The sequence below is a fragment of the Bufo bufo genome, chromosome 2 (genome assembly GCF_905171765.1).
Source record: "Bufo bufo chromosome 2, aBufBuf1.1, whole genome shotgun sequence".
Classification (NCBI taxonomy): domain Eukaryota; kingdom Metazoa; phylum Chordata; class Amphibia; order Anura; family Bufonidae; genus Bufo; species Bufo bufo.
The window spans coordinates 504,454,262-504,598,440 of record NC_053390.1 but is presented as its reverse complement, the minus strand read 5'-3'; the positions used below and the strand labels follow the sequence as shown (position 1 = coordinate 504,598,440).

General features: G+C 44.7%; 1 protein-coding gene across 1 annotated transcript; it reads right to left on the bottom strand.

The window, feature by feature from the left end:
* Positions 1–32,722: 32,722 nt before the first annotated feature.
* Positions 32,723–121,910, bottom strand: LMNB2 (lamin B2). Its single transcript, XM_040417826.1, has 12 exons — positions 121,522–121,910; positions 99,181–99,317; positions 67,907–68,063; positions 63,721–63,846; positions 63,452–63,622; positions 61,207–61,332; positions 60,832–61,052; positions 55,105–55,414; positions 51,223–51,330; positions 47,739–47,858; positions 46,390–46,500; positions 32,723–33,402 (listed from the first exon to the last, which is right to left on the bottom strand). Exons 1-12 carry the CDS (start codon positions 121,732–121,734, stop codon positions 33,361–33,363), a joined length of 1,842 nt encoding a protein of 613 aa, XP_040273760.1. The 5' UTR covers positions 121,735–121,910; the 3' UTR covers positions 32,723–33,360.
* Positions 121,911–144,179: the final 22,269 nt, after the last annotated feature.

Here is a 144,179-nt window from a genome sequence, read left to right as displayed (position 1 = left end):
CAGTTGACTAAAAAGGATAAGACACCAGACACATCCCAAGTCGATGAAAACCGTGGCCGAGGCGGTCGGGCCAAGCGTGAGCCTTTTAGTAAACGACAGACCAGGGGGTGCTGACCCGCAGGACGTCCCTCGAAACCGTTATGCCTGGAGGAAATTGCTGACCTAAAGACATTGATGGTACGGTAAGCCTTCCCGGCCTCAAAAAGTGAGGATAAAAAGGCTAAAATGGAATTCACAGGGGCCTCAACGGGATCCAAAGTTCGCTCGACGCACCAGCGAGCCCAAGAACCCCAGGCGGCTCGATAAGCCCGTCTTGTTCCGGGTGCCCAAGCGCAGTCCAATAAGAACCTAGTCGTTGCTGAAAGTCCAGCGCCTCCTTCTGGACTCCCGAGATCTTGCAAGCTAGAAGACGTAACGATCCGTTCTGGAGGAGTGGATGAAATTCTCCTGCAGGCCCTAGAAGCAGAGACAACTGATCGGGAAGGAGAAGCGGAAAATCCACCAGAAGTTCCAGGATTTGAGGGAACCAAGACTGAGTTCTCCAAAATGGCACAATCAGAACCAGGTTCGCCAACTGCTGACGAACTTGAAGGAGTACCCTCGGAATGAGTGCGAAGGGAGGGAAAGCATACATCAGCGCGTCCCCCCAGTGTTGAAGTAGAGCGTCCACTGCTTCCGCCAAGGGGTCCGGCCTCCAGCTGAAAAACCTGGGCAGCTGGGTATTCAAGCGGGAAGCGAACAGGTCGACTGAAAAGGGACCCCACAGAGAAGAAATAGCAGAAAAAACTGTCTCGTCTAACCTCCAGTCGCTGGAGTCTGATATGTAGCGTGAACTCCAGTCCGCCAGGGTATTGTGAAGGCCTGGAAGGTACTCTGCCACCACAGAAATGTTCCTGTCGAGACAAAACTCCCAAAAATCCTTCGCTAAATGGGTCAGAACCACAGACCGTGTTCCACCCATACAATTCACATACCTGACCGCCGATATGTTGTCCATGCGGAGTCTGATGGCTGAGCTGACCACCCCATTGGCAAAGCTGCGAATGGCAAACGACCCTGCGAGAAGCTCCAGGGCGTTGATGTGAAGGCGGGATTCTTCTAGAGACCAAGGACCGCCCGTGGAGACACCACTGCAATGCGCTCCCCATCCGTGCAGGCTCGCATCGGACTCTATGATCAGATCCGGTTGGGGACCCACAATTGCTCTGCCATTCCAGACTGACAGGTTGTGGATCCACCATCTCATCTCGTCCTTCGTCTCTGCATCCAAAGTGACGAAATCTGCGTAAGAGGCCCCCGTCCGAAGGTGGGCAATTTTGAGGCGCTGCAATGCCCGATAATGGAGGGGGGCTGGAAATATGGCTTGGATCGAGGAGGCCAAAAGTCCGATTATCCTTGCTAAATGTCGCAAAGACATCTGATCTAGTCGCAGGACATGCCGCAGTTCCTTGCGGATAGCCTTGATTTTTGAGAGGGGAAGACTGAGGGATAACTCCACCGAGTTCACCTGGAACCCCAGGAACTCCATTGACCTGGAAGGGGTCAGACAAGATTTCTCCCGATTGACGATAAACCCCAAATTGGACAGGAGCGACACCGTCAAGTGGAGGTGCTTTAGTAGGAGTGTATGTGATTGGGCCATAATCAAGATATCGTCCAGGTAGACGATTAGGCGGACACCTCTGCTGCGAAGCCAAGCCACCACTGGGCGCATGATCTTGGTAAAGCACCAGGGGGCGGAGGATAGGCCGAACGGAAGGCAGGTGAAACGCCAGGTTTGATCGTTCCATAGGAACCGCAGCAGGTCTCTTGAAGAGGGAGACACTGGATCCGTGAGATAGGCGTCTTTGAGATCTATCTTGGCCATCCAATCGCCTGGAAGGAGCAGATCTCTCAAAAGATGGATGCCCTCCATCTTGAAATGCCGATATTGTACAAAAGCGTTTAAGGCTTTCAGGATGATCACCGGGCGCATCTGGCCCCCTTTCTTTTGCACCAAAAATATACTGCTGATCACACCCCTTTGATGTTCTGGAGCGCGTTCGATCGCGCCTTTTTGTAATAGATCCGAAAGTTCCCTCTGAAACAGGAGTCGTGCTGACTCGGACAGTGGTATTGGAGGGGGAACCGGTATGGAGCTCGGATCGGCAATCAGATCTATTGTGAACCCCTGCACAGTAGAAAGGACCCATTGGTCTGAGGTTATGCCTGGCCACACATGAGAAAAGAACCGGAGTCTGCCTCCGACATAATGGTCTGAAAAAGGTAGAGGACGAAGAATATAACTTACCAAAAGGTCGGCGGGAGCCTGGATTCCCTCTGAAACCTCGTGACCGGAAAGGAGTGCCTCGTGATGGAAAAAAGGCCGGTTGGTGTCTTTGATCCTGGAGGGATGCTCTATAGTTAAAGGAGCCTCTGCCGAAACCTCGGGCATGAAAATTGGAACGGCCGGACAGTCGGCCCCTTGAACTGCCGGCCCTATTGGAAAAACGCCCTTGAAAGACTCGACGCATCGATGTCTGGGCCTTATCAAGAGCCGTAAAGGCTCCTACGTATTTACCTAATTCTTTAATGAAAGAGTCACCAAAGAGCAACCCCTGGGCATCTTTGCCCGCTTCAGTCAAAGCCAGGTTAGACAGCTTTGGTTCTATTTTAATCAGTATCGCTTTGCGCCTTTCAATGGCGAGCGAGGCGTTGACATTACCAGTCACGCATATGGCCCTCTGGGCCCAACCTCTCAATTCTTCCGGGTCCACCTGGCTACCTGCCGCTTTGGCGGATTCAGCCAAATCAAAGATTTTTGCTAAAGGACCTGTAATGTCCAATAGTTTGTCTTGGACTGCCTTCAAGGCCGCGTCCAGTCCTTTACGGGGGTTAAAACCCGTTTTTGCCAAAAACTGGACCATTTTAGGATCCACTGAGGGCGTTTCACACACTTTGTGTGGTATCAAAGGGCGGGGGCACTCTGCTCGCAACTTATTACGCGATTCCTTACTAAGCGGATTGCGTATGCGAGACTCCATATATTGTGCTACATGCGTGGCGGGCATCCATTCCGCAGAGCGGGGATGGTGAAGCTCATCGGGGTTAAACAGTGGTTCCCCAGACGGATCCAATAAAAGATCCTCTGCTGACCCCTGGTGTAGAAAAGGGGTTTCCGGGCATACATTAAGTGCCGGGTCCACAGCAATATCCGCCAATTCGTCCTCCACCTCATCCGTCAATTCATAGACATTCTCATGAGTTTCCTCCTCCGACTCCCTATCAGAGTCTGACATTGGCTCAGGTAGAGACCTGGCAGTCTTCCATGCCCGCGTTTTTTCTGCCTGGCGGGTGCAAGCTCGTTTACGCGAACAATGCGCGTTATTTTGGGATGGGGATGGCCCATCAATCTGAGGTGTTCTGGAGGCAATAGGTACCGGCCCTGGAGGCAGGATCGAGCCCTGGGTAGCAGTGCTAGGACGAGCCATAAGGGCCTGAGAGATAGATTGGGTCAATGCAGAAGACATTGAACCCATGGCAGTTATAATAGCATTAGATATTGATCTTTGCAGTGCCACATCATGGTCGTCCGGGTGAATCACCTCGGACCTTCTATCCTGAACAGGGGAAACCTGATCTGTAGGAGAGGGGTCACTAGGGGCCAGTGAAGTAACAGAATTCTTCCTGAGGGACATGATAATGGAAGGGAACGGCAGGAGTTAGTCACCCCAGCCGGAAGTAGCAGGTACAACACTGAAAGAAAAGAAAAGAAAAGGGGAGAGAGCATGTAATAACCTGCAGCAGGAATATAATAGAGGAAGAAGCGAATATATGTGAATGAAGGGACTTACAAGGCCCAGAGGAGCAGTAGTAAACCGCAGGAGGATAGGCTGAGGAGAGCGGTAATGTCCGGTGCGTGCAGAGCGGGGAACTCACAGAGACGACGAGATCTCGCGAGATCTCGCCGTCAGCAATAGCCGAACAGTGAAAATGCGGCCGAAATCTCGTTATCGCGAGACTTCGGGCGGGAAGGAGAAGAAGAAGACAGAAAAAAGCGCGCGCAATGGCGGACGCAATCTGAGGTAAATCGGAACGAAAAGGTAAGAGAAGGGGAAGCGGTTCACGCCAAGAGGGCGGAGGAGCCGCAAGGACCGTTAAAGAGGGCAAAATCCCAAGAAAAGGGGACACAGTGGAATAAAAGACCTGAAAAGGAAACGTTTATACCCCAGACAAATTAAACATAATAAAAGACCGTAAAAATGAAGTTTGTTAAAGAAGAAGAACCCCAACACCCCAAGTAAAAGGGGGGGGGGGGGGGGGTAAATCAAAGAACCAAACAAATATATATATATACCAGACCCTGAGCAACGCCACAGAGCTGGAGAGTACTTATCTGCCTGGTAGCAGCAAAGAAAGAGGAAGATCCCAGGCAGACAAGGAAGGATATACTGGGATAAGGGGAGGAGTCTGTTACTATGGTTTCCATTTTGTATACCTTTTTTCTCTTTGCTGCTATGGTAGAAGTAAAGAAAGGTAAAAGCAATATGAAGCCTCCGTGTCTTGTTATAAAATCCATAATTATATCCCAGACAGAAGGGAGGATTTTGTGTATTCGGGTGGGGATTCCTCTCCTATTGTTCCCACATGTGTATTGGTGGTCTCCCTTTGTCCTAGGAGATAATTGAATTGCACTTCGGGTGTCTCTAGGGCAGAGAGGAGGAGACCATGATGCATTGTGGGGACCTGCATAAATACGGGCGGGTAGCCCTCAATAAAGAGTTCATGTTCAGTTCAGTTCATGTTTTTCTAACCCTTCAAAACGCAGCCTCGTCTCGTTATTGGAGGGAATTGCTGTATCACGCTGGGGATTGCTATGCTCTGCATATTCCCTGGAGGAGAGATCTTTCCCACACGGTCCTGAATGCTGGAGGTTCGTTCAGGGTGGAAGGAAGACGGCGCGGCTCCAGTTAAGCTACGGCGGTTGTGGAGTCTGCGGTGGTCGTGGTGTCCAGTGCGGTGCTTGTGGTCCTCGGCGCAAGCTAGGAAGCGTCCATTAACGGAAGCGGATCCGTTACAATCTTCTTCTTTGTTCATAATCTGGAAAAGAAAAACAAGCTTTCCTGCTTTATCGGGACCCAAACGATTTCTCAATTTAGAATGAACGAGTCCAAAGGAAGAGAATATTCTTTCAACGCCCGCAGAAGAAGCTACTGCTGTTAAAAATGAAATCATTACTTGAACAGTCTCTAAATCCAAGTGCTTAAGTGACTTCCACCAGTTTACTGGTGTGACTTTCTTTAAAATATCTTCAGCAAAAATATATTTCTTGAATGGTTCCCCCTTGGCTTTGAAGTTCATTATAGTTGGCATTACAGATGGATGATTGCTGGATACCCATGTCATAGCTAACTCCTCTTCCTCAGCACTTAAGTTTTGACCCTGATACTGGATATTGAAAATATTATATATATAATATTCTCAACTCTTTTCATGTTATAAATTCAGTTTTGAGAACTCCAAAATTAAACCAAGCATCTGTGATAATATCTTGTAGGCAGAGAAACTACCCAGTAATCTTACAAAAACCTCTGGAAGAGCATGACATTGTGAATGGATTAATGGAATTTAACAAAAAATTAAACATATACAGCCTTATTCTACATAATTAAAAAAGTAATCTTTATTTGAAAATGAAATAACCTTTGGATGGTAATATATTTTTGTCAAAAAGCATTTTATATAAAAAAAAATCAGATTTAAATCAAAAAAATCAGATTTAAATCAAAAAAATCAGATTTAAATCCAAAAAATCTGATTTTTTCCATTTTTTTAAAAAAATCATTGATTTTTATCCACCCTGGGTGGCAGGAAGTTTTTTGGATCCACACCGACCAGGCCAAGGCTACCCGAGCCTCCCAAACTTAATAACATGTACTCGCTTAGAGTTGGGTGAGGGGGGGTTTGGTGGGTCGATGGTGGAACCATGATACTCATGACATATACATTAATACTTGACAGATCACAGGAAGGAGACTCGCCAAGGATTCAAATAGTCAGAAAACATATAGGGACCCTCTGAACAGGGCACGTCTCCAGCTTGTGACACTGGTGGTAAGCATGATTATGGCTGGCTCAGCCTTTTTTCGGGGGAGGGTCTGGGAACTAATTATGGTATGGCTAACATATCACTTAGTAAACCCGGTCTTTTAATGGTGGAATGTTTGGGTGGCAAAATCCTGGAACCATACGATAACTTCACCTTTACACCGGGACAGTGGTATCTGTATGGTTTCCAGAGGGAGGGTTTTGCCAAAGGTGTAATTTAACATTATACCCCAGTAGAAAATGTGTCTGCCATACAACATGACTTACATGCCCTCTGCCTCAAGGAATTTAGACATTTTCAAGACTCAGAACCTCCACCTATCAAATCTTTAAGATGTCTGTCTAGGTTCCCTCACTTGCACCCTTACAAGCAAGTGGAAGTCAACACTACCACAGTGTTGTGTACGAAGGAAGTTCTGAGTCCTGAAGATGTCACTGGGGCAGAGTATAGTGTCTGGTATATCCTCAAAGCTACCTTCACAAGGAAGGATAGCCACGATGGTTTGAGAGGGTACTTTCACACTTGCGTTTTTCTTTTCCAGCATAGAGTTCCGTCACAGGGGCTCTATACCGGAAAAGAACTGATCAGTTTTATCCCCATGCATTCTGAATGGAGAGTAATCCTTTCAGTTTGCATGAGGATGTCTTCAATTCAGTCGTTTTGACTGATCAGGCAAAAGAGAAAACCGCAGCATGCTACGGTTTTCTCTCCGGCGAAAAAAACTGAAGACTTGCCTGAATGCCGGATCCGGCATTTTTTCCCATAGGAATGTATTAGCGCCGGATCCTGCATTCAGAATACCGGATCCGTCCTTCCGGCCTGCGCACAGCGCTAAAAATGTGAAAAAATGTACAAGACGGATCCGTCTGTCCACATGACAAGCGGAGAGACGGATCCGTCCTTGCAATGCATTTGTGAGACGGATCCGTGTTCTGGTTCTGGTCAAGCTGCCAGTTCGGTTGATGTACTGCTCCAAATTAATTAATTAATGTACGTGCACGGAGAGATCAGACTGAGACAACTTACAGCTAGGAGTTAAACAGGATCTCTAGTTTATTTCGTAAAACAACACACAATACATAAGTTTTACGACAGGGAGGGGGGGTGAAAGATAAAGTATATCTTTTCTATTGGCTACAAACACTCTATGCTTCTCTGTAACCTTGACGGCCAGAAGAAGAAATTCCTCCACCCTCCCCCCTTGCTCGTGGGAGATACCGTTACTTCTTATTCTTTGTAACTGCTTGCTTGAGCTGAACGGAAACCTCTTTGTAACTGCTTGCTTGAGCTGAACGGAAACCACAAAGAAACACATGATAAAACACAAAATAAGATTCTAGTTTATAGGTGTTGGCTGAATGCCTGGCCGCCATCTTAGCTAAACATAGTCCTCAACAAGCAAGTATCCATTTTGTATTAATAGTCCATAACAGTCCCCCCTTGGAAACTTGATTGTAGACTTTCCATTCGCCTAGCGAATCCCCTGGGCATACCATTCGTATCCTCTTCACCCGCAGTGGCGACAACCTACCCCTTATAGGTAGGCTCCCGGTTGCTCGGACTTGTGGTAATACCCTGGGATTCATCTCACCCTATCTCAGCCAGGCATCATTGTGAGGAGGGGGAGCTGTGTTAAACGATGTTTCCTTCTGTCCTTCCTCATCGTAGAGGAGCATAATAGGTCGTTCATCAGTTTTCTTCATTCTTTTTGAAAAGCGGGTCACACAAATAAGAACGAGCTTAATCACTACATATATAACCAATATTATTAGGGCTACCTGCAATATTACTTGGACAATTCCCATGAACCAACCCCCAATACCTTTGAACCAGTTATTGGGGTTAAAGGAAGAGAAGGTATCAGACCACCATGTATCTTTATCAGCTTTATGTGCATCCAGCCATTTATCTCTTAAATCCGCCATCTTCTCTATATCCACCTTAACTTGCAAATTACCCTGCGGGTCTATGTAATGGCGACAAGAGGGTCCCACAACCTGGCACATACCTCCATCTTTAGCTGTAACATAATCTAGAACTAATGTGTGTTGGTTGGTGATGATGATTAACTGGTTTTGCACAATGTTTGAGGTATTCATAAGTCTCATCACCTCCCATATTTGGTCATCCAGGTAGTCTGTTGCTACTACCAGATGATCCCACATCTGCATTATCATGGGATATATGAAGATGGAACTAACAATTTTGTTGGTAATGCTCATCTCTACTACATGTGGCTTGCCATTTGGTCTGGGTGTGTTATCTTTGGCCCTACGATACAAGGTGTGTTTAGGTACTGCATTTATGTCAATTTCAGAGTGTGGTACTATAAAGGTAGCAGGAGTAAGCCTGGCGATGGTGCACAGTCCTGTGACATTCTCGGATAACCATTTGTATGCTTTGTGTCCACAAACTAAGTATATGTCGTCTGGAACTGCTACTGCTGTGCCATTTAATAATCGGGTAATTAGTTTGGCTAATTGTGTCCCTTTCGCCAACTCATATCCTTTTGACTGACTTTCGGTGTCGTTAGCTAATATACCTGTCCGGAGATCCTGTACAGTACGGTTGTTACAGGGCAGATCCTTTCCGTTCACAGCATCTACACCATTACACTGCACGTGGCTGTCTGTTTTTGAATCATTGCAACCTGAGTGTATGTGTGGACTAAATGTCATACCTTTGATTTGTACTTGGAGACAATAACAGTGTGTCCAGCTAGGAAAACATGTGACATTAGCCCAGTGTCCCTCTTGCCAAGGAGTAGAGCTATAATCTACCGAGGGTCCTGATCTGTTTATCATGAGCCATGGGGCATCTGCCCACCCTGCAACCGGTAAGGCTACTTCCCTGTCCTTGTTTGTACTGGATTTAACTTGGTGTATACTAGTGAGAAAGATGGTAGAATTAGACAGGTCAATCAGTTCAGAAAGGTCCAGGGGTATTGCAAAATAAGGCATACTGGTTGAACTCACGGGACTGTGGGTACAGATCCAACAATCTCTCAGAGTTTCAGTCTCCTTCAACCCCTGGACTAAAATTTGATGGTGCCGTATCAGTGAATTGTCCCATTCATCACCCAGTGGCGTGAATACTGCAGATATGCCCACTGTCAAAGTCATGATCAGTATGTGAATCCTCATGGCTTATGGTTCCTGGGACGGTGGGACAGCCTTCACTCTTTTACAATGTGAAGCGTGGATCCAGGTGGGTCTCCCTTCGAGTTTCACAGAGGTTGGGGTGGTCAGCAACACCTGGTAAGGTCCCTCGTATCGTGGTTCGAGGGTGCTTCTGACGTGTTTCTTGACCACCACCCACTCTCCAGGTTTGAGAGTGTGGCTTCTCTCCAGGGAGTTAGGATCTGGAATGGAAGAGAAAACTTGTGCATGTATATTAGACAATTGCTTGCTCAAGGCTATCACATATTTTGCAACAGATTCATAATGCATTTGTAACTGTTGTGGGAAATACTGTCCCATTCTTGGCCCTGTTCCAAATAAGATCTCATATGGGGTTAGTTTGTGTGGGGGCCTTGGTGTATGCCTAACTGAAAAGAGGGTTATAGACAAACACTGAACCCAATTAAGCCCTGTCTCCCTGGTCATCTTCAGCATTTTAGATTTTAACACCCCATTCAATCTTTCGACTTTGCCGCTGCTTTGGGGCCTGTATGGGGTATGATACGCCAGGTGTGACCCTACCATCTTCCAGACCTCTTGGGTTAGACTAGCAGTGAATGCTGGGCCCTGATCACTCTCAATGACCTCAGGTACTCCGAACCTACAGACAAGCTCCTGCATCAGTTTTTTTTTTGCAGTAGTGGTTGCTGTCTGGTTTCGGACCGGGTAGGCTTCTGGCCACCCAGAGAACAAGTCTATCACTACTAGCACATATTGAAACCCTTGGCACATTGGCATCTGGATATGATCGATTTGTATCCTCTGAAAGGGATATAAGGCTTTCGGGAGACATTTTCTGGGAGTGGGCTCGGTTCTGCCGGAGTTACACTCTGCACAGATGAGACATGCTTGAGTATGTCTCACCAGGACAGGGGTTATCCCTGGGGCCACCCATATTTTGTCAATTAGTTCTTTCATGATGGTTTTGGATTGGTGGGTGGGCCCATGGGCCACTGAGGCTATTAGGGGATAAAGAGCTCTGGGTAGGCAGACTCTCTTTCCTTGTGTCCAGAGTCCAGATTCTTCTTCGAGGGCTGATTCTTTCAGCCAGATTTCCTTTTCCCTGGGAGTGGCCTGTTTCTGCATTTGTTTCAGTAGGTCCCATGTGATTTCTTCTTGTTCCAGGTCCTCCTGTGTTATCATAATCTGGTCTGACTGGACTCTTTCCTCTTTCACTGCTGCTTCCTTGGCCGCTTGGTCAGCTAGGGCGTTTCCTCTGGCCTCAGGGGTGTCAGCTCGAGTATGGGCCTTTACTTTGATCACTGCCACTTGGTTGGGCAGGAGTACTGCTGCCATTAGGGCTGCTACTGCTGCAGCATTCTTAATCGGGGTTCCTGCAGCTGTGATGTAATCCCGGGCCTTCCATATTAGTCCAAAGTCATGAACCACTCCAAAGGCATATCTAGAATCTGTGTAGATATTGGCGGTAGAGTCTTTTGCCATGAGGCAGGCTTCAGTGAGGGCAATGAGTTCAGCTTCTTGTGCTGACTGGTCTGGGCGCAATTGTCTTGCACACAGCACTTCATGTTCACTTGTGACTGCCATGCCTGTATGGAACTTCCCCTTGTCATCGGCGTACCTTGAGCCGTCCACAAAGAGAATCCAATGAGGGTTTGTCAGAGGAGTGTCTTGGACTGATGGTGGTGTCCCTACTTCAGCTTCCATCATTGTGATGCAATCATGTTCTTGTTCCTTGTAAAGAGAGTCGGTTGAGGCCCATAGTTCTTCTTCCTGAAGATCCCCTTCAGCATGTAGATCAATAAAATCTTCAGAATCTCCATTACACTCCCCCCTTGGAAGAGGAAGGAGTGCAGCAGGATTGAGGATGTGGCACCTCTGAATGGTGACATTATCTGGCAGAAGCAAACTACACTGAAGCCGGAGGTGGCGCTGTGCAGTGAGGTGTTTAGGTTGAGTCTGCTGGAGGATGGCAGAAATGTCATGGGGAGCCAGAATAGTGAGGGGATGACCCAGCACAACGTCAGATGTGACGTTTAGAAGAGAGCTGGCAGCATGGATAGCTCTGACACAGGAAGGGGCAGCTCTGGCTACCGGGTCAAGACGCTTAGAATAGTAACCCAAGGGATCGATTGCGGCTACCATGAGTTTGAGTGAGGACTCCAGTGGCGTGACCTTGGCGTTCCATGACATACAGCCGGAAAGGAAGGTTGTAGTTGGGGATGCCAAGGAGCAGGGGCAGATGCAATGGCGGCCTTCAATGACTGAAAAGCTTCTCCGGCCTCCATTGTCATCTGGAAAGGAGTAGCAGCATTACGAGGTATACAGTCATATAAGGGCTGCATGAGGACAGAAGCATCAGATATCCAAGGCCTGCAGTAGGAGATGAGTCCCAGAAAGGTTTGCAGCTGATGAGGAGTGTCCGGGAGTTGAATGTCAGAGATAGCATTCTTTCTCGCCTCAGTTAGGTGCTTGTGACCTTGAGAGATGCAATGACCTAGGAAGACAACTTTGGGGAGACACAGTTGTAGTTTGGCTTGTGAGACTCGACATCCAGCAGAGGCTAAAAACTGGAGAAGTAGTGATCTTGATTGCCCCATTCTGCAGGAGGGCTTGCACCTGGATGGTAATAGCATCCTGTTGTGAGATAGAAAGCGGATATTGCGCTTTGTATGGCAGAACCTTGGGATCCTTCAGGGTCACAGTGACCGGTGGGACATTGAGGCGTCCGATATCATGGGGTCCTTTGGTCCAGAGAGTATCGGGGATGAGGTGCAAAATGGTTTGCAGCGAATCCCCTTGTTCATATGAATCAGTGCAGAATTTTATTGTCAGACATCCAGCAGCCGTGGGTGTCACATAATTTGAGTGAAAACCACAAAGACCAAGAAGCAAGACAGTTTCTTATCAGAAAGAGGATCTTAAACTAACACAGCAGAAACTAACATTTCTGTGAAAAGAAAAAAGGTGGGGGTCAAAGTTAGCACCTTTAAGTTCAGGGATGTGGATTTGATCCATTATCAGTGTGGAGTATTCACCTGTCTTGTTTTCCACTATACTTTGCAGGTCCAACCATGTGCACCCATAGGTTTGATGCACTTGGGACAGTTTCCTGAAAAAGGGCATGGGATGGGTCTCAGGGTCAGGCAGTAAATTCACTATGGTGAATAACTGTTGTGGGGATGTGGATTCTGCAGCACCGTCTGCATCCCCCTGTTCTGCTTCATCAGGTTGCCCTCCTACCATTATAGGAGTAAGGGTGGCAGGTGAGTGTGGTAGCATGAATGTACCGTCCGGGTTAACCATGGGGTACAAGGTAGTAGGAAGGGGCAAGGGTGACATAGGAGTGACGGGGGGGGGTCCGGACCGAATGATATTAAAGGTCCGTTCATGGGCGTTGCCTGGGAACAAGATGGCGCTGTAGCTAACACGGGAAGTGATGGGACGTGCCAGGGAGTAGTTACCAAGGTGTGGTTTTGTGGGTGGGGAGCCCCACAGGCAAGGCACGTATTTCGGGAGGAGGGATTCTGTTGACCACATGTTTTGCAGGTCCACCCACCTGCTTTCTTCCCGGCGCCATTATAGGGTGTTGGCAAGTCATGTATCAATGCAACACCAGGTTTACAGAAATATCTCTGTCTTTTCTCATCAAAATTTAGTTCCCCCCCCCGTCTGTTCAAATTCTTTACTACAGTCCAACCACACACGGACCACGTCTGTCAATTTATCATCCTCTAACTTCTCTCTTTTCTCGTTTAACAACACTTGCCAGGTGGCACTACAAAGGATGCCTCCTTTACAGACACTATAACTCTTCTCCAACTTAGTTAATCCTTTTATAAAAAATTTGCTTCTCCTGTCCGCCACGTACTGTTCAGGAGAACAGTAACCCTTCGGGACACTTTCCTCATTTCCCATCTTCTGGATCCTTCACCTTGTTCTGGACAACACAGAACCCGATATAACACGTTGAGCCTAATGTCCCACACACTCTGGGTAGACACTGGCCGGTCTCCTCCCTTCTGTCGCCTCTCGGTCACAACACCAGGGTGACCGATTGACACAGGCACTTTAGGAGACCTTTGGGTTTCTATCAGTCTGTGTTTCCGTTACAAAGGGTCGCACATTAAAAACAATAAACCACAATACATCAAGGAAGAACCCTTGCGTACTGTCTAATCGTCTCTCGCACCTACTGGAGCCGCCTAAAGACCTCTGTATAAAGTAATCACTGGACGTGAAGACCTTTGAGTCCCGGCAGCACACTCTGGGCTACCCCGAACCACTCTCCACCCATCTGTGATCGTCCCCTTTATGGAGATTTGAGTCAGACGCCGGGCTGAACTCCGATACAGGCACACAGGAGAACTCCGTGTCTCAGTCAGTGATACTTGTCAACAGGATCTTCACAACTTATAGGCACAACACAGTACATCAAGACTTTAAAAAACATATGGGGTTCTTACTTTCATGCCCTCGAGGACGTCCCAGACTGCTTCCGCACCCCTCCCTCAGACGAACTCCAAGAGGCTACACCAGGGGACACTTTATAGGCAAGATGACTCAATTTTCTCACCTCATATCACGGGTTGCGATCCCGGTGTCCGTTAGTGCGCCTCTCCTCGTCTGGTCTCCGGGGGTACGGGAACAGAGGGTCCAATCCTCGAGCCCCACGTTTGGGCACCAAAATTGTTCTGGTTCTGGTCAAGCTGCCAGTTCGGTTGATGTACTGCTCCAAATTAATTAATTAATGTACGTGCACGGAGAGATCAGACTGAGACAACTCACAGCTAGGAGTTAAACAGGATCTCTAGTTTATTTCGTAAAACAACACACAATACATAAGTTTTACGACAGGGAGGGGGGTGAAAGATAAAGTATATCTTTTCTATTGGCTACAAACACTCTATGCTTCTCTGTAACCTTGACGGCCAGAAGAAGAAATTCCTCCACCCTCCCCCCTTGCTCGTGGGAGATACCGTTACTTCTTATTCTTTGTAACTGCTTGCTTGAGCTGAATGGAAACCTCTTTGTAACTGCTTGCTTGAGCTGAACGGAAACCACAAAGAAACACATGATAAAACACAAAATAAGATTCTAGTTTATAGGTGTTGGCTGAATGCCTGGCCGCCATCTTAGCTAAACATAGTCCTCAACAAGCAAGTATCCATTTTGTATTAATAGTCCATAACATCCGCATCCGGATCCGTCTCACAAATGCTTTCAGTCAGCGGCAGATCGGCAGCCCGCCGGATCACACTGCCGCAAGTGTGAAAGTAGCCTAAGGACATATTTTGATAGACCCATTCCAGTAAAGGGCACCCTAAAAGCTTAATCCATGTTGAGGGATTCCCAGATGATTATCACTAGGGAATCCAGTTATGTTCAGGGACATGTGTCCACAGATTACTTACGAACCAGTGTAATGATGTTAAAGTTAAACTGCAGTAACTCTGGTCAGTCCCTATGGACTGACCAGAGTGGTCCGGTAAAACTGGAAGGATTGTATCGAGCAACAGTTTTAAAAGGTACGGACTGATGCCAAGGATCTTAGGTATATTCAGTTAGAGGGATCTCCATTCATACGGTCTTTCATGATCACTATCATGAGACAACTGTGTACCGGAGGGGACGGGGTACTATTTCGTCACATATGCCCACTGGGAGCAGGATAGCCAGATGGTGATATCGGACACTAACCCCAGGAGATGGGATTTAGTGTGCAATGGGGTGGATATCCCTACAGTGGATGTATGGATGGGCGGTACCCCTATGACCGAGTAATACCGGGATAGGTACGTGTCTTGTGATTGGAAAGACCCTAGAGGCAGGGATATTAACTTTGACATCAATATAGATGGTTCGTTTAAATGGCCTTTTTGCGAGGCAGTAGATAAAGGGTGTGGACATTTACACAGTGGGTCTATCTGACCAAATCCAAGCCCGTAAGAAAACTAGTGTTACAGGCCGGAGAGAGTGATCAATGGTATCAGTTCAGGGGTAGAGGGCAAGTGTGTGTAACGGTGGTAAGGATCCCCTATGATACAGAGGGTCTCCAACCTGTGAAATCACATTTGGACGCTTGCAACGCCCCCTATCCATCACTTGGCAGATCCTATAGTTCCTCAACTGTAATCCCCATGGATGGTCCTCACGAGAACAAAATTCGTCCTGTACACCTGGAGAATTCCGTGGATGACTTCAGAGTTGACCATTGGGATCACAGATGTGAGTTTTTGAGAAACCAAATTGATTTAGCTAGATTTAAACCACGTCCTAGAGGGTTTGCAGCATTCACACATAGATGCCACTACCTCTCTAGCTTCTGCTCTATGAGAGAAGTTTAGAAGGTTAGTTGTGGGTCTCTAGGAGGAGCGGGACAGAGCTCGGCTTGCCCTGGCGTGTACTCAAGTTTAAAGTGAACTCTCGGACAACCTTAAACACATTGTATCATCCTTGTACAGCGGCCACTACACATTCAACCTCCGTCAACGGGTAGGTCCCCTGATCTCTCCTTTTGCAGCCAATCACACCAACTGGTAGGTGGTCCAGTGGCACGGATGTCGGAATCTCACTTGTACTGCGTCGTCATTGGCACCTGTATCTGGCCATTTTAGACAGGGATACAGTGCCATTAACCTGGGAATCGTTATGAATAACCGGACGGTACTTCATCCACAGCTCCCCTCTAACCTAAGAGAGGCCATCCTTATCTGTTTGACACAGAAGGATGTTGGAGGAAAGAGGATGCAATCCTCTGTCAAGGTAGTCAGTATCGGGTGCTTAGACACCAATGTTGGAACACCAAGGGATCCTGTGAGATGAAGGCCAGCCCAAAACCCTTCTCCCATCTGAAATACTTGGGACAGGGTTATTGGTGTTGGTACCAAGGGCAAAATATGTCATATACAATTTTTGGAACTAACTGCACTGAGAGGGGGAAAACTCCTACAAGGAGCATATTGCACCCTTAGTCCCATCCTAGGTTTAGACGTCGCGGAACACCACGAAGAAGAGACTCGACATCCGCCCTGACACTCTCGCGAGACTTCAGAAGATTCCTCTTGATTTTGGAAAAGAACTCAAGCATCTCCTGCTAGACTTTAGCAAAGATGACAAAATACTTCAGAATCTTCAAGAGAATGAGAATCAGGCCGCCATTCAACTGACCCATGACAAGACCAAGAAAACTGCGATTGCTGCCGCCTTGGAAAAGGACTCCAAGGTTTCATGGTGGGAGAGTCTATTTGGCTACAGTCCAAAGGTTACATCATTTTTCAATATCTTGATACACCCGGTGACAGTTATTCTGGTTTTGGTTATCATCATGTACATGGGACTGTGCCTAATTTAACGGAGGGTCAAGGCACTTGCTGACCAATTACACCAGAACCAGACAGAAATTCACAAAGCTAATCGGAGTAGGAGGCTCAGGACGTAACTCCAGTAAAATCATGAAGCCAGGGACCACATGGACATACTTTGTTTCATATGAGGGTTCAGTATGTATAACCAATGCAATCCTGAAACCCCTTAGTATCGTTTTATATATTGTTTATTTTTTTTATGGAGTTAAGAGTATTGGGTGGGTGGGTGAAAACATGGGTTTTGTGCAAATGAGGACAAGACTACGATATTAGCCACTTTAATCCTAAGAACGGTGAAGTTCGTAAGGGATAGACTGAATGTCAGTTAGTGCGGTGTTCTTTCCCCAGTTCGAATTTAGGTACTAGGACTTCACCTCTTACTCAAGAAATTCTGACCTGCCTTGTAAAGACCTACGTATCTGTCCATGGGAGAACCTCCTCACCGATAGATTCTTCAATCAAGATGAAAGGAGAAGTGAAGTGTCGGATGAAAGTTGTGCCTATGCTGAAAAGAGGCCATTCCAAGGTTGACTGTTCCGGAGAAAGGAGGTGCTACGTGGATTGACCTAGACTGTGAGGGTGAAGCCATCCCAGAGTCTAACCAATAAAAGACGACAGTGGGAGCGGCTGATACCTGAAGATCGACACTGAGGGCAGAAATGAATAAGCTTCTTTCTGGAGCCAAGAAAGTTACAGAGCAAGATCCAGAGAGAAGACTACCTGTATTCTGTGGATGGAGACGTTTGGTTTCGGTGAAGGGCAGGGAAGAGGTCACAGCCACGAGAAGTGATGTCTACGTACCTATGGGCCAGATTATACTTCCTTCCTTCCTGAACTGTTCCAACAGTGAGTGGGGTTGAGGAGGCAAATACATCCCAACCCTTCCCTCAAACTTTATTGTTGTGTACTCAACAACAGGGTGATTGTAGAGGGAAGGGGGAGATTTAAATATATATATGTATATGTCTCCATTAAAATATATGGCCAGTAGGGGTATGTAGATATATATACACATACATGCCCCTGTATTATATGTATATATATATATATATATATATATATATATATATATATATCAAATATTCCCCCCAATCGCGGGTGCCACCCCCCCAGCTATTTAATCCTCCTGCAAGCGCATGTCCAGTTGCGGGTACATCAAAACACAAGAGGATCAAAGAGATCCATTGCCTTTTGATAAACACCTCTGGCAGGGCCAGAGATGTTTTGCATAACCAGGACAGGGGAACACAAAGAGCTTCCCTGCCCCTGTATGCCACGTACCTCCGGCGCTGTAATTACAGCGCCTTAGGTATGTGAGCACTTCAAAAGGCCAGAGGATCAAAGTGATCCTCCACCTGGAAGCACCAGGATGCGCAGGCTGGTGAGGTGATGTCATATCACCGCGCCAGCCCATGTGTACTTGCCTGCAGGTAGCGGCGGCGGAGCACTCATCAGTTAAGCAATGCAGCCTATGCAAGGACAATCCCCTGGAAAATGAGCATCTACAAGCGAAAATTAACCCCTGGAAAATTAGCCCAAGTAAGGATCATCCTAGGAACGAGCATTAACCCCTTAAAGGCTGGCTAAGTATCTTTAACCCCTGTATCCCTGCATTTATTAATATTAATATGAACTCCCAATAATAATTAATATTCCCTTCAACATCCTGCGTGATGTAATAAATGAATATGCGGATGTGCATGGCAACAATTTATAAAAGAAAAATCGCTGAAAATAACGCACCTTCAAGTCATGTTCAAGTGAATGGGTCTGATTCCAATACCAAGCACAGCCGCTATACAATGTACAGCGCTAGGCTGGGTAAGATACGAGAAGGCTTCAGTGCTCACGGGAGCCTTCTCAAAACAGCTGATCAGTGGGGGTCCCAGGTGTCAGAACCCAACCAATCAGATACTGATGACTTATTGAGGATAGGTAATCAGTAAAAAAAAAAAAAAAATCTCAGAAAACCCTTTTAAGTACTGAACTTATCCAACTGCCATGGTTCTTAGAGGCTGGTAATTAGAAACAAGAGGGGTTTGTGATAGTATTTCAAGCCAGAATGTTTCTAATGTACAGGCAAAAGTTTATTTGAGCGCATTTTGTCTAACAGAAAGGGTTACATGGGTACATTGTAGTAGATAAGGGAGCTGCTTCCAGTTTATTCATATAATGAATATATTCACAGGTAACATCACATGTAACTAAAATATGTACGTTTAATAAACCATTTCACAAAGATTGTCAGGTTTTGCCACAGAATATGTATAATGACTGGCTATGAGGTAAACAGGTTATGAGCGGTTTGTTAGAGAAGTTTTTTGAGCTCTGACCCAACCATCTCTCTGTTGTGTCCGCTTCTCTCAATTATACTCTGCTGATTACTGTATATCTCTATGGATTCAGAACACCAGACGAAACCCAGGCTGTAGTATTGTTCTAAAGATTTAAAGGGGATCTACTCTAACAGTTGCAACTAGGGATGAACGAATAGACTTCGGATGAAACATCTTAAGTCGATTCGCATAAAACCTCGTTCCAATACTGTACGGAGCAGGAGCTCCGTAAAGTATTAGAATGTATTGGCTCCGATGAGCCAAAGTTATTGCTTCGCGAAGTCTCGGGAGACTTCGAGTAATAACTTCATAAATTAATTTGTACGGTCAAAAAAACCATTTCCCGAACTCTGGTTCGATTCCAAGTGGTACCTTCGGGAAAATGTTTTTTTTTACAGTACAAATAAATTTATGAAGTTATTACACGAAGTCTCACATGACTTGCAAGGAAATAACTTCGGCTCATCGGAGCCAATACATTCTAATACTGTACAGAGCTCCTGCTCCGTAGAGTATTGGAACGAGGTTTTATGCAAATCGACTTGAGGTTTCATCCGAAGTCGATTCGCTAATCCCTAGTTGCAACCACACATTCTATATTCATTACTTACTAATGTGTTCTCTAATAAAAGTAAAATTCCCAAAATCATACAACAACATTGTGTATATGCAAAAGATTTTTATTGATAGTACAAAAAAGTATTTCAGTCTTACAAGGAGTAATACAAACTTGTAAAGTAAAAAAATTAAAATGATGCACACATAAAACATGCCATGCATATATAATTATCACAGTCTACACTCTAGGAAATATTTCCAATTTATTTTTGGCATAAATTCAAATAAGAAAAATAATGTAACGTCATGAAAATATAAGTAATTTAGAATATATTTAGCAAGCATATAACAGTCAATCAATTGTACTAAGAACACAGATCATACACCAGAAAAAAAAAAAAATCTACCTGTATTATACACAGCTAATTGTAGATAAGTGAACCTTTTTATTTGCAAAGCTTCACAAGACTGCTGTATGTAACTCCCCGTGTAATCAGCCTTAAGCTCCATTCACACAAATGTATTTTTGATCTGTATCTGATCAGGATCCATTTTTCAATGGGTCCGCAAAAAATGCGGACAGCACACTGTTTGCTGTCCGCATGTCCATTCCATAACACTGCAAAAAAGATAGAACATGCCCTATTCTTGTCCGTTATGCAGACAAGAATAGGCATTGTTACAATGAATCTGCAAAGAAAAACGGATGCAACACGGATGTCATCTGTATTTTTTGTGGATCCCAGTTTTGCAGACCGTAAAATACATATGGTCGTGTGAATGTACCCTTTGGGTGCTGCCACATGTCACGGCTGTGCTACAAAAAAAAAAAAATTGCATTTTTGCAACAACATACCTGTGTTAATAGTTCATTTTCTTCCAGCAAATGGAAAACACATAGCAAACATATTACCTTAATGTAACTCAATTTTGTAATTGATGTAATTCAGTTTTGCCTTTGTTGGAAGAAAATACATTATAAAACGTAGGTATGTTGTTGCAAAAACCGCATAAGTTTTCTTTTTTTGCCACACCATAAATTTATCACAGCCACATGTGGTAACACCCTTACACTCTACTACACAGCACCAATGTAGTCGTTCTTGGCCCCTCTGCAACAAAAGAATTGAGCACCAGTATTGTAGTGTATAACTTCAGATTACAGAACACTGTACAATCAAGTGTGTTGGATAAAAGGTACTGTACACGGAATGGGAAGTCAATAGTAACTATCCTTCTCTGCTTGTATTCTGGAGGATTTCAAACACCTGACGTTTGTAAGCAGAGAAACATTAGGGTTAGTCCTGTTCATTGGATCACACCTTGATGTGACGTGATTTGGTCAAGTGTTTTATTTTCATGGTGCTGAATATATTAAAATATTTTGCCCATGCCAGCGTTTCTTTAAAGCCACAACAGCAAATTGCAGTTTTCCAAAAAGTACTAGGAAATGTTAATAAGGCTCTGATCATATATGACATCTATGATAGGTTTAGAATTTAAGCCAGGAAAGCATATGGTTATATTAGCCCATCATTCGCGTGTCCCGTTTAGCCTCCACCCAGCTAAAAAATAAATAAAATGGAATATTGGATGGAATATACAAAAAAATAAAAATAGACATCACCTCATCCCAAAATACCCATACTATTAAAGTATAAAACGTATATATCCTGTATTGAGAATGCAATAACAAATGGCCGATTTGCAGTTTTTTCATCAGTTCACCTCCCCAAAAATTTGAATAAAATATGATCAAAAAGTCACACATCCCAAAAGGGTATCACTGAAAACTATAGATCCCCCTGCAAAAAATGAGCCCTCACACAGCTCTGTAAATATAAGTTACAGCATATAGCCATGAAAAAGAAAAACATTTTCCAAAGTTTTGTTTTTTTTAAGTATTAAAAACACAAGAAAATCAATACAAATATGGTATCAGTGTTATCATAATCATCTAGAAAATGAAGGGCCCAGGTCAGCTTGACCATATAAGCAACGCCATAAAAACAAAACCAATAAAACTATGGCAGAATTGTGTTTTTTCCCCAATTCTGCCCCGTTTGTATTTTGTCTCCAGCCACTACATCGTATGCAACATTAAATGGTGCATTAGAAAGTAACTCATACAACTATGTGAATGGAAAAAACATATGTTAAAGGGAGGCCATAAAAGTGATATGAACAGAACTTAAAACTACTTTGTAGGTGGCCCTTCCAGTAAGCAAGGCAAAAAAAAACGAAAAAAAACCCCCCAAAAAACAGGAACTTGCATTCTGTTTTTGCTACCTTACATTTACCAGAACAGGTACGAAGAGAAAGCATAATCTAAGGCTGGGTTTTGTCATGTGTATATGTTACCGTATACTTTTTTTTTGTAACTAAGGAACTCTGGGGTGACGGATGCCACTGTATGGCATCTGTTAGTGTATGTTTTTTGTATACATTAAACATACGAGGAAAAACGTGATGTGAACCCAGCTTTAATTTCTTCTGAAGATGGTCAGGCTACACTAAAATACAAGTAGACTTCTCTAGCAAACAAAAGCAGAAAGAACCAATATACATAATGTGAATCCTATAAAGATAACGTCAGTAGGTTAATTGCAGGTATGTAAAATAATGACCAAAAAAGGGAAATTATTATGTACATGGCAAGTGTAAAATGCACATATGGATAGCCATGCCTGAGCAAATATATGTAGACACTATACACTATTAAATTGCTTAGTATTGCTGTATAGCATTCAGGTGAGGTGTCCAGAGAAACTCCTTATTGGTTTATAAGTGGCTCAGATCCCTACCCACAGACTCAAAAGGACATGACAAATACAGGCCAGACACGAGGACTTACATCGTTACATACTTGGCAATGAAAGTTTTGCGTTAAAAGCTGGCTATATAAATGAAATCAATAAGAAGATATTCCTTACATCCATGCCAGTCTTTGTAATAGCTCTCCACTGCAATACTGGACTCCTTCATAGGGGATACCAACTTTAAGGTCTCTGTACTTTCACAGAACTTAATTTAATAGAGAATGGTGTAATTAGAAAATTTCTAAATCACTATTTAAAACTCTGTCTGCATCCACCTGAAAAAAGCTATAAGTCATGGCCACTAGGGATCTCACTTCCACCTAGTTTGCAGTCCACTTCCTGTGCTCAGGCAAGATCTGTCCCTGGTAACAGAGACTCAAGACGGCTGAGAGGAAGTGAGGGTGTGTCAGAGCTAGGCGAGATCCTGAGCCTGATAAAACAAATGGTTCTAAACATCACAGGAGCCTCCTGCTTTTCTTTCAGTGCGATTTATCCCTCATTAGCTTTCTGAGCTCCCTTGAAGTAGAAAAAAAAAAAAAAAAAAAAGAAGAAGAACAGTGGGAAGTAAGAGAGGTGAGGTCACTGCATACAGTACTGGCAGAAGGGAGATATCCACTGCTTCTGAGTGAAATGCATCTAGCTGTGCTGCTGAAACAGGGAATATGGCTGAAGACGACTTTAGGGAAGTAAGCCCAAATATAAGTGCTCCTTCACCTCACAGTTCTGACTGTAAAATAAAGCACAGCCATTATGGAAGCTTTTAGAAAACTCACTTACGCTTTAACACATCCCTATATTTACATGGATTCAGGTAGTCTAAACCAGACACCCTGGGTTTTGCAAAAAAGGATTGTATAAATCTGCTTCATTATTTTGTGGAATGATTGTAATTTTTACTAAAGCATTGTTGGTTTCACATACAGTTTTTGTGAAAAAACACAATGATTTTCGTGGCATTTTTCGCAGTGTTAGCTTTTTTTGTAGCCAGATGTTGCTTTAAAATTTGTTGCAATCTAAAATTCACTACATACAAAGAGCTCTGGTGGCTTTGTTGGGTAGTGACTTTTTAAAAATGCATCATTTTCTGGGTATGACATTTTAACCACATGCATTTTACATTTTAAAAAAACATACAAAAATGCATATTGAATATAAAAACAATGTCTCAAAAAGCATGTTTTACATGCAGTTTAAAATGGCAGAAAATAAAGACACTTAAGGCCTCTTTCACACTTGCGTTGTCCGGATCCGGCATGTACTCCACTTGCCGGAATTACACTCCGGATCCGGAAAAACGCAAGTGTACTGAAAGCATTTGAAGACGGAACCGTCTTTCAGTGTTACTATGGCACCCAGGACGCTATTAAAGTCCTGGTTGCCATAGTAGGAGCGGGGAGCGGTATACTTACAGTCCGTGCGGCTCCCGGGGCGCTCCAGAATGACGTCAGAGCGCCCCATGCGCATGGATGACGTGTCCAATGCGATCACATGATCCATGCGCTTGGGGCGCCCAGACGTCACTCTGGAGCGCCTGGGGAGCCGCACGGACGGTAAGTATGCTGCTCTCCCGCTCCCCGCTCCACTTTACCATGGCTGCCAGGACTTTAGCGTCCCGGCAGCCATGGTAACCATTCAGAAAAAGCTAAATGACCGAATTCCTTTACCTCTTCTTTTATCACACTTGGTAATGACGTACAGGATTTTGCATCCACCATTTCATTTTCTGAAGTTCTGCCTGTGCATAATGTTCAGAATGATAGGCAGAGGCGCATAAAGGAGTTCAACATATGGCTTGGTAAATGGTGTCAAGAGCAAGGATTTGGCTTTGTTTCTCATGATAGCTCTACTTGGAATAGAAAGGAACTGTACAAAAAAGATGGCTTGCATCTTTCTCTCAAAGGAACAAATGTACTTAGTGAACAACTCCAAGAATTTGCGAAAGAGTATTTAAACTAGGAAGGGGGGGGGCAAAAGAGTGAAAATAAAAGAGTCCAATTGCCCCCCGAAACAATGCCAGAACAGGTCAGAAGCACAGAGGTTAAGAAATGATAAGCTCAGAGTCCTGTCTACAAATGCTCGCAGTTTAGGTAAAAAAATCAATGAACTTGGGTCAATAATGGCATCTGAGAATGTAGATTTAGTGGCTGTTACGGAGACATGGTTTAATGAAAGAAATGACTGGGACATAACCATACCAGGGTACTCTTTATACAGAAGAGACAGAGAAGGCAAGAAAGGAGGAGGAGTGGCCCTGTATGTGAAAGATAGCATTAAATCTAACCTAATACAAGTTGGTGAGGCCAACATAGAGTCAGTTTGGGTTACGTTGCAGTTTGCTAACCATGCAGTAACTCGTGTAGGTGTGATATATAGACCACCTGGTCAAGTTAAAGAACTAGATGATCTACTAGTTGAAGAAATAGCTAAAATGACAATGAAAGGAGAAGTTATCATTATGGGAGATTTCAATCTTCCAGATATAAACTGGAAAACCAAAATAGCAAGTTCTACCAGGAGTACAGATATTCTAAATTCCCTACTGGGGTTATCTCTACAACAAGTGGTTGAGGAGCCAACCCGGAGGGAGGCCATTTTGGATTTGGTATTCACAAACGGGGATTCGGTATATGATGTCATTGTAGGCGAAACCTTGGGATCTAGTGATCACCAGTCAGTGTGGTTTAATATAAGAACTGTGAAAGAGTCCCACCACACAAAAACAAAAGTTTTAGATTTTAGAAAAACAGACTTTTCAAAAATGAAATTAGTCATAAATGAGTCCTTATCAGACTGGAACGGATTACATGGAGTCCAGGAGAAATGGGACTACTTAAAAGGTGCATTATTGAAGGCAACAGAAAATTGCATTAGACTTGTCAGTAAAAGCAAAAAAAGGAGGAGACCACTGTGGTACTCAGCAGAAGTGGCCCAAATCATTAAAAATAAAAAGCTAGCATTTTGTAATTATAAAAAAACCCAGAGCAATGAAGATAAGGAAATCTACAAGATTAGGCAGAGAGAGGCCAAGCAAGTTATAAGAACTTCTAAAGCGCAGGCAGAAGAAAAACTAGCTCAGTCTATGAAAAAAGGGGATAAGACATTCTTCAGATATATAAATGAAAAAAGGAAATTAAAACAAGGAATAACTAAATTAAAAACAAAGGACAGAAGGTATGTAGAAGAGAATAAAGGGCTAGCCGACTGCCTTAATGAATACTTCTGTTCAGTTTTTACAAAAGAAAAAGGAGAAGGACCTCCACTAGAAAGAATGACTAATAAATCGTTTGATGCATGTATCTTTACAGAGGAAGATGTTCTAAGTTTGCTGTCTAAGGTGAAGACAAATAAGTCACAGGGGCCTGATGAGATACACCCAAAATTATTAAAAGAGCTTAGTGGTGAGCTGGCAAAACCGTTAACAGATTTATTTAACCAATCATTAGTAACAGGAGTCGTCCCGGAAGATTGGAAATTGGCAAATGTCGTGCCCATTCACAAGAAAGGTAGTAGGGAGGAATCGAGCAACTATAGACCAGTGAGTCTGACATCAATAGTAGGCAAATTAATGGAAACCCTATTAAAGGATAGGATTGTGGAACATCTAAAATCCCATGGATTGCAAGATGAAAAACAACATGGGTTTACTTCAGGGAGATCATGTCAAACAAATCTTATAGATTTTTTTGACTGGGTGAATAAAATAATAGACGGTGGAGGTGCAGTAGACATCGCATATCTAGATTTTAGTAAGGCTTTTGACACTGTCCCACATAGAAGACTTATCAATAAACTGCAGTCATTGAGCATGGACTCCCATATTGTTGAGTGGATTAGGCAGTGGCTGAGTGACAGACAACAGAGGGTTGTAGTCAATGGAGAACATTCAAAACAAGGTCATGTTACCAGTGGGGTTCCACAGGGATCTGTACTGGGACCGATTTTGTTTAATATCTTCATAAGTGATATTGCAAAAGGCCTCGCTGGTAAGGTTTGTCTTTTTGCTGATGACACAAAGATATGTAACAGGGTTGATGTTCCTGGAGGGAAACGCCAAATGGAAAAGGATTTAGGAAAACTAGAAGAATGGTCAGAACTCTGGAAACTGAAATTTAATGTGGATAAGTGCAAGATAATGCACCTGGGGCGTAAAAACCCAAGGGCAGAATATAGAATATTTGACACAGTCCTGACCTCAGTATCTGAGGAAAGGGATTTAGGAGTAATTATTTCAGAAGACTTAAAGGTGGGAAGACAATGTAATAGAGCAGCACGAAATGCCAGCAGAATGCTTGGATGTATAGGGAGAGGTATAAGCAGTAGAAAGAGTGAAGTGCTTATGCCGCTGTACAGAACACTGGTGAGACCTCACTTGGAGTATTGTGCGCAGTACTGGAGGCCATATCTCCAGAAGGATATAGATACTCTAGAGAGAGTTCAGAGAAGAGCTACTAAACTAGTACATGGATTGCAGGATAAAACTTACCAGGAAAGGTTAAAGGACCTTAATATGTATAGCTTGGAAGAAAGAAGAGACAGAGGGGATATGATAGAAACTTTTAAATACATAAAGGGAATCAACTCGGTAAAGGAGGAGAGCATATTTAAAAGAAGAAAAACTACCACAAGAGGACACAGTTTTAAATTAGAGGGGCAAAGGTTTAAAAGTAATTTAAGGAAGTATTACCTTACTGAGAGAGTAGTGGATGCATGAAATAGCCTTCCTGCAGAAGTGGTAGCTGCAAATACAGTGAAGGGGTTTAAGCATGCATGGGATAGGCATAAGGCCATCCTTCATATAAGATAGGGCCGGGGGCTATCCATAGTATTCAGTATATTGGGCAGACTAGATGGGCCAAATGGTTCTTATCTGCCGACACATTCTATGTTTCTATGTTAAATGTCGGCTCCGGCAATGCGCCGAAACGACGTTTAGCTTAAGGCCGGATCCGGATCAATGCCTTTCAATGGGCATTAATTCCGGATCCGGCATTGCGGCAAGTGTTCCGGATTTTTGGCCGGAGCAAAAAGCGCAGCATGCTGCGGTATTTTCTCCAGCCAAAAAACGTTCCGTTCCGGAACTGAAGACATCCTGATGCATCCTGAACGGATTTCACTCCATTCAGAATGCATTAGGATAATCCTGATCAGGATTCTTCCGGCATAGAGCCCCGACGACGGAACTCTATGCCGGAAGACAAGAACGCAGGTGTGAAAGAGCCCTAAGCCACATTCACAGTGGGTATTTGTAAGCCAAAACCAGGAGTGGAAGCTACAGAGAAATGATTTGTACTTCCTGTGTTCTATACACAGTCCTGGTGAAAAATAGTGTGAAAGTGGCCTTAGGATGTACATATTCTTGTGTGCCTGAGGTCAATGGATTTGTGTGCTGCAAAGTACAATCGATTTTCCAAACTTTGTAATGTACAGGAACATCCACTGTGATCCTAGCAGCAATGCTCATGCGAAAACCGGCCCAAGTCTGCTGTGAAAAATCCACAGCGGACTTGAAGTTTCAACCACAATTTAGCAACTTGGTCTTAAGTGATTCTCCGCATAGATTTACTGAAGCCTACTGAGCCATCTGACAGTGATCTAAAATAACAGAATAATCCGTACATATACTTATTTCATGCACATTTCACCACTGAATGGCATCTCCTAGAATTGTATGCATTACCACATTAATAGGATGTAGCTACCTACCAATGACAAATGGGTCACAGAAAAGACTTCATTCACAGTGAGAAAAATCAGTATAAATGCACTTCTAAGGCCTTGTTCAAACTGGCATTAATATAGCACATGCCATCTCTGCTCTCAAAACAAAAAAAGTACAGTAAAAAAATAAATGGAATTCTGATATTCTGAAATGGCATACACTCACACAGCAAAGTGTGAACAGGTCTTAATATTTTCAAAAAGAGAAAAGTTTTACTTAAAGGCTTTATTGGACAAGCACATTACTTAGATCATGCAATATGTGCAGTGATAAATTGGTAAACAGAAAGCAAAATGCAGATTTATGCACGTATGAGACAAAGCACCAGAGTACCAAAATTTTGATTTTATGCGACGGGTACTCATCCTACCTATCAAGAAACAATCTCCTTTAAATCCAGTGAATTAGAATGTGGTCCAGAGATCCACTAAGCTTTTTTCCCCAAAAATTTAACTGTTAAAATATACATGTCGCTCACCTTAGAAATCACAGTATCACAAGGATTCACACAGGACAGCTATGCAGCACGGAGCTGTGGTATTTCTTTGTTAATGTCACCAATGTCAATTCATTAAATGTTTTATAAATAAGGGAGCCCAGTGTCATGACCAGTTCCACAGCTCTTCCTTGAGAGGACCATGTAAGTGCTATCAAGCCTCTGACATACTACGTATTTATTGGATGTAGACAACTACGGGCCATACTTAAGTTCCAATTACTAGGTGCTAAATAAATGTTCACAGTTTTGAAGAAAACAAGGTAGAACGGATGTGTATATGTACATGGTTAGGAAAGATCTTCACATTCTAAACACTATTCTAATATCGCCCGCTTGCAGCGTTAATTCTAAGTGTATTGTTGTAAATCAAAATCTAAAGCACATTAAGGATTATTCATTGAATGGCAGACAAGTAATTGTGAATCTCATGAGTAGCTCATTAAAAGATCTAGGAAAAGATATTGAGAACCTATCCTCAGGATAGGTCATCAATATCAGATCTGCATGGGTCTGACACCCACATCGAACAGCTGTTAGTCCAGGAGTATAGTGAGCATTGTGACCTCTTCCTAGGCAATGTGATGTCCCCATACCTCGGTCACGTGGTCTAGTTGCAGCTCAGCCCCATTCAAGTCAAGTAGGCAGAGTTGCAATACCAAGCACAGCCACTGTACAGCCGCCAGTGGAGCAGCTCCTTGAAACAGTTGATCGGTGGGGTTGGCAGGACTTTTCCAGGACAACCCCTTTAATAAGTTCAACCCTGGGCCATTTATCTACCCCCACTCTTTTTTTATCTTGATAAAAATACAAAAACAGTGCTTAGAGATAAAAACTTGTTGATCATGTTCATAATTGATTATGCAGAATATATATATATATATATATATATATATATATATATATATATATATATATATATACATACATACACACACACACATACATACACACGTTTAATATCACATTTTGATATGTTTAGCGGAATTATTTGATCCACCACGGACATTATTAAAGGGGTTTATCTCATGACAAGAACTTATCCCTTGGGATGTGAAATAAGTGTATGATTGACGTCTTCTGGGGCCCCTGCCAATCACTAGAACGGGCAGTTTTCCTCCATTTGAATAAAGTTGCAGCCACACAAGTATTTTCCGCTCCATTCAACTCAATGGAACGGCTGTGCGCTTGTACTTTCTCCATCTTACCCACAGAATGGAACGAAGTGAACATTAATGTGCGCCTGCCAGTCCTTTCAAACAGGCAAACACAGCCCTTTTCTAGTAATTAGTAGGGGCCCAGCAGTCGGACCCCTACTTATCCTCTATAATGTGGGTAGGGGATAAATTGTTTTCATAGGACAACTGCCTTAAACAATAATGTTGCATTTAAATGCTTGTTTCAGTGACTGAATCTGCGATCACTGCTATAATTGTATTCTCAAGTAAATGTAAAGCATAAATGTCCAACCTGTGGACCTCCAGTTGACGCAAAACTACAGCTTCCATCATGCATGGAACCAGCACCTATCAGGACATGCCAGGAGTTGTAGTTTTGCAACAGCTGGAGGGCTACAGTTTGCACATCCCAGATGTAAAGTCATAGATCATGCCTCAAGGCGTTGGTCTCTGGTTTTGGAAAAATTACAAGACCCTGAAAACATTGGATGCTTTCAATGTAAGTGTCAATCCTATAAAGTCAGAGCTTTTTTTAGTGACCTCTCCAGGCATGCAAAGCAAGTTAATTTTAAAGACGTTGTTTTTAAAAATTTGTTAAAATGGAATAAAACAAAAACAACCCAAAACAAGCGATACCTCCGTTGTGATGCTTTCTGAGTCCCCATTGGTCTATAATTCCAAACCCCTCTTGACACACAGGAAATAACTGCCCACAGTAATGACCAGCCTCATCCAGTGACTGGCTGAATGGTCACTTTGTGTGTCGAGAGGGACCATAGAGGACCTGCAAGGTGTCAGAATGGGAGTAGCAGCAATCATTTTTTTTTATGCTGCTGGGCAACCTTTTTAAGGGGCTTATTACATTACAAGGATGTATTGGTTAAACTCATGGGAACAGTCTGATAACCACAAGTTTTTGTTAAAGGGGTTTTCCTGCCACAAACCTCCACTGGATCTGAATTTTGGAACACAACCCAATGGCAGTGAAGGATTTAAAGGGAACCTGTCACCGGGATCTTGTGTATAGAGCTAAGGACATGGGTTGCTAGATGGCCGCTAGCACATCCGCAATACCCAGTCCCCATAGCTCTGTGTGCTTTTGTCTAAAAAAACGATTTGATCCATATGCAAATTAACCTGAGATGAGTCCTGTACGTGAGATGAGTCAGGGACAGGACTCATCTCAGGTAAATTTGCATATGTATCAAAACGGTTTTTTTACACAATAAAAGCACACAGAGCTATGGGGACTGGGTATTGCAGATGTGCTAGCAACCATCTAGCAACCCATGTCCTCAGCTCTATACCCAAAATCCCGGTGACAGGTTCCCTTTAAATGAATAAGCTGCACTTGGTTTTTATTCTCAACTTCTATAGTTTGCAGAAAATTGCAGAATGTATGATTGGCTGATGCACCATTCAGCCTCTTCCTCTGTGCGGTCTAACATTTACCACCCGTCAAATACATCTCTCCAAATGAAAAAATTATTGCTAAAAAGGCACAATACTGCAATATGAATTAAGCCGAGGGATGCTTGAATAGAAAAATTTATTGCAGTTTTTAAAGTGATTGACACTTGTTTCACAACATAGTAACAAAACATCATTGTTGATCCATCTAGGAAATTCTATTTTCCACTGCAGTGTGAGTTACAAGACGCACATCATTAAACAAGACCTGATCCTTACAGCCACTGCAGATGCAGAACTGTAAATGTCTTCCTTGAAAGTGAAACTAGAAGGGCTCATGCACACGACCGTATATGTATTTTGCTGTACGCAAAAAATGGATCTGCAAAATATACGGATGACATCCGTGTGCATTCCGTATTTTGCGGAACGAAACAGCTGGCCCCTAATAGAACAGTCCTATCCTTCTCCGTAATGCGGACAATAATAGGACATGTTCTATTTCTTTGCGGAACGGAAAAAAGGACACGGAAACAGAATGCACACTGCGTACCTTCCGTTTTTTTTTTTTTGCGGACCCATTAAAATGAATGGTTCCGCATACAGTCCGCAAAAAAACAAAACGGAACGAACACGGAAAGAAAATACGTTCGTGTGCATGAGCCCTAATACTTATATCACTTGCAACTAAGATATTTTTTACCATTGTAAAGGGAATACTCGACTTAAGAACAAAGAATGCGTAATTTTTGTAATACTAGTCTTAAAAGGGGTTTCCAGCTGAAAAAATAAGTGTGGTTGCAGCAGAATTAAAACAAAACACAGGTACTCTCCTCACTTCTGCTTCTCCCAGTCCAAGGCTGCCTGGGTCTCCACTGGTCTTTACTTCCTAGTCGCGTCCTCGGGGGCTGCTGCAGCTTCCGACAGAAAACATTAACCGGATGCTGCAGGGGGACACAGTGTTGACCTTACATCCGCACTCATAAATGCAGTAGCAGAAGGGAAGTGTCTCAGGCCATTGACAGATAGTCTACGAAGCCAGCAGCAACAGAGGGAACCCTATTATAGCAGAGGGGTGAAAAAGGAGGGCACTAGGTTATGTATACCCTATTCCCCATAACATATAAAACACTGCCCGACAACCAGGGGCTTACTTTAATATAGTCCTAGGTTTACGACCACAGTCATTTATGTGTGCTCATGCATACAGTGAGTCTATGGATGTACTGCAATGCAAACAAGCACAAGTCCATAAACTCTTTCCACAAGATCTCAGAGATACTACAAAACTTATGCATTCTCTGTTCTGAAGCAAAATGGCCTTGTTAGTGCAACATGTAATGGGTTCCCTGGACTGCAAATTGTTAAATATAGATTTACAGCCTCTTGTGTATAAACTAGTAAGAGAACAGAACAAAAACCATACATCTGGTAACAAACAAAAAACTTATTTTTAAATGAAGGTTGGTAATCTTAAGTACAATATTCATTCTTTTTGTAATTCACAAGTTTAGAAAAGCCTTTAATATCTCCAATAACAACCCCACCAATAGCAAATAATCTCTGCCAATTAAACTATTTCAGTTCAGTTTGTAAGTAGTAAGCAGGTTTTATTAAGTTTAACCTACTTGTAACACATGGGCACTGATTAACGGCACCACAACAGAACACGCTATTACAAATAACTAGGGGGTAGACTTACAGATTATGATTTCCGAAATCAAGTTGTTGTATCTATACATATACCACAAGGCAAAGTAGAATAATACTTCACACCCAAGATGCTTGTATTTGGTCATTCCTACTTGGCAAAATATCTACAACAGAAGTAGACATGGCCAAGATAAGATGCCATTGATTGGTTTATAATGTCAACAGTTCTCTCATTTGTAGAACAATCCCCAGTGGAAATTTGTAGTACTAGAAAATGTATCAAACTATAAAAGTAGGCCATTTGTCAGTCAACTGAAAAGTTAACCAGTAAAACATTCTGTGCATGCTAAGCACGCAATAAAACTTTACCTCTACAAGATTTCTGCCATATAAAAGGTAAAACGTAAAACTTGTGCCCTTACCAAGATATAGTGTTAATAAAACCACAAAAAAACAAACAAATAATATATATTAAAAAACACTTTGCAAACATGTCTGGCAGTAGTTTGCTTCTCATAGGTGAAGCTAAACAATGCCTAAAGAAAAAACATATAAAAAATAGCAACTCTGGCAGTAAATCAGCAAACACCGAAGACTGGTTACATCAGGTAACAGCCTGTGGAGGTTGTACGAGGATCACCCTGTATAATGACAAAGAATATGACAATGTTATAACAACTTAGACAGTAACATCCATGCAAATGATGCATATGCCTATGCTAAAAGTTTCCTAGTTTCCTTACTGAAGGCTTACAGTACATCAATAGGCTAATCACCGGTGAGGTGAGTTGGCAGACTTTTCTATGAAAACTAAGTAGCCAAACAAAAAGGTGTATCCAGCCTTTAAATGGGTTATCCAATACCATAAACTGCACCCCCATATGCCGGGTCCCTCACAGGGAATATACTTACCCCGCTTCTCCCTGTGCGCCGATGAAAAAATTCGGTGTTGGGGGGGGGGGGGGGGGAGACCGTCAATGGCATGCAGGGATGAGCCTCCATAGCATCACGGGGACGCTAGGGAGGCTCGTCCCCGCCTGACATTAGCTGTGCATGCGCCAGCTGTCCGCACATTCTGCATCGTCCATGGGGATGGAGTCGGAGTCGGGGGAAATTTTGGGTACCTGGAGTCGGAGTCGGCAAACAATGCACCGACTCCGACTAAATTTAGATTGGAATAAACAAAAAAAAAAGCAAGTTTAAATGTCCCAATTCACAAAGTTATAATTAATGACTTCTCTACTGTAAGAATAAAGACCAATGCATGCAGTGCCTCACGTAACCGCAAAACGAACACGTTAAGTGACCGTGAAGAAGCATGCTTTTCATGTGCTTCACTATATGGCACGCAACGCACAATTAGGAGCTGCAATACATCTACTTTCCATAGTGTTGTGTTCTGCTTTTACAGGGAACGCAGCGTCCATGCGTAACCTAGCCTCTCACTGATAAGGGATTAAATAAATATGTTTTTTGCAGGACTAGAGAGTGAGACACTTGTATAAGTGAAGGGAATGGAGGGCCAATAGTTCAAGACTGAAGCTGTAAACCATTGGAAAAACTGCTGTCATTTAGCTAAGGCTATAAAAACTTGTAAACTCCGATTGTTAGCTTAAACTTTAAACATGACTATGGGATTCTCCTAGGAAAATCATGTTTTAGAATAAATGCCCCTTCCTGGATCCTCCTTTGTTTTCATTGTGTTTGTCTTTTGCTTAAACTGTGCAATACAGTAGACTGTTGGCTTCCCAGCCAGTAGTCCTGTGGTAGGTTGCGTTTCTTTCCCTCAAGGAATGTATAAAATACATTCGCATATTAATACAGAGGAGTTGGAGTCGGGGAGTCGGAAGTACATAAAACTGAGGAGTCTGAGTCGGAACATTTATCTACCAACTCCACAGCCCAGTGTACATGCGTGGGATTACGGAGCTTGTAAGCAGGGACTTAATAGTGTGATTTATACAACAGGTCATTTTCTGCTAACATTTCCTTTAACCCCTTTGCGACCTTCGCCATATGTGTCTGTTGGAAGTTGCGTCTTTAAACATGGTGCCTGCTCGAGTGTGCAGATGGTGCCATAGCTACCAGGTTTCTGCTATTTCAAACCGATGCCGTTATCAAATGTGACCACGGCATCTGGGCAGTTCGGAAGTGGGAGCCGCATGCTTCTGCTCCATCATTTCCTGGCTGAGATGAAATAGTTACATAGTTAATACGGTTGAAAAAAGACATAAGTTCATCAAGTTTGGGGAACCTCTTACACTGCACTAACAGCACGAAGAGTCAAGCAGGCTTTGGTAGCTGTTACTAGAATATACCAATACAGGCCAGAAGGTGGCAGCACTATATTGTTATATTGTAAATGAAGTAATCAATCAAGTGTTCCAATGAAGCCATCAATGAAGACAATGGGCAATCTAATGATTGCCAGTTCTAAATCACAAAGTAAAAAAAAAACAAAAAAAAAAACAAAAAAAAAAAAAAAAAAAAAAGCAAACAAAAAACATCATGGGCATTGCCACATGCGAAAACGTTCATACTATTAATATAACAATATTTATCCCATATGGCAAATAACGTAAAGGGGAAAAAATAAAATAAATGGCCAAAAATCATATATACTCACACAGCTCCGTACACAACAAAAAAAAGTTACAGGGGTCAGAAGATTGTGATTAGAGATGAGCGAATAGACTTCGGATGAAACGTCCGAAGTCGATTCGCATAATACTTTGTTTGAATACTGTATGGAATAAGCGCTCAGTACAGTATTCGAATGTATTGGCCCCTATGAGCCGAAGTTACGACTTTGCGAAGTCTATTTCTACTTTAAAAAACCATTTCCCGAACTCTGGTACGGTTCCAATTGGTACCTTGGAACAGAACCAGAGTTCGGGAAAATGATATTTTTTTTGTGCTTACCTGTAAAAAAAATCCTTTTCTTGCAGAGTTCATTGGGGGACACATGATACCATGGGTATAGCTGCTGCTGCCATTAGAAGGCGACACTAGGCAAAAAAGTGTTAGCCTCTCCTCTCAGCTATACCCCTCCTGCACACACTGAGCTAATCAGTTTTGTACAAAAGCAGGAGCAGCAGCCAGGAGAGGCAAACCGAAAGCAAGAACCAGAACAGAAGTGAAGATAGGACAGAACCGAGGACAGGTGGGACCCATCTGGAAGATCCAGCAATGTACTTACTGGGTGGGGGGGGGTGCAGTGTCCCCCAATGAACTCAGCGAGAAAAGGATTTTACAGAGGAGCACAAAAAAACGAGATTTTTGTATAACTTACCAGTAAAATCTCTTTCTCGCTCTTTCCTTGGGGGACACAGAAGACCTTGGGTATAGCTCATCTCCATAGGAGGCGTGACACTAAGTGAAAGCTGTTAAGCCCCTCCTCCACAGCTATACCCTCAGCCTGGAGAGAGAGGCAGCCAGTTGCGTGTCCAAGCAGTGAGAAAAGGCAAAGTCCAACAAGGAACCAACAAGCCAACTACCCAACGGGTAACACAAACTCGGAAACCGTGTAGAGAAAAACAACGAATGGGTGGGTGCTGTGTCCCCCAAGGAAAGAGCGAGAAAGAGATTTTACTGGTAAGTTATACAAAAATCTCGTTTTCTCGCCCAGTTTCCTTGGGGGACACAGAAGACCTTGGGATGTTCAAAAGCAGTCCAAAAGGGGAGGGACCACAGCTCCAAGGCGAAGCACCCGAAGGCATCAAGGAACCGCCGCCTGCAGACCCAGGCGGACCAAGGCAGCATACGCCGAAGCCAGAGTATGCACCCTGTAGAACTCTGTAAAGCGTGCAAGGAAGACCTGTGGCCGCCTTGCTCAAATGCATGGCCGAAGCCCAATGCCTCCGGCCCAGGAGGCACCGACCGCTCTGGTGAAATGAACGGTGACAGCAAAGGCAGAATCCTGCCCTCGGTGCGGTAACCTCAGCAATAGCCAATCTGATAAAGCGGAGGAAAACCACCCTGGAGTCCTCAACTCTAAGCGCGGACCTCCAGGAAACCCAAGAGACCGAACGTCGACAAGAGTCGGAGATCTCCAAGTAAAAACTGCAAGGCCCAAACAACGTCCAAATCGGTGAAGTGTTGAAGCGAAAGGCAAACACCACCTTCAGAAGGAAGGAACGGGATGTAGAACAGCCCTGTCCTGGGAACAGACAGAAGGCTCAGAACAAAAAGGGGCCATTCAGGCACCCGTCAGAGACACGACTGATACGGAAACACAACCGTACAGGACAGGCGGGGTAGAGAGAACTTCTGTAACGGCTCCAAGGACAAGATTGGAGCGCCGAGAACTCAGTATGTAGTTCCCAGGGCGGTACCGAAGGACAGTACAGAGGAACCAAAGAGCCATTTCGAGTAAGAAGGTCTTGACAGGCCCAGAGGGCCGGGGAACGCTGGAAGAGGAAGAACAGCGCTGACACTTGATACCTCAAGTAAAGGAATCCCAGTCCCAGGTCTAGGCCGGACTGGAAAAAAGACAACCATGGGGAGAGAAAAAGTCAGAGTGGGGAATGCACAGCTTCCCACAGAACCCAGATAAAAAAAACCATAAGTCTTACGACAGATCCTGGACGAAATACAGCCAGGAGCGGACAGTAGCGAACCCGCTGGAGTCGCCTGGCAAGAGGGCGAAAAACCAAATGTGATCAGGCGCAGACCAGTAACACGGGCAGAAGTCGACAAAACTGGTCCCGTCGGCCCCCGAGCAACGTTGTCCCGTATCCACCCGAGTGGGGGAGCAGAAGGACAGACGGAAAGGAACCAAAAGGGTCCGCCCAGCATCCGCCAGATGCCAGGACAAGACAGGCTAAAGTCCATGCTGATGTAGCCATGTTCTACATTCCCGGTGTAGGAGATCAAAGGACAATCTGGACCGAAAGGTAGTCCCCCCAAGTTACCGAGAAGGTAAGTCTACAGCAGGACCATTGTCTTAGAATGGACCACGCAATCTGCACTCAGCGGGAGGACAGAACGCGGTAGACTCGGTAAATAGGCACAGCTAATACAGCCAGTGTGAACAAGGGAGACAGTACGAGGCCAAAAGGAACACCGGAACCATCCACATGAACAACCATGCTCTCCCCAGAGGGGAGGACAGTGAAGGAACAACCTCTGAAGTCTGGCGGGACAGAAGCCACATCAGAGTGATCTGTACCGAGCGGGAGCCAAACAGAGCCGGCGAGATAAGGTAGTCGAGACAGAGGCCGGCATAACACCCTCCAACCGAACGGAGGAGTGGGCAACAGGGAAGCCATAGGACAGCTCAAAAGCAGAACCCTGCTACACTGTGAGATGCCCGGTTCACCGCCTCGCAGAAGGAGAAATACCCTGAAGAACCCAAGGCGGAGGTCCTCCGGACCTGGGTAATCGAGCACCCAAGAGAATTTGGGTGACCTTCCCGAGAAAAGCGGCCCGCACCTGGTAGCAGATCAGACTGTAGCGTAGAGGCGCCAAGAGGAAGGACTCATACCACACTACATCCGAAGAGGAGGAAATTGCAGCAGGCAAGGGAACCGCAGTCCTGCCAGAGCCAACGAAGAATTCGAGGGGCGCTCCACACAACCGCACTCTCGACCATGTGACCACTAGCGCAGGGAAGCAATACCGCGGAAGGACGAATGGGCACGCATCTAGGAACCACGAACACTCCCTGGGATGAAGGGCCAACTAAATGAATGAGTACCACCCAGCTCCGTGCAGCAGAGAGCAAGTAGAGCCCGTCCGGGTCAGGTGGACAGAATGAACTCCTTAGAGACGAGTGCAAGGTTTGCGGCAAGCATCGTATCCCAAGAAAACAAAAGTATGCCGCAGGAAGTAGATGAGGCATACGTACGAGCAGCCCGTAAGCAGTGAGAAGGCCAACCCACCTACAGGAGGAGAAGGCATACACGGCCCAAACAACGCACAAGAACGTCCGCTCACTGCAAAAAGGTTAATTTAGCGAAAAAGGGGGCTCGCCACAGAGTGCCACAGCATGTACGGAATTGCAAAGTGCAACCTGAAAGGGAGTTATGCACAAGCCTAGTATAGCATGCGATGGAACGCAAGCAGTCCGCCCCGAAAGGGGGGAAATTGTACCTGGCAAACTGCAGTCGGCAAGAGTGCAAAGGCCGGTCCCAAAAGGGAGTGATGCCTAAGGCCGTACCTACCTCAGAGAAGCAGGACATACCCTATAATCCAGCATGAACGCAGGAGGTCCACCTAGTGAAAGGGGAACATGCACAGGGTTATCCTAGCATTAAGTGAGTGTGCAATAATACACCCAACACTGACTTAGCGAGAGTGCAACTACTCTGCCAATGAAGGGGGACATGTACAAGTCCAGCACAGCCATACAAGGACAGCCGTGAATCTCATGAGCGTGCCAAATTCTGCCCATGGAATGAGGGGTGGCCACGCACAAGGCCAGCACCGTATCCAATGGGAGTGCAAGCGTTCCACCCATGTTAGAGGGCAATGCTCATGGCCAGCAAGGTATCCGGTGAGAGTGTAGCATGCCGCCCAGAAAAAAAGGGGGGGGTAATGCACATGGTCAGCATCTCATCCAGGGAGAGTGCGTGCACCCGCCATGTATGAGAGTCATACACATGGCCAGCATCGTACTGGTGAGAGACAAACACAGTCAGTGAGAATGTGTGTATGTCACCTGAGGAAGGAAGGCATGCCCATGGCAGGCAGCGAATCCAGCGAGAGTGCGTACACCGCCCACGGAAGAGGGGTCATGCATATGGCCGACAGCGGATCCAGCGAGAGTGCAAGCACCCCGCCATGTATGGGGTACATGCACATGGCCAGCAACGTACCTGCGAGAAAACAACCACAGACGGAGGGATGTATGTATGCTGCCTGAGTCATGCCTATGGCCGGCAGCGAAACCAGTGAGAGTGCAGCATAGTAACATAGTACATAAGTACATCATAGCACATCAGAGAGAGTGCAGCGTTCCGCCTATGGAAGGGGGTCGTGCACATAGCCAGTACCGTATCCGGTGAGAGTGCAGTATTCCTCCTAAAAAGGGGGGGTCATGCACATGATCGGCAACAGATCCAGTGAGAGTGTAGCGTTCCGCCTAAGAAGGGGGTCACGCACATGGCCGACAGCGAATCCAGTGAGAGCGCTGCGTTCCGCCCATGGAAGGGGGTCACGCACATGGCCGGCAGTGAAACCAGTGAGAGTGCAGCGTTCCGCCTAGAGAAGGAGGTCACGCACATGGCCGACAGCGAATCCAGTGAGAACGCTGCGTTCCGCCCATGGAAGGGGGTCACGCACATGGCCGGCAGTGAATCCAGTGAGAGTGCAGCGTTCCGCCTAGAGAAGGGGGTCACGCACATGGCCGGCAGCAAATCCATAGAGAGTGCAGCATTCCGCCTATGGAAGGGGGTCATGCACATGGCCAGCACCGTATCCGGTGAAGGTGCAGTATTCCGCCTAAAAAGGGGGTCATGCACATGGCCAGCCGGCAGCCAGGGAGAGTGCAGTATCCCGCCAAGGAGGGGGGGGATGTACATGGCAGGCACCGTAACTGGAGAGATGATGAATGCTGCCTACGGAAGGGCCGCATGCACTTGGCCAGCGCCGTATCCTGGAAGAGGGAAGGAAAAACCGCCTAAAAAGGGAAATGCCCTAGCACCGACGCAGGTTGGGAGCGCAACACTATGCCACTTGTGGAAAGAGGGCATGCAGACATGCAGCACTACTGATGAGGCTGCAGCGTCCAGCGCAGTCCAATAGAAATCTGTTATTTCTTTTTTTTTTTTTTTATATTTTTCATTAAAAACACAGCCTCTCTGAGGCTAAAGGGGGGCCACCTATAGGGGCACAGATAGTCAGGAAAAGGGGGGCCAGCCATACAGGCCCATTGGGAGCCGGCCTGTACCCAAAGGGTTAACATGGATCCGGCCTGGAGGGCGGCGCTGCGATCCCCTGGGGGCGGAGGAACCTCCCGGCGGGAAGAATTCGCGCCTGGAGAAGTTCCCGCCCCCTCCACCAGAGGCCGGAATTTTGCGGCCTAGTAGGCCGTAAAGCCGGGGTCTAAATTTGCAGCGCCCGGTATGTACCGCCGGGACCTGAGGCGGAGTGGCGCATCAAAACCGGCCGCGGGTGCCCACCCCGCGGGCCGGTCGGAATTGCACATGGCAGGCACCATTGCGGAGCCCCACTGACCGGCACCAACGGTCAGCCGGGGCCTGCTGGGCATAGACATCAAGCCCAAAGCCGGCCGCGGGAGCCCACCCCGCCGGCCGGAAGAGTCAGGGGCTCGGAATGGCGGCTTGCCGGCCGCGGGAGCCCACCCCGCCGGCCGGAAGAGTCAGGGGCTCGGAATGGCGGCTTGCCGGCCGCGGGAGCCCACCCGCCGGCCGGAAGAGTCAGGGACCCGGAATGGCGGCCTAGCAGGCCGTGGAGCCTGGGCTAAGATTTTTGCGGCGCCCGGCCGCACCGGAATACCGATGTCGGCCGGAGGCGAGGCCTTACTCCACAGCAGTCAGGAGCAACACTCCGGTAGGAGATGGGGGGGGACCCAGAGACCGGGTGCCTGTGCTGATAGAGAATAAACTATATTGCCGCTTCTGTAGCTGGCTGTGGAGACAGCCACTGGCTGCATGTCTATGGGAGCCAGGCAGGGGGGGGAGGCAGAAGGAGATTGCCGCTCTGCGGCACCCCAGGGGCCAGCATAGATCCAGCAGGGGACTAGAGGCCCAGAATGGGGGTCAGGCACGCAGGAGACCAGGGTGGGGGGGTGGGGGACGTAGGGCTGGAGAAGCCTCTCTCTTACCACAGCCGTTTTCACCCTCGGTCCATTCCAGCAGGGTCGCCCCTTCAGCTACTGGCACCGCAGTGGCAGGACGCTGGAGAGGGACTTGGCGTGCGGGCGACCCTTGCGCTGGCGGGATGCAGGGGAGCTGGGCTGCCCTGGTCCACCTTGCCTTCTGTGGGGGAGGCAGCAGTGCGGGTGACCGGCACTGGCGCAACTCAACCCCGGGAGAACAGAGAGGTCTAGTGCGTCTCTGTTATCCCTGATGATCTGGAACAAAAAGAAAAGGAAAAAGTAAAAATCTAAAATTGAAACAAGGAGAAAGCAGCCCTGCAGAGCAGGGAGTGTCTTGCCTCCTTGGACACTAAGCAAAAAACTGGCTGCCTCTCTCTCCAGGCTGAGGGTATAGCTGTGGAGGAGGGGCTTAACAGCTTTCACTTAGTGTCACGCCTCCTATGGAGATGAGCTATACCCAAGGTCTTCTGTGTCCCCCAAGGAAACTGGGCGAGAAATTATATTTTCTCGCTCGTATCACTGGGGGACACAGGATACCATGGGACGTTCCATAGCAGTACCATAGGGAGGGAACAAAAGACCTAAGCAAAGCTAAGGCTGGCCATGAGGTCCCGCGCAGAACTGCGGGGAAAGGATGCGCAGGAGCCCAGAAAAGGATAGGAAGAGCATGATCCAGGACGGCCAGCCAGAGAGTGTAAAGGATGCCGGCAGGGCAGAAGAGAAACGCCCAGTTAAACGAAGCCAACGGGCTGGAGATACTTCAGAAGATGTGGATAGCAGAACAGAATATCCACAAGAAAGATATGCCTCTCTGACGAATGAACATGATGTCTGGGAACTGGTGTTGAAGTCTGGAATGGAAGGCCAGGGCGGTTTGCATGACAATAGGCCCCACGGAAAGCAAGGGAGGTTCACCCAATAGAGGGGTCTTCTGAATCCGGGTACATATGAGATCCGGACACAAAGCGACAGCAGGACCAGGAAGGGCGATTTCAACACAGAGGAAAAAACATGGTAGCTAGGAAGGAACCAGCTGGGCAGAGTACCAATCCTGGAGAGGTCTCCCAAGTAGTCGAGGAGACCTCTCTGAGCAAACAAAAGAGAAAGTAGGGATGGCCACGGGAGATTTAAGCCACAATGGGAACCCTTGGAGGAACAGACCATAAAAAAATAAAATGACATGCTCGACCAGTGAGAGAAAAAAAAAAAAAAAAATAAATAAAAAAGTCTTCAGGCACCTTTAAGATCCCAGCCATGCTACAGAGAGAAATGTTGCATAAGAGTACAGCCACGTGAATGTCCATCAGTAGACAAAAGGAAGACTGCCAGATGCTGGGTCCAGGACAATATCATGACTAAAAAGCTAGACAGGCTAAGGAAGCAAAGCAGAGAGAGCAGCTGCAATGGGAAAAGAGAGCAGGCTACAATAAGTGAGAGTGTAGACGTTTCCCAGGAACATCTAGGGATGTAGCCATGAGTACACTCCTGGAAGCAGATTAGGAACCGCTGTGTACAGCTCGGCAAAAAGAAAAAACTCCAGAAGTAGCAATATGGTAGGAGGATGCCCCCAGGGCTGCAGAGGTTCATCGTAAGTTCTCTCACAAGAGAAGCCGTCTGACACATCACAGACCAACCTGCCTGGACTGGCCAACAGTAACAGTAGGCTGAAGCAATGGCAAAGGCAGAAACGTTGGGAGTGTGTAGACTCGTCAGAGAGCAACCCCCGCCCAGAGGAATGTCCAAAGTGGACAAAGATGGGAGAATACTCCACCCTAAGGGGAGTGTAGTGGTGATGTCCAACTCCACAGAAGTATCAGAGAAAAAACAAACCGTCATATAGAAAAAAGGAGCGGCAGCGCAGGTGCTCCAGAGCAATAAGACACCAACCCAAGGAATATGGATACTGGTCAGGGAGACTGAAAACAGTAGCTTGGGTGAGAGTAACTAATCACTTTGTAAAAAAGGCACACAGTAGAAAGGGTGTTGCGTTCCAGCCACGAATCTTCCATTAGCGGTGACAAGTGACAGCACAACCGCTGATCTGGAGGGGAAAAATGTAGTCAATTCACAGTATGTGCGCTGAATAGGTATGTCTGCTACAACTGGACATGTCAGAGACAGTACTTGATCTCCTAAGAGAGGCAGTGCTGAAGCTGTCATGGTGTCAACTGTTAACGCCAATGATCACCTTGTGAAGGAAACAATACCATAGGCGAGCGTCGCAAGAACAAGGGAGTTACGCCTGCTGAAGAACCGCAGTCTAATGCCCACCAGAAGTGAGGTATGTATTAAGTATAGCATCCCATGCTATTGCACAAACCCAGATTGCTGATGAATGTAATGCAGAAGAACATGCCATCAGGAACGAAAAAAACGTGTAAGATGAGGCACCGAGTGGCCGCAAAGACCATGTCTGCCAGTGCCACGGCATCAATAGGTAGCATAAAACAACCAGGCAAGCAGCCTGCTTGTAAATATATATACCATCACCTCATCTAATACCAACAGGCAAGTTCACCTATTGAAGGGGGAGAGATGCGGCAAAAACTACCGCATACAAAGATGGGGCAGAAACAAGGTGAGGAGTAGAAACTACAGATCCAACATCCTGGGCAAATGCACAATGTGAGGTAGGAAGCAACAAGGGTGCCATGACAGCTTTCAGAGTGAACCTAGGCTAGGCACTGCCCCAGAGAAAGGGACCAGTCACAGACAGTATAAGGCTACGGCAAATACTCCACCTGAGTAGGGAAACCATACAGTAGAGAACACTGCCACTCCACCAGAGGGGGAAGCCATGCAGTAGTAGCCACAGCGGCTAAGGCAAAACGCCACCTGTGGGGGAGGCCATATCACATGGTATGTAGTGCTAGTATAGATACTCCACGTGAGAAGGAGAGCTGGCCATGGATACAGTATACCAAGTCAGTGAGATTCACAAAACCCCTAACCAAGTGGATGTGGGAGCAATCGCAGTATTCTGTGCAGATGCTCCACCATTGTAGAGTGGATTCCAATTGGGACTTAAAGGGAATCTGTCACCTGCTTTTAGCATTTTAAACTTTCAACATTGCCATGTTCAATAAAGTACCTTATTTCCTGCAGTGGTCTTCTTACTTTATTTCGTTTTGTCATTTTGACAAAAAAAAGGTCTTTTTCCGATATGCTAATGAAGCTCCAAGGTGCCCAGAGGGGCGTTTTTTTTTCCTCTCTGGAGCCCAGTGACGTCCCCCTGCAGTGCCCAGTCCGCCTTAATTTGAAGCCCAAGAACGCCTCCTGATCCTGAAATAACCTCCCACAGCCCCGGCAAACTGTTCCGCCCCTTCTCCACGTCATCTTTCTACCTTCAAGAAATGCCCTGTTGTTCTTCCTGTCGGCCACCAGAAATCTCGCGCAGGCGCAGTACCGCCTGCATGATCATCAAGGCTCCTGAGGAAACAGTGCTCAGATTACGTCATTGGGCTCGGTGCATGCCCAGTGCGACTTTTGAGGCTGTTGCCCTCAGGAGCTTGATTATCGTGGAGGCCGCAGGCAGTACTGCGCCTGCGCGAGATTTCTGGCGGCCGACAGGAAGAAGAACGGGGCACTTCTTGAAGGTAGAAGATGACGTGGAGAGGGGGCGGAACCGTTTGCCGGGGCTGTGGGAGGTTATTTCAGGATCAGGAGGCGTTCTTGGGCTTCAAATTAAGGCGGGCTGGACACTGCAGGGGGGAGTCACCGAGCTCCAGGGGGGGGGGGGCGCCCCTCTGGGCACCTTGGAGCTTCATTAGCATATCAGAAAAAGATCTTTTTTATCAAAATGACAAAACGAAATAAAGTAAGACCACTGCAGGAAATAAGGTACTTTATTGAACATGGCAATGTTGTAAGCTTAAAATGCTAAAAGCAGGTGACCAATTCCCTTTAAAGCACAAGAAGGTCGTGCTGTAGGGAAAACCCCCTGAGCAAGCAGAGGTCGCCATGTAAGTGCTCGATGCAAACACACAAAATATCTAGCTAATGAAAGGGATAATGTGGACATAGCGCAGTAACCAGTGGTTGCCCCATATTCCACCTACTGAGTATAAGACAATAGTAGGTGTTGTCTCTGCTAATACTCCACCTGTGAAAGGGGAGGAATAGGACGGGAAGTACAGAGCCGGCGCTAGGACAAATAGCTCGTTTTGGCATAGCAGGCACAGTGTTCAACGTTTGTGTAATCACTGCACCCATTAGCATGAAAACTCTACTTGCAGAAGGAGGAAACAGGATAAGATATACAGTGTCCAGTGGTAGCGACTGAACTCCACCTGTGGAAGGGGAGGAATATGACCAAAAGTACGGGAGCCGGTGCTAGGACCAATGCTGCCCCGCGACCTAGCGGACACAGTAACCAACATTGGAGTAATCCTTCCACCCAACAGCGTGATTACCCAAACTGTGAAAGGAGTTAGTGGGATAGGATATGCTGCGCCCAGTAGTAGTGCGATTAGTCCGCCTGTGGAGGGGGAGGAACGTGATAGGAAGCTCCAGATTTGGGGCTAGTAGCACTATTTTAGTGTGGCGTTGTAGTCACAATATGCAAATGTGGGCGGCTGCATACACTTGTGGAAGGAAGCGCAACTATTCTGCAACAGTATATACCGTGCCCAGTGATAATGATATTACTCCAGGGGTTAGTGAGACAGGATGCACAACATCCACTTGTAATGCAATTACTCTGCCTAAGGAGGTAAGGTAATGCGACAGCATCCAGTAGTAGAGGAATTACCCCCCCCCCAAGGAAGTAAGGCGATGCAACATGCTGGCCCTGTGACTGACAGATCACACCCTATACAAGATGTAAGTGGTATGTAGACTAGTTTACCTGCTGGTGAAATAGATCTTCCTCCCCAAACTCAGCTTCTTCATCCTCACCATCTTCTTCTACGTCTACAGTGGACTCGACAGTCTTTGTTACAGTTCTAACTGCTACTTCCTGATGAAGTAATGCGAAGACAGGGTTATAAGAAACACGAATACTAATTACACCAATTACTGCAGACTGAACTGATTCAACACACAAAGCCATTTTGTGGAAAAAAGTTACCACTTTCAGAATGAACTCTCAAAACCTAACCAGTTACACGTACACAGCCCTAGTGCAGAAAGTAAAGTAAAATGGCAGTAGAGTTGAACCGGGTATTGAAGTATCGATACTTTTAGACCCGGATCGATACGATACCGGGTCTTACTATTTACTGATACTAGGCTGCGCAGCCTAGTATCAGTTAGAGAACATGGCATGCGCTGCTCTCCACTGACGCGGCTGCCGCTGCCACCAATGGGGCGATAGTAGGGAGGGGAGGGACTGCGCCACCAATGAATATAAACACATTAATTCAAGAATAGGCAGCGGGTGATCCACGGCAATTAACCCCTCAGGTGGGGATCCCATGCCCTGTTATCCCACTGCCTATACTTTATTTAATGCGTTTTACATTCATTGGTGGTCGCCCCCACCCCTTCATTGGTGGTGCAGTGGCAGTTGTGATCGGAGCCTTGGCAGTGTAATCGAGTGGCACCAATTGGTTACCATTAGAGATGAGCGAATTTCATATTTTGAAATTCGTTCACACTTCATTTGTTGGTAAAAGGTGAATTACGTTATGGATTCCGTTACCACAGACCATAACGCAATTCTATGACGGAAGGCATTCAGTTATTGATTTCGTCATAATAGAAGTCTATGGCATGCATAACAGATCTGTCCCGTTTCCGTTATGAACGGGACGGGTATGTTTTGCAGCCCATAGAGTTCCATTATGACGGAATGAATAATGGAATGCCTCTAAAGGGATTTCGTCATAGAATTGCGTTATGGTCCGTAGTAACGGAATTCATAACGCAATTCTACTTTTACCACCAAACGAAGCGTGAATGAATTTCAAAATATGAAATTCACTCATCTCTAGTCATTATGTCAGTATTAGAGTATAGTGAACACCAGCTTCCAGCTAGTCTCCCTAATATAGCACTGCGCTGTTAGGAAGATCACTGCTAAGGGACATTTCAGCCCTATTTTTCTACTATAAAGTACATTAGAAAAATGTTCCCTATACCTGTCCCTACACATTAGCAAAATAATATAAAATATGACAGAAAACTGGAAAGTGCAGTCTTATACAGCAATACGCTAAAAACACACAGAAATATGGAGCAATTCTTTGGACTGACCTCCTCATCACTGTTCACCAGGGAGATTTTGATATTGCTGTCTGTACCCCAAGAACTCTGGTTTTTCCAGATTAGAACAGATGGAGGGCTATGGGCGACCCCGGCATCAGCGCTGTATATCTGAGACAGAAGTAGTTACACTTTAGTTTTTAGATGCACCCACTTTCAATCTGTCTACACATTGAAGGCAACATTGACAAGGAAAACATCTACATATGCTTGTGGTTACCTTGAATTAAAAAGCACAATCATTTCAATAATGTTTTAAGCAACCTGCCATTCAGAACTTGGTTCCAGTGGACCATTCCCTCCAAGTAAACAACTGACTGGACATGTGTTAATCCAGAAATCTGCTGCCTTCGGCAGCTAGCAGATCTTCATCCCTTTTCTACTTTCCCATTCTGATACGGCTCCCGTGACCTCCTCTCACCCCGGCCAATGCATGGGTTACATTACACTGACTGTTCACCATGGAGACACAAAGCCTTGCATGGAGCTGTAGTAACAATTATAGGAAATATTTAATCAGCATTGTGTTTTCTGAATTTCTGTTGCGTCAGAGGAGCAGTAATATAAAATAAATATATAAAATCCATTTTTATCCCCATTTGTTTGAATAGGTTATTTTGAGCATCAGTTGTGTTCAGTTTGTTAGTCTCTTCAGGGAGAAATAACTGAACCCTTTCAGAACTGACAAATGAGCACAACTGGGCAAAATACCCACTGAAACCAAAGGATAGTTTAATTTCTGTTCCTCTGACAACATTCATGTGAACTCAGCCATAGGTACACTGGGGCAATAAAATATATATATATATATATATATATATATATATATATATATATATATATATATATATATATATATATATGGGGGGGAAAAATGTGCGTGTTATGCCTGTATATCATAGCTTGTTACATTTTTAATTATCAGATATAGGTCTGTGTAGACAACTATTGATAAAAAGAAGGTATATATCCAGGGGGGGGGGGGACGACAGTTTCCTAGCATTTAGATCATTTTCTACGTAGAAAACCAGGCGTAGAAAATGATGAATGAGACGCCCGCCCACTTTTTTTTTAGACCTGGCAAGAGCATGGAATCGCAGATTGCGGCACACGCAATCTGCGCCTGAAATAATGTCAGTGGGGACAAAACTGAACTGAACAGAACGGAATGCTCCAAAATGCATTCCGTTCCCATACCAGAGAATGTTGTATTTTGCTTTCCGTCCTGTGAAACTGATCTAGACGGATCCGTCATGACCCCCAATGCAAGTCAATGGGGACGGATCAGTTTTCTCTGCCACAATAGAAAACGGATCCGTCCCCCATTGACTTCCAATGGAGTTAATGACGGATCCATCTTGGGTATGTTAAAGATAATACAACTGGATCAGTTCATACCGGATGCAGATGGTTGTATCATCAGTAACTGAAGCGTTTTTTGCTGAGCCCTGCCGGATCCAGTAAAAACGCCAGTGTAAAAGTAGCTAAGTTTTTAGGTCACATTTGCTCCAGGAGGATGTTTTTAATTTGCAACTAATAAAGGTGGATTTTTATACTCCCTGGATATATACCATCATTTTATCAAGTGTTGCATCTACATTTCACAGCACTTAATTTTCTGGTGACCTGGCCTTCTATCTCTATGATAGGCATAAGTGGTATGTACGAACCCTGCACGAGTCAAACTTTTACTTTAGGCGGTATGGTGCTTATAACTTTATAACTTTATGCTTAGCTCCCACTTTTAGTCACCAACACCAAAATTGATGACAAAATAGTTTGCCTGTGTGTATAAAGTGCTCAGGATCATTTGGACAATGTGCTAGGTGCTTACTTTCTGAAAATAGATGATATTAGGGGTTCATATGATTTCTTTTATTGTAAATTTGTCCATGTCACAAGTGTGAAATGTCTGAGAACCTCTCAGCAAAAAAAGGTTGTCACAGCTAGGACACAAGTGCCAGGGTTTTGTTTTTTACTAAAAGGAGAAGATGATGAGCATCTACTGCACCTAATCAGGACACTTGCCGCCCATTTGTTGAGATGCATATATGTGTACTGCCATTTGGATCTCACTTTTCTTAAGTTCTGGTGACCATGTAATGTGAGCTTTTTTATTTTTAAAAAAGGTTTTATGTAAAATTGCACTGAATAAAGGTGCTCATGAGTGCTGGGTACAATAACGCTCACTTAGCGATCCTTTGCTTCATTTGAGTAAAAAAAATACTTTTAATTTATATGCAAATGAACACTGAAGGTGGGCCCGAGCCACTCTGTGCACCTTTGCTCCTTCTGCCAGCCCCTCTATCTCCTTGAGCAGCAAGGAGAGGTTTTTGCATATACATCTTGCCTTGCCCTATCGGTCGAGGAGATGGAGGAACTGGCAGATGAAGCAGTAGGTGCAAGAGTGCACAGAGGCTTGGGACCGTCTTCAGTGCACCGAACTTCTATTTTGCAAATATATTTTTGTATGCAAGTACTTTTTGTCCAGAATGGATCGCTATGTGAAAGGTATCATTACATTCAACTGAGCTACCACTACAATGCATTCTGCCTGATGTAACCGTGAATTTCATGGTGACAGGTTTCCATTTAATTCAGGTTGTATTTGTGAAGTGTGAAAACTGCTCTTACTGTGAAATGATTAAATATGCATTTACCTAGAAAAGAAAGCATATTTTTGATGTTGGACTGTGGCAAAGACAAGTAAATATGCAGCTTCAATGTTCACACAATGGAAATACAGGTTAAAGAAAAAAATATAAAAAATAAATGACGCATGCATTTTTGCTTTGGAACCTGGCCACAGAATTTACCCCATTCAATACACATATGGCTAATCCACCATGGTTTCCACGCACGAATCAGGCAAGAAATAGCGAGTAAATTCTCTTTTTACTGCAGCACAGAATTGAATTCCGGTTGTGGAAAAAAGTACCAATGCCATGAAAAACCGGCAAATATTGAAGGCAGTTGACAAGTTTGAAAACACACGACACTCTTTTACACGAACATGACAGATTGGCTCCGGATGCGTTCAGTGAAACTAACACAATTTTGTAAGCAAGTTCAGTCAGTTTTGTCTGCGATTGCGTTACATTTTTTCGGCGCATGTGCAATGGGTTTTTCACGGGCGTGATAAAAAAAATAAAAAAAACTGAAGGTTTACAAACAACATCTCTTAGTAACCATCAGTGAAAAACGCATTGCATCCTCACTTGCGTTTTTCACTGAAGCCCCATTCACTTTTATGGGGCCAGAACTGGTGCGTGGAAAGAAAATAAAAACGCTCATGTACACAGACCCATTGAAATGAAGGGGTCAGGATTCAATGGGGGTGCTATGCGTTCACGTCAAGCATTGCAACCGCGCGGAAAACTCGCTCGTGTGAAAGGGGCCTTAGAGTTTCAGCGAGATATTTTTGAATTTTGAAATTTTACCTATTCCACTCCAGAGCCATACAAAGATTACTCACCTTAACAGACTGCCCTGCTTTCAGCACATATTTGGCTGTGAATTTATATACAATTTCTTCTTGGTTTCCAATGCTCAACTTAAGTCTCCAGCTGCCTAGAGCTTGATCCTGAAAGGAAAGTGTAAAACATTTATTCATACATGCAAATCCAGTCTGTGCAAGGCAAGCTCCGTGCATACTGTCCTCACATCCAGTCCATCGGGATCTGCTGCTTGAAGAGCATAGACTGCAGTATTAGAAAACAGACCTGACTGACATTGAAGAAAATGACCTACTGTTTAAATCTCATTTTATGTTAAACACTTTTTGTGGAATTATGGTATTTTCCAAGTCATAATCTATATTTAATTAGACCATAGAACCATGCAGCTTTTGCACTGACCAATAGGCCTAATATGTCAAGACTTCCTGTTCTGTACAGATAATGTGATGGCTACTGAAAAATAATCTTACAATGACAGATAATCACCCTCTGTATAGATAAAAACATGATCCATCATACACAATAGGTGACATCTCCCGACCTACAGGTCACACATTTCTAGAAAACTCTCCTATAGAAAGCAATGTGTCCTCCTGTCCATTGAGTCTATGGCCCATGAGGCTGCTCTCAAAAAACAGGGAGCCTTAACGTATTTCAGGCCTAGTGGTCAGGGCAAAAACTGCATCATTTGAGTTGTTTTTTTTATCGATACGGACACTGAAAATTAAAACAAAATCTGTATAATAAAAAAAAAAAATAAAATAAAATAAAAAACTATTTATAGGGAACCTGTCACCTCCCAAATCCATTCCAAGCCGCCAGCAGTACCTGCATGTAGCCCACAGCGTGTTTCTGATGATGCTCTGAAGATACTGAAAACGTTGTTTTATCCCCTGCCCGACACGCTTCTCCACACATGCTTGAAGTCAAGGGGGCAGCGGCCTCCTTGCTTCAAGTCACCGTAACCATGCCCCCTTCCCTGTGACTGACAGCCAGCTGTTTGGCTGGCTTTGCCAAACTCGCTGCATAAGCGCTGTCAGTGAGCTGCACCGAATACTCTGCCCCGGAATACTAGGTCAATTTACAACTTCTCCACATTCAAACGTTCCTTAAAGGGAACCTGTCACCGGGATTTTATGTATAGAGCTGAGGACATGGGTTGCTAGATGGCCACTAGCACATCCGCAATACCCAGTCCCCATAGCTCTGTATGCTGTTATTGTGTAAAAAAACAAAAAAAAAACATTTGATACATATGCAAATTAACATAAAAAAGAGTCATATCTTACTTGTGTGACCGGAGAAGAGTCATATTTTCAAGCTCTGACTCATCTCAGGTTAATTTGCATATGTATCAAATCATTTTCTTTACACAATAAAAGCACACAGAGCTATGGGGACTGGATATTGCGGATGTTCTAGTGGCCATCTAGCAACCCATGTCGTCAGCGCTATACCTAAAATCCTGGTGACAGGTTCCCTTTAAAAACACATCTTTTCAGGCAGGCTTATCAAGCTACCTAAACTGACTATTCCCTAACTAAACCTTTCCTCCACCATCTCCTCTGGCCTGAACTCGATCCCCTAGTAGTCCCAAACCTGAAGCAGATCGGCCGGCACCACTCCTGTCAGTTCAATAATGACTAAAATCCTACTTATCACAATCAACTACCTTATGTGTCACCCCCAATTCCTCATAGATTGTAAGCTCTTGCGAGCAGGGTCCCGACTCCTAGTGTTTCAGTTGCATATTATCCAGTTATTTTTGTTTTGTATATGAACCCTATGAACTTGTAAAGCGCTGCGGAATATTGTGGCGCTATATAAATAAATTTTATTATTATTATAATAAGCGCTGTCAATCACGGAAGGGGACGTGGTTTCTGTGACTTGAAGCAAGGAGGCCGCTGCCCCCTTGACTTCAAGCATGTGTGGAGAAGAGCGTGGTGCAGGGGATAAAACAACATTTTCAGTACCTTTGTTGCATCTGCCTTCAGGAAGAAAGGCATCATCAGAAACACACAGCGGGCTACACGCAGGTACTGCTGGCGGCTTGGGATGGTTTTGGGAGGTGACAGGTTCCCTTTAAACAATAGGTCATTTTCTGATGATGCACTCCCCAAGCCAATGGTGATGCAACAAAATGTATTACAATAAGCAGAGATCTAGGGCAGACAATAAATCCAGACATAACAGACAACCTTTTGGCTGTATAGACCTTTTTCAAGTTGCATCTAAAATTAAAAATGTAAAACCGGTACTGGGAAAGCATCCCACAGTGGTGCCGTCTGTTTACTTCCAGATGTAACTTGAAAAAGATCTGTACGACCAAAACATTGTCATTTATATCAGGATTTATTAGACAAAAAAGCTGGCTACACCAGGAGAACATACGTTGTTTTGTTAACTGCATACATGAAAACGGCTGTATACTGAACAAAGGACCATTGTATAATCACTAATAAAAAGGGTGTGCCCCAGATCTCTGCTTGTTGTATACGGTGCATCAAAAGGATCCTTCCAGAGGCACCCCATGTATAACAGAGCGCGGTTCCACCTACTTTGCTACCGTAGGATTTATTGTTATAAGCCAAAGCTGTCAACACAACAAAGCCATGAAACCTATTTGAATCCAGCCTCATAACGTGGGGATCCACAAAACTCATACAACCCATGGAATCTGAGGGTACATGAAGGGCTTATTAAGTCTCTTTAAATGAACATTACATACACGAAAATCTGCTTTATAGCTACTAAGGTAATCTCATGACCCCTTTCCGATTTCTCTCACTTTCAGGGAGTTGTTGGAGACCCGGGGCCTCACTCACAAATACAGATCAAACATGTTACAGCTTTCATTTTCCCAGAGCAAAATGTGATCAAGTAGTCATCTGATCAGTTGCTGTAAGCACAGATAACTGCAAACATTGAAGCCAGTCAGTATAAGCTCAATACAGGAGGCAGAGCATGCCGTACGTAATTGCTCCCTCATTTCAATAAGTATCATTTAATATGACATATCCACCTGCAGTGGATGGGCGTTTTGAAGCTGAACACTCAGTTGTCAAAGAGGGAACCAGTTACATTGAACGTGGTGTCGGAGCCGCAGGCAGCATGTTATATAGAGCAGATGTAGCTGAGCAGATTGATATATACGGAAGACGATTCAGTAAGTTATAATTTATTACCTTTAAATTCCTGCTCATTCTTGGCTCTGAAGTCAAGAAGTCAGTCCCATCAGTGATTGACAGCCTTCTCTCTGACTGTGTACACAGATAGCTGTCAATCACTGATCGCACCGCCACCCTGACTTCAAAGACCAGAATAAGGCTACTTTCACACCAGCGCTTTTTGCAGAGCAGTCATGGATCTGCAAAAACGCTTCCGTTACAATACAACCACATGCATCAGTCATGAACGGATCCGGTTGTATTATGTCTTCTATAGCCATGATGAATCTGTCTTGAACACCATTGAAAGTCAATAGGAGTCGGATCTGTTTTCTATTGTGCCAGAGAAAACTGATCCGTTTGGCTCCGCTTCATCAGGCAGACAGCAAAACACTGCAAGCGAGGCAAACTGATGCATTCTGGGCGGATCCTTATCCATTCAGAATGCATTAGGGCAAAACTGATCCGTTGTGGACCGCTTGTGAGAGCCCTGAATGGATCTCACTAACGGAAAGCCAAAACGCCAGTGTGAAAGTAGCTTGAGCAGGAATTTAAATGTATAAATGCCAAGTTGTACTGAATCTTTTCCCATAAAACTATATATCAATCTGCTCAGCTGCTCCCGCTTTATAACCCGCTGCCTGTAGCTTACATTGCATTTCCATGGTGACAGATTATCTAACCCCGATGATATTTACAGAAGGAAGAATGACATGAGACAATAATTACCTCATCAGAACTATTTTTTAGATGAACAAACTTTCCGTCCTGGTCAATCTCCTCTATAGTGACGCTACCAGTTGCAGTAGCCTGTTGTGACATATGGAACTTGCTACTACTGCTTCGTTCCCCAGCGCTGCTTGAACCACGAGGCAGTCTAGCCCAGCTAGCAGAAGACTGAACATTGCCGATTTCCTCACTTTGTCCGGTTTCCATGCGTTTTCTTTTATTGCGAGACTGGCGAGTGGTAGCAGAGCTGCTGCTTGAAGTAGCTCGAGATACTGTGACATGAGACTGTGGGCTTGGTGACAATTTCAACCTTTAAAGCGTTTAAGACAGTTATTCAATGAATAAGAAACTTATTTTCACATCTATAGAGGCTAAACAACAATACTCCTGCAAAATGGGGGTTGTCACCTTCCTGTCTCTACCATCTTAAGCAAGCAATAGTTTAAAGAGGTATTCCTCAACTTCTAAAGTGATGGCATATCATTAGGATATGTCATCACTTCATGAATGGTGGAGGTCTGACCTCTGAGATTCTGGAGCATGAATGGGATTGCAGTGCTCATTTAGATCTATGCCCCTTCATTGGTTTTCTTTGCACAGCCAGGAGACTGCACCCAGCCCAATCGCTTCACTCCATATGCTAATGATATACCATCACTTTACAAGATGGGAAAATCCATTTTACAACTGGCTGAGAAATGGATGATTGTACTTTTGTCCAATACCACCACAATCATGTATAGTTTAATATAAGATGCAGCAGAGAGAAGGATTAAAAAAAAAAAAAAAAAAACACACAACAGATCAAAATTTCAATTGTCTGTTTGCAACTTTGTGTCAGTTATGTGCGGAATCCAGAACTTATAAGTGATCAGAACAATGGAAATTACTAGTGGTGACATGAACTCACCCATAAAGGGTCATTTTGGTGACCTAACCTATTTTAAAAAAAAATATCTAAACTACAAGCTTACTGTACCGTATCATCCCTAACCTGATGTATTTCCCCTTCCAATGGATCCCCTGTGCCTTTTTCTGCAACCTGTTAGCTCTCGATGCAATCCTATATCATTTTAAACTGTCATGGCCGCGGTGCCAGAAACAGGGTCCTGAAACTACAATTCCTATAATCCTTTGCTGCACTGCTGTGGTTGGATGAGTTCATGAGCACCTCTGCTCAGTCATTGGCTGCTAGGAGTGCTGTGTGACATGCACATCACAGTAATTCCCCTGCATCCCAATGACTGTAGAGTTGGCGAGCACATTCATTTCCCACTGTCCAGATAAGATGAACATGAATGTGTGTGTCAGTGCGTGTTCACATCGCTGTGCTGAGACTCGGTCCAGCAAGAGAGGAAGAAACTGCGCATGTTCGACCATAGCTTGACAAGAGACTACAGGTCGTAACTGGAATACCCCCTTTAAATGTGTTGCTCCTTATCTGTAATAAACCAGTTAGTACTTATCTAGGAGATCCCCTCTCTGATTATCCTAGCCTGGCTCTATTTACTGGCTGCAGCAGTCACGTCACGTCGATCACTGGCCTCAGCAGTGCACCAAAGAGTTGTGACTTCACCACTGCAGCCAGGTAAATAGGGCCCAGCCGGCAGAGCTGAAGAGGCGGTGTGGGATTTGCCAGGTAAGTACTTACCAGTTCTTTAATGCAGGCAATCCCAAAGGTTATCCAATTTTTTCATGAAACCGACAACCCCTTTAAGTATCATTTATTGAAAACCTGTTATTTACTCCAATTTAAAAGGGAATCTATCAACAGTTCTGAGCATGAAAAAATGGCAAAAGCACTGTTTAGTGTTTGGGGTCAAACATAACTTTATAGACTGCTTTATTATCTGCAGCAGTGTCAAATGAACTTTTATTCTGCTGGGTACCGCTCTGGAAAAATGAGATTACACTTACAAGTAATCTGTTTTCTTTGAGCCTACGACAGCACCCATGGAAAGACCACCTCTTACTCCTCAGGACAGGAAACCGCTTTAAAAGAGGGACCATCCTCTCCATCTCCAGTCCTTTTCCAAGAACTAAGACACATAAGATAATATTTATTAATTTTTTTGGGAAGGGAATTAGCCGGGTGCAGTCATAGGCTCAAAGAAAACCGATTACTGGTAAGTGTAATCTCATTTCCCCCCTCACCTATGACAGAACCCCCCGACCACCCCCCTTTTTGTTTGACTTGGTGTTAAATAGGTCTACTTCCGGGATGCCCCATAAGGCTGAAATCCTGTTGAAAACCACCTGATCTAGGGACTATTTGCCTTAGCATAGATGATGACTGCTGAGGAAATATGCTTCTACGTTGTCTACCCCTTTTAGATGCACAGCAGAAAGATCAATGAGAATCCACCGCTAGTTTGACAATCTGGTGGCTTAGGGCCATCAGACTCGGAGCTCTGGTACCACCCTCTGTCTGTTGATATGGGCAACTGCTGTCATGTTGTCCAAGTAGATCCTGACATTTCTGCCCTTGATCATCGGAAGACTCTAAGTCAACACTAGCCTGATTACATTCAGGGACACGAGTCCCAGTACTGACATGGCCTCCCTCAGGGAAACTATCTGCCGAGAAAGAAGGTTCTGAATTTTTGAAGAGATTAGCAGAGCCTTGTGTAAGGGAAACAGACCTCTGAGATCTTGAATCTAGGATCATCACCCAAAAACTGCATCTTTGACTTTGGTGCAAACTGGACCTTTCTATGTTTATCTCCCAATCTAGCTTGTCCAGAACCGCTCTCAACCAGGTAATCTGTTCTTCCAAGATGTGATCTAAATAGGCGAGGAGAAGAAAATAGTCTAGATAGGGAATGATCACTAAGCCATTTTCCCTCACATGAGCCATCATCTCCGCAATGATCTTAGTAAAAACCCTTGGGGCCCGAGACAGTCCGAAGGGAAGGGCCTAAAACTGAGCATGCTGAATCCCGTTCTCTAGGAGAACTGCTACTCTCAAAAACTTTTGGTGGTGGGAATGGATAGGAACATGATAATATGCATCCCTGAGATCTGCTGACTCAATGGATTCCATCTGAAATTTTTCGTACACCAAATAACGGTTCAGATACTTTAAGTTTATTATTGTACGAAAAGAACCAGTTTTTTGTTTTAACAAGAAAAAGACTTGAGTAAGATACTCTTGCCTCTTCCTGCTTTGGAACCTCCACCAATACTTTTTTTGCTAATAGGGACTAAACCTCTGAACTGATGGCTGCCTGTTTTGGGGGGTCTGAATGATAGTCGTCAACACAAATCTCTCTGCTGGCAGCTTCTGAAAATGTAATTCTAAGCCCTCTCTTATAACCGTGGGCTGTCAGAGATTTTTTGCCACTGACCTGAGAAGTGAGACAGATGACCGCCCACTGGAGGCCTGGTGTCCCAGAAAAAAGAAACCCTCTTGACTTTTTTGCTGCTCCTGTAAATTGTCTAGACCTTTCTCTTCCCATGAAAACTTCTTTTAAACCTGGGGCAGAAAGATTTTTTTTTAGGGAGCTGCTGACTGGGTAAAGGAAAACCCTTTTTCTTATCAGAGGCCTTATCAAGAAGATAGTCTAAAACCAGGCCAAATAAGAATTTCCCAACACTGAACGGCACAAAGGTTAGCATTTGAGCTAGCGTCACCGTTCCAGCTCTTCAACCAGATAGCTCTACAGGCAGAATTGGATAAAGCCGAACCACTGGACGATAATCTTAGGGAGTCCGCTGAATCAGCCAAATTATTTTTCTTAATTTCCCTGGTTCTCTTCTGGCCCTTTGTTTACCTGCAATAACAATCTCTGCCCTCCCCCTGCTCTGCAAAGGGAGTGAATAAGTCTTCCCTGAGTAACAGGTCTGCCTGCTGGGAGACTCAGTATGTTCTATGTGTAGGACTACAGGACCCAGCTGTACAATGACACTGATGATACACACAGGATCTTCCCCCTAACCTGTTGTGCAATGCTCTGCAGAACTCCTGTCAGCTCCTTTGCCCAGAATTTGTCTCCTCATTGCCTGCAACTACTCAGTAAACCCCTGAGTCTGTGCTGCTGAAGGGGTTAAGAATCCAGGAAGAGAGCAGACAGCAGCAGTGGAGGGGGCGTGGCCAGCACAGTGAGGTCTTGTGTACAGACTCATCTGATCTCTCAGGCTAGTACAAGAATCATCAGAGCAGGGAAAGAAACTGACATCACAGTTCATGTGACCCCCAGTGAAGTCTGAGAAAGAAGCAACAACAGATGCAGAAAGTGCATGTTAAAGCTGTTACATTTGATTAGTTAGAAACATCTAAAGAACAAAAAAAATAACTGGGACAACCCCTTTAAATAAATGTCTGCCCTTCTATCCATTGGGTCATTTAGAGAACCCATATCCTCAAAAGGGGAGCGCAGCTTTTTTTAAAGCTATTTTGGCTACCGGGGCGTCTAGCTTTGGGGCTCTATCTCAAGAGGTACTCGCTTCCTCATCAAAGGGGTATTTATGCTTAACAGAGGAGGGTATGAAAAACTTCCTATCATGCTTTTTCCATTCTTTATCAAGACTTTTCTTCTCTTCTTAGGGGCCCAGACCTTCAAACAGAGTCCTGAATAGACTGTAGCGGCTTTTGATCATCTAAACCCATAGTACCTCTTACTACTTTTACTAAGGAATTAATGTTCTCTGTATAAAAAAGCGGCTTCATCATCAGAGGAGTCATTTGATAAGACATTTTCCTTCTTCCTCCAATCCAGAAAGCACATCACTGTCGCTAGAGAAGGGATATAATGCAGCTGCAGAGGTACTAGGGCGGCTTTTTAGCAGACCACTAGCCGACTCCTTAACCTCCTCCTGGATCATCTGCTTGATGCTGCCCATCAGAGACTGATATTCCTCCTCCATTAACTTGCTCACACAAGCTTGGCAAAGGGGCTTTGCCCAAGCAGAGGGTAGCTTCTTTTTACATATAGCACAACCCTTGTCTTTGGATCTGGAGACCTTCCTAGACTCCTTAGACACCTAGATACAGAAGATGACCTCCATGAGTAATCAGCAATATTGCACATAGGTGGATCACCCCTCTTACCCCACCGCGGTACAGGCGTATCATTGGTGGTTTCAGTGGCTTCTGCGCGCTGAGACTGATCTATGTTCAGACACTGAATCTTCTCAATGGAGGAACTGCCTGCTTCTTCACCAGCGAGGCAGTTGAGCCCTGGGGCACGCACACTGGCTCCCCCCTACTTCCGGCTTACAGCTGTGCTTCCCTCCACTGTCACACCGGAAGTACATCACTGCCCAGGCCGCGGCGTCCCTGTGCACGCCCCACCCCCCTTAGAACAGGAAACAGAACTGGATGTGAAAAGGGTGGTCCCTCTTTTAAAGCGGTTTCTGGTTCCTGTTTCATGTCCTGAGGAGTAGGAGGTGGTCTCTCCATGGGTGCAGTTATAGGCGAGGGGGAAAGTGCATTAGTCTTCTTCACAGACCCTCCACCTCTGAGTGACAGCTGTAGGTGTCACTCAGAGGAAGGGGTTGTGAAGCAGCTTAATGCAGAGAGCACCTCATAGTGAAGCACCGCTTTCAAGGGGGGAGCAGCACCCACAGAATAAAAATTAATTTCACACTTATGTAGATAATATAGGTCTGATATGAAAGGTACATTTTGTTCTGCTCTCCCAGACCCCTAATGACTGCTGTCATTACTGCTCAGACTCCCTTTAAGATACAAAACCGTGTACTCACAAACAAAGTATTCATAGTTACCTCTCCTCTTCTCCTTCCAACAACTTGCGGTATGCATTTATCTCCATATCAAGGGCATACTTCACATCTAGCAATTCTTGATATTCTGTCAGCTGCCTCTGTATATGGTCTCTCATGGCTGCAAGTTCTTTATCCTTATGGTCCAAAAGTTTGCGGTATTTGTCGCGTTCATTGGACAGCAATTCCTCCAGCTCACGGACACGAGCCTCTGATGCATTTAACTGAAATGCAGAACAAAACAAAAATGTAATTTTGTTACGTTTTTCTTCACTTATTCTGAAGTTTCCACCTGCACAAATACAACAGAAGTTCCTTGTTACTAATCAAACAGTAAGTAATAATTTCATAATCAGCCCACTCAAGTCAATATTGTACCTGCTTCTGCAGACCTGTAAGTTGGTAAGCGAGCGCCTCCACCCTCATTCGTGCCTCACTCAGCTCTTCTCGGACTGCTCCTGCAGCCTGGTCATTGTAATCAGTAGAACGCCTGATGTTGTCCAGCTGCAAATAACAGATATACCTTCATTAAATAGAAAAGATTTGCAAAAGACAGGATAATGTTGAGATCACATCTAAATTTTGTGGATTCAGTTTTACTTTTCTGTCATAGGAGCAGAAAAACAGAATTCAAGGTGTAACTGACATCAATGGCATGGCATGCAGGGCTCCAGATGGCGACCAAAACGGTCGCCAATGCGCCTTAAAATTTGCAGATGGCGACAAGACTTTTTAGTCTTGTCGCCATTTGCGACTGTACCGCCGCGATCCTGCGCAGCCTAAGTTCCCTTCAGTAGCACTGCAGTGAAGAAGGAAGGAGTCCCTCCCTCTCCACTGTGACGCGGCCGCCACTACCACTGCGCCACCAATGAATGTAAAACAAGTATAGGCAGCGGTATCACAGACCCGTCACCCGGCCTCAATAACAGGGCATGCGATCCGCGGCCATTAACCCCTCAGGTGCCACAGATCGCATGCCCTGTTATACCGCTGCAGACAATTGTATGAAAGAGGACCTTTCGTGGGTCTAAAGAATATGAACTTAATAGCAGGCTGCATAGAGCGGCGCCCAGGGATCTAAGTGCACTTACTATTATTCCTGGGCGCCGCTCCGTTCGTCCTCTGTGGCCCCCGGTATTTTCAGCATTCAGAGGAAGGAGGAGGAGACGCCAGTGTGTCTCCTTCTCCCTGACAGCAGCGCTGTCCAATCAGAGCGCAGAGCTCAGAGCCAGGGAGGTTTTTTCTCCCTGGCTCTGAGCTCTGCGCTGTGATTGGACAGCGCTGCTGTCAGGGAGAAGGAGAGACACTGGCGTCTCCTCCTCCTTCCTCTGAATGCTGAAAATACCGTGGGCCACAGAGGACGAACGGAGCGGCGCCCAGGAATAATAGTAAGTGCACTTAGATCCCTGGGCGCCGCTCTATGCAGCCTGCTGATAAGTTCTTATTCTTTGGACCCACGAAAGGTCCTCTTTTTAATTACATTCAATGGTGGCGCAGTGCTCCCCCCCCCCCCATTATCACTGGCCACAAGTCGTCGTGTCCCCCTCCCCTTCATTGTTATATGGTGGCCACAGGGTCCCATCCCCTTCATTGGTGGCAGATTACACTGCTGGGGCTCCGATTGTTACCATGGCAGCCAGGACGCTACTGAAGCCCTGGCTGCCATGTTCAGCTCTCTGCTGCTGTGTGCACAGAGCCCAGGGCAGCAGGGAGACATGTGAGATCCTATTTACCCTGATAGAGCTCTATCAGGGTGAATAGGACAAGGGATGACACGATCCAGGTTCTAGTCCCTAAGGGAAGAAATGGTTATTAAATAAAAAGTAAAAAAACACCAAAATACTAAGTTTAAATGGCCCCCTTCCCAGTTTTACATATAAAATTTACAAACAATAAAGAATAAACATATTACATATCGCCACGTCCCAAAAAATGTGAGCTATTAAAATATTAAAAAATATTCCCGCTCGGTGAAGGCCGTAACAGAAAAAAAAACCTCTAAACCACGCAATTCGTCATTTTTAGTCACCTTGTGCCCCAGAAGATGTCCCTGGATGTGAGAGGTATGTGGTGCTGTTTTTTCCTATATGTAGTGCTGGCTCATTACTGTGACCTGCGTCTCATCTTCTCAAAGTCCTTTTTTTAAAATTATATGCATTTTAAATTTGGCGACTAAAAAATTTAATTTGGCTCCTAAATTTTTTAGTTTAGGAGCCAATGGCTCCTGGTAATTTTTTTTTGTCTGGAGCACTGGCATGCGACGCTCCCTTTAGACTTATAATGGGGTCTGTCTTGTTCAGCATGCTGCAATAATTTTAGTCATATATAATGGAATCTGCGACACAGACATGTGAACAAAGCCTAACAGTAAGAGAGTTGATAAACAGAAAATCAAGGGGAAACTTGGCCGTCCCATAACATTGCACATAAATCCTTAAATTAAATTTCATATACGCTAAAACACAATTTTGTAAAGATCTGCTAGCACACTTGTTTCAATGGAGTGGCAAATCAAACTCTTAACCCTTATGCTCTGCATCAATGGGTTTACTTTCAAGGATATTAGAAATAAAGCATGAAAAAGGGTCAAAAACAGATCACCAAAGGAATAACTTTACATTACCTTTGCCTGGTAAGTCTGCTCCATCTCCTCCTTGTACAGTCTAACTTGTTCATCATGCTGTTTTCTGAGTTCATCAAGGGCTTGTGCCAACTTAGATTCATATTCATATTTTTGGCCTTTATCTAATTCTACAAAACTGCGTTCCTGACGTTTCCTGGTCTCTCTGAACTCCTGAAATTTTTATAAAAGTAAAATTGGAACACAGCTGTCAATTTTTACTGGGTATGTAGGAATAAACCAAGCTGTTAGTTTAGAAACAAATGCTGCACCTCTTCATATATATTCTTTCTGAAATCCAGGTCCTCTTGCAGACTCTGGCAACGATTCTCGAAGTCCACACGCATCAAAGTTTCATTTTCTAGCTGCCTCTTGGCAACAGCGTGAGCATCTTCGGCCTGGTGAAGGAACAAAAAACTCTTACCAGAATATACATAACTGAGTAAAGTGGCTGTACAAGAGGTAAAAATCTCTGACAACCCCAACAATGTGTTAAAGTAAACTAACACTTAACCCCTTACTCCAGGGGTGCTCCCACAGCTGTTTTTTACAACACGACATGGGAACAATGTAGCCAATGCCTTCATTGGTAAAACACTGAGGAAAGTGATTGGCTGCAGCAGTGAGGTGCCAATTCCAGGCACATCACTGTCCACAACATTTTCTCTGCGACATGCCTGCATTTAGCACTTCACTACTGCAGCCAATCACTGTCCTCATGCGTAGACCACTGAGGATAGTGATTAGCTGTAGTGGTCATGTGATGCATTCAAGGGTGACTATATGGGTGACTAACTGGCAATTAGGCTTGAGTGAATCGACCTTCAAATCATAGATCCGAAGTCGATTTGTTCAAAAACGTCAATGTTAATACTGTTTCCTAAACCTAGTCTCGCCCAAAGTCGCAAAAGACTTTGGTCAATTACTACTGTATTCATGTAGTAATAGAATAATGAGCGAGCACTCATACACTTGGCAACCAGATTGACATATGCGGAAAATATTTATTAAATCCCCATAAAATACAAGTAATAAAATTTATAAGAACAATGTAGCAATAATATACAACATTACAGTCACATATATTGTGGTAGATATGATCGACACTATATTCATATGACTCAATAGTGTCGATAAATTCAATAATATATATCACACCAAAAAACTTTCAAGTATATGCTGTTATTTGGGAAAGAGGGGGCGCTATCATCTAGCGCTCTATCCCAATTTGGGAAACTGAATGTCACTGAAAATGTTGTAGGTGTATTCACTGGGAGCGCAATATGTTCATAAAGTGTCCACAGGAATCCTGATAATATGAAAAGTCTCTTATAGCATATCCTTTTAAGCTCGATATGAGCTTTGGATTGAAGAAAACTTTAAAATCGATGTTTGGCTTACCGTCTAGCGTCTGCTGTCTCCCTATTGTTTCAATGGAGCTTTAAATATTTGCCGGCTTATTCAGTCGCTCCATACAGCAAGCTGGTTTAAATTTCGCGGGAGTTCCAAAGATAGCAGGAGTTGCCACTCTGTTCCGCAATTTCCTTTGGTGCAGCTTTCGACGATAAGAATAGTTAATCCTTTACTGTAGAGATTTTCTTCTGTATGGCCATACAGTAATATCGGAGGCTTTTCAATGCAGGTACATCACTTGTTTCACCATACGCGTTACGGGTAGATTCACAATCCCTTCCTCAGTGGTCAAGTGTCTGCCTGCTCTGCCTCCATTTTTATCCATTCCTTTAATTGCTTCCCAAATCTTGGACACCTGTTGTTCATGCTACTCCCAGTTTGCCAGGGAATCCTCCCACATAATCAGGGGATAATTCTATACAGCCTTGATTTTTTATTTATTTTTTTTCCTCTTGCAGTTTCCATGCGTTTTTTATGCGTTTTTTGGGGACACATGCGTTTTTTGGCCCAGATGTCCCAATTGGTATGATATATCATTGTGTCAAACTCTAGGATTCCTATGAAACTTTCAAGATTCCTCACATCTATTATTTATTGTTTTATATTCTTATATTGATATTTTAATCTTGAAAATGTGTTTAATAATATTTTATTATAAAAAGTCATTTTATAAGTGTTAGCAATCAGATATCAAGTTTATATTTCACACAATGATATATCATACCAATTGGGACATCTGGGCCAAAAAACGCATGTGTCCCCAAAAAAAAAGCATAAAAAACGCATGGAAACTGCAAGAGGAAAAAAAAAAAAAAAAAAAAAAAAAATTTAAAAAAATCAAGGCTGTATAGAATTATCCCCGGATTATGTGGGAGGATTCCCTGGCAAACTGGGAGTAGCATGAACAACAGGTGTCCAAGATTTGGGAAGCAATTAAAGGAATGGATAAAAATGGAGGCAGAGCAGGCAGACACTTGACCACTGAGGAAGGGAGAGTGAATCTACCCGTAACGCGTATGGTGAAACAAGTGATGTACCTGCATTGAAAAGCCTCCGATAATACTGTATGGCCATACAGAAGAAAATCTCTACAGTAAAGGATTAACTATTTTTATCGTCGAAAGCTGCACCAAAGGAAATTGCGGAACAGAGTGGCAACTCCTGCGATCTTTGGAACTCCCGCGAAATTTAAACCAGCTTGCTGTATGGAGCGACTGAATAAGCCGGTAAATATTTAAAGCTCCATTGAAACAATAGGGAGACAGCAGACGCTAGACGGTAAGCCAAACATAGATTTAAAGTTTTCTTCAATCCAAAGCTCATATCGAGCTTAAAAGGATATGCTATAAGAGACTTTTCATATTATCAGGATTCCTGTGGACACTTTATGAACATATTGCGCTCCCAGTGAATACACCTACAACATTTTCAGTGACATAGTTTCCCAAATTGGGATAGAGCGCTAGATGATAGCGCCCCCTCTTTCCCAAATAACAGCATATACTTGAAAGTTTTTTGGTGTGATATATATTATTGAATTTATCGACACTATTGAGTCATATGAATATAGTGTCGATCATATCTACCACAATATATGTGACTGTGATGTTGTATATTATTGCTACATTGTTCTTATAAATTTTATTACTTGTATTTTATGGGGATTTAATAAATATTTTCCGCATATGTCAATCTGGTTGCCAAGTGTATGAGTGCTCGCTCATTATTCTATTACTACATTTGCCTTTAAAAGAGGGTGGGGTGATTCCCTCTATATGAGCTTGCAGCACCATACCTTAACTACTTGCTAGTGAGCCACCACAACCTACCACTATTTTTACTACTGTATTCATATCTGCGTATTTAAAAACAATTTAAAATAGGAATCCGAAGTGGGCCTTGGTACCGAGGTACCAGCCTGTACCAAAGCCCAGTTCAGATTCCTATTTTAAATACGCAGGTATGGACACGAACGTATGAAAAGACGAACTTTTGGCTCCATGGAGCCTATACATCTTAATGCTGTACGGAAACAGAATTAACATTGAAGTTTTTGAATGTATGAGCCGAAGATTGCCAGTAGGCTTGAGCGAATCATTCAGATAGCCCATTGTTTTTAGTGATGGCTATATAGCTATCATAGAAGACACAATTTACTATATAACAATAGAGTGCTGCCACCTACTGGCCTGTATTGGTATATTTCAGTAATAGCTATTGGAGCCTGTTTGAGGCTTCAGGCCATTACTGTAACGCAATCTTAGCCAGGGAACACTGTTATGGGTGCACGCAGCTCCTGCGTCTACACAGCTCAGATGCTGTGGTCACATTTGACCACAGCATCTGAGGGGTTAAATGCATGCGATTAGCCTTAGGACTAATCGTGTACACCTACCCTGGGTCTCTGCCGTTTGAAACAGCAGAAACCTGGCGGCTATAGCGCCCACAGCGGGCGCCATCTTTAAAGTGGCAACTTTAAAGGTCGCCAAAGGGGTAAATGTATTCCAGGATGCTCTCTTTCCTTCACGGTAAAATCTGTCAGAGCTGCTCTGAACTCTGTCTGCCGTCCATACTTTATAGCTTGAACAGGCCCTGAACCAAAATAAGAATATTTTAGATTAAAAGACAGATGAGCACAAAATGATAACAGATGAAGTAAGTCCTGACTGCCTGTGGTATCGACTTACAATTGCATGTAATATGAAGGACCACTAATCATTGTAACCTGAGTGACCAATAGAGCCCGAGGTGCAGGACTCAAAACCTGATTTTGTGGGCACAGTTAGCCATTTATCAAGTCCTTTGAATATGACTAATGGACACGCACTTCTGGAGAAGAGCCTTGAGCATCAATGGCACCACAGAGACTTCCCTACAGCGTTCTCCTCCAGAAGTGCTGCCTACTTGTCTTTTCTAGAGGAGCAGAGCACAGCCCTCTCAAAGTACAGTAACTGCTATTCTTACCCTTAGGCATCAGAAGATTTCTGACAGCAACACATACATGCCCATTATTCAGTGCAAGAATTAGGAAGACTGTCAGTGTACCTTAGCGAGCTTAGCCTTTAGATCAGCAAAAGCCGCTTCCAGATTCCGTTTCTCTTCAAAGGCTGCATTAAGTTCAGACTCACTCCGGAAATGCAAGGCCTCCAGGTCTTTATTACGCTGCTGCGCCTGAAGCAGATCGGCATCTTTCTTCTTCAGTCTAGGTAAGAAGGAAGAAGTTATAGCAGGAGGAAAAAAACCAAATGGCACAAATAGTAATCTATTGGAGGTGAAACACAAGAGCCCTTTGGCACCAAGCATAGAACTGTCCACCGATTGTCTTACAATATGAAAGGTCCTCAGGGCAGCAAAAAAAATAAAAAATACAAACCTGCCAAGGAAATGCAGGCTGCACTTTACCGCTTCGGAGATCAGGAATAGGGTGAAGGGGGTAGAGACACTCACTGGCTGCAGCTGTGATTGAACTGATGGGACCCCCCGAAATGGAGTGGCCATGTGTGCAGCAGCTCCAATCATTTCTATGGGAGCCCCGGAGATAGCTGAGCACTGTAATCTGCTACCTCTCGAAATTCCATAGAAATAAATGGAGTGGCTGTGCACATGCCCAACCAACTGCTCCATTCATTTTGGGAGGGGATGCTCCACAGGGTATGGTGTCCTGTTCTCATGATCAGTGGGGATCCTAGCAAGACCTCCACTGATCTAATAGAGGTATAATCGCTAATGTCAGCCAGGTTAAAGGTCTGTCATAGTGGCTGGCTGAGACTGGCAGGGAAGCTGCTGCCTGTTAGCTGTCCAGCTACAATGTCTACATTAATAAAAAGGTACAACAGTCGTTGGTATAAGAGAACATGATCCAGAAAGTTTGAAAGGGAGCTTTGGGCCCCTTGCAGACGAGCGTGTGTCACGCTGCGAGTCTGCAGCACAGCTCCCGGCCTGACCTCCCAGCACCGATTGATTTATGATGCTATGTAACCCTTAGGAGGTCTGGATTGTATTCGATGACACTGAGAAAATGCTGTCAGTGTTATCCAATACATCCCAGCCCTCTATGGGTTACATAGCATCACAAATGAATATAATGCTATGCGACCCCCAGCAGTGCTGGAAGTTAAGGTCGGGTGCTGTGCTGCAAACCCGCAGCGTGACACCCGCTTGTCTGAAAGGGGCCTTAGGCAAATCCACAGGCATGAGGCAAGCACCACCAAAATAGGACAGAATGAGTGCTATCCGCAGGTATACACAACTACCTGCAAATACAGATACACACCAAGAATGAATGCACCAGGCAAATTTATTGGATCGAGTGCTTAGATATCATATAACCTGCTGTGAATGAGAACGGAAGTAAGCTTTAGATGTACATTGAGGACGTTAACCACTTGCCATCTGGGCCATTTGCCCCCTTCCTGACCAGGCCTAATTTTGCAAAACTGACATATCTCACTTTGTGGTAATAACTTTGGAACGCCTTTACTTATCCAAGTCATTCAGAGATTGTTTTCTCGTGACACATTGTACTTCATGATAGTCATAAATTTGAGTCAATATATTTCACCTTTATTTATGAAAAAATCCCAAATTTACCAAAAATTTTGAAAAATTTGCAATTTTCTAAATTTCAATTTCTCTGCTTTTAAAACAGAAAGTGATACCTCGTAAAATATTTATTACTTAACATTCCACATATGTCTACTTTATGTTGGCATAATTTTGGAAAGGTCATTTTAATTTTTTAGAACGTTAGAAGGCTTAGAAGCAATTCTTCAAATTTTTAAGAAAATTGCCAAAACCCACTTTTTAAGGACCAGTTCAGGTCTGAAGTCACTTTGTGGGGCCTACATAGTGGATACCCCCATAAATGACCCCATTGTAGAAACTACACCCCTCAAGTTACTTAAAACCGATTTTACAAACTTTGTTAACCCTTTAGGCGTTCCACAAGAATTAAAGGAAAATGGAGATCAAATTTTTAAATTTCACTTTTTTGGCAGATTTTCCATTTTAATCAAATTTTTTCTTTAACACATCGATGGTTAACAGCCAAACAAAACAATATTTATTACCCAGATTCTGCGGTTTACAGAAACACCCCACATGTGGTCATAAACTGCTGTATGAGCACACAGCAGGGCGCAGAAGAAAAGGAACTCCACATGGTTTTTAGATGCCATGTCCCATTTGAAGCCCCCTGATGCACCCTTACAGTAGAAACTCCCAAGAAGTGACCCCATTTTGGAAACTAGGGGATAAGGTGCCAGTTTAATTGCTACTATTTTTGGGTACATATGATTTTTTGATCATTCATTATAGCACTTTATGGGGCAAGGTGACCAAAAAATTGGTTGTTTTAGAACAGTTTCTATTTATTTATTTTTACAGTGTTCACCTGAGGGGTTCAGTCAAGTGACATTTTTATAGAGCAGATTGTTACAGACGTGGCGATACCTAATATGTATACTTTATCTTATTTATTAAAGTTTTACACAATAATAGCATTTTTGAAACAAAAAAATTATGTTTTAATGTGTCCATGTTCTGAGCGCTATAGTTTTTTTATTTTTTGAGATTTTCTTATGTAGGGGCTCATTTTTTGCGGGATGAGGTAACGGTTTTATTGGTACATTTTTGTGGGACATACGCGTTTTTGATCAATTGGTGTTGCACTTTTTGTGATGTAAGGTGACAAAAATTGCTCGTTTTGACATTTTTTTTTTTTTTTTACGGTGTTCACCCGAGGGGTTAGGTCATATGATACTTTTATAGAGCTGTTTTTTACGGACGCGGCAATACCAAATATGTCTATTTTATTTTTTCTATTTTTAACTTTTTTTTATTCCTTACTTGGGGATTTTTTCTTTTTACATGTGAAACTTTTTTTATTTATTTTTTCAACCCTTTATTTTTTTATTTTACACTTTTTGTCCCCCATAAGGTCATACAAGACTTCTGTGGGACATTTACTTCACTTTTTCTTTTTCACTGTTGATTTCTCCTGTAACTGGGGCTGACATAGTAGCCCCAGTTACAGGAGAAATACACCCCCCAGAGAGGCTGTACAGCATAATACTGCGCTGTACAGCCTCAGTGCAGGGCTGATCGAGGTCTGTGAAAGACCTCACACAGCTCCTGCACTCTCCGGTCCCGGCGGTCACATGACCGCCGGGCCGGAACAGGAAGCGCATAGCGCTTTCTGCTCTGCATACACAGTGCTTGGTGAGCGCTGTGTATACAGCGATCCAGAAGGCAGGGACACCTGGGCACTGTCCCTGCCTTCTCTCTGGGTTGCCCTGCTGTCACTGACAGCGGGCAACCCAATCAGCAGCTGCACGATTAGCGTGCAGCTGCAGTTTCTGAACGGACGTTCTGGAACGTCCATTCAGAAATAGAGATCCACCTCCCAGACGTTTATATCCTATGGGCGTACGGGAGGTGGTTAATGATCAGCTTCGGAGCACTGCTGGGCAATGAGAGACATCTTGACACTATATACAGTGATTTTGGACTGGCTGCAGTAGCCAGATGGAACAGAGAAAAACTTTCTAAACCATTCTAACAGAAACAAAATCAACTACAAAACTGCCAGCTAGTGTGACCACAATTTCCAGTGGCTGCTGAGGAGCCCCTGTTGTAGAATGGCAGAAGTTAACATTTGCTGGATAATACAGGTGTATACACTACAAGAGTCCATCAAGCGCCAGGGGGCAATAGTGTCCACCTGTCACTGCAGATCAACTTGTATTTAGGTACCACATAGTATAAAATAGAATTTGTCACCAGATACACTTAACTTTTTAAATGGGGATTGTAACAGCAGCAGCACTATCATTTTTATATACATTAATAAAGCTAACTATGGAGAGAGAGAGAATCCATCTCCAACCCATTAATCCTCTGTCATTCCCTTCACTAGCTCCCCACTGCCCAGATAATCCAGTACAAAACACTAACTATGACACACAAGGCCGTCTAGCCCCCCCCCTCTATCTTCCCACTCAGAACCTCAGATGCTCACAAGACCTTCTACTCTACTCTCTTATCTCCTATCCCTACAATAGTCTCCATGCTTTCTCCCGTGCAGCCCCAGTACTCTGGAACTCTCTACCCCAACAAATCAAAGTTTTAGGCTAGGGCTACACTAGTCGAGGCCAGGTTCGCCGAGTAGCGGTGATCCCAGAGAAATGAATGGGATAGCCGCAGCAGTCACAAGAAATCCACCCATTCATTTCTATGGAATCGCCACAACTCAACAATCCTGGAGGAGACCAGTGTAGCCATGTAGCCCAAGCCATAGGCCTCTTTCACACAAGCGCTCCGGATGCGTTCAGGGAAACTCACACCATTTTGCAAGCAAGTTCAGTCAGTTTTGTCTGCGATTGCGTTCAGTTTTTTCCGTGCGGGTGCAATGCGTTTTTCACGCGCGTGATAAAAAAACTGAAGGTTTACAAACAACATCTCTTAGCAACTATCAATGAAAAATGCATTGCATCCGCACTTGCTTCCAGATGCAATGCGTTTTTCACTGAAGCCCCATTCACTTCTATGGGGCCAGGGCTGCGTGAAAAACGCAGAATATAGAACAAGCTGCATTTTTCACGCAACGCAGAACTGATGCGTAAAAGGGAAAAAAAAGCTCATACAGACCCATTGAAATGAATGGGTCAGGATTCAGTGCGGGTGCTATGCGTTCACGTCATGCATTGCACCTGCACGGAAAACTCGCTTGTGTGAAGTGGAAGGCTTCAGGAGAAACCTGAAAACCCACAATCTACAGTAACCCTGCTGCCACTATACTGCCATATGAGCAGGTACTACCTTCCCCATCCCTTGTAGATCAGGTCCTCTATCCTTCTGTTTTTGCATTATGTATTTATACCCTTCATTTACATGGAATAAATTACACTTTAATAATAAATTCTCTCAGGTCTGTTACAGTACTAAATAGGTTGTAGGGATCGACCGATTATCGGAAGTGCTGATATTAAGGATTTTGCACATTATCGGTATCGGCATCTAACCTTGCCGATAATGCATATAAAGCAAATACTAGCGAGCGCTTATGGAAGCGCTCACTAGTATGCATCGGGTGCCGGGAGCAGGGAAGAAGCGCAGCAAGCGCTTCCGATACTCCCTCTCCCTAGTCTTCTTTGATGGGGCCCGCTCTGCACTGTCCTGACCCCGTACAGCGTCAGGATGTAGTGCGCGCACTGTGACCTGACGCTGCACACTGGTCTGATAGGGGTTAATAAAGTCAGTGAGAAGGGGGTGGTGGTGTGGAAATTGGCACTAGTATATTATAAATGTAAATTGTAAATTATAAAATTAATAAAGCCCTTAGTTGGTCAATTTATAAGCCCTTAGTTGGTCAATTTATAATATACTAGTGCCAAATGCCAATGTCCACCACCTCAGTGACTACCAACTAATATGAGATATAAAATATCGGTATAAATTATCGGCTCTAAAAAAAATTGTAATTAGAATTACCGGTAATTTTGTTTCCTTGAATCCACCATGACGGCTACCATGGAGATGACCCTTGACCTCTATAGGGACAGGAACACAGTTTAAAAGGCCACCACCCACTCTCACCCTCAGTGTTTACAGATTACCAAGTGGGTGCAGCCTAATGAATATTATAACATATTCAACCACCAGTGACACCATATTTTTATTTTTTTTTAAAAAGAGTATTACTTCATACTCTCTGATAAAGTTTACCTAGGGTGGGAATATCTGAGCCGTCATGGTGGATTCAAGGAAACAAAATTACCGGCAAGTCCAATTACGGTTTTCCTTATCCACCATGAGGGCTACCATGGAGAACTACCAGATTACTAGATGGGTGGGGGGGGGGGGGGGGGGAGAAATCTGCCTGCAGAATCTTGCGACCGAAGGTCAGGTCTGCACTGGCTGAAACATCCAGACGATAGTGTTTTATGAAGGTATTTATATTTGACCAAGTGGCCGCTTTGCATATAGTATCCAGTGAAACACCGGCCAAGAAGATGCTGACCGGCGAACTGGACTAAGAGGTTATTGTCTTTCCTAAATTCTTTAGTAGTGGCCAAGTAGAACACGATTGTGTCTCGTACATCAAGGAGATGGAATTGAGATTCTTCCGGCTGAAGGATATCTACAGGAAAGGATGGTAAAATAATTTCTTGATCCCTGTGGAAATTTGATACGACCTTGGGGAGAAAACCGGGATCTAATTTTAGAACTATCCTATCTGGAAAGACTGAGAGGTAAGGTTCTTTACATGAGAGCGCCGGGATCTCCCCTAAGCGTCTGGCTGATGTTATGGCGATCAGAAAAGCTGTTTTGTATGATAGATGTTTTAATGAGATGTCTGTCAAAGGAGTGAACGTGGGTTTTGTTAGTCCTCTTAATACCAGATTTAGGTTCCATTGTGGTACTTTATTCGTAAAGGATGGTCTTATTCTGGAAGCCACTCATGAATCGTTTAATCCACCTGTGGTTTGATAGGTCGGAATCATAGAATGCTGCTAGGGCCGATACTTGCACCTTTAATGTGTTAGGTTTAAGCCCCATGTCTAGGCCCTTTTGGAGAAAATCTCGAATTTTCTGGATGCAGGGTGGTGATTTGTTAGGGCAGTTATCCCCCTAGCCAGGAACAGAAGCCTTTTCCATATTTTCATATAAATGGTTACTTTTTTACGGCTCAATTTTAGGGTATCGATGACCTTCCCTGAGAGACCTTTACTTTTCAACATTTCGCCCTCAGGATCCAAGCTGACAGACGGAACAGGCTGGGGGTTCTGATGATTGATTGGGCCCTGTGACAGCAGGTTCGGATGGTATGGGATTTCCCAAGGTTCCTCTAAGGCTAGGTCTTTCAGGATGAAGAACCAGCTTCTTTTTGTCCAGAAAGGGACCACCATTATTACTGTTGTTGGATCCCTGGGGATTATGGACCAGGGAGGAAAAGAGTATGCCAGGTTCCATGTCCACCTGGTTGAGAACGCATCGATTGCCCACGGTCGGTCTCTGGGATTCAGGGAGCAGAAGGGTTTGAGCTTTGCGTTTTCTTTTGACTCGAACAAATTTATCTGCGGGGTTCCCCACTTTTTGCTAATTTTTAGGAAGGCATCCTGGCACAGGGACCACTCTCCCTGATCTATAGTTTTTCTGCTCAGGTAGTCCGTTTCTAGGTTTTCTGAGCCCTTTAGGTGGACCGCCGTTATTGATAGGACATGTTCTTCTGCCCACTGGAAAATTAGTTCTGCCAATCAGATTAAACCTTGGGATTTTGTGCTGCCCTGGTGTTTTAAGTAGGCTACTGTTGTCGTATTGTCCAAAAATACTTTTAGGTGTTTCTTTAGAAGTTGGCTCTGGGCTACTTTTAAAAAGGTTTCCCACACTGCACGCAGTTCTCTGTAATTTGAAGATTTCATACTTACTGCGTCTGACTATTTGCCTTGCCAGCTTGAGGAGTCTACTTTGGCACCCCACCCCTGATTGCTTGCGTCCGTTATGATTTGGACCTCTGGGGTTGTTTCCCAGGCTACATGTTTTTCCTTTCCTTCCACCAGTTTAGATCTAATTTTACGTGGTGTGGAATTAATATTCTCCTGTCCAGTGAGGACTGTTTTCTGTCATAAATTTCTTAAGATCCAAGCCTGCATTGTTCTGGAGTGGGATTGGGCCCAAGCCACCGTAGTGATACAGGATGTCATGGACCCTAGAATGCTCATGGCTTCTCTTATCGAGCACTTTTTCTGAGCCTGAAATTTCTGTACTCTCTCCCTGAAATCCACCAGCTTTTCTATGGGGAAGGATGATGACTGAGTCACAGAGTCCAAAAGTACTCCTAGAAATTTTATTTGGGTATTTGGAGTTTAACATGATTTTTTTATGTTGATTATCCAGCCCAGTTTGGACATTTCTTGTAAGATGTAGTCGGTTATATTGTGTGTTTTTGTTGATGAGTCTCCTATTATGAGAAAGTCGTCTAGGTAGGGAATTTTTTTTAACTTCTTTTAGCCTGAGAAAAGCGGTCATTTCTACTACAATTATCGTAAATACCCTGGGGGGCGGAGGAGATGCCGAAGGGTAAGGCTGTAAACTGAAAGTGATTTATTACGCCTTTTTCGTCTTGCAGGGCGAATCTTAAGTTTTTTCTGTGATTTTTTTGTCTATGTAGTATTTACTTGAGGGAGTGGCACCTTCAAGTGTGAATGCGCACCTATTTTATCTTGGAAGTAGCATTCCTCTGCACTTTTGCCCTTCCTATCCAATAGAGCGCCTTGATTAGGTGGTACATATGGGTGTGCTTGCTCCTCCTCCCATTGGTTGCTTGATGCACATGGAGGTGACTAGGAGCAGCACACCATATGTGCGGCGTCTGCGCTCCTGAACATAGAAGCCCAATTGCTTAGGTAGGTTTAGCGTAGGACCCGCCTGACCTGAGACCACCTTGGCGCTTGGTAGGCGGGCTCAGATGTGTTTTAATCAAAATATATTGGCTAAGTGTCTCAGATATTATCATATCAGAGTGAGGACTTTGTCCATATATAATGCTTGCATCTACTTTACTAAGTGCATTATTATCCTATTTCTGTGATTTTTTTCGCGAATCTTTACCGCCTCCGGACCGCCTAACGCAGGATCGCGTTCCGGAGGCGGCAGCCCTGCGCAGAGTCACGCATATATGCGTCATCTCGCGAGACGCGAGATTTCCTGTTAACGCGCGCGCACACACAGGCGCGCGCGCTCACAGGAACGGAAGGTAAGAGAGTGGATCTCCAGCCTGCCAGCGGCGATCGTTCGCTGGCAGGCTGGAGATGTGATTTTTTTAACCCCTAACAGGTATATTAGACGCTGTTTTGATAACAGCGTCTCATATACCTGCTACCTGGTCCTCTGGTGGTCCCCTTTGTTTGGATCGACCACCAGAGGACACAGGTAGCTGAGTAAAGTAGCACCAACCACCACTACACTACACCCCCCCCCCCCCCTGTCACTTATTAACCCCTTATCACCCCCCTGTCATTGATCACCCCCCTGTCATTGATCACCCCCCTGTCATTGATCACCCCCCTGTAAGGCTGCATTCAGACATTTTTTTGGCCCAAGTTAGCGGAAATTATTTTTTTTTTTCTTACAAAGTCTCATATTCCACTAACTTGTGTCAAAAAATAAAATCTCACATGAACTCACCATACCCCTCACGGAATCCAAATGCGTAAATTTTTTTAGACATTTATATTCCAGACTTCTTCTCACGCTTTAGGGCCCTTAGAATGCCAGGGCAGTATAAATACCCCACATGTGACCCCATTTCGGAAAGAAGACACCCCAAGGTATTCCGTGAGGGGCATATTGAGTCCATGAAAGATTGAATCTTTTGTCCCAAGTTAGCGGAAAGGGAGACTTTGTGAGAAAAAAAAAATATATATCAATTTCCGCTAACTTGTGCCAAAAAAAATAAATTTCTATGAACTCGCCATGCCCCTCATTGAATACCTTGGGGTGTCTTCTTTCCAAAATGGGGTCACATGTGGGGTATTTATACTGCCCTGGCATTCTAGGGGCCCTAAAGAGTGAGAAGAAGTCTGGGATCCAAATGTCTAAAAATGTCCTCATAAAATGAATGTGGGCCCCTTTGCGCATCTAGGCTGCAAAAAAGTGTCACACATCTGGTATCTCCGTACTCAGGAGAAGTTGGGCAATGTGTTTTGGGGTTTCATTTTACATATACCCATGCTGGGTGAGAGAAATATCTTGGCAAAAGACAACTTTTCCCATTTTTTTTATACAAAGTTGGCATTTGACCAAGATATTTATCTCACCCAGCATGGGTATATGTAAAATGACACCCCAAAACACATTGCCCAACTTCTCCTGAGTACGGAGATACCACATGTGTGACACTTTTGCAGCCTAGGTGGGCAAAGGGGCTCACATTCCAAAGAGCACCTTTCGGATTTCACAGGTCATTCACCTACTTACCACACATTAGGGCCCCTGGAAAATGCCAGGGCAGTATAACTACTCCACAAGTGACCCCATTTTGGAAAGAAGACACCCCAAGGTATTCCGTGAGGGGCATGGCGAGTTCCTAGCATTTTATATTTTTTGTCACAAGTTAGCGGAAAATGATGATTTATTTTTTATTTTATTTTTTTCCCTTACAAAGTCTCATATTCCACTAACTTGTGACAAAAAATAAAAACTTCCATGAACTCACTATGCCCATCACGAAATACCTTGGGGTGTCTTCTTTCCAAAATGGGGTCACTTGTGGGGTAGTTATACTGCCCTGGCATTCTAGGGGCCCAAATGTGTGGTAAGAAGTTTGAAATCAAAATGTGTAAAAAATGACCGGTGAAATCCGAAAGGTGCTCTTTGGAATATGGGCCCCTTTGCCCACCTAGGCTGCAAAAAAGTGTCACACATGTGGCATCTCCGTACTCAGGAGAAGTTGGGGAATGTGTTTTGGGGTGTCATTTTACATATACCCATGCTGGGTGAGAGAAATATCTTGTCAAAAGACAACTTTTCCCATTTTTTTATACAAAGTTGGCATTTGACCAAGATATTTATCTCACCCAGCATGGGTATATGTAAAATGACACCCCAAAACACATTCCCCAACTTCTCCTGAGTACGGCGATACCACATGTGTGGCACTTTTTTGCAGCCTAGGTGGGCAAAGGGGCCCACATTCCAAAGAGCACCTTTCGGATTTCACCGGTCATTTTTTACACATTTTGATTTCAAACTACTTACCACACATTTGGGCCCCTAGAATGCCAGGGCAGTATAACTACCCCACAAGTGACCCCATTTTGGAAAGAAGACACCCCAAGGTATTCGCTGATGGGCATAGTGAGTTCATGGAAGTTTTTATTTTTTGTCACAAGTTAGTGGAATATGAGACTTTGTAAGAAAAAAAAAACAAAAACAAAACACATCATTTTCCACTAACTTGTGACAAAAAATAAAAAGTTCTATGAACTCACTATGCCCATCAGCGAATACCTTAGGGTGTCTACTTTCCGAAATGGGGTCATTTGTGGGGTGTTTGTACTGTCTGGGCATTGTAGAACCTCAGGAAACATGACAGGTGCTCAGAAAGTCAGAGCTGCTTCAAAAAGCAGAAATTCACATTTTTGTACCATAGTTTGTAAACGCTATAACTTTTACCCAAACCATTTTTTTTTTTATCAAAGACATGTAGAACAATAAATTTAGAGAAAAATTTATATATGGATGTCGTTTTTTTTTGCAAAATTTTACAACTGAAAGTGAAAAATGTCATTATTTTGCAAAAAAATCGTTAAATTTCGATTAATAACAAAAAAAGTAAAAATGTCAGCAGCAATGAAATACCACCAAATGAAAGCTCTATTAGTGAGAAGAAAAGGAGGTAAAATTCATTTGGGTGGTAAGTTGCATGACCGAGCAATAAACGGTGAAAGTAGGGTAGGTCAGAAGTGTAAAAAGTGGCCTGGTCTTTAAGGGTGTTTAAGCTATAGGGGCTGAGGTGGTTAAGTAGGCCTGAGACGGTTGATGTACGGGGACGTGATAATACGCGTCTTTTAGGTCTATGGACATCATGTATGAACCTTTTTTGATTAGTGGAATTATGGAGGAAATGGACTCCATTTTGAATTTCCGGTATAATATGTGTTGATTTAATCCTTTTAGAATTATTATAGTACGGGAGGATCAGTCTGGTTTTTGGACCAGAAATAAACTTGAGTAAAAAAGCCTCCCTCTTTCGGGGGTGGGGACCTCCATTATTACGCCTGCTGATTTTAAATCTAGGACTCCTTGCCAGATTTTTTGCAATGTTTTGGGGTTGTGTGAAGTTAGTTGAAACCTTCTTGGGGGGATTGAGGAAAGTTCTACACGATATCCGTTCTGGATTAAGTTTATGACCCAAGGATTCTGGGTTACTTCCTGCCAGGGTAACAGAAAATTCCTCAATCTGCCCCCTACTTTGGAGTCATTGTTTGTCGGTTTGTTTATTCTGTGGATTGAGGAGAAACCCTTTGGGATAACTCCACTGAGCCGTTTTACCTTTGCCTCTATACGAATTCGACTGAGAGGAAAAAGGGACGAAAGGGTTTTTTCTTTTTCTCTTCAGGAAAACCCTTTTTTGTGTCTGCTGCCTTTTACAGTATTGTGTCCAATACAGGACCAAACACATACTTGCCGGAGAAGGCAATAGAGCAAAGTTTTGCTTTAGATGTTCTGTCTCCTCCCCAGGATTTAACCCATAAGGCGTGACATGCAGCGTTGGATAGAGCTGCATCCTTGGCAGCAAAACGTATGGATTCTGCATAGGCGTCCGCTAAAAAGGCAGTGGCAGACCTCAGTAAGGGAATTGAACCTAAGATTTCCTCCCTAGGGGTTTTATTTTTTATGTGGTTTTTTCGAGCTCATTTAGCAAGATATACATGGTTCTGGAAACAGATGTGGCGGCGATGTTGGTCTTGATACCATACATAGAAGCCTCCCAACATTTGCGTAGCAGGGCATCGGCTTTCCTTACCATAGGATCGGACAATTGAGGAGTCCTGGAATTGCAAGGAAGTCTTTTTTACCACCTTAGCGACTTATATGTCGATCTTAAGTGGGTCATTAAATATTTTTGTTTCTGTTGGGTCAAACAGTAATCTTTGCTTAAATTCCCTGGAGACTCCTAGTCCAGTGCTCCAGACTAAAAAAAATACCTAGTAGCCATTGGCTCCTGAACTGAAAAATTTAGGAGCCAAATCAAATTTTTAGTCGCCAAATCGAAACTGAATCAAAACTTTGGTATCGTGACAACGCTACGCCGATCAGATCGGCGTAGGGTTGTTTTGAAACCAAAATTTTGATTCGCTTTCGTCACCATAAAAAAGTATTGCGATACTCAATACCGCGCAAAAAAAAAACCCAAAAAAAAAAAAAATGCTGCGTGCATTTCGCATTTTATGAAACATTCGGCCCATAATAGAACAGTCCTATCCTATTTTTTGGGGTGACAAGGTGACTAAAAAATGGCGAATGCTCACCGCATAGGAGATATTTTTTAATAATTTAATAGTTTGGACAGCGCTATGTAATTATGTTTATTTATTTATTGTTTATATATTTTATATGTAAAATTGGGAAAGGGGGGATTTAAACTTAATATTTTAAAGTACTTTCACACTAGCGTTTTTCATTTCCGGCATTGAGTTCTGTCACGGGGGCTCTATACCAGAAAAGAACGGATCAGGTATATCCCCATGCATTCTGAATTGAGAGTAATCCGTTCAGTTTGCATCAGGACGTCTTCAGTTCAGTCATTTTGACTGATCAGGCAAAAGATAAAACCACAGCATGCTACGGTTTTATCTCCGGCGAAAAAAAATGAAGACTTGCCTGAATGCCGGATCCAGCATTTTTCCCCATAGGAATGTATTAGTGCCGGATCCAGCATTCAAAATACCGGAATGCACCCGCACTAAATCCGGACCCATTCACTTCTATGGGGCTGTGCACATGAGCGGTGATTTTCACACATCACTTGTGCGTTGCGTGAAAATCGCAGCATGCTCTGTTGTGCGTTTTTCACGCAACGCAGGCCCCATAGAAGTTAATGGGGCTGTGTGAAAATCGCAAGCATCTGCAAGCAAGTCCGGATGCGGTGCGATTTTCACGCATGGTTCCTAGGTGACAGTCTATTCACTGTGTTATTTTCCCTTATAACATGGTTATAAGGGAAAATAATAGAATTCTGAATACAGAATGTATAGTAGAAGGTCAATATAATAAACATTGGTGGCGCAGTGCGCCCCATCACCCCAGTATAAACATTGGTGGCGCAGTGCGCCCCCCATCACCCCAGTATAAACATTGGTGGCGCAGTGCGCCCCCCCATCACCCCAGTATAAACATTGGTGGCGCAGTGCACCCCCCCATCACCCCAGTATAAACATTGGTGGCGCAGTGCGCCCCCCCATCACCCCAGTATAAACATTGGTGGCGCAGTGCGCCCCCCCCCCCCCCCAATATAATAAACATTGGTGGTGCAGTGGGCAGTGCCAATGAGGGTTAAAAAATAAAAAAAATAATTAACTCACCTCCTCCAGTTGATAGCGTAGCAGCCGGTCTCCTGTTCTTACTTCTTTCTTCAGGACCTGTGGTGACGTCACTGAGCTCCTCACATGATCCATCACCATGGTAATGGGCCATGTGAGGAGCTCAGTGACGTCACCACAGGTCCTGAAGAAAGAAGTAATAACAGGAGACCGGCTGCTACGCTATCAACTGGAGGAGGGGAGTTAATTTTCTTTTATTATTTTTAACCCTCATTGGCACTTCCCACTGTGGGGGGGGGGGGGGGGGCGGGGGCGCACTGTGCCACCAACGTTTCTTATACAAATACAGGAGGCGGGTGCCGGAATCAAATAGCCGGCACCCGACCTCTGTGACAGGGAGCTGCGATCAGCTACAATTAACCCCTCAGGTACCGCACCTGAAGGGTTAACTCAACTGCAGCGGATCGCAGCTCCCTGTCACAGAGGCCGGGTGCCGGCTATTTGATTCCAGCACCCGCCTCCTGTATTTGTATTACAGCTCAGTTTTCTTCATTGGTGGCGCAGTGGACACAGCCCCTCCCCTCCTCCTGTCTCTCTTCTTATTGGCAGCGGCGGGGGCGGCAGCACAGGGGGGAGGGAGAGACTCCTCCTGCGCTGCTGAGAACTATCATCATCTCCTGTGCCCCGCCGCTGTATTGAGCAGAGCTGCGGCGGCGGGTCTAGTCGCAAATGGCGACAAGACTAAAAAGTCTTGTCGCCATTTGTAAATTCTAAGTCGCATTGGCGACCATTTTGGTCGCCATCTGGAGCCCTGTAGTCTCTTCTCAGGATCGCTCCATTCGTCTAAGATCATGTCTCTATTGTTCTCATTCACAGGGAAAATTTGATCTTTTTGTTCTGAGCCCACCGAACATTTCATCCTGAACCGATTTAGGTTTCTGGACGTCCTCTATGCCCATAGTAGACCGTACAGCTGTCAATAGGTCTTCAATTTCCGCAGATGAGAAGAAATATTTTCTATCATCCTCAATAATTTCACCCTCTGACAGACTTTCATCACCCTCAATTGGTCTAGGTTCAGAAGGGCCCAAATCTATATCCTCTGGATCAGAGGAGGATGGAATTGAAATTTTGGGCTTTTTTGGCGGAGGTGCGGAAACAGGTTTAAGAGAGGCTAGCGAGGATTTGATTTCATTTTGTATCATCGATTTAACCTCCGTTAGGATGGACGGTTGTTCCTCTTTCATTAGGGCATAAATACATGGCTGGCAGAGTTTTTTAGTATAACCTTCTTGCAGCCTTTTAGCACAAGTGGCACATCTTGTGTTTCTGGCTTTAATCTTTGCTCCCTATAAAAGAGGAGCAGCTATACATTAGCCCACATATAAAGGAACGATACATATTGATTCATGTCCCCCACAGGGTAACTCACAGTTGGAGTGGCCGAGGGGGGGTTCCGCCTGATCCATGGTACTTGCTGGGGTGTCCGGAGTAGACATGTTTGTCCAACAGGGAGGACTCACAGTGGAGGCTGTGTGATTTGAAAGTGACGCTCTAAGCCGAGCGGCGTCTGACGTCATCACAGCGCGCCCGGCGTCATGCGTTCCACTGGATTTGTGGTCAGCTTCCTCGTCTGGAAGGGAAGGAAGACCCCGGGTTCTTTGTGGAGGGAAAGCAGGCCCCCAAGCTGAGGACGAGTTCCCTCCCGTTGCTCCACCTCTGCCCAGCATTGGAATAAACCGCAGGAGGGCAGAGGGAGTTCAGGATAAAATCTTCATCCAGGTACCCCTAACAATACCTCCTACCGGAGGTGCTCTGTGTAGGTGCCTCCATAGGGGCAGAAAAACAGAGGGTGAGAGTGGGTGGTGGCCTTTTAAACTCTGTTCCTGCCCCTATAGAGGTCAAGTGTCATCTCTCCATGGTAGCAGTCATGGTGGATGATAAGGAAATCAATATCGGTCGATCCCTAATAGGTTGCCCAGTTTCACACTAGCGTTCGGGGCTCTGCTTGTGAGCTCCATTTGAAGGCTCTCACAAGCGGCCCCGAACGGATCCGTCCAGTCCTAATGCATTCTGAGTGGACGCGGATCCGCTCAGAATGCATCAGTCTGGCACAGTTTGTCCTCCGCTCCGCTCAGCAGGCGGACACCTGAACGCTGCTTGCAGCGTTCGGGTGTCCGCCTGGCCGTGCGGAGGCAAACGGATCCGTCCAGACTTACAATGTAAGTCAATGGGGACGGATCCGTTTGAAGTTGACACAATATGGCTCAATTTTCAAACGGATTCGTCCCCCATTGACTTTCAATGTAAAGTCAAAACGGATCCGTTTGCATTATCATGAACAAAAAAAAAAAAAAAAAAAAAAATTTTTTTGTTCATGGTAATGCAAACGGATCCGTTCTGAACGGATCTAAGCGTTTGCATTATAGGAGCGGATCCGTCTGTGCAGATACCAGACGGTCCCGCTCTGAACGCAAGTGTGAAAGTAGCCTAAGAAATCAGAAAATGCTGGGACATAACCTACCATAAAGAACTGAGCAGTTCTTACCTACCAAATCCAGAGCTGTCCTTCCAGTTTTCTCAGCTGCAGCAAGGATTATATAGCCATTCTGCTATGGATTCTCACAGTAATCCTGCCTGATGTGAGCCAGGGAGAGCGCAGACTGTGCGAGTCCAGAAGCAGGGGAGGAGGTACACTGAAAGGAGGGTGCCATCAAGGCTAAGTGGGTGGAGACTGGAGACCCAGTTTGGTTTATGAATAAATCAATCTCTAGCTGGATCAACAAAATGCTACTTTAACCACTTAAGCCCCCCTAGCTTAAACACCCTTAATGACCAGGCCACTTTTTACACTTCTGCACTACACTACTTTCACCGTTTATTGCTCGGTCATGCAACTTACCACCCAAATGAATTTTACCTCCTTTTCTTCTCACTAATAGAGCTTTCATTTGGTGGTATTTCATTGCTGCTGACATTTTTACTTTTTTTGTTATTAATCGAAATTTAACTAAATTTTTGCAAAAAAAACATGACATTTTTCACTTTCAGTTGTAAAATTTAGCAAAAAAAACTACATCCATATATAAATTTTTCTCTAAATTTAATTTATTGTTCTACATGTCTTTGATAAAAAAAAAAAAATATTTGGGTAAAAAAAAAAATGGTTTGGGTAAAAGTTATAGCGTTTACAAACTATGGTACAAAAATGTGAATTTCCGCTTTTTGAAGCAGCTCTGACTTTCTGAGCATTTGTCATGTTTCCTGAGGTTCTACAATGCCCAGACAGTAGAAAAACCCTACAAATGACCCCATTTCGGAAAGTAGACACCCTAAGGTATTCGCTGATGGGCATAGTGAGTTCATAGAACTTTTTATTTTTTGTCACAAGTTAGCGGAAAATGATGATTTTTTTTTCCTTACAAAGTCTCATATTCCACTAACTTGTGACAAAAAATAAAAACTTCCATGAACTCACTATGCCCATCACGAAATACCTTGGGGTGTCTTCTTTCCAAAATGGGGCCACTTGTGGGGTAGTTATACTGCCCTGGCAAATTAGGGGCCCTAATGTGTGGTAAGTAGTTTGAAATCAAAATGTGTAAAAAATGACCTGTGAAAACCTAAAGGTGCTCTTTGGAATGTGGGCCCCTTTGCCCACCTAGGCTGCAAAAACAGTGTCACATCTGGTATCGCCGTACTCAGGAGAAGTTGGGCAATGTGTTTTGGGGTGTCATAGAGAAATATCTTGGCAAAAGACAACTTTTCCCATTTTTTTATACAAAGTTGGCATTTGACCGAGATATTTATCTCACCCAGCATGGGTATATGTAAAATGACACCCCAAAACACATTCCCCCAACTTCTCCTGAGTACGGCGATACCAGATGTGTGACACTTTTTTGCAGCCTAGATGCGCAAAGGGGCCCAAATTCCTTTTAGAAGGGCATTTTTAGACATTTGGATCCCAGACTTCTTCTCACGCTTTAGGGCTTTAGGGCCCTTAAAATGCCAGGGCAGTATAAATACCCCACATGTGACCCAATTTTGGAAAGAAGACACCCCAAGGTATTCAATGAGGGGCATGGCGAGTTCATAGAAATTTTTTTTTTTTTGCCACAAGTTAGCGGAAATTGATTTTTTTTGTTTTTTCTCACAAAGTCTCCCTTTCCGCTAACTTGGGAAAATTTCAATCTTTCATGGACGCAATATGCCCCTCAGCGAATACCTTGGGGTGTCTTCTTTCCAAAATGGGGTCATTTGTGGGGCGTTTGTACTGCCCTGGCATTTGAGGGTCTCCGCAATCATTACATGTATGGCCAGCATTAGGAGTTTCTGCTATTCTCCTTATATTGAGCATACGGGTAATGAGATTATTTTTTTCGTTCAGCCTCTGGGCTGAAAGAAAAAATGAACGGCACAGATTTCTTCATTCGCATCGATCAATGTGGATGAAAAAATCTCTGCCCAGAGGAAAGGCGTCTGCCAGGACATGGGAGCTCCGCCCAACATCCATATCCACTTAGCCCGTATGCCCTGGCAAACCAGATTTCTCCATTCACATCAATCAATGTGAATGAATAAATCATTGCCGGGATTTTTTATTTTTTTTTTATATACAAAGTGTTTGCCAAAGTAGATGAACACCGCCGCCTCCTCAGCTCATATGCCTCGGCAAACGTATCTTACTGCAGAGAAGAAATCTCGTCTTGCAGCGCCGCATACACCGACTTTTGTGTAATCTGATAGCAGCGCAATGCTTCTGTCAGAATGCACATCAGTGCTGCAGCTAGTCGGTCGATCGGTTGGTCCACCTGGAAGGTAAAAAAAAAAAAAAAAAAAAAAAGAAAAAAAAAAAAACAGGCCGCAACGCAATAAATGTATTAACTTAATAAAATTTGAACGGAACATATAAACTTTATTGAACGTTAACTTTTTTGCTTACCGGTGTTTTTTTTTACCTTTATAGGACAAACCTCTCCTTCCCCATGGGACAATGTGCAAAGCGCAAATCACCCAAAGACGTGGCGAAGTACATTATGCACTTTATCCCAGGAGAAAGGAGAGGTTTGCAGCAGCTGTGAGCGTAAGGGCCCTAATAGCCCTGTGTGCCTGTCCTGTGAGATGCAATCCCTATGCTAAGTGTACCTGTGTGTGGTACTTCCGGAAACACTCCCCTAAGCATAGGGCAGGGTGGTCAGGGCAGTCAGGACAGAAATAGCGGGTGTCACGCCTTATTCCACTCCTGCTACAGACACAACATCTTTTTTGGGGTAACGGTTGGGTTGAGGTACCAGCAACGACATTGGGGAAATGTTGCTCGTGTAGACGGCTCACTACACTGGTGGATGGGGCCACGGAACCTCCTGGATACAGGAGGTTCTCGATGATCTCTTCCTGAAATTTGAGGAAGGATCCTGTTCTCCCAGCCTTACTGTAGAGAACAAAACTATTATATGCAGCCAATTGAATCAAATATACAGACACCTTCTTATACCAGCGTCTGGCGCGTCGGGAAACTAAATAGGGAGCCAACATCTGGTCATTGAAGTCCACCCCTCCCATGTGAAGGTTATAGTCGTGGACTGAGAGGGGCTTTTCAATGACACTGGTTGCCCGTTCAATTTGTATTGTCGTGTCTGCGTGAATGGAGGAGAGCATGTAAACGTCACGTTTGTCTCTCCATTTCACCGCGAGCAGTTCTTCGTTACACAAGGCAGCCCTCTCCCCCCTTGCAAGACGGGTGGTAACGAGCCGTTGGGGGAAGCCCCGGCTATAGGTGGCGCGGTGCCACAGCAGCCAATCTGTTCTAGGAACAAATGCCTGAAGAGGGGCACACTTGTGTAAAAATTGTCCACATAAAGATGGTACCCCTTGCCAAATAAGGGCGACACCAAGTCCCAGACTTTCTTCCCACTGCTCCCCAGGTAGTCAGGGCACCCGACCGGCTCCAGGGTCTGATCTTTTCCCTCATAGATCCGAAATTTGTGGGTATAGCCTGTGGCCCTTTCACAGAGTTAATACAATTTGACCCCATACCAGGCGCGCTTGCTTGGGATGTATTGTTTGAAGCCAAGGCGCCCGGTAAAATGTATATGGGACTCGTCTACGTAGATGTTTTGCTCAGGGGTATACAAATCTGCAAATTTGTTGTTGAAGTGGTCTATGAGGGGCCGAATTTTGTGGAGCTGGTCAAAAGCTGGGTGGCCTCTGGGACGGGAGGTGCTGTTGTCGCTAAAGTGCAGGTGTAACGGATCCGCTTCCGTTAATGGACGCTTCCTAGCTTGCGCCGAGGACCACAAGCACCACACTGGACACCACGACCACCGCAGACTCCACAACCGCCGTAGCTTAACTGGAGCCGCGCAGTCTTCCTTCCACCCTGAATGAATCTCCAGCATTCAGGACCGTGTGGGAAAGATCTCTCCTCCAGGGAATATGCAGAGCATAGCAATCCCCAGCGTGACACAGCAATTCCCTCCAATAACGAGACGAGGCTCCGTTTTGAAGGGTTAGAAAAACATGAACTGAACTCAACTCTTTATTGAGGGCTATCCGCCCGTATTAATGCAGGTCCCCACAATGCATCATGGTTTCCTCCTCTCTGCCCTAGAGACACCCGAAGTGCAATTCAATTATCTCCTAGGACAAAGGGAGACCACCAATACACATGTGGGAACAATAGGAGAGGAATCCCCACCCGAATACACAAAATCCTCCCTTCTGTCTGGGATATAATTATGGATTAACATAACTATCACAGACAGTAAAAATACAGTTTTTAAACATACACTGTAACTTTAAAACCATACATTCCATCTCCATAACAATTACATATTTAAACTCTGCATACATCAAACATAAACACTTCCAAAAATCACACAAATCCCTTCAGCGGATCAAAAGTTTAGTGGAAGTCCTTTATGACCGACCGCAAGCACAACTTCCTGCCCAAAACAGTTCCATAGATTTGGGCTGTGCGGTCGGTCAATTCCATGCAGAAAAATGACTAAGTCCCATCTTCGAACGGGACTTCGTCTCTGGAGCTGAAAGTTCAGTATGGCAGAAGGTAAGGGTCAGCGGCGTTCGTGTATCCGCGCATTCGATTCCAGCTCCACAGAATCCCCAGCATACACCGCTGACCGCGTTCGGTCCCACCAACAGTCCAGACATGCGGCACAGTTCTGTCACTGTTCCTGAAGGGCAACATGTCCCGGGGCCATAGCTGTAGGGCAGGAGGCTAGCCATAAGTCCTCTACAATGCCCAGTGGCAAATGGCAGTTTGTCACAGCAGGAAACGCAGGATGGTCTCAAATCGTGTCCTGGACATAGCAGCAGAGAACATGGGCATGTGATGAATCATCGGGTTCGTGGACCAATATGACCGCAATTCATGCTTTTTGGTTAGACCCATGTTGAGGAGAAGGCCCAGAAAAATTTTAATTTCGGAAACTTGGACTGGTTTCCACCGGAAAGGCTGGGCATAAATTGAGTGGCATAGCGATTTGTTTCTGCCACGACTAAGTCCAAGAGCTCCGCAGTCAAGAACAGCTCAAAAAATCCCAGTGCCGAACCGATCTGAGCTGTCTCAACCCGAACTCCAGACTGGGCGGTGAAAGGGGGAACTAATGGTGCGGCTGAAGTTGGGGACTGCCAATCAGGGTTTGCCAGCACCTCAGGGACTCTACAGGCCTGTCTGTGCGGTGGCTGCGACGGGGTAACTACTGCACGTGCCACCTTCAACTGCCCTTCTGGTGCTCGCCACTTCACCACGTTGTACGGCAGTGCTGGTACTAGGTCTAGGATGGGCTGCGCTGCTGGTGTATGCCTCACCACGTAATCCGACAGCGCCAGCCCCACTCTGCTGCCCTTGAAACTGATCCTGCGCAACCTGTGGTCTAGCGACACGGGGCCGGGTACGCCTGGTGCTATCAGGGACCTCAACCTCCTCGTCCGAACTTTGGGTCAGACTGCCACTGCTTTCTACAGGTTCATATTCTGACCCGCTAGATTCATCAGATGAGGGTTCCCATTCCTCATCCGACGGGTCAGAATCCTGTAGGCCCCTTCAGAAGAATACCCCCTGTTTGACATTTGGACTACTAAATTTAGGGGTATTCCCTGAGACTACCCAAGAAAAAAAGCAAGCCTGTCTTACATATGGGAGGCTAGCGAAGTACCGGAGGCCGCTGCGATTGATAAAAAATATCAAAACTGATTTTTTTTTTTTATCGCCGCAGCGCTTGTAAAATGATTGTGCAGTGATCAAAAAAAATATTTTTGTGTCACTGCGGCGGGGCGGGCGTGGGTGAACGCACGTGTGGGCGACCGATCAGGCCTGATCGGGCAAACACTGCATTTTGGGTGGAGGGCGAGCTAAGGTGACACTAATACTATTATAGATCTGACTGATCAGTTTTGATCACTTACAGATACTATAAAAGTACAAAAGCTGATTAGCGATACGCTAATCAGCGAATCAGTGACTGCGGTGCGGTGGGCTGGGCGCTAACTACCTAACCAAGGGGCCTAAACTATCCTAAAACCTATCAGTCAATACCAGTGGAAAAAAAAAAAAAAAAAGTGACAGTTTACACTGATCACTTTTTCCCTTTTACTAGGCGATTGACAGGGGCGATCAAGGGGTTAATTGGGGTGATGGGGGGTGATCTGGGGCTAAGTGTGGTGTTGGTGGGTACTCACTGATGTCTGCTCCTCTGCTGGAACCAACCGACCAAAAAGGACCAGCAGAGAAGCCATTTAACACCTTATATTTATAAATATAAAGGTGTTAGATGGCTTGTGATTAGATTTTGTAAAAATCAGCAACCTGCCAGCGACGATCATTGGCTGGCAGGTTGATGACGAAATACTCCTAACTTTTGCCGGCCCGCGATGCGCATGCGCGGGCCGGCTCTGACCGAAATCTCGCGAGATGACGCACGGATGCGTCCAGGAGGAATGAATCGACCGCCTCCAGGACGCATCCGTGCGTTAAGCGGTCCGGAGGCGGTTAAAGGGAACCTGTCATCAACCTTATGCTGCCCATACTAACGGCATCATATAGTAGACACAGGTGAGTTGATTTCAGCAGTCTGTCATTTATAAAGTTAAAAGTAAGTGGTCGCCGAGAACCAACATCACAATCATTGCAGACTGGGCCTGCAAAAGAGTCACGGCCACCTGAGAAAAGTCATGGTTATTCATAAATTCCTGCCCACCTGCTGATGACTGACAGTCTTCTATCTAGTTTTCTCCCTTTCTGTCTAGGGGAGAACTGCCAATCATCAGCAGATGGGTGAGAGAGTAGGAGATTATGGATAACCATGATTCTTCTCCGGTAGACTGGACTCTTCTCAAGGCCTGGGCTGCAATGATTATGATGCTGGTTCTTGGCAACCACTGACTGACTTTTAGCTCATAAGTGACACATCGCTGAAATCAGCATTTCTGTCACTGTTTTATGCTGCCCTTAGTGAGGTCAGCATACAGTTGATGACAGGTTCCCTTTAAAAAGGAAACCTGAAAACCCCTTTACGCTGCCCTCCGTAAAGTAGTTGGCCTGCCACTTCTCTGCTGCTGAGAATTTACAGTTTAAGGGTCCATTCACACGTCCGTTGTGTATTGCGGATCCACAATACACCGGGCCGGCACCCCTGTAGAAATGCCTATTCTTGTCCGCGCACCGGAAATGCGGACAGCACACACTGCTGTCCGCATCTCTTGCGGCCACATTCAAAAATGAATGGGTCCGGATCCGTTCCACAACATTGCAGAACGGATCCGGACCCATTCTACAGACATGTGAATGGACCCTAACACTAGCAGTGCCTGGCAGAAGAAGAGACTGGATGGTTCACAAGCTCATGCTCTCCTCACCCACTGATTATTAACCATCCTTTTTTAGGGAGAAAATGAAGGATATAAGAGTCAGTGAGTGGGCAGGGAGTGCAGGAGCTCATGAATAGTTGGGATTCTGCTACGGCAAATGCCGCCAGCATTATACAGTAAAATCTCAGCGGCAGAGTTACTTCATTAGATAAGTGACAGACTGTTGATTTCGGGCCCCTGTCACTACATTTTGCTCCCCTCGGTGAACGCAGCATAACTGGCTCCCTTCATTGCCAGGCAAAAAATAAATAAATAAAAATATTACAGGTTTAGGCCTCTTGCACACGAACGTGCCGTGTTTTGCGATCTACAAATTGCAGATCCGCAAAACACGGATGCCAGCACGTGCCTTCCGCAACTTGCAGAACAGAACAGGTGGCCCATTATAAAAATGCTTATTCTTGTCCGCAAAACTGATGAGAATAGGACATGATCTATAATTTTTGCAGGGCCACAGAATGGAGCAACAGATGCGAACAGCACACAACGAGTGCTGTCTGCATCTTTTGCAGCCCCACTGAAGTGAACGGGTCTGCACCAGAGCCGCAAAAGATACAGCTCGGATGCGGAACCAAACCACAGTCGTGTGCAAGAGGCCGTATACAGATATTCTGACATGGCTTTTCCATGTTACAGATTTAGTGTAAACCGCAGGTCGGTCCAGCCATTTGTGGATTCACTGCAGTTTTCTACTGCATGAGCGAGAAAGTCTTATCCACTTTACTAGTACTGTAATATGCTGCAGATTTTTCACACAAAAATCCACAGCGGATATGTACATATGAATCTGCTGCATATGTGCCACGTGTAAATATTTCACAGGAACATCATAATGAAGATCAAAGTAGTGTAAGAATGAGGATTAACACCAGTTATCACAAAGTTTATTAAAGTTTTGGGGACAAACCCTACTCCTGTATACTAAACATATTATATTAATCATTTTTCTGCTAGGGTACAAAGGCATTCATAGCGAGGACTGTAGGCCAAAAAGAGGGTTTTGCTAAGAAAAATTCTTTCATGGTGGGAGCATACCTCTTAGGATTAGGGGGCATTCACGTGGCGTGTGCATTACGCATTTTGCGGATCAGCGCGTCCCGACATTTGTTAGAAATGTCCTATTCTTGTCTGCAAAACAGACAATAGGACCAATTTACAGTCGTGTAAATGCTCCATTAAAGTGACACTTCCATCTGAACGGGGTATTTATTAAAAACAATATTCATAGTAAGATATTGTCCAGCACATAACCCTGGAGGAACTGGAAATGGCATTGAATTCTTTACCCAATGAAAAGGCGCCTGGTGGGGATGGTCTTCCTGGGGAATTTTATAAAAAACATGGGGAGTTATTACTTCCACATCTTCTAACAGTATTTAAAGATGCTTATAGTAATGGTAGACTACCCTGTTCCATGAGGGAGGCGATAGTTGTAGTGATACCCAAGCCAGGTAAAGACCCCTCACTGGTGGATTCATATAGGCCCATCTCTCTCCTGACAGTGGATGTAAAACTTTTAGCTAAAGTTCTGGCCAATCGATTAAACAGTGTCATTCAAACCATTATTCATGATGATCAATCTGGCTTCATGCCTGGTAAATCCACGGCTTTCAATCTTAGACGGCTGCTCTTAAATCTCCAGATAGAAGGAAGGGATGTTCAGGATAATAGAGCTGCGGTAGTTTCTCTTGATGCTGCCAAAGCTTTTGACAGCGTTGAGTGGAAATATTTATGGGCGGTCATGACTAAGATGGGCTTTGGCGCTGGTTTTTTTAAATGGGTCAAGCTTTTATACTGTGAGCCTAGGGCTAAGATCAGGGTGAATGGTCATCTTTCACCAGCAATTGCTCTGGAGAGGGGGACGAGACAAGGCTGTCCGTTGTCTCCTTTATTATTTGCAATAGCAATTGAACCTTTGGCATGTCTTTTGCGTTCTACGCCTTTGATGGGAGGACTATTGAGGGGTGCTATTGAGGAACGAGTGTCGTTATACGCGGATGATATGTTGATATATGTAAGTGACTTCGAGAGATCCATGGATTCAATAATATCTATGGTTTCTATGGTTTCTAAATTTGGTGACCAGTCTGGACTTCTCATAAATTGGTGATTCTCCCGGTATCTTCTCAAATACCGTCTCGTTCTGCTGCTTTCTCTGAGCTTAAGGTGGTACACTCCTTTAAGTACCTCGGAGTGATAGTGTCAATGAACCCTGTAGAATATATTACCAATAACCTCCAACCCTTGACAGAGGAATTTAAAAGTAAGATTGCTGTATGGCATAAATTGCCTCTGTCGTTAATAGGTAGAAGTAATCTGCTAAAAATGATATTCATGCCTCAGTTGCTCTATATTCTGCACAATTCCCCCATATGGATCCCTGACCCTGTGCATTACTTCCATAAAATACAACAATTATTTTGTTTCTTTATATGGAAAAACAATAGGGGCAGAATAAAGTATGAAATATTGCAGAGGAATAAGGATGCAGGAGGTCTTGCCCTACCTAATCCTATGCTAGATTTCTTGTCGGCCCAATTGCAACACTTCAAGGGATGGGGGGGTGGTAGGTGACCCAGGTGGAAAGAGTGGTCATCTGATGAGATGGGTGTCAAACAAATCTCCCCCACTGGCAGCTATTGAAGGAGAAGTGAAAGGGGAAGTAGGACGTATCCCAATATTGATGCTCATGAGGAAGGTATGGAATAAGGCTAGAAATATTTTAGGGATAGTGGGATTAACCAACCTATTTGGAACAATCCGGCGCTTCATGAATTGGAGGGCCTGAATGGATTCTCTAGGTGGAATGATAAAGGAATATGGAACTTAGGTCATATCTATTCGGGTGGGATTCTAAAACAATTTCAGCAACTATGTTCTGAATTTGGGTTACCCTCTTCACAATTCTATAGGTACTTGCAACTCAGGCATGCATTGGATGCTCAATCCAAAGTAGCTCCGATAGTGTTTGCATCTAATCATACACTGAACACAGTGGTAGCTGATGGATCAGTAAAAGAAGCGATCTCTGTAGTGTATCAAAATTTATTGGAAGATTTTCTTAAAGGGCACCCATTGAAAAGCAGACATCACTGGGAAAGGGATCTAGGTGAGCTCACGGATGAACAATGGTCAGAGGCAATAGAACTTACCCCTACATTATCTCTTAGTGAAGCTGCACGTCTATCCCATTTGTACTTAATACACAGAGTATATAAGACCCCGGTGTTTCTACATAAAATGGGTTACAGAGATAGTCCAAATTGCCCGAAATGTGGAAGTGCTGAAGCTGGTCTATTACATATGATGTGGTCGTGCCCCTCTTTGACATCTTATTGGAAGGCAGTATTACATCTTATAAATAAGGTATATAACACCAAGTTTAAGCTAGACCCCAAAACTTTCATTTTAGGATTACTGCCAGAAGATAACATACAATCTGTAATAGCTACTGAGATAGAGAGAATGCTATATCAGGCGAGGAAAACGTTAGCGGCAAAATGGATTCAGGCAGTGCCCCCACTTATCTCAGAGTATATAGCTAGATTGAATGTGGTGATTCGCCTCGAGAGGGGTGTTCATCAAAAAAGGAAATGTCTGTCTAGCTGGATTGATAACTCTGGATGTTGTAGCCCCTGGTTAGCGCTTACAAGAAGCCTACTTAGTGCTCGTTGAGTATGTTAATGGAGGAGGTTGTATGTAAACCTGAGGTGTGATTCTGAGTGTGGAAAAAGGGAGAGGCAACCGACAGCCGGTGATGTATATGATAGATATATGCTGATAATTGATGAAGACTGTTCTACATAGAAACAGGGTATGGTGCAGGAGTTGAATAATAGTACCTTATGGATGTATAGGTGACTGGGAATTGATGCTGATTGTTAATATAAGAGTTATTAGTACGGTGCCGGTGCTCCAGGAAGGTGGAGCTGAAGAGAAACCACCATGATTGTGTCCTGCTCTTGTGGGGTCTGGGTGGGATTGTAGGGTTACTTGTTGGTGGGTGGTTACGGGTTTACGTTAAAATTGCATATTCCATTTGATTCTATGCATAGATATATGCCATGTCTTTTGTAGTCATGTGGTGTGTATTGTATATACTATATATGATTGATATTGTACATGCCCATTGTTTGTAAACAATGTCTTATTGATGCTGGAGAAAGACTAAAAATTTATAATAAAAATGTATCCGATTAAAAAAAAAAAAAAGATATTGTCCAGCACAGAGATAAAACTCCTATATAGATGGTGATCCCACCGTTATTTTACTTCTGCTGTGAGGGAAAGTAGATAGCAGCTCTATTGTTCCCTTGATAGGTAAAGAGCACTATACTTATGTGTCACTCCTCCCCGACCCCTCCCTGGCCGCAGTGAATAGTATGACAGAGACAAGTGAGGGTACTTTCACACTAGTGTTGTGAAGATCCGGCAGGCAGTTCCGGCGACAGGAGTCAGTGTCCAAACGGATAGCATTTGTAGACGGATCTGAATGCAGATCCGTCTCTCTGTTGTCATCCAAAAAAGCGGATCCGGTATTAATTCTCTTCCGGGTGTAGGGCTGACGTCATCGGCGCAGGCGCACTGAGGAAGGAGCGGCCGTCCTTCTCTCAGATCGCCTGCGCCGAATGACGACCGGTACGGCGCAGGCGCGCGATTTGAGGCTGCAGGCAGGGCCAGCGAGAGTAGGAGAGCGCTCGCTGGCCCTGTCAATCAAGTGGAGAAGGGGGCGTTTTTTCAAACAGAGGATGCAGCGGCTACCAGCAAGTCCGCCCAACTTGCTGGTAGTGAAGAAATTTACATATAATAAAAGTACGTTTTTTACTGTAATTACTGCACAGCCCGAGGTAAGAGGGGCATATATGGAATCTGCTTACATTAACAAATATAATAAGTCAAAAACTGAAAATTGGGGGTTGGGGGGTGACAGAAGCCCTTTTTAGCGGTTAAAGGACGGACTGTGCGGTGCTCCCAACCAAAAGCCTCTCTGTTCCATATCCTGTCCAATTATAAAGTCATACTGGGCACAGATTACACCATTCATACAGCTCATTTTAGATATTCCTATCCCGAGAGACCCTCTAATGCTACTCTTGAATGTAGTCCTGGCATCCATTAGAGGTCGGGGTGCCAGGCTGCTCCTCCACGTTAACTGCAGCTAAAGGTATGACTGCACTCCACTGGAAAAGCTCTACGGGAGGGCCAGAAATTGATAGTGGTGGGGATCTAAAGCAAAGCAGAGAAAATTTGGGTGACATGCATAGATGGGCATGTGGAGCTATGGGTCTGATGTCAGAAAGTCCCCGTGTTCACTGAATGCAAGAGTTCCAGCCTGAACCACCAGACCTTGACAAAAAGATTCAGGCACTTCAACTCCAAGACTGGCCGAACTGATACCCTTTCATCTGAACTGCAGAGATTTGAATAAAAGCCTCTCAAAACTCCTAAAGCCAAACTGTTACAATAATCTGCTGCAAGAGGAATTAGTGAAAGACCTGGAAGAAATCAAAAGCTTTTGAAAGGCAGCCTGGAGGAGTTGAGAGGAAAGTAGGAATTAGTTCCACTGGAAATTGATCTTCCTGAAATCAAAAAATGACAGTACAATAGTAGGTTGCCCTTCTAAGCCTCTTTATCAGGGGTGCACAACCTGCGTCCCAGGGGCCACATGCGGCCCTTGATACCATTCTTTGCGGCCCCCAACCATCTGGAAACAGATATGTATGTCTAGAGGCTGCTCACATGTATCTTTAATGTATTTTCCCATTAGATGGGAGTACTAGAAGTGTAACCAGACATTAATGATATATACTGTATGTTTAATATGCCATAAATACAGTATTTCAGTTGGTAATACCTCCTTTAAGTTTTATTTTCGGCCCTTGGAATTGGTTCAGGCTGACAATGTGGCCCCCAACCAGAAAAAGTTGGGCACCCCTGCTCTATAGGGACAGGAACAGGTTAAAAGGCCTTCCTACCACCACTCAGTGTCTTTTTAATTACTACACCAGGATGGATGCAAGATCTATTTATGTACTAACAATATTAAAAAGAGTACCCAAATATTCTTGCAATTTTTTTCAAAGTGCTCCTGCCTGTCCTCGCTGAAGTCCACGTCGGTATTAAAGGGAGTCTGTCACCACATTTGAGCATATTAGACTGATCAAATAGCATTATATGTGCCACCCAGAACTTAAAAACGGTACCTTTGTTGTATCTAATGGAGTTTTCTTTCAGCCAAAAATGAACTTTTAAGATTCTGTAAATGTGCCCTCTCAAGTGCCTCTGCCCGCCCATTTACTCTCCTCCTCTCTCCTTTTCCACTGCGGCTGCGCGGTCAAATTCAGAGCCCAGTGGAAAAGGAGAGAGGAGGAGAGTAAACGGGCGGGCAGAGGCACACGGAGGGCGGGGTTATGAGCCGTTGAGGAGGTGCTGCCTGGGGCTCGAACGATTGAGACGCCGCCCTGGGCACTTGAGAGGACGCATTTACAGAATCTTAAAAGTTCATTTTTGGCTGAAAGAAAACTCCATTAGATACAACAAAAGGTACCGTTTTTAAGTTCTGGGTGGCACATATAACGCTATTTGATCAGTCTAATATGCTCAAATGTGGTGACAGACTCCCTTTTAAAGGTTGACCAAGTAGCTGCTCTGTAGATCTGGTCAATCAGTGCTTCTGCTCTCTCTGCCTAGGATGATGCAATGGCCCTGGTGGAATTGGCTCTTTTCCTAAACGATAGGGAAGTCACCGGGAATTGAATAACTCTCAAATCATCATCTTTAGCCATCTCTTCTGAGTACTATATAAAAAGATTACAGCCCTGTCTCTGAAATAGAGATCTCCAGATATTTTAGTAATGCTCTTCTAACATCCAAGGTGTGGAATAGTTGCCCTTCTGGTTCCTGGGAGTAGCACACGGGTTGTTGGGGCCTTTTAAACTCTGTTTCTGTCCGTACAGAGTCCTGTGGGGCTGTCAAGAGGACGTACTGGATGAAGTGATTTGTTGGTGTGGAAGAAAATTCCAGTTTGCAGCCTGTGGAAACCATGTGGCATGGAATGGGTACTGCCCTTCATGCATAGGTGGACTTTTTGCTCTATCTGGACCTTAGACAGGTGACGAATGCTTTCTTCCTCCATCCATGCTGCCCCTTAAATGTATGTCCCTGTGAGAGGGCGTGGGTGATAATGCAGGCAGAGGTGAAGAAATAAACAGACGACCTGACTGTTAGCAGGTCACTGTGCCACCTTTTCTTATAGGGAAGAGGAAAACACAACCGGGTTAGGGTCCTACTACACTCCCTCCCTGGGTGAACACTGGAGCTGGAATAGAGGGGATAAGGATGGCAAGTGTAGGTTATACATTATAATACCTTCTGCATACTTACGTTTTTGTTACTTCATCAAGATCCGATCGATACTTTCCCAACTCAATCTGTAGCCTTGCTTTGTCCCTTGCAGTTTCATCTAATACTTTTCGAGCATCAGCAAGTTCAGTTTCATATAGGAGCTTGATCCCACTAACCTGCAACACAGCAAAAACGGGCAGAATTAGTACAGAGCCACACATTCTATTCACCCAGCATCTGTATGGGAGCAGAACAGACAAATCTGGATTTACTCAAAGAAACGGCACTGTCCTGGAACTCCTATATTTTGGATTAAAACTGCATTCAGTGATCCTTTTTAAATATCACAAGATGTGTCATGTTTGAAGACTAACTCGTGTAGAATTAGAGGGGTTGTCTCATGAAGCATAATCGGTGAGTTGGCATAGGGAATACGCCAACTGCTACTACCAATGACCATGGGTAGAAAGGCAGATTTATCAATACTGTCTGAAAGAGAAACTGTTACCAATGGCAACCAAGCACAGCAAAGTTTTCAAGAGGAGAATACGAATGAAAGCTGGGCTTGGTTGCTATGAGTAACAGTATTTTAGACAGCTCCATAAATCTGCCCTAAAGTGTGTAGAATTTGCATAGACATTGGGAGAAATTCTGAAAAACTGCAACTGTTGCCCATAGAAACCAATCACAGGAGAGCTTTCATTTTTCAAGAGCACTATAAAATGAAAAAAGATGTGATGTAATAAGTTGCTATAGCAAACGGTTTTTTGTTCGTTTTCAGGAATATAGCTATATACTCACTGACAAAAAATAATGCACCAAGGATGAATGAATGAACCTTTCTAAGTGTGACTGTAATGATGATATACGTAAGCGATTACAAAATTAGAGCGAAAGGATACGTTTATTGGGGAAAACTGTACAATTGGACGGAGGCTCTAGTACCCTGCTGGGCCACCTGGATACAAGATGAGATATGGTTGGGCACAGGGGCATACAGGTTCCATATGGTATTTTGTGGCACATTTGCCCACAGATGTTCAAGTCGGGCCTGTAGATCTTATACACTCATAAGTTGCCAAAGCTAGTATCCCAGCCCCTCCCATAAATGCTCGATTGACAAATCTGCCAACCACGAAAAGCCAAGGAAGCGTTGGAGTCTGGTGGAGACATTCCTGGAAAACCTTTGCTGTGTGTGGGCAAGCATTATCCTTCTGAAAAATGCCAGTGGGATGCCCTGCCATGAGAGGCAAAACAGGATGTCTTGCACATATCGCTGAGCAGTTAGTGTCCTTCATACAGTCCTGATCAAAATTTTAAGACCACTTGAAAAATGACAAAAAAAAAAACCTATTTTACATTGTTGGATCTTAACAAGGTTCCAAGAAGAGCTTCAACATGCAACAAGAAGAAATGAGAGTGAGAAAACATTTTTTGAGCATTCAATTATTTGAAAATAACAATTAAACTGAAACAGGCTGTTTTTCAGCTGATCAAAATTTTAGGACCACATGCCTTTAAAAAGGCAAAATCTGTGCAAAGATGTGGATTCATTGTCATTTTCTGTCAGGTAGTCACACGTTGTGATGGCAAAGGCAAAAAAAACTCGCCATTTTTGAACGTGGTCGGGTTGTTGAACTGCATAAGCAGGGTCTCTCACAGGGCACCATAGCTGCTGAGGTGGGACGCAGTAAGACAGTCATTTGGAATTAATGATCCTGGAGGGTTATGGAACAAAAAAGTCAAGTGGAAAACCCAAAACTATTTCATCAGCACTGAGCCGGAGGATCCAATTGGCTGTCCGTCAAGACACTGGACGATCCTCGACCCAAATTAAGGCCCTTACTGGTGCTGACTGCAGGCCCATAACCATCAGACAGCATCTGAGACTGAAGGGCTTCAAAAACAAAAAACTTCTTCAAAGACCTCGTCTCTGAAGACCTCAAAGACCTCGTCTCCTTGAACGCCACAGAACTGCTCGTTTGGACTTTGCAGGAGAGCACCAAACATGGGACATTCAAAAGGTGGAAGAAATTTTTATTCTCCGATGAGATTTTTTTTTTTAACCTTGATGGTCCTGATGGTTTCCAACGTTACTGGCATGACAAGCAGATCCCACCTGAGATGTTTTCTACGCGCCACAGTGGAGGGGGCGCCATAATGGTCTGGGGTGCTTTTTCCTTCAGTGGAACAATGGAGCTTCAGGAAGTGCAGGGATGTCAAACGGCCGCTGGCTATGTCCAGATGTTGCAGAGAGCATTCCTCATGACTGAGGGCCCTCGTCTGTGTGGTAACGACTAGGTTTTTCAACAGGACAATGCTACAGTACACAATGCCGGCAGGAGAAGGGACTTCTTCCAGGAGAATAACATCACTCTTTTGGCCCATCCTGCGTGTTCCCCTGATCTAAATCCAATTGAGAACCTTTGGGGATGGATGGCAAGGGAAGTTTACAAAAATGGACAACAGTTCCAGACAGTAGATGGCCTTCGTGCGGCCGTCTTCACAACTTGGAGAAATGTTCCCACTCGCTTCATGGAAACGCTTGCATCAAGCATGCCGAAACAAATTTTGGAGGTGATAAACAATAAGGGCGGAGCTACTCATTACTGAGTTCATGTTTGGAAGTTGGATTTCTGTTTTGGGGGGGGTTTATTATATATAACAAAAGGTACCATTAGAATCATGTATAGGTGTGCTACAGCGCCATGTAAGTGCTGTATATGGTCATATAGTGGTGACAGACTGCCTTTAAAGGGTTTTGTCACCACACTTTTCACTATTAAACAGGCTGACATTATACATGTGCAAATGTCACCTGAATTTAACTATTTCAGCTATTTTTTTTCTCCAGTGTGCCCCCGTTTTTGTGCAATTATAACGTAGTATATGCCAATTAGCCTCTAGGAGCTGGGGGGTGGGGGGGGCATTGTACCTGCTCCTAGAGGCTCCGTTCACCCACCTCTTTCCACTCTTGATTGACAGGGCCAGGCCAACATTGGTCTCCTCCTGCTAGCCTTGTCTGCCGGGGAAATCTCGCACCTACGCCGTCCCGTATTAGGCGATTTATTCAGCGCAGTGAGGAAGCTGGCAGCGAGATGAGAGGCAGACAAATGCAGGGGAGATATAAGATCCAACAGACTATGCATAGAGGCACTCCCCAAACAGGTGCAATGATGTTTCCTTCATGAATGGGTGGTAGCAGGTTTTGCAAAATTTGGAGGCATGAACAAAGTGCTAGGGCAGCAATACACATTCAATAGCTGTAGGCCGAACATCTGTCTGTCCCCACACCCTCCCAGCCCCCCATACACAGACAGACATTCACGTTAGCCAAATATGTATTTCATGGGGAGAAAGCTGTTGCTAGTAGTTCTCTCCCCCTACACATTAAAAGGGTTCTCAGACAAAGGGGCCATATTGCTAGGATATGCCCCCACGGTCTGAAAGGTGCGGGTCCCACACCTATCACATAAACAAAGCCTGAGGCTCTAGTGATATGCCCCCATTGCCCAAGATGGGAATACCCCTTTAAACTGTTGGCCAAACGTGCCAAGAACAGCAGGTTCAGCCAACAATGCAATAATGTGTATGGGGGATATCAATGATTAAAAAAAAAAGATAGATTTTTTCTTTACCTCTCTTATCAGGGTAAAGACAACAATAAGTATGTCTAGGTAAGGCTACATTCACACTAGCGTTTTTTGCGGATCAGTCATGGAGAGTCAGGTTCTTTTGATGATAAACAACTTTTGCTTGCCCTGATATTGGAGATGATCAGAGTTTCTGAATTTCTTGGAGACCTCCAGGTAAGTAGGCATCTTCTGACGTCCAAATTATGATATTTCCTCTCAAACTCAGATGATGGATTTTCGCAAAAGGATGGAAGAGATACTTCCTGCTAGCTATGGAACCTAGGAGTGTGTTTAAGGATAATGCTATCCTCTAACACCGAGAGGTAAGGAGCTCTACAGGAGAAGGCTTGGATTTCTCCTATTCTTCTAGCTGATGTTATTGCTAGTAAAAAGGTGTTTTTGTTTTTTTAGTTAAGAGTTTAAGTGAGATCTCATCCAGAGGTTCAAAAGGTGTGTCCATTAAAACTTCCAACACGAGGCTTAGGTCCCAAGGCAGAACAATGGAATGTACAAACGGGCATCGTCTCGATGCGCCTCTTATAAACCGCTTTATCAACGGCAAGTCTGCCAGTCTTACTTCTAAAAACTTGCTTAATGCCGATACCTGTGCCTTAAGGGTACTGGGCTTGAGCCCCTTATCGAAAATGAAGATTACACTTACCGGTAATCGGATTTTCCAGACCCCACGACAGCACCATAGAGAGAGAGGGATCCACCCCCAGGGACAGGAAACCTACAGAAATAAAAGGGTGGAGCCTCTCCTCCTATTCAGTGGATTACAGAGCAAGAGAGGGACTCCTACGCCATTAATTAGTCTGAGCTTAAACAGCAGATATTCGCATAAACAATACAAATCTTGGAACATAATATATACATATATATATTTTTTTTTTTTTTTTTTAGAAACCACCACCAGGGAGGGAATTAGGAAGGGTGCTGTCGTGGGGTCTGGAAAATCCGATTACCGGTAAGTGTAATCTTCATTTTTCCCCTCCCCCACGACAGCACCATAGAGAGAATTACAGAGGAAGAACCCTTCCTAGGGAGGGACCACCGCTTGCAAAACCTTTCTACCAAAGGAAAGATCAGAAGAAGAGTGCAGATCCAAACGGTAGTGATGGAAAAAAGTAGAGGGAGAAGACCACGTGGCTGCCCTACAAATTTGCTCGATAGAGGCCCCTGACCTTTCAGCCCAAGAAGTGGAAACAGAGCGAGTAGAGTGAGCTTTCACCGAGACTGGAGGAGAAAGACCCTCCTCCAGGTAAGATTGTATAATGCCCAGTCTAAGCCACCTAGACAGGGTACTTTTGGTAGCCTTCTTCCCTTTATTTGGTCCTGAAAAGAGGATGAATAAAGCAGAAGACTTTCTCCATTCTTTTGTAATTTCGAGATACTGAATTAGGCATCTCCGCACATCTAGAGTATGAAATGTCAACTCTCCAGAGTTCTTGGGATGGTCACAAAAGGAGGGAAGAATAATCTCCTGAGACCTATGAAATCTGGACGACACCTTGGGTAAAAAGGCTGGATCGGGCAAAATAATAACTCTATCCTCCATAATTGTAGTGAAAGGGGGGTTAATGGAAATGGCATGTAACTCGCTTATCCTTCTAGCAGTAGTGAGGGCTACTAGCAAGACAAGCTTGAAAGTAAGAAGCTTTATGCTTACAGAATTGATAGGTTCAAAGGGTGCTTTTGTTAAGGAGTTAAGCACAACATTAAGATCCCACGGGGGAACTCTAGGGGATGAAACTGGCGTCATCCTATCTACCGCTTTAAAGAATCTGGTGATCCATGGATTGGAGGCAAAGTTCTGCTCGAATAGAACTGACAGGGCAGAGACTTGTACCTTAAGGGTACTCTTAGCAAGACCTAAGGAAAGGCCTTTTTGTAGAAATTCAAGAACCTGGGAAATAGGGACAGACAAGGGTAAATGTCCTGGGTTCAGATTACTGAATTCAATAAATTTCTTCCAAGTTCTGGCATAGATGGAAATGGTAACAGGCTTTCTGCTTTTAAGCAAGGTCGTAATGAGCTCCTGGGAGAAACCTTTTTTGATCAACAGGCTCCGTTCAAATTCCATGCAGTCAGATGTAGACCACTGACCGCCTGATGAAAAACTGGACCTTGGGACAACAGATCTGGCAGGTCCGGCAGAATCCAGGGTTCTGAGATCGACATCGTCCTGAGCAGGGTGAACCATGCCCTCCTGGGCCAAAAGGGGGCAATAAGGATGACCCTTGCCCTGTCCTTTTTGATCTTTTTCAGGACTGCTGGAATCAACTGGAAGGGGGGAAAAGCATATGCTAGGGGAAAGTCCCATTTCAGTAGAAAGGCATCCACCCCATATGGGGATTCTCTTGGATTCAGGGAACAAAAGACTTCCACCTTCTTGTTCTGGCTCGTGCTGAAGAGATCTATGACTGGCTTGCCCCATGACGCACTGATTCTGGAAAATACTGAGGAGTTCAGGGACCATTCCCCTTGTTTTAGAGGATGTCTGCTGAGAAAATCTGCTTGAATATTCTCCTTTCCCTTTATGTGGAGGGCTGATACGTGACTGACTTCTTTCTCTAGCAGTGCTAACAATTTTCCTGCCTCCCACCTTAGGGACGCTGACCTTGTCCCCCCTTGATGGTTCACATATGCCACCGTCGTTTGATTGTCTGAAAGAATTCTCACGTGGCCTGTGCCTAGTAGTGGCAGAGCTGCTTTTACGGCTAGCCTTACAGCTACCAACTCTTTCCGGTTGGAAGAGAATGATTTTTGGACTGGGGACCAAAGACCCTGAAAATTGTATTGTTGAATGTGGGCTCCCCACCCCCAAGGGCTCGCATCCGTGGTCAGGACCATAGGATCTGGGTAGGACCATGGAACCCCCTGAACTAGATTGTCCCTGTCCAGCCACCAAGATAGACTCCTTCTGGTTGTGTCTGAAATTTTTATCCTGACATTTAACATACCCTTGTGTTTTTTGAAAGCCGTCAAGATCTCCGACTGTAACTGACGGGAATGAAGTTGGGCCCACTCTACTGCCGGGATGCAGGAGGTTAGGGATCCTAGAACCGACATGGCCTTTCGAAGAGTCAGGGATGTGGAAGAGAGGGATCTGACTTGATTCCAGATTTTTGTAATTTTTTCTTCTGGGAGATACACTTTCTGAGTCTCTGAATTTAAAATCAGGCCAAGGAACCGCTGAATTCTGACTGGTTCTAACTTGGATTTTTTGTAATTCACTATCCAACCTAGTTTTTGAAAGGTCTGAATGACAGTCTGAACATTCCTTTCGCAATTCAGCCTGGAACTCGCAATGATCAGAAAGTCGTCCAGATATGGAACTATCAAAATGTCCCTGAGTCTTATGAACGACATCATCTCTGCTACCACTTTTGTAAATATTCTTGGGGCCATGGTCAGGCCAAAGGGCAATGCCTGGAACTGGAATTGCCGAACCTGACCATCCATCGGAATCGCCACTCTCAGGAATTTTTGAAACTGCTGGTGCATTGGTATATGGAAGTAAGCGTCTTTTAAATCCAACACCGCCATGAAACAATGAGGAAAAAGAAGCTGGATCGTATTCCTCATTGTTTCCATCTTGAACTTTTTGAACACCAGAAATTTGTTCAAATCCCTGAGATTGATGATCGTCCTGTGTGTACCATCCGGTTTTGGAACCAGAAACAGGTGGGAGAAAAACCCTTTGAATTGCTCTTCTGGAGGAACAGGAATCAAAACATTTTTCTTGATAAGGTCTGAAACTTCTTTTATTATGGGAAACCGACCTTTTACACAAACGCTTTTTGTAATGGTGAATTTTTGCGGAGGCAAGGAATGGAATTCTGGTTTTAGACCTGAACAAACAATATCTAGAACCCATGGCCCTGCAATCCTTTCCCAGGCTTCCTGAAAGAATTTCAGCCTTCCTCCCACCTCTGGCCTGGCGTCATTGTTGGGGTTGTTTCTTATTAGCAGAGGAAGGATTTCCGAACAAGAATCCTTTGCCCCCAAAATTTCTGGATCGGAATCTCTGATCCTTATCTCTGCTCTGCCTTCTGCCTGCATAACTTCTATAGGGACGAAAGGACTGCCTACCTCGGGAACTAAAGATAGCAGCAGGATTAGGGACTGGAAATCTTTTCTTTCTATCAGCTGCCTTTTCTAATAGATCGTCTAGCTCTGGCCCAAACAAAAATTCTCCCTGACAGGGGATATTACATAACCTCTGTTTGGAGGCCATATCACCCCCATTCCAACTTTTTAACCAAAGAGCCCTACGCGCAGAATTGGTGAGGGAGGCTGACTGTGCGTTAAGTTTAATAGAATCCACCGACGCATCTGTCAGAAAGTCAGCTGCTTTTTGTAAAGTTGGCAATGAGGATAATATTTGATCCCTAGGGGCTCTTTCTTTTAACTGTACTTCTAGCTGCTGTAACCATAGAGCTAGGGTCCTAGCCGTGACTGTAGCCGCTACAGCGGGACAAAAGGACAAGGTAGAGGCCTCCCAAGCACCCCTAAGGAAGCCCTCCGCCTTTTTATCTAAGGGCTCTTTAAGCATGCCCGTATCTTCAAAAGGAAGAGAAGATTTTCTAGACACCTTAGAGATGGCCACATCAATTTTTGGAGCTTTCCCCCAAGAGGAAGAGGCCACTTCTTCAAATGGATATTTCCGTTTAAAGGCCTTAGAGGCAAATACCTTCCTGCCTGGCTTCCGCCATTCTCTTTGAATCAAAGACATAATGCTGCTATGTACAGGAAAACAGCGACCCTTCCTTTCCTGTAACCCCTCAAACAAAGAGTCTGCCACAGATTTATCCTCCTTAACATCCTCAATGTTCATGGTGGATCTTATAATTTTCAGCAATTTGTCTGTATCTTCTGAAGGAAAAAAGGTGTTGGACATAGATTCATCTTCCGATGATGAACCAGACGAGGACGACCCCTGAGGTGTGTCACTGTCGTCTGGAGAGAAGTCCTGAGGCAGGCTAGATTTTGTCTTTTTATCTTTAATCAAAGTCTTTTCCTTCTTGCCTGATTTAAGGGTATTTTTAACCTCCGTCTTAATAAGCGATCTAATGCTTTCCAATAAGGATGGGGATTCGTCCGAAATGGTCCTGTCTATGCATTTTTTGCACAATTTCTTTCCATAGGAAGAGGATAAAGAAGTCCTGCACAGCGCACACTCCTTGTTTTTTCTCTTTACCAGCATTTTCTTTGGTTTAGGCTGGAAAGGAGAGAGCACAAGGCATAACTTTAATAAAAAACCCCAAAAACGGAGCCACTTACCCCCTGAAGATCAAAGAACTACCGGGATGGGATCCACTTCACCCTCAGCAGATTCAGGTCTTCTCTCTTCCTCCATTGTATCAGGATGGAGGAGGCAGGGAGTCTATACACTTATGGAAAAAAAGGTTTATAATTAGACTCTGATCCGTAGCTTTGTTATAACATAACAACTGCCAGGAGGCCCCTACATGTAGATCAGCACAGACCGTCTTGTATAGGCTCACTGACTGGTCTGGCCATCTCTCTTAAATACCCCCGGGCGTTCGCTCATTTGCCGCTTTTGAAAAGCGCGCCCCATCCGGTATCCGAAACCGGAAGTCGCGTAATATGCGTTCCACGCCTCGATGGAGCTCTTCAGGGAAACCGGAAGTGCGTCATGCATTTGTCGCGTACCGGAAGTGACCAATCTCCCCACGTGTCCGGAAGCGCTCCAACAGAAAAACCAGTGGCAGAGCCTTGTATCCAAGGATAACCACTCTCCAGCCGCCCAGATGGCGCTTCCATGGGGCAGAGCTCTCCCTGAGAGTTACCCACATGCCTGCCGCAAGATACGGAGAGCCCCCTGGAGCACCTCCGCATCCTAGGGTCCTTTCAGCCTGCCCAGCAGCGCGATAGACCCCGGCAGCGACCGTCAGCCCTCTAGGAAACTCCTAGGAAACAAAGACCAACGGTAAGACCTAAAGAAAAAGGAAACTGTAGGTCTCCCACTCCAGGGACAGGAAACCACTGAATAGGAGGAGAGGCTCCACCCTTTTATTTCTGTAGGTTTCCTGTCCCTGGGGGTGGATCCCTCTCTCTCTATGGTGCTGTCGTGGGGGAGGGGAAAAGTCCAATATGAGTGGAATATTGCGGTCTTGACTGTGGTAAAAATGGTCTACTGCGAAATCAACGAAGGCCTTCCATGTTCTTGTATAGATCCTGGAAGTGGTTTCTTTCTTACTGAACAAAAGAGTGGAGATCACGGCCTCAGACAGACCCCTTTGTTTCAATTGAGCTTGCTCACTCTCCAGGCGGTTAGGTGCAATATTGCCACATCTGGATGGAACACCGGACCCTGGTAGTAGGCCTGAATATGCTGAGAGAGGCTAGTATTGTCCAGCTGCACGATTGAACAGGAGAGGAAACCAGGAGCTTTTTGGCCAGAAAGGCGCAATTAGTATTAATTGTGACTTTCTCCATCGCCTTTATCAACACTCTTGGAATTAGATTGTGAGGTAGAAAGATGTAAAGGAGATCTTTTGGCCATGGGCTTGACAAGGCATCCACCATTAGTGGCTGGAGAGGGAACCGAATAGCTCAAGCTCTCTGCTTTTTTGACTTTCAAAAAGATCCACATTCGGAATCCCCCATTTTTTTGGATATTTTTTTGAACATATCGGGGTCTAGAGACCACTCTCCTGCTCTTAAATTCTTTCTGCTGAGATAATCTGCTACTATGTTCTCTTTGCCCTTTAGATGGACGGCTACTAATTATTTTAAAAAAAATTCTACCCAACAGAAAATCTTCCCTGCCAGATCCTGAATTCTTTAGGATTTTGTCCCTCCCTGTCAGTTTAGGTAGGCCAATGTGGTGGCATTATCGGACAGTATTTTTATATGTTGGGACCTTATCGATGGCTCTAGAGACAGAAGCACTTTAAGAACCGCCATCAATTCTTTTATATTTGAAGAGGTTAAGGCCATCTCAGGACTCCAAGTGCCCTGCACCACTTGACTTCCTGTGTGGCCTCACCATCCTCGCCTGCTGGCGTCGGTTGTTATGACGACCTGATCTGTTGGTCTCCAAAAGACTCCTCTTCCACAAGAAGAGAGACAGTTTTACCTTTAATGGAATCTTTACTCTTCTGTCTAAAGAGTAGGGATCGACCGATATTGATTTTTTAGGGCCGATACCAATAATTTGTGAACTTACAGGCCGATAATTTATACCGATATTCTGGCAATTTTCATTTTTGAAGAAAAAAATAAATAAATAAATCCTACACAAATCTGCTGAAAATTAATATGTTTATTGTTAACGTGTATTATTATATTTTTTTTTTTAAAATCTTTCATTTATACTTAATATTTTGGTGTTTATTTATTTTTTACTAACTTTTAGCCCCCTTAGGGACTAGAACCCTTGTCCTATTCACCCTGAATAGGAGCTCACACTGTCCCTGTTGCTCTGTGCTTTGTGTACACAGCAGCATGGAGCTTTATCATGGCAGCCAGGGCTTCAATAGCGTCCTGGCTGCCATGATAACCGATCGGAGCCCCAGGCTTACACTGGTGGGGCTCCGATCGGAGGAGCAGGGGAGAGGGGACCCTGTGACCACTGCCACAAATGATTAATACTGGGGGGGGCGCACTGCGCCACCAATGTTTTTAATACTGGGAAGGGGGTGGGGGGCGCACTGCGCCACCAATGATTAATACTGGGGGGCTTGGGTGCACTGCGCCACCAATGAAGAGAAGAGAAATCTCCCGACCTCTATGAGCGGTAGCTGCGATCCGCGGCACCTGAGGGGTTAACTACGCAGATCGCAGCTATTGCTCATAGAGGTCGGGAGTCGGCTATGTGATTCTGCAGCCAGCTCCCGCCTCCTGTATATGAATGAATGAATGAATGAATGAGAGAGGTATCTTCATTGGTGGCGCAGTGGCCACAGCCCCTCCCCTTCTCTTGTCCTCCTTCCTCTCACTGGCTGCAGCAGCACAGGGGGGAGTGAGACACTGCTTCCTTCTCCCCTGTGCTGCTGAGGGAACACAGAGCACAGAGCAGCGCGATCCTGGTTCCCAATACGTTATCGGAATATCGGCAAAATACATGCCGATAACGGTCAAAATACTGAATATCGGCCGATATCGGTAAAACCGATAATCAGTTGATCCCTACTAAAGAGTCCTGATCTCCGTTCCAGGACTCTAAGAAAACTTTGTAGGATCCTTGTGTGGTGTTGGGCCCATCCGACTGCAGGAATTGTTCAGGGATAGATGACCCAATAGCGTCATGAATTCCCTGATCGACACTCTTCTGGACTCCCAGAATAGCGATATCCTTTGACACAAAGAAATCTGTTTCTCCCGAGGGAGAAAAGACATAAGGTTGTTGGAGTCTAGTAGGATCCCTAAAAATGTCTTTTGTTGGCTGGGGACTAGATCCGATTTCTGTATATTTACTAACCAGCCTAGTTCCACCATTTTCTCCTGGACAATCTTTAGATATCTCTTAAAGGGATTCTGTCACCAGGTTTCACCCCTGTCAGCTAAACATATGCTGATGTTCAGGGCCTCATCAGGATTCCTAATGTGGGCTTCTAAATGTGATCCGTAGCCTTATTTTGCTAAAAAACAGGTTTTACTAACCTGTCACTCAAATAAGGTGCCCAAGGAGATGTCAAGGGATGCAAGGTGCACGCCGCACCCACTGCCGTTCATGCCCAGCACCGCCTTTCCAGACTTCTGCACCGCCTCCTAATCCTCTGCCGCCTCTCGCTCTCCCTCCCTCCCCCCTCCTCCTGCTGTAAGATATCGCGCGTGCGCACAGGGCTCTGAGAGGCTGGCGCCAGAGTGCAGGTCATACCTGGGTTGAGCGAAGTGTCGGCGCATGCGCACTTCGCTTCAAGAAGCCAAATCGAGAAGTCCGCACGGGCGCATCAGGCAGAGCCCTGTGCGCACGCGCGAGATCTTACAGCAGGAGGAGGGCGGGGATGGAGGGAGAGCGAGAGGCGGCACAGAGGATTAGGAGGCGGTGCAGAAGTCTGGAAAGGCGGCGCTGGGCACGAACGGCGGTGGGTGCGGCGGGCACCTTGCATCCCTTGACATCCCCTTGGGCACCTTATTTCTTTGAGTGACAGGTTAGTAAGACCTGTTTTTTAGCAAAATAAGGCTACGGATCACATTTAGAAGCCCACATTAGGAATCCTGATGAGGCCCTGAACATCAGCATATGTTTAGCTGACAGGGGTGAAACCTGGTGACAGAATCCCTTTAAGATCGCGAAGGATTGGGGCTGCTATCAATAGATCGTCCAAATATGGGACAATTACTATCCCCTGGAGATGCAAAAACCCGGTTACCTCTGCCATGATTTTTAAAAATATTCTGGGGGCTGACAGATCAATTGGTAGTGCCTGGAACTAAAAGTGACATTTTTGACCTTTTAGAAATATCACAATTCTGAGAAATATTTGATATCCTCTGTGTATTGGAACATGGTAGTACGCGTCTGAAAGATACATTGTTACCATGTAACAATCGCGAGACAGGTTTACTGTAGATCTGATTGTTTCCATTCTGAATTTCTTGTAAGTCATGTATCTGTTTAGTTTCTTTAGATTGATATTACTCTGAAAGTCTTGTTTCGTTTCTTTATTAGAAAGATGGGCGAATAAAACCCCCTTCCTTCCTAATCCTTTGGAACTGCGACGATGACCCATTTTTGCAAAATAGACTCTAATTCTAGGGCCTGCTATTTTTCTATTTGGCGTAATTGCCTGTTGAAAGTGAAGTAATCCGGTGAAGGTGTGTCGAATTCGAGCTGGTTCCCCTATGCTTATTGTATTTCTTACCCATAGCGAGGTTGAAATCTTTTCCCAGGCTGAGGAATACATCTTTAGCCTGCCTCCTACCTGAAGCCTGGCATCATTGGGCAGACCACTGATTGGGCATCTTCTTGAGCTCTCCTTTCTCTTCTAATCTGGTCTAGCCTTCCTTTGATTTTGAAAGGAACTGCACTGTTAATCTTGAATCAGAAGGGAATCCTTTCTTCCTATCTGATGCCTTGTCCAATATACACTGCTCAAAAAAATAAAGGGAACACAAAAATAACTCATCCTAGATCTGAATTAATTAAATATTCTTCTGAAATACTTTGTTCTTTACATAGTTGAATGTGCTGACAACAAAATCACACAAAAATAATAAAAATGGAAATCAAATTTTTCAACCCATGGAGGTCTGGATTTGGAGTCACACTCAAAATTAAAGTGGAAAAACACACTACAGGCTGATCCAACTTTGATGTAATGTCCTTAAAACAAGTCAAAATGAGGCTCAGTAGTGTGTGTGGCCTCCACGTGCCTGTATGACCTCCCTACAACGCCTGTGCATGCTCCTGATGAGGTGGCGGACGGTCTCCTGAGGGATCTCCTCCCAGACCTGGGCTAAAGCATCTGCCAACTCCTGGACAGTCTGTGGTGCAACGTGACGTTGGTGGATAGAGCGAGACATGATGTCCCAGATGTGCTCAATTGGCTTCAGGTCTGGGGAACGGGCGGGCCAGTCCATAGCATCAATGCCTTCGTTTTGCAGGAACCGCTGACACACTCCAGCCACATGAGGTCTAGCATTGTCTTGCATTAGGAGGAACCTAGGGCCAACCGCATTAGCATATGGTCTCACAAGGGGTCTGAGGATCTCATCTCGGTACCTAATGGCAGTCTATCCCCCTCACATGGAATGAAGCATAGACGACTCTTGGAAATGGCGTCTCCAGACCATGACCTGAGCCATATAGCTCTTTGTGCGGCATTCGAAAGGGCCGAGGATCTGGCCGAGAGTCTTACTAGGTCTGCCGAGGCGTCAGATAGGAAATTTGCAGCTTGCTTTAAAATGGAAACCGAAGCTAGGATCTCTTCCCTCAGGGTCCCTGCTGCCAGGTGCTCTTCTAGTTGCAATACCCAGACAGATAAAGATCTAGAGGTACAAGTGGCAGCTATACTGGGTCTTAGCATGGCTGTGTTAGTCTCCCATGCAGGTTTAAGACCCTCAGATTTTTCTATTCATGGAATCTTTCAACAGGTCCAAATCCTCAAAGGGCAGGGAGATTTTTTTTCGACATGCGGGCAACAGGGGCATCAAATTTAGGAGTCTTATCCCATAAGGCTGAATCGTCATCGGCGAAGAGATATTTTTGTTTAAAGGAATTCGGAACTACATTCCGCTTTTCCAGATATCTCCATTTTTTAGTAATTAACATCTTTATATTATCATCGACAGGGAAGACTTTCCTCTTTTCTCCTAGTGCATGGAACATTCTGTCCAGAATAGACTGAGGCTCTTCAACTTCCTCAATCATGATTGTAGCTTTTTTTTTTTTTTTTTTTTTTTTTTTTTTTTAATAACCTTTCTGTATCCTCCAGGGTACAGAAGGGCTTCCCTGAATCATCTTCAGAGGATTCAGAACCTGTCTGATATTATTTCTCTCATCAGAGTCAGGTTCCATTTGAAGATCCGACATCTGAGATCTTTGCGAGGTAGAGGGCTGAGGAGAATACGGCAGTAATCTTGTATCAATTACCGTTTTAACTTCTTCCTTTATCATATTTCTTATAGATTCAAGGAAGGAGGGTGACTCTTCAGTCACTACTTTGTCCATACATCTGGGACATAATACTTTCTTAGTTTCTTCCGTCCCAAAGATCCATCAGTTGATTTTATGGTGCTGGCTTCCCTGCCCTAAAAAATGTAATCAATATTTTAGGGCTTTCTTTAAAAAGGAATGGTTCTCCAGAAAACAACATTGCTTACCGGTAATTGTTTTTCTCGATACCCATGACGGCACCCCATGCGACCAGGGACCTCCCATCCGGGACAGGAAACCTGAGAAGATAAAAGGTTCACACCCCCACCAAGCACCAGTGATAGTAATAAACAGTACTCCGGAGGTGAATACACGTAAGAAAAATAGAGAGAGAGAGATCCAAACGGTACATTATATCTCTTCAATACTTGAGAGAAAACTCTCAGAAACCAATAAGGAAGTAGCGGGCTACCCCGCATATAACCTAATAAAAGGACAACTAAAGGCTTTTTAGTTTTTTTTTTTTTTAAATATACTTCTATTATAGGGAAGGGAAAATTTCGGGGGTGCCGTCATGGGTATCGAGAAAAACAATTACCGGTAAGCAATGTTGTTTTCCCCTCACCCATGACGGCACCCCATGCGAGATAGACTATTAATGAGAAATTAGGGGGGGACAACCGCCTGAAACACCTTCCTACCAAAGGCGGAATCCGCGTGAAGATGGAGCCTGTAATGTTTTAAAAAGGTATGTTGAGAGCTCCAAGTTGCTGCTCTACAAATTTGGGCCAGGGAGGCATCCGCCTTCTCGGCCCAGGACGTAGCTACCGCTCGAGTGGAGTGGGCTCCAAACCCTGAAGGGGGCGAGAGACCCTGCGCTAAATAGGCCTCGGAAATGGCCCTTTTAACCCATCTGGCAATAACCGCCGTGGACACTTTCCGCCCCTTATTTCTACCCCAAAACTGAATAAGGAGGTTTTCATCCAACCTCCAGGCCGAGGTAGACTCTAAATAAGCAGACATCTTTTGACATCTAGGCAATGATACTCCCTTTCTAAACTATTAGAGGGATTAGGGCAAAAAGATGGAAGGACAACATCCTGACTTCTATGGAAGTCCGAAACCACCTTTGGCTGGAAGGACGGGAGAGGCCTAATGATAACTTTGTCATCCAAGACCTGGGTATAAGGAGGAAAAGCCGAGAAAGCCTGAATCTCTGAGATCCTCCTAGCTGAAGTAATGGCCAGTAAAAAGGACATCTTAAATGAGAGCATATTCAATGGCAAATCTGACAGGGGCTCAAAAGGTTTCTGTGACAGGGCCGTCAAGACCGTGTTTAGGTCCCAAGGAGGGGACAAGGGTCTTATCGAAGGGCGGATCCTGGAGGCTGCCAACAGAAACCTTTTAACCCAAGGATGCAGGGCCAGCTGGGAATCGAAGAAGTAACTCAAGGCTGCCACATGTACTCTTAGGGTGGAAGCCCTAAGCCCCTTATCCAAGCCAGCTTGTAAAAAATCTAGAACCCTAGAGACATCTGGAGGAGAAAAGGGGTCAGGACTGATCCCTAAAAAGGAGGAAAAGACTTCCCAGATCTTATTATATTTTCTGGCCGTGGTGTCCTTCCTACTTCCCAAAATGGTGGAAACTACAGATTGGGACAGACCCCGACCTAACCAAATCTCCCTCTCAGCCTCCATGCTGCCAGATGCAGAATTCCTGGACTGGGATGCAGGATCGGGCCTTGATATAATAGATCCTCCCGAGGGGGGAGAATCCAAGGGGGGGCTATTGCTAGGTCTAGGAGGCAGGAGTACCAGGACCTTTTCGGCCACACTGGGGCCACTAGGGTAATCGTTGCTCTCTCCCTCTGGACTTTTTTCAGGACCTGCGGAATTAGGAAAAATGGAGGGAAGGCATAACCCTCCTCCTGAGTCCAGTCCTGTGCTAAACCGTCTAAAGCTGTTGGATCGTCCAGACGATTTATGGAGAAGAACCTTTCCACTTTCCTGTTCTTTCTGGAGGCAAATAAGTCGATCGTAGGGAGGCCGAACTTCTGTGTTAACTGGGAGAAGACTTCTGAGTTTAGGCACCAGTCCCCCTGCTTTAGCTGGGTGCGACTCAGAAAATCGGCTACTATGTTTTCTTTCCCCTTTATGTGGACTGCCGACAGAGATAGATGTCTCTGCTCTGCCAGCTGAAAGATCTGGTGACAGTATTGCCAGAGAAGGTACTCTTGTTCCGCCTTGATGGTTGATGTATGCCACTGTAGTCAAGTTGTCTGAGTATAGAACTATGTTTCTGAAGGATATGTCTGGAGCTATTGCTTTTAAGGCCATTTCTACTGCTTTCAGTTCTTTGAGGTTCGAGGTGGCTTTCCTGGTGTTTAAATCCCACCTCCCTTGCCAACCCTTGTTCTCCGAGTGGGCCCCCCAACCCCACGGGCTGGCGTCCGTTGTTATTACAATGGGATCCCGAAAGGCCCATGGTACTCCTGCTGAGAGATTCTCTGTCACAGTCCACCAAAGAGACATTCTCGCCTCTGCGGATAAGTGGAAAAGCCGGTCCAACGACTGCTTGCAGCCGTCCCATTGGCGCAGGATGCATGACTGTAGCTTCCTTGTATGAGCCTGTGCATATAGGACCGCTGGAAAGGTTGCTGTCAGGTGGCCCAGCACTGCCATTGCCCTCCTGAACGAGCAGAGGTAGGATCTGAAAAGATCCAAAACATGCTCTCTGATGGAGAATATTTTGGCGGACGGGAGGAAGGACCTTTCTACTCGGGAGTCTAAAAGGATGCCTAAAAATACACAACTCTGGGATGGAGTTAGGCAAGACTTCTTCCAATTTATTTTCCAGCCCAGGCTCTTTAACAGGGCGCAGGAACCCTCGATGTTTTGAATCAAGCCCTCTTTGGTCTGGGAAACAAACAGGAAGTCGTCCAAGTATGGCAGCAACGGAACCCCTGACAATCTTAGGAAGGAGGCTACTTCCGCAATCACCTTTGTGAAGATTCTGGGGGCTTGAGAAACCCCAAAGGGGAGGGCTCTGTATTGCAGGTGTAGACATTCCCCCTGAACCCAGACTGCTGTCCTTCAATACATGGGGTGCATAACGGCTTAGAATAGGAGGAAGCTAGGGGGGCCTTACATCCTGCACACTCCTTATGCTTCGTCTTTGAGGCCGCTTTTTTGGGGGGCTTTGCCACCTACACAAATCAAGCAGATAACACCCCATTAATAAAAAAGGATATATCTCACCAGCCTTCTTTAGCCCCCACTCCTCAGGACTGGTACCGGACTCGCGGGCCTTGAGGGTTCCAGGGGTTCGGCGCGTCCGTCTGTAGGCTCCGACATCTTGCTTACCGCAAAGAGCCTCTTCAGCACCACACTGTGTGCCACATCAGCCGGCTGGGTTCCCACCCTCTGCCCCATTTATATTTTAAAAGACGCGCCAGGGCACACATCGGCGCTCAACCGGACTTCCGGGTCAAGCCTCGCCCCCCCCCCCCCCCCGCGTCGGGGCGTGCGCAGACGCCCCTTCCGACGCCGACAGGAAGACAGGCAACCCGGGAGCAAGGAGAGAAGCCGCCTGAACACGGCCACAGCGGCTCCCTCAGGCCAGCGCCGGAATGTGGGGGAAGAGGCCCAGACTGTAGGCAGCAGCCCCGGAGAGCTTGACGCCACCTGGGGGAGGCCACCCACCGGATAAGAACCTGGGCCTCCCCCCGGCTGTAGGTGAGAACCAACGTGAGCTTCCCAGAGACTTCCCATCCGGAGGACAGGAAACCTGAACTGGTGCTTGGTGGGGGTGTGAACCTTTTATCTTCTCAGGTTTCCTGTCCCGGATGGGAGGTCCCTGGTCGCATGGGGTGCCGTCATGGGTGAGGGGAAAACCAGCACCACACCAGTGGAGGAATCTAACTTGTAACCCACCCCGGGCACAATATGCATAACTGGAAGGAGGCTTACCGGGCTCTGGGCGGTAGAAGGATCCACAGGCTTGCAGGATATCTCCGGGGCATCCACTGGAGCTGACATGCTGCGCACACACTGCAAATGCCAATAGCGCAGCGCTCCTTACTCCTGGCAACCCTAATATACGCCAGTCCTCTGAAGTCATCCGCTGCTGGAAGTGACGCGCAGAGGCCTGGCAAGCGGAACTCTCGGCCCAAAGTTCCGGCCTGTCTGCACATGCGCGCGACCCCTCGTTCCCCAAGGCGGGGGAACAGAAACCCGGGGCTGCCTTCATGGAAGGACTTATGCCAAAGGTACGGGATAGAGGTTAGTTCCAAAGTATCCGTCCTCTGTGCAGTCCTCCTGGAATGGGGCAATCAATAGTGCAACATTCTTTAAACACCTGACGCAGCAGGAGCAGTTTCCACGGGATCCTGAGGACAGGAAACAACAAACTGAAGCAGGTAGCGGAAGGGGGCCTTTTAAACTTGAGCTACGTTGTTTCCTGTCCTGGGGAGGCGGGAAATTCCTCCTGGAATGCCGTTGTGGAGGCAACGGGAAAAATAGGGCTTTTATGACTTTTTGCACTCGCTTGCACAAATTTTGCGACTTTTTGCATTTTTACACCACTCACACTAGTTTTGTAATATGGGTGGAAAAGTGTGTGTGTTTAGCTATGTAAATGAGGTTCAATCCAGAGTTATCATTGCGACAAAAAAAAAAAAAAAGTCTTAATCTCACTCCAGGAGGAATGGAGATCTGCGCCTTGTACAAACTTTACAGGCTGAAAGGAATAGGATCAAATGAGGAAATTACTCAAATAATATAGGCTAAGCGGTTCTTATGGATGATAATAGTGACCTATTTATTATTATACATTTTTATATATGTGACATTTTTTGTGGTGTGTTATATGTAATTGGATAATGAGGGAATGGGTGGGTTTAGGGGAGCGTTTTAAAGGTCTTGACTGTATAGTGAAGATATTCGCTCCTGAAGAAGTGCGTAAGCGAAACCCGGGTCGGGCGGTACTGTGGATGCCGTTTGTGATTTTATACACTTTAAAACAAAGTGCTCGTTGGTAAGTATAATAAAATTACTTTACTAAACGGAGGAAGTCGGAGCTTCACTATGGTTGCGATCCCTTGATATCCAACAGGACACTACTGTGGAGGACAGACGCCAACTCATGTAGCTTGATGGTCCTTTTCCATGTCCGGAGGGAGGAATGGTTCTGTGCTGGAGCTAAGGAGGCTCGGTTACCAGCGAATAGCAGTGTGGTCCTTCGATAAGTACTTCAGTTCAATTTTTTCCCCACATCACAGTAAGGACCTGCAGCGCGAAAACACAGCCACGTACCTGAGTAGTTTTTATCTTGATTTCCACTCCAGGAGGATGATGGAGTAAGAAAAACAAGAGTAGTAAAGTGTTAGGTTAAGGGTGCATTCACACGACCCTAAGTCTTTTGAGGTCCGCAAAACACGGATACCGGCTGTGGGCATTCCGCATTTTGCAGACCGCACATGACCGGCGCTATATAGAGAATGCCTATTCTTGTCTGTGATTGCGGACAACAATAGGACATGCTCTATTTTTTTGCAGGGCACGCGGTGTGCTGTCTGCATCTTTTGCAGCCCCATTGCAATGAATGGTTCCGCACCCATTCCTCAAAATTGAGGAAAGGATGCGGATCCATTGATAGTCTTGTGAATGAGCCCTTAAAGGGCTGTCAAATCAAAAGCGAAGGGGCAGGGAAAGGGGCGTGGTTATCTTGAATTGAAGCGAGGAGGCTGCTGCCCCCTTACCTTCAAACTCTGCTGTTACATAGTGCGTGCAGTGGATTAAAGTTTGTTTTTCAAGATTTTGGTGCATCTGGCCGGAGGAAGAAAAGGATCTTTAGGAACATACTGCTGGCTACTTTAATTAATGCTGGTGGTTTGGGAGGCATTTTTTAGGTGACAGGTTTCCTTTAAGAATGAGAAATTTAACAGGAGACATTTGATAAATGTGGCATAAAGTTCACCAACACAGATTCAAGACTAAACTGACTCAAAATATTCCCCTCATGATAAATTCCCCCTTGACAGTGAGAATAAAGCTAAGGCCATCTTCACGTATCTCCAGCGGTTCCGTTTCCCTATGGTGTGAAGTAGAAAACCCCAGAGGAGAACTGAGGTTAGTTTTCTATGGGATCATTCATCTGATGCATCACTGGTGACGGCGGACATCAAATAGCGCTGCATGCGATGAGTGTATAGATGTACATTAGTCGTGTCCGGCTCCTGGCCTGCCGATTATGGCTGCAACACCGTCACACAACCAACAATCAATGTATAGCAGTGCAGGGGCTGACTAGGGATTCCGCTTATATAACTTATGGTCCATGGTCGCGGAATTCATAGATAACCCGAACCTTGTACGCCGAACTTAAGACACAAGTTCACTCATCCCTACCGCTGATTGAGCAAACGGCTAGTTACTGCAACCAGAGCTGCAAAAAACAAACCGGCTGCCGCAGCTCGAGAGCTTTCCGAAAAACCCATCCAGTTCAATGGCTACACAGCAACCAATGGCGGCCGTAGGTATCACGGCCAAGATTTCCCCGTATACAAACCGCCTCTGGTGGTCTTACACACAAGGTATACAAGGAAGGGACACTGCTCATCCTGAGCCGTCTAGTTCACAAATACAATGCCAGACCTGTTTCTGGGACATGACAGTTAAAGCCTCAAGCGCACGACTATATTGAAGTTCGCAACACGCGGATCTGCAAAACACGGTGCTGCATACGTTTTTCTGTGAACCCATTGACTTCGATGGGATCGTGGCCTGAGTTTTGCAACCAAAAATAGGACACGGATGTGGAAAGGTCGCACGTCATTCATGTGCTTTCTGCAAAAACACAGAACACAAAATGCAGACCATGTCAATGGGTAGGAACAGACATCATCCCGCTAAATATATACAGTGTGTGCATGAGGCCGTTGTAACACTTTAGGGGGAATAAAAACACACTACTGAGCCAAAAACCGCTGTGTGTGAATGCAGCCAGAGCGGGACACAATTCATACACTACAAGGTATGGCGACCTGAAGCCCCACGTGATCCAATGACAGGGGAAGTTCCCGGGCAGCACAGCTTGGGGCGGTGCCAGGACAAGGATAACAAGTGGCACATGTCACCACAGGTAGACGGTGGCACCTGCGGGGGACACACTCACCTCCCGGGTAGTGACCTCCTCCTTCTCGGAAACCTTTAGCATCAGGCGGTCATTCTCCAGCTCCAGGGATCGCACCCGGTCTATGTACATGGCCAGGCGGTCATTGAGATGCTGCAGCTCTTCTTTCTCCTGCAGTCGGGTGATACGAGTTGGCGAGAGCGGCGTGGAGGCTCCACGTGCAGGGGCCGAGCGGCTGGGGGTAGAGGTAGCCATGCTACAATTCGGGGGGTCCCGCTGAAGAATTACTGAGCGCCTCTCGACTCGCCTTGCAGCTCCTTTCTCCTCAGGCAACGGTTACTTTTCATTGAATGGCGGGAGTAACAGATGCCAACCAATCGCAAGAGAGCCAGCTCGTGACGTCATCAGGATCTTAGGGTTCTGGCGTGGCCATGTCTAGTAGGGTAATCTCGTATCCACGCTGAAAGGCTTCTCCTAGTAAATGGCTGCGCCTATACAAGCCGTACCATGTTCCAAGATGGCGGCCAAGCCAGTGACACATGGGAAATGTAGTTCCACATGGAACGCGGCCATTTTAGGCAGCAAGTCGTGATTAGTGCCATCAGTTAGCTGCAGAAATATCATATATATATATAGTTGTTCTCATGCATTAGTGAAAAAAAATCCACAACAGGAATTGACCTATGGTGCAAATTTTAAATCTTCAGCATGTCTTTCCCTTTAGTGACCAAGCAATTAGTTTTTTCATTGTCCCATTCCAAAAGCTATAACTTTTTAGCTGTCTATATAGCCATATTAGGGCTTGTTTTTTGCAGGACAAGTTTTAAATTTTATGTTTAATTTTATTAGTTTTATAAGAAAAAGAATTGCAACATGGGATCACGCAGGATCCAAAAGTAATATACCACATTAATGGAAAGCCTAATGTACTACCGCAATCTGCGGTTCATTAGTGGACAGAAGAAAAATACATCTAGTTCATCTCCAAAGAGAAGATTAAGGCCTCATGCACACGAACGTATTTATTTTCCGCGTCCGTTTTCTTTTTTTTGTGGAACCATTTCAGTGGTACTCCTTGTGCATTCCATTTCCGTTCCGCAAAAAATAAAACGTCCTTTTATTGTCCGCATTACGGACAAGGATAGGACTGTTCTATTAGGGGCCAGCTGTTCTGCTCTGCAAAATACAGAATGCACACAGACATCATCCGTATTTTTGCGGACTGCAAAATACATACAGTCGTGTGCATGAGGCCTAATGCAGGACGCAATAAAGGACCCCACTAAGGGTTCATTCACACAAACTGTGTCTATGTTGTGAACCCCAAATAGCTGTCAATACTGTCATGCAAATACATGTCCTACGGCTGCATGAACTCCATGCTGCAGATGCGGACGCATTGACTTCAATGGGTCCATTATCCACAAAATACAGGAAAAGATAGGACATGTCCTATCTTTTGCCGTGCAGAAACATGGACCTAAAATCCCGTTGGCTTCTGATCCGCACCTCTGCTCCACAAAAGACAGGACATGTCCTATCTTTTGCTATATTTTGTGTATAACAAACCCATTCAAGTCAATGGGTCCGCATCCGCAGTGTGGAGAACACGTGGCCAGGCACCATGGCCATACGGTTGTGTGATTGAACTCTAAATGAGAGGTGCAGGACAAACACACAAGTATGCAGACCTGAGAAAATACAGCCCAAACAGTACACACCCAGAGGTATAAAGGTACTTTCACACTTGCGGCAGAGGATTACGGCAGGCAGTTCCGGACGTAAACTGATGGCATTTGTCAGACGGATCCTGATGAGGATCTGTCTGACAAATGTATTGAAATACCGGATCAGTCTCTCCGGTATCATCTGGAAAAACGGATACAGTGTTAATTTTTTTGCATTTTTAAAGGTCTGCGCATGCGGATCTGTTTTGCCAGAACACTTAATGCCGGATCCGGCACTAATACATTTCAATGTAAATTAATGCCGGATCCGGCATTCTGGCATGCGTTCAGTATTTTTGGCCGGAGAGAAAACTGCAGCATGCTGCGGTATTTTCTCCGTCCCAAAAAAACGTAAGAGGGACTGAACTTATGCATCCTGAACGGATTGCTCTCCATTCAGAATGCATTAGGATAAAACTGATCAGTTTTTTTCCGGTATTGAGCTCCTGTGACGGAACTCAATACTGGAAAACAAAAACGCTTGTGTGACAGTACCCTAAGGCTACTTTCACACTAGCGTTAATGTTTTCCGGCATTGAGATCCGTCATAGGGTCTCAATACCAGAAACAAATCCATCATGACCCACAATGCAAGTCAATGGGGACAGATCCGTTTAACTCTGGCACAATCTGACAGATAGAAAACGGATCCGTCCCCCATTGACTTTCAATGGAGTTCATGACGGATCCGTCTTGGCTATGTTAAAGATAATACAACCAGATTCGTTCATAACGGATGCAGATAGTTGTATTATCACCCTGCCGGATCCAGTAAAAAACGCCAGTGTGAAAGTAGCCTAAATCAGGTGAACAGACTATGAAAGTCAGGAGACTCTTGAAATATGAGCCAGTCACGCCACACCTTCAGAAATATTGGAGATTCACCAAGACACTCCGGGGTAAAGGTCCATTTACATGAGACGAAGGACGTGTTCCTTCTGGACAATCGGCTGCACGCTGGTGGAGGAGGCGGCTGTATTTACATGCATACTTCACATTATGGAGCTATGCCATCGTTCTTCCTCATACTGACTAGTTTGCCGGCAGCAGATCATATTTACACAGCACGATCGACTACCAGTAAAGGATCAATTTTGTGCATGCACAAATGATTGGATTACCCAATGAATGAGCGTTTCGCTTGTTTATCGGGTAACTGGCGGTACATTTACACTGCCAGATAATGGCTAACAAGCGTTCCCATAAACGATTATCTTTAGGATTCTCGGCCCATGTAAAGGGGCCTTAAATTTCACTGCATTTGGATCCTCAAACTGTTCTACAAGTTTTAGCTTTTAATGGTATCCTTTTGAGTACACATAATTTATTGATTAACTTTTATTAACTCCTTCCCAGGGAGGTGGAAAAACAGCAATACTGCCGAGTTTTTACCTTGTCATTTTTGCGATGTTCACTTTGTAGCATAAATAACATGCAAAATGTTAACTTTAAGGCCTCATGCACACAACCGTTGTGTTCCGTGTCCGTTGTTCCGTTTTCCGTGATTTTCTGCGGACCCATTGACTTTCAATGGGTCCGTTGAAAACTCGGGTAATGCACCGTTTGTCATCCGCGTCCGTGATCCGTGTTTCCAGTCCGTTCAAAAAATATGACCTGTCCTATTTTTTTCACGGACAACGGTTCGCTGACCCATTCAAGTCAATGGGTCCGTGAAAAAACACGGAGGCACACAAGATTGTCATCCGTGTCCGCGTCTGTTTTTTTCCTATCATTTACATGGCAAACTTGACTTTGATTTTTTTTTACTTTTCATGTCTGGTGATCCTCCAAAAATCAAGGAAGACACACAGAAACAAAAACGAAACGGATCACGGAACAACGGAACCCCGTTTTGCGGACCACAAAAAAATACTGTCGTGTGCATGAGGCCTTAGCTTCATGCACACGGCCGTGAGCGGTCCGTGGTAACCCGACCTGGATTCCTGTTGAGAGCAGGAGCGCACGGCGTCATTGGTTGCTATGACGCCGTGCGCTTCATGCCGCCACTGCACTACAGTAATACACTGGTATGATCTATACGAGTGTATTACTGTAGCGCAGCGGCGGCATGAAGCGCGCGGCGTCATAGCAACCAATGACGCCGTGCGCTCCTGCTCTCAGCAGGAATCCAGGCCGGGTTACCACGGATCGCTCATGGCCGTGAAACACGGCTGTGTGCATTCGGCTTTACTCTCTGGGTCAGTACGATTACACCAATATCACATATATATAGTTTTTATGTTTTACTACTTTTGCGTATCTCAAGACCCATAGCTTTTCTTGATTTTCATTCTACAGAGTTGTGTGAAGGCTTGATTTTTGCAGGACGACTTGTAGTTGATTGATAGTTAATTGGTATCATTTTGGGGTACATAACACTTTTTGAACGCCTTTTATTCAGTTTTTTGTGTGGGGCAAATAAGCAATAAAAACAGAAATTCTGGCATTGTGTTTTTAAGGCTACTTTCACACTGGCGTTTTGGCTTTCCGTTTGTGAGATCCATTTCAGGGCTCTCACAAGCGTCCAAAACGGATCAGTTTGCATTCTGAATGGAAAAGGATCCACTCAGAATGCATCCTTCCTGGCACACAATGTAAGTAAATTGGGATGGATCTGTTTTCTCTGACACAATAGAAAACGGATCCGTCTCTTATTGACTTTCAATGGAGTTCATGACGGATCTGTCTTGGCTATGTTACAGATAATACAAACTGATCCGTTCATGACGGGTGCATGCGGTTGTATTATTGTAACGGATCTGTTTTTGCAGATCCATGACGGATCCGCTCAAAACGTGAGTGTGAAAGTAGCCTAATCCGTGCAGGATAAATTAGGTGAATTGTATAGTGTGGGTCTTTACGTATGCAGCAAGGCCAAATATATGTAGAAGATTTTATTTTTGCAATTTTTTTTTTTTATTGAAAAGCATTTGTTAATGGAAATAAGTGTCTATTTTTTTTTATTGGAGATTATTTTTTTTACTAAAACTTTATTTCACTTTTATTTTTAGCACTTATTCGTCCCACATGTGGACTTTAACATTCCATCTTCTGATCGCTTCTATAATATTCTGTACTACTTATGTAGTACAGTGTATTATACTGTCAGTTCGATACTGACAGGTACTATCAGGCTGCACCTCTGGCCCCCAGCTTCCATGTGAATTCATTGGCATCCCGCGATTGTGGCGGTGCCAATGTCTGACAGAGGGAACCCCTTTCCTCTGAAATCGCTTAGATGCTGTGGTCGCTATTGACAGCGGGCTCTAGTGGGTTAAACGGCTGAGATGCGCGCTTCTGCTGATCCAGGCAGTTAGAGCAGAAGCCTGGCAAGAGTCAATCTTAAAAAAAAGATTTTTGAGATTCGGAAGAGGATCTCAAAACCGGAGAAAACACTTCAGTTTTATCCCCATTCATTGCCAGTGGGACAAAACTGGCAAACCGGAACAGAGTGCACCAGAATGCAAGCAGCGTTTTTGTGTGCGGCATGGGAAACTGAAGATGTAAATCAATAGTGCTGGATCCGGCATGTTCATTTTTGATATAATACAATCGGATCAGTTCTGAACGTATACGGTCGTATTATTTAAACGGATGCATTTTGCTGTGGATCCATGCTGGATCTCAAAACTGGACAGCAAAAATGCATATGTGAAAGTCGCCTTAATTAATGTGGCTTTTGCCATGAAAATATCTGTGGATTTTACTGTCTCCACTGCAAATGTGTGGTAGAGATCCACAGCATAAATTGAGATTCTGCAGATTTCAAATCTGCTCCGTAGGTCCAATTATGTTGCAGATTTTTTTACACCAGGTCCCCTCTGCTCTTTTTTAGCACCCTCCCCTGACTTCCCATCCCTGTCTGTCAACTTCTGCACAGACAGGGTCACATGTACTGCTGCCGCCACTGAGTGGCCTCAGCAGTGGCACGTCCCCAAATGACACATGACCCAGCAGAGATTGGCCACTTGGGGACATGTCACCACTGAGGTTCATCATTGGCTGCAGTGGCAATGTGACCCCTCAGGGCTCCAGATGGCGACCAAAATGGTCGCCAATGCGACTTGGAATTGCAAAATGGCGACAAGACTTTGTAGTCTTGTCGCCATTTGCGCCTAAACCCTCCGCTGCTCTGCCGCTAAGAAAAAAAGGCTTTCATCCAGCAGAGACACGCTGCAGCCGTCTGCTGGATGAAGATCCGCCCCTCACACTACCCGGCATAGAGGGTGGGCGCGGCTTGGGTTCCCGCATCTTATGCTTCCGCTTCCAGCAGTCTGCTTCTGAATTCACACGTCTGGGAGATCCCGGCCCGGAGTCCTGCTGAGTGCAGGAGCGCACGGCGTCATTGGTTGCTATGACGCCGTGCGCTTCCTGCTGCCGTCGCAGTACAGTAATACACTGGCAGTGTATTACTGTACTGCGGCGGCAGCAGGAAGCGCACGGCGTCATAGCAACCAATGACGCCGTGCGCTCCTGCACTCAGCAGGACTCCGGGCCGGGATCTCACAGACGTGTGAATTCAGCACTCCTACATCGCAAATCCCGTCAAGCTCCCAGCAGACCTTGGACTCCAGTTTTCCCTCACAACAAACTGATGTGACTAACAAGTCTCAAACTTTGCCGCTTATCCCCTCGCTGCCTGGCATCCCCTCATTGGTGATGCCAGCATGTGCAGCAGGTGACCATAGACTCACATCATGTGAATGTACAGCACAAGAAAATAAGGCAGGATCAGTGCAGGAGTGATGTGGGATTCAACTGTTGAGAGTTTTTTTTTATTATTATTATTATTATCATCTAACCTATTGCTGTCCCTTTAACTACTGAGTACAAAATGTTTAAAGGGATTGTCCAGTGCAGTGCAAAATTTTAGTAAAGTGTTTGGAGTGGTTTTATATTAAAGAATCAAAACTCACCATCCCTCAATCCCTGATGTTCCCGTTCCAACTGGGTTTCCACTGGTCTCTACTTAATGGTCCAGTCTCCACAAGCAGGAAATGCCAGGAGAAGCCTGCTCAGCCAATCACTAGCCATGGCGCTATACTTTTCTCGGCCAGTGATTGACTGAGCTGCCGAGACCAGTGGAGATCAGTGGTGGTGAGTATTGATTCTTTTTAAACCATCCTGAGCACTGTACTAAAAATTTTGCCTCCCTTGTTAACTCCTTTAATATTTTTCCAAATCAGCACTAAATGACATATGTACAGTTGCTGTCTGATTTCTAGTCTGTTCCTGGTTTAGGCTGTCCATGCACTAATGATTGACAGCCGTGACACCTTTTTTTTTTTCTGGCACCTATAACAGGAGTTAGATTGCTGTGTTAGATTATTTTCAGTCATTTTCAGTCATTTCAGATGGCCTAGTAAAAAAGTAAATTAAAAGCTCATGGTACAGTTCACAGACCTGCCTCATTAGGCATGTACCAGCTGACTTAATCAACATGAACTGCTTAAAGCGGTTATTGTGTCCTCTCAGACTTCGGCCTCTTGCACACGACCGTATGCATTTTGCTGTCTGCAAAAAATGGTTCTGCATAAAATGCGGATGACGTCCGTGTGCATTGTGTATTTTGCGGAACGTAACAGCTGGCCCCTAATAGAACAGTCCTATCCTTGTCCGTAATGCGGACAATAATAGGACATGTTCTATTTTTTTGCGGAACAGAAGTAAGGACATACAGAAACACTATGCACACGGAGTAACTTCCGTTTATTTTGCGGACCCGTTGAAATGAATGGTTCCGTATACAACCCGCAAAAAAAAAAAAAACGGAATGGACATGGAAAGAATATACACGTTCGTGTGCATGAGGCCTTAGATGGCTTATATGCTCCTAAGCATCCCAGCTATATTATATATATTTTAAATTTGGCGACTAAAAATTTCATTTGGCTCCTAAATTTTTCAGGTTAGGAGCCAAGGGCTCCTTCATATTTTTTTTAGTCTGGAGCACTGCCCCTTCTGTGCAGAAGTTAACCGACAGGGACCGGAAGTCCAGTGAAGAGATCCAGGGAGCCAAAAAGTATAGACCTCTTCACAGGTACCTCTTGGTGATGGAAATTTAAAGGGGTTGTCCCATGTTGCCATTGTGAAGGCAAGATGGGACTAAGTGCTGGCCACGAGGTGGCCGGGAAACAGCAGAATGTGGCCCACTTCGTCGTTTTCTGGCCACCTGGTGGTGGGTGCTTAGCCCCTACTTGCCTTAATAAGGACAAGATGGAACAAACCCGTTAAGGCTCTGGCTTCACTACAATCATATATACTGTGAATGTTAGGCCTTAGGCTTCATGCACACGGACGTTGTTTTGGTCCGCATCTGAGCCGCAGTTTTGGCGGCTCGGATGCGGACCCATTCACTTCAGTGGGGCCGCAAAAGATGCGGACAGCACTCCGTGTGCTGTCCGCATCCGTTCCGTTGCCCCGCTTTGCAGACAAGAATAGGCAGTTATATTAAAGGCTGCCCATGCCGTTCCGACGGACGCCATCCGTGTTTTGCGGATCCCCGATTTGCAGATTGCAAAACACACCACGGTCTAGTGCATGTAGCCTTATTCACACGTCAGTGTTCGGTCAGTGATTTCTATCAGCCAAAACCAGGTGCAGCACTAAACACAGAACAGGTGCAGAGCTTTCCCTTATACCTTTTGTCTGTGGAGGCTCCAATCCTGGTTTTGGCTCACAATCTCTGATGGAAATCACTGACCAAACACTGACGTGTGAATGAGGCTTTACACTCTGCGAGGGCGATATATCACAGTTCAGTATTACACATTATAACTGCCAATGGGTGTTTTCTAAAGTTGCCTTTTTATGGTGTTTTTTGTGCCATTCTTTACATTATTGGCAAGATTAAAGAGGACCTTTCACTTCTCCTGACATGCCTGGTTTAATAGCTTCATGCATCCCCCATGTAATAATTCTGGAACATCTATCCTTATGGCTATGTTGTGTCATTCCTCAATATTTCTACTAGAAGTTATGAATGAATTGCTAGCAGTCTGCAGTAAGGGTACAGAGGGGTGGTAACCAGTTGGGGGCGTGTACCTGCACAGTCTGAAAATGGCAGCACTGATTGGATAGTGAGTCTGTGCAGGTACACCCCCAACTGGTTACCACCCCTCTGTACCCTTACTGCAGACTGCTAGCAATTCATTCATAACTTCTAGTAGAAATAATACAGGAATGGCACAACATAGAGCCATAAGAATAGATGTTCCAGAATTTTTATTACATGGGGAATGCATGAAGCTATTAAAACAGGCATGTCAGCAGTGGTGACAGGTCCTCTGAAACTCTCTAAAAAAAAAGTTCTGTTGCCCATAACAACCGATCCCAGCACATCTTTCAATTTTGAAAAATGAAAATTGACTTTTTGATTGATTCCTATGGGCTACAAAGTTTTTCTTTTAGACCGTTTCATAAATCTCTGCTGTGTCTTGTTGTGCATTGTTATTACAAGGAGAATGCAAGTAGTTATTAAAACAGACATAGAAGAGGTGTCAGGTCATCTTTGTTACATTAAAGGGGTCATTCAGGTAAAATTATTTGGTGGGGTTCCGAGTGCTGGTGCAATAAATAGTGAGGATTTATGGATACCTGCACTGTGAGCAGGTCCCCTGGGCCATCTGTACACGTTGCGGAATTCCTTGCGAATTCCCGTGCAGAAAATCGTAGCGTATTACAGTACCAGCAAAAATGTATGATATTACACAAATCTCATGTACACTTTGCAGATTTTTTCGGTGCAGAAATTGTCCTGCAGTGCAGATTTCAAAATAAAGAGCATGTCATTTATGTTTGTGGTTGCGGATTTCACCCTTTTCAATGGAAGTGGCAGATCTGAGGCAAAACCGCATCAAATCCGCACCAAAAAACGCTGTTAGACATTGCGGCTTTTGGTGCAGATATGCTGCAGAAACTCACATAAATCCACACGAAAATTCATGTGGATTTTCTGTGTGTTCACCCGCACTCGTGTGAAGTCACCCTAAGGCCACCTGCATACTTTGCGCAATATGTGCAGTTTTTCCGCACGGATTCGAGTGCAGAAAAACACACAGCATATTACAGTACCAGCAAAGTGTATGAGATTACACAAATATCATGTACACTTGCATATTTTTTCAGTGCAGAAATTGACCTGCTGTGCGGATTCCAAAATAAAGAGCATGTCAATTATGTTTGTGGTTTTAGCTGCGGAAGGGTGAGATCTGTGGCAGAACCGCATTAGACATCACAGATTTTGGTGCCAATATGCTGCAGAAACGCACATAAATCTACACTGATCTTATGTGCATTCACCCGCTATGAAATCTGCATTCTAAATTAACATGCTGCAGATTACAATAGCGTGTGGATGACAATTCTGATATTCTCATTCATTTTGCTGGTACTGTACAACGCAGTGGATTTCCCGCATGAAAATTCACAATGGCAAATCCGCAGCTGATCAGTCACGTGTGAACCCACCCTTATGCCAGACACAAATGAGCGAGTTGAATGTGATAAAAGCCGAATGCACACGGCCGTGAGCGGTCCGTGGTAACACGGCCTGGATTCCGGCTGGTTGCTATGACGCCGTGCGCTTCATGCCGTACAGTGTATTACTGTATTCAGGACCAAGAAAAATCCAGCTTCCAAGATGCAAAAGGTGGAATCTTTATTGTGCGTTTAAAATCCAATGCAAGACATCACAGGTTACAGTAACGCGTTTCAGACCGCAAGTAAATCACTGTCCTTCATCATGACAAAAAACTTGTGTACAAAACTCAGTTTAAAAAGGCTAGTCCACACCTGACACCCCAATCATTGAGTCACATGTCCTGATTAAACTGACTCAGAACATGTGTCGACCATGAAGGGAGGGGAGAGAGGAAAAGACACACTTGAAATACACATGAAATATATAAAAAAACATAATGACAATGTTTAAAAATGGCAATGTGTAAAAACCATCAATGGCAGGCAAACATGAAATTAATATTGTAGTATGAGATCATGTCTCTTGTTCAGACCTTCAGGATATCGCGTGGCTAGTAAAAACATCCAAAAAGCCTCTCTATTAGGCCTCTTTCACACTACAGTATTTTGCGTTCAGTATACTGGACGTTTTTTGAGTTCAGTATACGGAACATATACTGAACCATTAATTTCAATGGTTCAGCAAAAAATACTGAAGTGTCTCCGTGTGCATTCCGTTTCAGTATTTCAGTATTTCCGTGCCGTGAAAAGATAGAACATGTCCTATGTTTGTCCGCAAATCACGGTCCGTGGCTCCATTAAAGTCAATGGGTCCGCAAAAAAACGGAATGCATACGGAAGGCATCCGTATGTCATCCGTTTTTTGCGGATCCGTCATTAACAAATGCTAGGCCCAGCCCACTGTGGCCATGTGTTTTTTGTTGCCAAACTTTGGCTGAGCACAAATACAGGTGGCTTCCGTTTTTGATCCGTGAAAAACGGACCGTATACGGGAACCATACGGAAACCATACTGAAAGGTTTTTGCGGACATACTGAACGGAAACGGAGACACAACGGAACCCAAAAACGGGACAACGGATCCGTGAAAAACGGAACGCAAAACACTGAAATGGACATACTGTAGTGTGAAAGAGGCCTTAAGCAGTTTTCTCCTCAGGTCACCACCTCTGGCTGGAATAAAGACCCTTTCTATACCTTGGGCTCGCAAATGGGTCACTTCACCACCATGTATAACTGCAAAATGTTCACTAACTGCAGATACGTTGCGATTTCTATAATGGGGAATATCCGATATATGCTTACGGATTCGCGATTTTATTTGGTTGGAAGTGCAACCTACATATTGCAACTTGCACATTTGGCAGGTCACTAAGTAGATGGCATTTCTTGTGTTGCAATTCAAGTAGCTATTGATACAATTTTTTTTTGCCATTAGTCATAGAATAGAAAAACTGGCTTACTTGAAGATGATCACAACAAATGCACCTACTGTGCCCGCACTTATAGCTCCGCTTCGTTGAAAGCCAGGTCGGTGTCACATTGCTTTTCTCTTTGTATAAACTGGGACTGATGAGACGGCCTAATGTGGGAGCTTTTTTTGCACCACATCTAATGCCTCCCGCTATTATTTCTTACCACTTTTCATCAAAGCTGAGGACTGGTAGATGTTTTTTAATAATTTTGCATATTTCCCTGTATTCGCCACTGTACTGGGTGACAAACGTAATGGGAGTGTGGCTATTTACTGAGCTGTTGCCTGCTGTATCTGTGGGGTTTGTATCAGCAAAGATCAAAGATTTACGGTCCAAACTCTGAACCGTTTTTTTGCTATTTAGCATATGATTCCGTGAATAGGCTCTAAGAGCCAATCTATTCACAATCTTATTACTTTCCTGTTCAAAGGACGAAATGTACGAACAGTTGCGCCTGGTACGGATCAACTCGCCTTTTGGAATGTTGTATATTACATGTGGCAGGTGACATGATGATGCGTGCAGTGCGATTTTCTCCAGTGTTCCGTGAACCATGGCACATGCTTCTCTACGCCCTATGGGTGAGAATGCCGCACGTATGCTCAAAATGAATGCGATTTTTGAGGTTCCGGATCCAAACATGCAAGACAGCTTCAATCTCAGAGGACTTATGTCTACACTTGAAAAGCTTTTAGTGAAGGAGTTACGCACCTGGTGGGACCTAACCTCGCTACAAAAGTATATTGATAAAAATATGATTCCGCGGGGTTTGAGACTCAAAAAGAAACCCACTACAGTTTATTCAGAATCCTTCACTTTACAATGGCAGGCAATTTTATCAGATTGTTCCACTAAACTGATGCAATTGATTGTGCAACATGAGCAAACAGCTCTTGCTGACCTGAGAGATGAAATTCAGATTACCCAGGACAATCTTACAGTTTATGTGGATAATCCGGTATTTGCTGATCTGGATGTCAAACTGACAGAAAATCTAAACAAGCTTGAGGATGAGCTGATGCAATTCAAGCAAAATAAATATAACCGGGACTTACTGGACTATAAAAATTATGCCGTTTATACCTGGGCAGATAATAGAGCATCCACTCCACGATCTATATTGAGGAGATCTCGCTCTAGGAGAAAATCCTCCCAGAGAGTTTCTTTCAGTTCTGCTGATCTGGATTCACTGGAATAATAGGAAGATTCAGACTCCAGCACTCACTTTTTTGAAGTGTCAAATTCTCCATCTTTATTTAGCAATTGTGCACAGACAATACAGGACTCACCAGAGAGAATTTGAGTCCTGTATTGTCTGTGCACAATTGCTAAATAAAGACGGAGTATTTGACACTTCAAAAAAGTGAGTGCTGGAGTCTGAATCTTCCTATTATTTCTCTGTACCTGTCCAAGGAGGTTGAAAAACCAAGGCACCGAGCACGCGGATACATTTCAACCGCAGAAATAGTGAGCCGGTATTTCTACTTTACTGGATTCACTGGACTCATCATCTGGGGACAATGACACACATGCACCGAAAGTAGAAATGTCTGCTACGGATCCTTCCAAGCATAAGAGGAATGCAAAAAACGACGCGCCGGAAGAAAGCATAAGAGAGAGATCTCACCGATATCCATCACGGCACAGGAGAAAGTAGAGGACTTACAAGTAGTGAATCTATCGGCTACTATTCTTTCAGAGAACCAAATTAATGTTCTGAAAATTATCTTTTCCCCCCTCCTATCATTTTGACTTATACAAAACCATATTAGATGTGAATAGATTGGCTCGCATTCTCACCCTTAGGCCTCTTTCACACTACAGTATGTCGATTTCAGTGTTTTGCGTTCCGTTTTTCACGGATCCGTTTTTCCATTTTTTTGTTTCCGTTGTGTTTCCGTTTCGGTTCCATTTTTCCGTTCCGTTTTTCCGTATGCCATATACAGTATACAGTAATTACATAGAAAAAATTGGGCTGGGCATAACATTTTCAATAGATGGTTCAGAAAAAACTGAACGGATACGGAAGACATACGGATGCATTTCTGTATGTGTTCCGTTTTTTTTGCGGACCCATTGACTTTAATGGAGCCACGGAACGTGATTTGCGGCCAAATATAGGACATGTTCTATCTTTGAACGGAAAAACGGAAACGGAATGCATACGGAACACATTCCGTTTTTTTTGCGGAACCATTGAAATGAATGGTTCCGTATACGGACTGTATACGGACCGCAAAAAACGGACCGCAAAACGGAAAAAAAAAAACGGTAGTGTGAAAGAGGCCTTAGAAAGCACTTCTATTCAAGTGCTTCAGAACAAGAGGTAAATACCAATAGGGTTGATCCTGTTGTCCCACTCAATGATTGTTCTGTCCTGCGTGGTTCACCTGCTGTTTCCTTTGGGGAATTAACCCATCTAGTGTCACTGCAGGAGATGCACGCTGGACATGATGATCTTTGTTTGGTGAATAATTCTGTCACATTTAAAGTTAATAATAGAGATTTCTATCCATTGCAGTCTCGCTCACCTGCCTTGGATAGGTATCAAGAAATGGTTGAGAGGGACTTATGTGCATTGCATAATGATATTAAAGGGAACCTGTCACCGGGATTTTGGGTATAGAGCTGAGGACATGGGTTGCTAGATGGCCGCTAGCACATTCGCAATACCCAGTCCCCATAATAAAAGCACAGAGAGCTATGGGGACTGAGTATTGCAGATGTGCTAGCGGCCATCTAGCAACCCATGTCCTCAGCTCTATGCACAAAATCCAGGTGACAGGTTCCCTTTAAACTACACAGTAGTGAGAATGCAATGCATGATGGTGTGCACATTGGTTCTTTTTCTAATCTCCAGAAAGGAGAGATGGCGGCGTTACGGGCTTTGTGAGATAGGGATGACCTGGTAATCAAGCAGGCTGATAAGGGGGGAGCGGTTGTCATTTTGGATAGTGGCGTTTATAAGTCCCTGTAAACGGGGAATATTAATCACTAATATTTATGCAAATATCAATAATTAATATTCATAAATAGGAGGAGCTGTCTACCGATGACTCCGCCTATTTATACCTTTATATAATAACACAATACTTTCACTATACTTTGCCTTACGCTAATCACTAAACTAGCTGCATGCGCCTTACTGAACTAACTATCGCTAATAACCACACGTTACACAGATAGTTACAAGTAAAACAAGATATTTATTAATACCTAGTACACTACGCACGCAATACACTAACAATACAGCACTATAAATACCATACTAAACTACACTACACGGTTCCCAAATTCCACCCACAAAGCTATCTATACAATACACTTACACAAATATTAGCAGCCCACCCCACCTGGTTCCATTCCTGACCCTAAGGCCTATTGCACACGACCGTATGGCTTTTTCAGTGTTTTGCGGTCCGTTTTTCACAGATCCGTTGTTCCGTTTTTTGTTTCCGTTTTTGTTCCGTTTTTCCGTTCCGTTTTTCCGTATGGCATATACAGTATACAGTAATTACATAGATAAAATTGGGCTGGGCATAACATTTTCAATAGATGGTTCAGCAAAAAACGGAACGGAAACGGAAGACATACGGATGCACTTCCGTATGCATTCCGTTTTTTTGCGGACCCATAGACTTTAATGGAGCCACGGAACGTGATTTGCGGCCAAATATAGGACATGTTCTATGTTAAAACGGAACGGAAAAACGGAAACGGAATGCATACGGAACACATTCCGTTTTTTTTGCGGAACCATTGAAATGAATGGTTCCGTATACGGACCGTATACGGAACGCAAAAAACGGCCAGTAAACGGGGAAAAAAAACGGCCGTGTGCAAGAGGCCTAAGGGAACGACGAGGGTTAACGGTGGCCCTGCAGGGGTGAATGCAGGCCACAGACACAGATTAGGGAGCAGGGATGCTCCTGTAGGGTAAGGATAGGGATTCAGCAATGCAAGGGTTAATACCCTGCAAGTGTATTATAGGGGTAGATAGTGGGGGTTAGGATCAGGGAGAGGGATGGTGGTGATAGAGGATATGGGCAAGGGGTTATAGGGAATCGTTGGTGGGACAGGGTAGGTAAGGGTTAATCAGGAATCAGGGGAAATCGTTGGTGGGGTAGCGGTAGATCAGGGGTGTAAGGGTTAATCAGGGGAAAATACTCAGCGCTTTGTTGCTCGCTCGTCTAGGCGGTGCTCGTTGTCCAGGGGCATCCTCTTCAGGGGGGCGGCTCGGCTTCTTCTCCCCAGAGTGCAGGGGCCGCCGGATATTTATATCCGGCGGCCCGCACTGCCGCACCGCCCACACTGTGGCGCGCACGCGAGCCACCTTCAGGGACACGTGGGCCGGCGCAGTGAGATGATGTCACTGCGCCGGTCCGCGCGTCCCCGAACGAGCACATCGGGGCCGCGCCATTTGCTAACAGGCGGGAGAAGCCTTTGATGGTAATTGCGCTGCCGTAATGCGCATAATAGAAGGAGGGGAGGTTTCTCCCTCCCTTCTATCATGCATAATTATCTCCAGCAGCGCCGGAGATAATTAGAACAAAGGACTCCGATTCTGTTGAACCTGAGTTCTTTGTAGCCATCAGGTTGACCGGACCCTTGTCCGGTCATTCTGATGCAATCAGCCAGATTGCATCTGTGCGAATGTTTGGGGCACATTCACACTGATGCACCTGGTTTCAGGTAAAGGGGCCTATGGAGGGGGATATATGTATAATATACATGTATATGGATGCTTGGGGCACATCCATACACATGTATACACTGATATTGGGGTATATTATATAAGGGGGCACAGATTATATAAGGGGGCACAGATCAACCAGGGATCACATATTTCCCACAGGGGCCACCAAGGGCAGATGCTGGGCACATCTGCGCACATCATCCTATGATGTGGCAGTCAATGCATGTATATATATCATACATGCATGCACGTGTTTGCATGCATATATGCATACGTCTCAACCCTTCCTCAACAGTCCCAAATATTGTGAATGCTGAGTGATCCGGATGTATATAGGGCACTCCAGGACAACCCGCTCCCCTCTTTTCAGAAGAAGCTTGCAGATTTATTATCCATTGGCCTTAATTCTGGCTGTTTATTGCAAAAAGAAAAGGATTATATTTATGTTACCTGACCGGTCATCCCTATTTTTCATGCCCTGCCGAAAATCCACAAAGATGTGTTTCCTCCACCAATGCGGCCCATTGTGGCGGGTATAGGTAGCTTTTCAGAACGTTTGTCTGAATGGGTAGATTCGCTATTGCAACCTCTCATTCCCCTCATCCTTTGTTTCATAAAAGACACTGGATCTGTATTACAGGCCATGTCGTCTTTCCAATGGAGAGAGGATTATGTTTGGATCGCTGCAGAAGTGGTGTCACTTTATACGAATATACCACATGAATTGGCACTGCGATCTCTGTGTTGGTTCCTTAAGGCTCAGTTCACACCTGAGCGTTTTACAGCGCGTTCCTACGCGCTGTAAAACGCTCAACAAGGAGAAACCAATGCTTCCCTATGGGAATGGTTCTCACCTGGGCGTTTTACAGCGCGTACGATCGCGCTGTAAAACGCCAGACGCATACACAAGTTCGGTAGCGTTTTTTTGGGCGTTTGTCGCGCGTTCCTGTACATAGACTTTCGGGGACGCGCGACAATGTGTGCACACTTGTCTCTGTATGCGCGCTTGTAAACGCCCGTACAATCGCGCATACAGAGCGCTCCTTTCAGAACGCTCAGGTGTGAACTGAGCCTAATACCTATAGTAATTATACCTGTGAATTGCAAGAATATTTGGAGATGTCGGTCAGGTTTCTTTTGAAACATAATTTCTTTATGTTTAATGGATGTTATTATTTGCAGGTGTCGATGGGGGCTAAGTTCTCTCCCTCCTAATATATTCATGGCATGGTGGGAGAGGAGCTTTCTCCTCATCGACACCCACCCTTTCTGTGGTCGCCTGCAGTGGTATGGACGCTTCATCGATGACCTGCTGTTTGTATGGTCTGGCGATGTGGCGTCCATACCACTGTTTGGCGAATACATGGATTCATGTGTACCCTCTATTTCTTTTACATTGCATTTTGACACCAGGTCGGTTTCCTTTTTGGATTTAAAATTGAGCGGTGATTCTGCTAGTTCTAGTGTGAACACCTCCACTTTTAGGAAAAAGCTAGCAGGCAATACTATTTTGCACGCATCATCATGTCACCCGCCACATGTAATATACAACATTCCAAAAGGCGAGTTGATCCGGCGCAACTGTTCGGACATTTCGTCCTTTGAACAGGAAAGTAATAAGATTGTGAATTGATTGGCTCTTAGAGCCTATTCACGGAATCATATGCTAAATAGCAAAAAAAACGGTTCAGAGTTTGGACCGTAAATCTTTGATCTTTCCTGATACAAACCCCACAGATACAGCGGGCAACAGCTCAGTGAATAGCCACACTCCCATTACGTTTGTCACCCAGTACAGTGGCGAATACAGGGAAATATGCAAAATTATTAAAAAAACATCTACCAGTCCTCAGCTTTGATGAAAAGTGGTCAGAAATAATAGCGGGAGGCATTAGATGTGCTGCAAAAAAAGCTCCCACATTAGGCCGTCTCATCAGTCCCAGTTTATACAAAGAGAAAAGCAATGTGACACCGACCTGGCTTTCAACGAAGCGGAGCTATAAGTGCGGGCACAGTAGGTGCATTTGTTGTGATCATCTTCAAGTAAGCCAGTTTTTCTATTCTAGGACTAATGGCAAAAAATTCTGTATCAATAGCTACTTGAATTGCAACACAAGAAATGCCATCTACTTAGTGACCTGCCAAATGTGCAAGTTGCAATATGTAGGTTGCACTTCCAACCAAATAAAATCGCGAATCCGTAAGCATATATCGGATATTCCCCATTATAGAAATCGCAACGTATCTGCAGTTAGTGAACATTTTGCAGTTATACACGGTGGTGAAGTGACCCATTTGCAAGCCCAAGGTATAGAAAGGGTCTTTATTCCAGCCAGAGGTGGCTACCTGAGGAGAAAACTGCTTAATAGAGAGGCTTTTTGGATGTTTTTACTAGCGACGCGCTATCCTGAAGGTCTGAACAAGAGACATGATCTCATACTACAATATTAATTTCATGTTTGCCTGCCATTGATGGTTTTTACACATTGCCATTTTTAAACATTGTCATTATGTTTTTTTTATATATTTCATGTGTATCTTTTCATGTGTATTTCAAGTGTGTCTTTTCCTCCCTCCCCTCCCTTCATGGTCGACACATGTTCTGAGTCAGTTTAATCAGGACATGTGACTCAATGATTGGGGTGTCAGGTGTGGACTAGCCTTTTTAAACTGAGTTTTGTACATGATGAAGGACCCTGATTTACTTGCGGTCGGAAACGCGTTACCGTAACCTGTGATGTCTTGCATTGGATTTTAAATGTACAATAAAGATTCCACCTTTTGCATCTTGGAAGCTAGATTTTTCTTGGTCTTGAATACAGTAATACACTGTACGGCATGAAACGCACGGCGTCATAGCAACCAGCCGGAATCCAGGCCGTGTTACCACGGACCGCTCACGGCCGTGAAACACGGCCGTGTGCATTTGACTAAAGCCGCAACATGTGTCAGTGAGAGGCCCCTTGCTGGCCTCCCTTCCCCTGACAGGATCGCACAGCATAAGGCCTCATGCACACAACAGTTATTTTTATCGGTCCGCAAAATGGGGTTCCGTTGTTCCGTGATCCGTTTCCGTTTTTGATTGCGTGTGTCTGCCTTTATTTTTGGAGGACCACCAGACATAAAGGAATGTAAAAATAAAGTCTAAGACAGGTTTGCCATGCAAATGATAGGAAAAAAAAACGGACGCGGACGACAGTCTTGTGTGCCTCCGCGTTTTTTAGCGGTCCCATTGACTTGAATGGGTCCGCAGAAAATCATGAAAAACGGCGCAACGGACACGGATAAAAACAACAGTCGTGTGCATGAGGCCTTATACTGATTTATAATGCTGTGTAACCCTGAGAGTCCTGGAATGTATTGTATTACACTGACAGCATTATGTTAGTGTAAGGCCTCATGCACACGACCGTTGTTCTGGTCCGCATCCGAGCAGCAGTTTTTGCAGCTTGGGTGCGGACTCATTCACTTCAATGGGGCTGCAAAAGATGCGGACAGCACTCTGTGTGCTGTCCGCATCCGTTGCTCCGTTCCGTGGCCTCTCCAAAAAAAAATAACATGTCCTATTCTTGTCCTTTTTATGGACAAGAATAGGCATTTCTACAATGGGCCGCAATTTGTGGACCGCAAAAAAGGAATGGTTGTGTGCATGAGGCCTAATTCGGTAGATTTCAGGACTCAGTGTTAGGGCTCATGCACACGAACGCAATGCACTGGCACCGACCGTAGGGCTGCCATATGTGGACACAGGACCCATTCACTTGAATGGGATCCACGGTCCGCATCTCAAAAAAGTATTGCATGCACTGACAGAAAACCCACGGAAGCACTCTGTAGTGCTCCCGTGGGCTTCCAATCATCCATGCCTCTGTTTGACACAGTATCTCCTGGATTGCGGACCCATTCAAGTGATACGGTCGGTGCCCATATATTGCGGACCTGCTGTTTGTGGGCCGCAATACTGGTATGGCCTGGCTACGGCCGTGTGCATGAGCACTCACACAACATTATAAATCATTATAATGCTGTGTGATCCTATTGCATTCAACTCGCTCTTGTATGTCTGCCATAAGGGTACCTCATGTGTGGTTTATCTATGTGGATTCCCTTGAAGAAAAAACTCAGAGTGGTACAGTACGAACAAAGTGTATGAGATATACAAATCACCTGCCGTGCGGATTTCCAAATTCACAGCATGTCATTTATGCTGCGGGTGAGATCTGCACGAATTTCTATGTGGATTTATGTGCTTTTCTGCAGTATATTGACAATATATTATTTTTGGTGCAGATTTGATGCGGATTTGCCACAGATCTCACCCTTCCATTGAAAAGGCTGAAATCCTCAGCTAAAACTGCAAAGATAATTGACATGCTATTTATTTTGAAATCCGCACGGCAGGTCATTTTCCACACAGACAAAATCTGCAAAGTGTACATGAGATTTGTGCTATCTCATACACTTTGCTGGTACTGTAATATTTTGTGGTTTTTCTGCACGGGAATCCGTACCGAAAAATCGCATGTATTCTGCAATGTGTGCAAGTGGCTCTAGTGAACTCCCCATCACCACCTCCTCTATGTTTGTGTACAAACCTTCTTTCCTCTAGACGCAGAGGATGTCCCTTCGTCACAGTCACAGTCCTGGGGATAAATAGATGATGGGATAGATCTCTGTACTGACGCCTGATATATTTATACATAGTAATTAGATCTCCCCTCAGTTGTCTTTTTTCTAACGTGAATAACCCTAATTTTGATCTTTCAGGGTACTGTATTTGCCCCATTCCAGTTATTACTTTAGTTCCCCTCCTCTGGACCCTCTCCAGCTCTGCTATGTCTGCCTTGTTCACTGGAGCCCAGAACTGTACACAGTACTCCATGTGTGGTCTGACTAATGATTTGTAAAGTGGTAGGACTATGTTCTTATCATGGGCAACATGGGATTTGGATGCACCCCATTATCTTATTGGCCTTGGCAGCAGCTGCCTGGCACTGGTTTCTACAGTTTAGTTTGCTGTCCACTAAAATTCCGTTTCCATACCAGTGTCCCTGACGAAAGATAGCGATCTGTCCGTTCCGGATTTTTTCTCGACCGTATGCGGAACCATTCATTTTAATAGGTGCACAAAAAAATGGAAGGTACTCCGTATTTCCGTTAAAACATGTCCTATTATTGTCCGCATTACGGACAAGGATAGTACTGTTCTATTAGGGGCCAGCTGTTCCGTTCCGCAAAATACTGAATGCACACGGACGTCATCCGTATTTTTTGCGGATCCGTTTTTGCAGACCGCAAAATACATACAGTCATGAGGCCTTAATACAATAAGCCACCATAGTGTCCTCAGTGTATGTATATATATATATAATATATACAGTACAGACCAAAAGTTTGGACACACCTTCTCATTCAAAGAGTTTTCTTTATTTTCATGACTATGAAGGCATCAAAACTATGAATTAACACATGTGGAATTATATACATAACAAACAAGTGTGAAACAACTGAAAATATGTCATATTCTAGGTTCTTCAAAGTAGCCACCTTTTGCTTTGATTACTGCTTTGCACACTCTTGGCATTCTCTTGATGAGCTTCAAGAGGTAGTCCCCTGAAATGGTCTTCCAACAGTCTTGAAGGAGTTCCCAGAGATGCTTAGCACTTGTTGGCCCTTTTGCCTTCACTCTGCGGTCCAGCTCACCCCAAACCATCTCGATTGGGTTCAGGTCCGGTGACTGTGGAGGCCAGGTCATCTGGCGCAGCACCCCATCACTCTGCTTCATGGTCAAATAGCCCTTACTTTCAAAGTTTTCCCAATTTTTCGGCTGACTGACTGACCTTCATTTCTTAAAGTAAGGATGGCCACTCGTTTTTCTTTACTTAGCTGCTTTTTTCTTGCCATAATACAAATTCTAACAGTCTATTCAGTAGGACTATCAGCTGTGTATCCACCTGACTTCTCCTCAACGCAACTGATGGTCCCAACCCCATTTATAAGGCAAGAAATCCCACTTATTAAACCTGACAGGGCACACCTGTGAAGTGAAAACCATTTCAGGGGACTACCTCTTGAAGCTCATCAAGAGAATGCCAAGAGTGTGCAAAGCAGTAATCAAAGCAAAAGGTGGCTACTTTGAAGAACCTAGAATATGACATATTTTCAGTTGTTTCACACTTGTTTGTTATGTATATAATTCCACATGTGTTAATTCATAGTTTTGATGCCTTCATAGTCATGAAAATAAAGAAAACTCTTTGAATGAGAAGGTGTGTCCAAACTTTTGGTCTGTATTGTATATATATATATATATATATATATA

Excerpts from the sequence above, each read along its gene's own strand:
- LMNB2 (XM_040417826.1), bottom strand. The coding sequence starts at position 121,734 with ATGGCTACCTCTACCCCCAGCCGCTCGGCCCCTGCACGTGGAGCCTCC. Across the intron at positions 63,847-67,906 it reads TAAAGGCTAAGCTCGCTAAG|GCCGAAGATGCTCACGCTGT; the intron begins GTACACTGACAG and ends TTCCTTCACCAG. Across the intron at positions 51,331-55,104 it reads TAAAAAATAGTTCTGATGAG|GATCAAGCTCTAGGCAGCTG; the intron begins GTAATTATTGTC and ends CTTTCCTTTCAG.